At 40.7% G+C, this 118,910-nt stretch overlaps 2 protein-coding genes and 1 long non-coding RNA gene across 7 annotated transcripts; 1 reads left to right on the top strand and 2 right to left on the bottom strand.

The window, feature by feature from the left end:
* Positions 1–4,857: 4,857 nt before the first annotated feature.
* mapre1 (microtubule associated protein RP/EB family member 1) lies at positions 4,858–29,891 on the bottom strand. 4 transcript variants are annotated; one of them, XM_062979183.1, is made up of 8 exons: positions 29,741–29,891; positions 21,960–22,083; positions 19,927–20,072; positions 17,533–17,740; positions 15,433–15,522; positions 15,117–15,235; positions 12,362–12,514; positions 4,858–6,694 (listed from the first exon to the last, which is right to left on the bottom strand). In XM_062979183.1, the coding sequence occupies exons 2-8, from the start codon at positions 22,078–22,080 to the stop codon at positions 6,638–6,640; spliced, it is 894 nt and encodes a 297-aa protein (XP_062835253.1). In that variant the 5' UTR covers positions 22,081–22,083; positions 29,741–29,891; the 3' UTR covers positions 4,858–6,637. The 4 variants fall into 4 exon arrangements, with proteins under 4 accessions (XP_062835253.1, XP_062835254.1, XP_062835255.1 ...); XM_062979184.1 differs by having other exon boundaries at positions 29,679–29,782; XM_062979185.1 differs by lacking the exon at positions 15,433–15,522 and having other exon boundaries at positions 29,741–29,890.
* A 134-nt stretch (positions 29,892–30,025) lies between these two features.
* LOC134298561 (uncharacterized) lies at positions 30,026–49,014 on the top strand. Its single transcript, XR_010005673.1, has 3 exons — positions 30,026–30,238; positions 41,271–41,604; positions 48,236–49,014. It is a non-coding gene; the product is annotated as an uncharacterized LOC134298561 (long non-coding RNA).
* Positions 36,525–106,010, bottom strand: dnmt3b (DNA methyltransferase 3 beta). Of its 2 annotated transcripts, XM_062977592.1 has the most exons (23): positions 105,941–106,010; positions 86,274–86,415; positions 82,944–83,026; positions 75,063–75,204; positions 73,686–73,735; positions 71,879–72,031; positions 68,605–68,742; positions 65,159–65,317; positions 63,528–63,635; positions 61,749–61,890; positions 60,337–60,474; positions 58,309–58,353; positions 56,824–56,903; positions 53,232–53,344; positions 50,447–50,630; positions 50,114–50,198; positions 48,225–48,370; positions 43,874–43,964; positions 43,418–43,566; positions 43,108–43,193; positions 41,327–41,396; positions 39,092–39,210; positions 36,525–36,791 (listed from the first exon to the last, which is right to left on the bottom strand). In XM_062977592.1, exons 2-23 carry the CDS (start codon positions 86,407–86,409, stop codon positions 36,650–36,652), a joined length of 2,559 nt encoding a protein of 852 aa, XP_062833662.1. In that variant the 5' UTR covers positions 86,410–86,415; positions 105,941–106,010; the 3' UTR covers positions 36,525–36,649.
* Between the last annotated feature and the right edge of the window lie 12,900 nt (positions 106,011–118,910).

The following is a 118,910-nucleotide window of genomic DNA, read 5'->3' as shown; positions in this document are numbered from 1 at the left end:
TATGATTTTACAAATTAAGCACCAAAATATCATGTTAGACAACAAATTTGACAGATAAAGTAGTTCAATACGCAGTAATGCTATGTAGTAATTACTGTATTTATGAATTTAGCACCAAAATATCACGATATGTTGAAAACATTGACTACAAAAATGTGTTGGATAATCCAGAATGTTGGATAAGCGAGTGTTGGATAAGTGAGACTCTACTGTATAACTATTTAGCTACTTTTTCATTATTCTTTAAGTAATTAATTGTACCAATGCGGAAACTTCAGGGGCTGTTTTCTCCCTCATTGTTAGAGCTATTGGCACGAAACTTGCTACAATTGTAGAACACATTTACCACTGTCAGCTCATCAAGTTTCAGAATGTTTCGTTCATCCATGGATTTTTGGAAAATTTTCAAAGTTTTGCAAACTTTTTTAAAAAACGACTCCTTGAATTTTCTATACAATGACGCAAGATAACAGGGGATCATTCCCCCCAAGTTTCAGAAATATTCATATTCCTGATTTTTGGGATTTTTTTTTCATTGTGGCAAAAATGTTTTTTAAAAGCCACAGCTATCTCATTGAATGTCTCTCATATTAACCAACAGAACTTCAATGTAGGGATTTCCTCCCAGCCCAGCACTGATTTACTTACCGTATATACTCGAGTATAAGCTGACCCGAATATAAGCCGAGGCACCTAATTTTACCACAAAAGAACTGGGAAAACATTGACTCCAGTATAAGCCGAGGGTGGTAAATTTCAGAAATAAAAATAGATACCAATAAAATTACATTAATTGAGACATCAGTAGGTGAAATATAGATTAAAAGCTGTGGCGCAGCTGGCTAGTAACCAGCTGCAATAAATCACTACTGACCGAGAGGTCATGAGTTCGAAGCCCAGGTCGGGTTAAGCCCCCGACCATTAAATAGCCCGGCTTGCTGTTGACCTATGCAGCCCTGAAAGACAGTTGCATCTGTCAAGTAGGGAAATTTAGGGGCGCTTTATGCGGGAGGCTAATTTAACTAATTTACAACATCATAAAACTGCCAGCAAAACACGAGGAGACGAATGAGGAAGTACAGCCACTAGTGGACAGTGAAGCAACAGCTCCCCCTGTGGCCGGAATCGTGATGCTGGAAAAAAATGTTAAATGCCTCTGTGTCTGTCTATATATGCTGTTTGTTGGCATTGAATGTTTGCCATATATGTGTTCATTGTAATCCACCCTGAGTCTCCTTCAGGGTGAGAAGGGCGGAATATAAATACTGTAAATAAATAAATAAATAAATAAATTTAAGATAAGACTGTCCAACTCTGATAAAATCATTATTCTCATCGTCTTCAATGTAAATGTGCTTATGTATCCTTTTAATAATAATAGAGTAAAATAATACATGTAAAAATAATAATAATAAATACAGGAAAATAATACATGTAATAATAATAATAATAATAATAATAAGTTCAGAGTGAAATAATAAATGTATTATTAATCATAATAAAAATAGAGTAAAATAAATGTAATAGTAGCAACAATAATAGAGAAAAATAATAAATGTAATAACACCAATAATAATAGAGAAAAATGATAAATGTACCATATATTCTCAAGTATAAGCTGACCCAAATATAAGCCAACCAGGACCCTCACCCGAGTATAAGCCGAGGGGGGCTTTTTCAGTCTTAAAAAAAGGGCTGAAAAACTAGGCTTATACTCGAGTATATACAGTACTTCTATTGAAGTATCACTTAGTCCTACTCTTTGTAGATTTAGCAATTTATTGGAACTCTGGTTGTTGGTAGGAGGGACAAATCTCTCCCCTATCCTCTTTGGGGCTTTCTGATGCTGAGCAGAATTCTGGGAAATGTAGTTGAGGGCAGGGCCTTTTGCATTCTCTGCCATAGGGTTCCTCGCTTTCCCAAACTACATTTCCCAGAATCCTGTGCTCTGTCAGTCTCTCTTTCACAGCTCACTCAGTTTGTCCTACCATGCTGCTTTCCTAGAATCATAGAATCATAGAATAGTAGAGTTGGAAGAGAGAGTAAACTCTCTTCTTATGGAGAGAGTTTGAATTCAACCCCACACTGCCCAAGTCTGCAGTCCTCAACGAGTAGTTAGCTTAGAATAGGCTGAGAAAAATCCCTTTGCCCCTGTCTCCCGAATGCCTGTTGGAATGTATTTATTTCTTTTCTCCTCTGTTTCTGCTCTCATTCTGATTGCTTATGTAGAATGGATATTTTGCAGGCGCATAACTTTTATCTTTGACTTCTACTTTTGCATCTTGGTGTGAGCTGTGTGTACTGTGTGTGAGCTGTGTGTATTGAGATCTCTCTCTGTTTGCGTGTCAGGAGAGATATAATGCTTGGAGATTTTTCCCTCTTTGAACCCTAGAAGAGATGGAGTTTAGAGTAGCTAGGACCCAGCTCTTTTCTATTGAGAAATGTAGGTATTATTTTTGTAAAGAAACCTATTGTGATTTTAAAGACTAGATGTTTGCCTCTAATTTATTATTATTTATTTACAGCATTTATATTCCGCCCTTCTCACCCCGAAGGGGACTCAGGGCAGATCACATTACACATATAGGCAAACATTCAATGCCTTTTAACATAGAACAAAGACAAGACAAACACAGGCTCCGAGCGGGCCTTGAACTCATGACCTCCTGGTCAGAGTGATTCATTGCAGCTGGTTGCAGCTGGCTTGCTCTCCAGCCTGCGCCACAGCCCGGGCCTAAGCTCTAAATTCTTTACAGTCACATGGCACTTCACGCTCTGCTTGCTGTGAGCCGAATGCTCAACTATAAGTACAGTAGAGTCTCGCTTATCCAACATAAACAGGCCGGCAGAATGTTGGCTAAGCGAAAATGTTGAATAAGGAGGGATTATGGAAAACCCTATTAAACGTCAAATTGCGTTATTTTATTAAGCACCAAAACATCATGTTTTACAAGAAATCGACAGAAACAGCAGTTCATTACATGGTAATGTTATGTAGTAATTACTGTATTTACGAATTTAGCACCAATCACAATGTATTGAAAACATTGACTACAAAAACATAGGCTACTAAAAGGCAAACTGTGTTGGACAATACAGAATGTTGGATAAGCGAGACTCTGCTGTATCCTGTTTTTGCATGTTTCTGATGTTCTGCTTTTGAGGGGGTGGAGGTAACTTTCCCTAACAAACACAGAAAATCCTAAGAGAGAGGCCATTAATTTAAAGAGGAATGGCCTTTTTGGCTTCCCTTGCTTGTGCTGAAAAGGAAGCTGTCTTTGCTAGGCTTCCAAGCATTACAAAATACAAACAAAAAAGTACTGGGCGAGTTTTGATTCTTAAATTTTTGCGTGGGTGCACCCCTCCGTTTCTTATCTGTTCATACAGTAGAGGCTCGCTTATCCAACCTCCACTTATCCAACGTTCTGTATTATCCAACGCAGTATGCCTTTTAGTAGTCAATATTTTTTTTGTAAATGTTTTCAATACATTGTGATGTTTTGGTGCTAAATTCATACAGTAATTACTACATAACATTACTGTGTATTGAACTGTTTTTTTCTGTCAATTTGTTGTAAAACATGTTTTGTTACTTAATTTGTAAAATCATAACATAAATTGACTAATAGGCTTTTCCTTAATCTCTCCTTATTATCCAACATTTTCATTTATCTAACATTCTGCCAGCCCGTTTATGTTGGATAAGTGAGACTCTACTGTATATATCAGTGATGGCCAACCTATGACATACGTGTCAGCACTGACACGCCTAGCCATTTTTGCCGACACGCTGCCGCATGCAGATTGACTAGATGACTAATTTCTTTTGTGGCCAAATTTGGTGTGATTTGAACCAGTGGTTTTGTTATTTACTCCATGGGAATTATGCACATTACACACACACACACAAATATATATATACAATCATTCTATTATTATTCTATTATTATAGTAGTATATTATTATATTATTACTATTAAATTATTATTATATTATTCATTATTCATGACTACATTGAAACTACAATAGAGAGAAATCAGCGTGGAAATTGCAAGAGGTACCATAGATTGTTGTACATGGAAATAATGGTAGTAAATAGTTTTTGATTTATTAAATACAGTTATATATTACAATTATATATTTTTCTTATTTAAACTATAAATATTGTGAAATTATGGTGTTTTTCTCGAAGTGACACACCACCCAAGTCATGCTAGGTTTTTTGGTGAATTTTGACACACCAAACGCAAAAGCTTGCCCATCATTGGTATATACAAAACATACGACGTGAATCAAGGCATACGCGAAGGTGTTAGTGGACGAATTTAACTATATATGCATTTTAAATTTTATAATTCATGGTTTAATAGAGTTTAATTAGAGTTTTAATTAATGCAGTACTGTTTTATTGCTTATGGATTCTGTTACTGTTTTATTGAATGTATTTTGGGCAATATAATTGCCAACTGTTGTAAGCCGCCCTGAGTCCCTCCGGGTGAGAAGGGCGGGTAAAAGTGATGTAAATAAATAAATAACCTACGTCTTACTTACTAACAGTGTTCCATGCAGTCATGCCGGCCACATGATCTTGGGAGGTGTCTACGGACAATGCTGGCTCTTTGGCTTAGAAATGGAAATGTGCACCAACCCTCAGAGTCGGACACGATTAGACTTAATGCCAGGGGAAAACCTTTACTTTTATCTTATTAATTAGAAAATAAATTTTGCACACTTCTATTGCTATGCTTGCAAAGGCACAACAGAAATGGGCTCAAAGTGAAACTCTCCCTTGGAAGGAATCAAAACGAAGCGCAGACCCGATCCCGTAAGAAGACAACACTCCAGCCAACAACAGCATTCTTTGAAATAACAGAACTTTATTTAGAAACGGCTTAGAAGTAGAAAAAACCCTGTCAAGAGGAGTCTGGGTGGAATAATGGTTGAGGGCAACAAGTTATCTAGAAGGCCACGAGAAGAAATAGCACCTCCGATGTCTTTGTCTTTTTTTAAATTAAATAATGGCTTGCTTTTTTTTTATTTGGCATTTGTTGGATTTGGGTCTTCCTCTGAAATTAATTCATTCGCATTTAATTTTTTTTTTCTTCCTTAGGGAAATGAATTTCATGCACTACAACAACAGTTATTTAACCATAAAATGCTTTTGCTTCGTTTCCTACACACACTTAAAAAGGACACGTTTATTATAACCACCGGAAGCAAACAAAACAAAGCGCACACACCTAAGCGCAGAGGCTTAGCCTTGGCCAACGTCTCGAAAAAAAGGCCCTCTTCCCAAAAGAGCAGCAATCGGGTGGATATATGGGGGGAAAACGGGGGGCGAGGAACGGGAAACGGGAAGCTGGAATCATAACCAAAATCCACGCCAGCATCAAAATTTCAAGTTATAACGCGCACCAATCCGCTTTTCTCCACGGAGCCGTGGCAAAGGCTAAAAAGAAGGACGTACAAAGGGACAGAAGCCGGAGATCTGGAACGGTCTCAGCGCAGCACTGCAAACAATTCGATCCATTAAAACAAGTATGGGCAAACTTGGGCCCTCCGGGTGTTTTGGACTCCAACTCCCACCATTCCTAGCAGCCGGTAGGCTGCTAGGAATGGTGGGAGTTGGAGTCCAAAACACCCGGAGGGCCCAAGTTTGCCCATGCCTGCATTTAGAGTCTAGATCGTCAGGCTTGGAAGAAGAGGAAGGAGAAGGAGTGCAGAAAGGATCGGAAAGAGCCACTAAATTCAAAGGACTGCTAACACGGAAGCAGCAGGTGGTCGGGAAAATAATTTCATAGCGACAGCCTTATTGCTTTGGAAGAAAGCAGACACTCCTCGGCAAAAATTTAAAAGGCCTTTTGGGCATCTGAACCACAACCAAACTACCTTCGGAACGAGACAAGCAAGGTCTCCTTTCTCTTTATCTCTGCGGACAGAATCATTGTGGCTCCTTTTGAAATCGATTTACGAAAACAAAGGCCAAATTTCCCTCTCTGTCCCTCCCTCCCTGGCCCCATTTAGAGCACGTAACATCTCCTCTCATCAACATTGCTTCGAATTTGGCATCTGGAAGCCTTCTTTCCAGCCCCACTTTAAGGCATCTCTTTTTCACTGGAACCCACACACTTTTGCTCTCTCTTCTTTTGCTCAAAACCTTCCTTCAGGCCCAAAAAAACAGCTCCATCGACACACTACTTCTCCTCTCTCAGCCGCCCACAAAAAGCACAATACAGCAACCCGGAAAAAAAATAAAAATAAAAGGAAATCCTCTCCACAAACCGGCGCTTCGACGCCGGCACAAAACAAGCAACTCCGCCGAACTCCGCATATGCAACAACCTCTTGCTTCCAACTGACACCATCTAATAAGATGTTAATACTGCTCTGCCAACAAGAGTGAGAAAAGAGCTCTCAAATAAAACCCATTGGAAGGGGAAAGGGGAGTAGTTAAACTTACGCAAAGTGCACTTGAAGAGGTACTTATTTTTTTGTTTTTAATTATGAAAAGAAACCAGTGAGTCCTCTAAGAATACAATGGAGTATTTTTTTTACAGATAAGCACATGATTGGGGCAAAGAATTCTGATTTCTGAATTCTGACGCTTCTGCTGCTCTGCTGGTAAAGTCGGTGGACCATTAATATTCTTCTTGCTCTTCTGGTGGTGCTCCTTCATCCGGTATCACAAAGCCTTCCTGGAAGGGAAGAGAGCAGACACACAGCTCAGCGTTAATATCATTTCACCATGTCTCCTATGTCAATATAATAATATATAATACTACTACTATGCTGGAGCGGAGTGAACACCCGCTGTTAGCTCCAGCTTCTGCCAACCTAGCAGTTCGAAAACATGCCAAAGTGAGTAGGGCCGGGCTGTGTCGCAGCTGGCTAGTAACCAGCTGCAATAACTCACTACTGACCGAGAGGTCATGAGTTCGAAGCCCAGGTCGGGTTAAGCCCCCAACCATTAAATAGCCCGGCTTGCTGTTGACCTATGCAGCCCCGAAAGACAGTTGCATCTGTCAATTAGGGAAATTTAGGTACGCTTTATGCGGGAGGCTAATTTAACTAATTTACAACATCATTAAACTGCCAGCAAAACACGAGGAATGGAATGAGGAAGTACAGCCACTAGTGGACAGTGAAGCAACAGCTCCCCCTGTGGCCGGAATCGTGAAGCTGGAAAAAAATGTTAAATGCCTCTGTGTCTGTCTATATATGTTGTTTGTCTGTTGGCATTGAATGTTTGCCATATATGTGTTCATTGTAATCCGCCCTGAGTCCCCTTCGGGGTGAGAAGGGCAGAATATAAATACTGTAAATAAATAAATAAATAGATCAATAGGTACCGCTCCGGCGGGAAGGTAACGGCACTCCACGCAGTTATGCCGGCCACATGACCTTGGAGGTGTCTACGGACAACGCCGGCTCTTCGGCTTAGAAATGGAGATGAGCACCAACCCCCAGAGTCAGACATGACTGGACTTAATGTCAGGGGAAAACCTTTACCTTTTACTATTATGCTATACTAATAATATATTTTATACATATAATATTGATATTAATATTATAATGGAATGGAATATAATAATGATAATAGACTATTATAATTGCATATTATATATTACATGTAATATTACTAGTTATATTGCAGTATAATGGTATAGTACAATATAGCAATAAATAATACTTATATTGTGCTATGCTAATCTATATATATAAAAGGGTAATGAAATTTCGGCCTAGGACAAAAAAACAGAACTACACATCCCAGAAACACTAAACTTGGCAGCACAATCCCTCATCCACGCCTCTAGGTTGATATAACAAAAAGAAAAGAAAAATAAAGTCCTAATTAGAGGTAGAGGAATAATTGTTTTTATCCAATTGCTGCCAGTTAGAAGGCTAAGCTCTGCCCACTTGGTCTTCTAGCAACCCACTCAGCCCAGGGGACAGGCAGAGTTAGGCCTCACTTAGGCCTCTTCCACACTGCCTATAAAATACAGATTATCTGGATTATATGGCAGTGTAGACTCAAGGCCCTTGCACACAGCTATATAACCCATTTATAATGGACTTAATGTAAGGTAAAACCTTACCCTTTACCTTAACTACCACCAATTCCTCAATACTTTATTTCCCATACCACCAGACTTCGCCACAGCAACGCATGGCCTGGCACAGCTAGTAATATAATATATTGTATGTATATATAACTTGTAAGCCGCCCTGAGTCCCCTTCGGGGTGAGAAGGGCGGGATATAAATGTCACAAATAAATAAATAATACACACGCGTGCGGGGGTGGGTCAAAAAGTAATGCTTCCATCATTCTTGTATTTCTTTCGCAGCTACTGGACTATCTATGCATTGTATGATAGAAGTAACCTGACTCTACTGCATGGGCCCCCAAATTAAGGCCCGTGGGCCAGACACGGCCCCCCAAGGCCATTTATCTGGCCACTGCCCACAGTTTTAGACTTAGGCTCACCCTAAGTCTAAAATGACTTGAAGGCACACAACAACAACAACAACAACACTAATTACTTTGACTATCTCATTAACCAGAAGCAGGCCCACACTTCCCATTGAAATCCTGGTAGGTTTACGTTGGTTTAAATTGTTATTTGTAAATATTGTATTGTTCTTTCATTGAGGTTTTTTTTTGGCACTACAATTAAGACATGTGCAGTGTGCATAGGAATTTGTTCATATTTTTTTTCAAACTATAGTCTGGCCCCCCAACACTCTGAGGGATTCTGGACCGGCCTTCTGCTTAAAACATTTGAGGACCCCTGCTCTACTGTTACTGCCTTTTCTTTGTCAGATTGATTGATTAGAACCATGAATCTGAAGCTAAAAGAAAGAGTCACCATTGAATTTCTGGCAAAAGGTGGTTGTGCACCTAAAGAAATCCATAATCGCTTGAAGAAAGTCAGCCCCTTCTGACTTTCACCTGTTTGGACCTCTCAAAGACAACCTACATCAGTGGTTCACAACCTACATGGTCTCCAGATATTTTGGCTTTCAACTCCCAGAAATCCTAACAGCTGGTAAACTGGCTGGAATTTCTGGGAGTTGTAGGCCAAAACACCTGGGCACCCACAGGTTGAGAACCACTGATCTATGTGGTTTCAGATGCAGTGACTTGAATGTCATTAAAAACATGGGTCAGAAAGCAAGACCCTGAATTATTCCAAAATGGTCTTGATGCCCGAGTTAAACAATAGCGATTTTGTGTGTCTGTATGTGTGCGTGTGTGTGTGTGTATGTATATATATATATTCCATGTTTTTTTTTACACACAAAAAGAGAGGAGATGAAAAAGTCAGGTAAGAAAGAGGAAAAGGGGAGGATGGGAATAATTGAGTTATTGCTAGTTAATTACATCTTTACCAATATCTAATATATATCACAGGGGAGGAGAGAGAGGTTGAGGGGACAGGAAAAGAGGCAGTGTAAAAAAATTGTAATTATTACACCGTTTTTTTCATCTCTAAAACACACATATTAAAGTTTGAATTTTTTCATAAATCCTCTATAACAAAGAGAGGAGCAATATTGCCAACTATTTTCAAGCTTGGTAGTCATATCTTCTTATTTTATCTCTATAAGTTTGCACTCAAAGCCACACTTGGATCGCATCAACAGAAACAATGAGGAAAAGGTACTCAAACCCGTCCACAATTAAAACTTCATAGAGAGGGGAGGATCATAAACCAAACACAACACGGAAAGGCTAGGAGAGCATCTTATATAGCACAATTTAAAGCAGAGCTTTTCAAACTGTATGTCGTGACACATTAATGTGTTAACTGCAATCTATAGGTGTGGTACACAAAAGTAACAAAGAAGTGACAAATATCTTGACAATGCATGTTATTATCTTACAAATCATATATTTTAAAATATATAAATGAAAGGTTTTCATGTAATAATAACAATAATACTTTTATTTCTTACTCGCCTTGCCTCGTGACTCGAGTTAGGTTACAGCATAATTAAAATGTATAATATATATATAGGGTATAGTATAATTAGAATATATTAGTATAGTATAATATTATTATATATAGTATAATATACTATTATAATATATTGTATACACATGTAATATTAATAATATGATGTAATACAATGTAATAATTATAATTCACTATTATAATTGTATATTTATATTACATGCAATATTACTGATAACATTGCATTACAGTCGTATAATATAATATATTGTATGTATATATACTTGTAAACCGCCTGAGTCCCCTTTGGGGTGAGAAGGGCGGGATATAAATGTTGCTAATAATAAATAATAAAATACGTAAACATTATAAAAATCTATAAATACATGTATTAAAATGATTTCTATATAATAAAATTTAAAATTCATGCCACTTAGTTTGTGTCCCCATACATTTGGCTATCACAATACATGTACATATGCATCTGGATCTCTTATAAGGGATTGTTTTAATCTCCGGTTTGCTACCAAAACTGAATTACTGTGTCTCAAAATGATGAAGGTCTAAAAGTTTGTCACAGGCATGAAATGTTTGGAAAGCTCTGCTTTAAAGTAAAACACACTCAGGGAAGCTGTGTTGACAATGCAACAAGATACAACGAAATACAAAAATCACAAAGGAGAGGTACTTTGCCAATCAAGATGGAGAAAATACACACTGCGAGTTTCTTTATCAAGGAGAGATGTCGTAAAGAGGAAGAAAAGTGACAATCTGGGAGTCGCAGGCCTACACTTTGTCTCAAAAGTAATGGTCCTACTGTAGCTGTATGTGCTTATGTACAAAAGGCAAACTAAGCAGCTACCTCCAAAATCACTTACGGAATCAATATGACCAGAGACACAGAAATAAAAGGGAAAAACAGATATAGCCAACTCCGCCTACTATCCTGGCATGTCAAAACAGTATGGATTAATAAATTTGGTCTCCAAAATGGAAATCATAACAAAAAAATAAGCTATTGAAAGGAATAAAAGAATCCCAAGATGCATTTTGGAAGAATCTTTCCATGTTTTTGTTCACATATGCCAGGCTTATCTGACCTAGCTGTTCCATTTCACCTGTGTGCAATACTAGTTTGGAATAAAACATTTGTTGAAACACAACCAACATTCCGTTTTCTTGTGATGTAGAAACCTATCCCCATTCTTTCCAAAGTATTTCTACCTCTGATATCAAAAAATGTGAGAAAGAGGTAAAGCTGAGGCACTCTTATGCTGAGAAATATATGTTTTTCTTTGTTGTGGATTTTGGATTTGTTGTGTGTATTAAAGCACAGCAAGTTCACTCTATCTTCCACCTCTCAATATGCGTGCAATTTTAGTACATGGACACCCTTCAACAACCAAAAATATACACAAATAATTATATGGCTCTTGAGGTTTGTTACAAATTCAGCCCACTGGCTTTTGGTGCTGAAAAAGCAGCCTCGCAACAAATTCCCAAACACTGTGAAAAAAAGCATTGGAGTTTAATCCCTTGCGCACTCTTCTGGGATCACAATATGGCTTTGTTTCTGGGTCAACATGATTTGGCTGTTAGAAATGCTGAGTATAGCATGTAAATACAATAAACACAAACGCAAACAGAAACATCATATGCAAGGTGTTTACAATGTTTACTTATATTCTGCCGAAAATAATGACACAAAAGGTAGTACAAAAGACAGCACCTTTTGTGCCATTTTTCTCTCTGCAAAAATAATAATATCTTTATTCTTATACCCCGCCACATCTCCCCAAAGGAACTCGGGGCGGCTTACATGGGGCCTTGCCCAGACACAACAATATGAAAGCAAAAGCAAAAGACATCAACATCAATAAAAACAGTAATAAAAGGTCAACATAAAATATGTTAAAACAAGAGATAAATTCATGGATCTGGGCCAAAGTGCAAAATATGTCAAAGGAAGGCACACAACAAAAATAAATACAGTTAAAATACTGTATGTCACACTAAAGAACATTTTAAAATGGAGGGTGGGGGAACAGCCCCAAGTTAAAACTCATTCACCAGCATCTTAGGCAAAATGCCCAGGTTACTTGCAAGCTATTTTGTGGTCCGTGTGTTTGATGAAACATTGTGTCTATGCCAAAATGAAAGGGGAACTATGTTGTTTTATGTGCAATCCAACACTCAAGTTCACTTTGATATACCAGTCTACTGAATTACTAACAAACTGACATTCTTACCAAGAGAATGGCAGCAAGAAGAAGTCTAAATGAGTAAGAAACCCTTGGAACAAGTGATAAAGGACTACATGCATGTTGTAAAAGAGTGCAAAATTATGGGAGGTGTCTTCTATTTTTCCCTCAACCTTCATAAGGAAGGCGCTTGGACTTACATCGGTGGCATAAAGAATCTCCACAATCCTCTGCAGAACGGGGTCGCTCTCCCCTTCGTTCTCCTGGCAAATCAGCTCAATGTTCCTCAGTTTCCCAAAGTAGAAATCTCTTTCCTTCTCCAGGTCTTCCACTGTCATCTTTAATACGTTGATCTGCAAAACAAAGTCCTTGAATCATTCTGACAAAAAAGAGGTACCACAGCACAGTCTTCAATCATAGAACTTACTAGAGATGACTTTTTCAAGCAGACAATACTTTGTTCTGCACCAGAGCTAAACCTTCAATTCTGAAATACTGTATTAACACACAGTATTTCAAAATAAAAGCAAAAACAGCAGACACAAATCATCTGGAGAGTCCAATTTCTTTACCAAAGTCCAACAACAATGTGGCCAGAAGAAATAAATACAGGAAAAGCCATCATTTTCTGTGTCTCCTCTTTACTGCATTAACACCCATACATACCAAGCCACAGGCAACAGGGTCATCCAAATGATTGCAAGGACAAGGATAACACCATGTAACAAAATATATTTAAAAATCTGTTCCTGGTTTGAAAGTGTTATTTCCTGTTTAATAGTGTGGTACCTGCTTTGAAAATAGCTGTTTTACTCTGGAAACTTCATTTTTGTGGCTGCCACAAACTAGGTGGAATTGGTTGATACTCTATGAGATATTCATTGGAAAACTATAGCAAAATGTCCCACAAAAACAAAGCTTTTGAAGTTTAATAATTTTCCCCATGTTTTAATGATAGAAGCAATTAGGAAATTACATTTATAACCTAGGAACAAAAATTGTGTTACTTGGTGTAATGTATTCTTCTAGCAGTGAAAACAGTAAGGAAAACATGGCTCGTGGCTTGTATGCAGCCACTGATTCATTAGGAGCCGAAGTGGTGCAATGGGTTAAAGTTTTCTGCCGGCTGAACAGCTGGCCTGAAGGTTGGGTTGCTGATCTAAAGGTTGCCAGTTGGAATCCATGAGACAGGGTGAGCTCACGTCTGTCAGCTCTAACTTGTGGGGACATGAGAGAAGCATCCCAGCTAATACATCTGGGCGTCCCCTGGGCAACATCAATTCTCTCACACCAGAAGTGACTTGCAGCATATTCTCAAGTCGCTTCTGACATGATAAAAAAAACTGATTTCATTTAAATTTCTCAGCATGAGTTGAGGCATTTTGCTCCAAGTTATACCAAACTTGCAAGACCGTACGTATCAATCAAATTTCAAGGAAAAGTATATCAACTCCAGTTGCCATTGTGGCCAAATGCAACTTGACATACGTAGTTTTGGGATGGACAAGTGAGCATCCAAATGTATGGCATCCAGGGGGGAAATCTGCCTGACGAAGGTACCTATCAATGCTCTATGCATTTAGCCCAAGACTGATGCGCATGGTATGAGGGTGCTTCCCTGCATGCCAAGTTAAGGCCTGACTGTCAGAGTAATGCGCACAGCGTAGCAGCAGATGTATGATGTCAGTTGAGCGCAGAACGAAGGTACGTCAGAGACGAAGTTAAAAAGTATGTACAAATTTTACTGGACAAAACAAACAGACTTGCAGACAATAGACATAGGACTTCCACTCTAGTCAAACAGCACAGATCTTCTTCAGTAGGCAGAGCAGATCTCATCTGATGCAATCAGCAATGATACAATCACACTTGTAGTCTGGACACTCTTCTCTGGCTCCAGACACATATCCAAGGTCAATACAGCTTCTTACCAAATCAACTCTTTACACACTATAGCATTTCCTGGATGATGCAATACATGCTAGACACAAATTTCATTTAAACACTACTAATACACAAATCCCACATTAACACTGACAAGTGATAGTACTCTACTCGTTTCACCAGTTGTTACAAAAATGTGAGCGCACTTGATCCTAACTGCTTCCTTATGCTAGATCCCCTAATTCTGCACAATAGGAAGGGCAGACAATTTCTGTGGCAGCATGCAATTATTAAATGTTTTTATATCTCGCTTCCTCTCCTCCAAAAAAGGAGACTCTAAGCAGCAAATGATAAATATCATACACTAGTATATACATACACAAAAAGTCATAAACTAGGATAGTGCCTAGACCAGGCCTGGGCAAACTTCAGCTCCAACAATTCCTAACAGCCTACCGACTCTTTGGAATTTATTTATTTACTTTGTTTTATATCCTGCCCTCTGTCCCTCATTGAGGGGCTTTAAAGTTTAGCACATTGAATTTATTTATTATTTATTACAGTATTTCTACCCCGCCCTTCTCACCTAACAGGGGTGAATTGTGCCCAGAAGCAAACTGGTAGCCAGTGGAGCTGCCGCAAAAGGGGAGGGGGGGGTTGTTCCCTGTATGGCGCTCCAGTGAGCAGCCTGGCAGCAGATCCTTGTACCAGTTGAAGCTTCTGAACAGTCTTCAAGGGCAGCCCTACACAGAGCGCATCACAGTAATCTAGTCTGGATGTGACAAGTGGCCAGATCAGACTTCTCAAGGTACGGGCACAACTGGTGCACAAGTTTTTAATTGTGCTAAGGCTCCCCTGGCCACCACCTATACCTGGGGCTCCAGGGTCAGTGATGAGTCCAGGAGAACACCCAAGCTGCAAACCTGAATATTCAGGGAGAGTGTGACCCTGTCTAACACAGGCCTTGTGGGAGCTGAAGTCCAAAACACCTGGAGGGAGAGACAAAGTCTGTCTATACCTGAACTACAACAAAACTTCTCTGCTGAGCCGTTCTGCCCAACGGAAACCCACCTGCTGAATCAGTTCGGCAGATTCGTCCTCTCCAATTCCAGCAGGAGCCTTTTTCACCATCCCAGGTGCAGTTTTGTTCGCCACTGTTGTTCTCTGCGCAACCATGGGTCTTGTTGGAGCTGCAACACAGAAGGATATGAGCTGCACTGCACTGAACTCTAGAAAAGGGTGCTTCCACCAATCCCTTTGTGTATCAGCCACCAAAGTGAAAGGCACCTGATGTGTGGAGACTCCTGTGCGCTGCAAGAAGAAAGCACCTCTACAACCCCAAAAGGACAGTTCAGAGAATGGCTTCTCCCTACTAAGTGATTATTACCAATCAGAGCAGTTTTCTTTGGAGTTCTGGTGGCAGCAGTGGGCTCTGCTCTTGCTGCTTTCAGCTCTGAAGATTGCACGAAAATGGCATCTACAAAAGGAACACGGTTCTAGATGTTATGTAGCAGGCTGAGGGCAATTGTGGCCCTCGTGGCAAGTTGTTTGTGTATTACTGGCCCAAATTGAGTTCCATAAGTGTGTGTGGGGGGATCAATTTCTGATTAATACTTCTGGGATGGAAGCAATTGCAGGCATGTAAGGACATGGAGCAGTTAGAGGGCTGTTCTGAACTATTATATTGCTCCAGGAATCACCTTGAGACATACATAGTGCAACTTTTCACTGACTTTGTTTACACTTGAGGCTTAAGGTTATAAAACGATTGGGAGGGGCACTATTTCCTCACTTCCATTTCACACAGCAAGACCTGAGATCACTAAAATATAATTTGGTCCTAAATTACACATAAGAGTCCTTCTCCTTTCCAGCTCGGTGACTGAGGAAGATCTGAATTAAAGGGACGTCTTGACATGACTGCCTTTCAGTTCCTCTTTTGAGGCTGGAGTCCTTGTGCAACAGACAGGAAACTACCAGAGTCAACAGCAGCCCAAACATTAGCTTTACACATGGCACAAGTTATTACACACAGGCACATGAGACACGGCATTCACTGTGGTGATGAATCTCCTGAGCATTGTTGCCTCTTTGCCTGCCTTTCCCCTATGTAAAGCCCGTGATACTGACTGCAGGCAAAAGCAGCTGCAGCATCCACCCTTGAACAACTCCCTTCACTCACTGTGGAGCATTAAAATGTTTGTATTTCACCACTGCAAAATAGTCACACACCCATTTTTTGGGCTGCAATAATTTTTGTGTTTCTCATATAATAGTCGCAAATCTGTTGGGAGCTAATCTCCCCTTCCTTCCTTTTTTCCCAAAGGCAGGGCAGTTTAAAAACTATGAAATTGAGCTCTCTAAAGCTAGGATCTTTCCTCATCTCAGATTTTGCAAATTACCTTATCTTCAGAGAACAAAGGAAGAGAGAAAAGGGGAATCAGACCCAAATGTCTCCACAGTTTAAAAAAATAAACAGAAATGAAGCTGGGTTGCTGTAGGTTTTGCTATGGCCATACTCCAGAAGCATTCGCTCTTGATATTTTGCCCACATCTGTGGCAGATATCGTCAGAGGTTGTGAAGATGCCTGCCATAGATGTGGGCGAAACGGCAGGAAAGAATGCTTCTGGAACATACCCCTACAGCCCTGAAAACTCACAGCAACCCAGTGATTCCAGCCATGAAAGCCTTCGACAACACACAGAAATGAAGCTGTTTGAGGCTGGATCATCCCCTTCCTTTTTCCTTTTGGATGTAAGACAGATTATTATTTTTTAAATCAGAAACTAGATAATAAAAGACAGATCACATAATAGTCACACTCCCTTATTTGATAAAAAGGAGATAAAAGATGTGACTATTATGCAACAAATGTGTTATTACATTATGGGCATCAATAGGAGTATAGTGTCAAGACTGAGTGATGTATTTAGAGTATTAAAATTAAAATGATTTCAACTGTATATGCTTAGAATTTAGACCATCTTACAAAGTGTTATCTTTAAGTTAATGGACAATCTGGAAAGGTGTCCAGAGAAGGGCAACCAAAAGGTGAAAGGGCTGGAAAGCCATGGATTCATATGAGAAGTGGGCTAAGGGAGCTGAGGATGTTTATCTTGGAGTAAAAAAAGACTGAACAGTGACATAACAACCATGTTTAAATATTGAAAAGGAAGACCCTTTGAGGAAGAGGAAAGCTTGTTTTCTGCTGCTCCAGAGGCTAAGACATAGAATGGCAGGAAAAAGAAACTCCACCTAAACATTAGGAAGAACTTCCAGATGGTAAGAGCAGTTCAGTAATGGAGTATGTTGCCTAAGAGTATGATACTCTCCTTCTCTTAAGCAGAGGCTGAATGGCTATCTGTTGGTGGGGCTTTGACTGCATGGAACAAATGGTGTTGGACTGCATGTTTCTTAGGGTCTCTTTCAACTCTGTGATCTGAACTGCAAAGACAGGCTAGTTTTTCTTCCAGGTGTCGCCATTACCTGTGCCGGAAGGAGCAAGGTTCTTCTTAGGCTTATTCAGAATCGGGACCACCATCGGCGGGGTCGGCGCTGTCTCCTGGCCTTGCCGAGCTGCCACCGGATCGTAGTCCTTCCCATCATAGTTTGCATCAAAGAATTTTTTGAACCACTGAACAAATTCAAAGTTATCTTGGAATTTTCCTTTCACTAATTTGTCCACAGGGATTATCTGAGGAGACAAAGTTGAGTGTATTTCAGGCAGAGAGGCAAAAAGGACATCTCAGAACACGGGGTTTTGCAAAAATATGCAGCTCCTGAGCTCAAGTTTTTAAAAAAGAGATTCCTTTAGAAACTTGAGCCAAAAACGAGGATACAGGTAGATTTGAGACTCCCACCAGATTCCTACTGCAACAAGCTCCCCGCCTGGCTGCCCCAGGGTCATGGTCCTTCCTGTTGTCATTGGCCTCAAAGAATTTTCTGGACCACTGAACAAATTCAACGTTATCCTGGAATTTTCCTCTCACTAGTTTGTTCACTAGAGTGAAAAACAAAGGGCTGGGGAGGCAACCAGGACAGCTAGAATATCAAAGCAACATCCCTTTCCCTGAACAAAACAACATAGCCAAGTCGTTCGAGAAGCATCCCGAAAGCAAAGGAATTAGTGGTAATATTCAAGAGAGATTTGACTAATTATATGCACTACAACTACGGGATATAAACATGAAAAAAGGACAAGCAAGGACTTCTGTGAACAGGATACACTGCAATTCTTAAAAACAGCAGGGAGGGCTGATTCTGGGGAACTAGCGGATATTTAACTGTGCCCTCCACTGCTTTCCCAAATGGCCCGTTCTCCTTATTGCTGCCATTTGCCTTCTGAGGTCTCCCTTGTTACATTTGATGTGACCCAGGAAAGGACATCAGCAGGCCTACTCAAAACGTTTTGCATTTCTCCTTTCAGTAAATATGGCAGTTTCATCCAGGGCAACCTTGTACCTGTCATCTGGGAATTAAGAGATGATTACAAACACATTGCAGATCTCAGTAGGTTCACTGTTCCATTAGCTTCAGAAACAGGAGGAAAACATCATTAAAAATTATTCCTGCCTGTTTGGTTGCTGTGCATGTTGTCATTTGGCCGTTATAATTAGGGCAAAATAGCCTGCCCTTGGTCCAAAAACATCCACCATCACTACCAAACAAAAAACAATGTTCTGAAGAAAAACAGATTGTTAAATTACAAGGAAATAAATGAGGGAAAAAAATCACACTGAACATAGACTTGCTCAAGGTCCAAGCAGAAATCCTGATACAAGAGAAAGAACACAAGACGGAACATTTTGCCTTGCTAGTCAAGATTAAAATGCCACAAGCTTCACAGTTCTGGTGTGGCAGCCTTCCCACTTGATAAGGAAGAATCCTCCTTTGCTATTTTTATCAGGGCATCAAGGACCAATCGAAAAGTGTGGCAAACACAAGCCTAATATCTATTGCACTCAAGGAAAAGGAAAATCTCAAAAGAAATTATACACGGAAGAGTAGCTATGCAAGTCTCCCTTGTTGACTATTTTATTTTATGTCTCCAGAGTCCTTCCTCCCTCCCTGCATTTGCTTTCTAGCCTTCTCAGCACCACAAACATTTGCCCTCGTTAACATCTTTTTGTATGCCTTGGAGTAGTGGGATATAGCAGTTTTGGCCCCAGTAGAGAAGCTGAAAGTGTCTCTTTTCCCTTTACCAACAATTGCTTTTCCTAACTGGCATATTTCATGCCAACAATGAAAATTTTTGTAGCTAGTTCCTGGCTTAGAGGAGAAGCCCCCACCTTCAGAGAAGCAACTTTACATTTCTTCTATTCGAATCTCCCCGTGACACATTTATGTCAAGAGATTAATAGGGTAATGATATTATGGGCTGATCATATCTGATGAACTACATATATGAAGAAGTGGGATGTGGTTGTCTGCTTGCATCCAAAAAAAAGCTTCAGAAGAAGGGGTTCTAACAAAAAAGGGATCTTCGAGATGGGAAAATGTTTTCTAAGAGGCTGAGAAATATAATTCTGTGATTTCTATGAATTCTGAATACGCTTCTTGTTATTTAGCTCAACAGCTAGTCCTGTATTTATACATCTTAGCTGGATGAACTAGGCAGAAAGGCACAACTTTTAAAGAAGATGCCCTTCAGTCATATCTGCAGAAATCCATCTAGATGAAACCAAGCAAACCTGTAAGAAACCAATTAAAATAGCTCAATGCGGATTTCTGTTGAGGAAATTAGGAAAGCCAATAGCGCCTGGGGGCTGACAGGAACCCAGTTTCAGTGGAAAGGCCAAGCATTGCTCAAGAGAATAATGAATGCTTCAGACCAGTATTCTGAAACCAAAATCAAAACATATCAAAGGCAAGGATGCTTACTTTGTCAACACCCATCCGCTTAAAACCTGCTTGTAGGACCTTGTAATTTTGGATGTATTCGTGTTCCAACTTTGCCTGGAATTTCACTTTTTTGAGTGTTACGGAGCCAGGGAAGAGCATGTCCATAAATTGGCAGTAAACAGCACCTGGAAAGAAAAACAATGCCTTGGTGACGACAAAGCAGGCACAGGCAAACTTTGGCCCTCCAGGTATTTTGAACTTCAACTCTCACAATTCCTAAGAGCAAGTAGTCTGTTAAAAATTGTGGGAGTTGAAGTCCAAGACACCTGGAGGACCAAAGCTTGCGCATGCCTGTGATAAAGCCTCAGAAATAGTATATAATCAGAGGAAGATTGTAGAACCCTTACAAACTACTGTTTTCACAAGTGAATCCTGCATCCAAGAAACAAAGTGTTGCTTAAAAGAGTAAGAAACGTCATGCCTTTAATCACCCAATTAATCCCCTGGCCTGACGTCTTGGATACAAGGGCACCAATTACAAAACAGACTTCACAAACTGGGATTGTCAGTGCTGAGCTGTTGACATGTCAGTGCCAGTGACCTGCTTATTCCATCGTGGAGAATTACATCCCACAATTACCAGACTGCAGAAGAATAGCACTAAGAACCTTCTAGGGATCTTCAGATGCAAGATCCTTCAACCTGCAACCTTCCAAGTGTTTGGGACTCCAACTCCCAGAAGCCCCTACTGCCAGCTTGTCCAATGGTCAGGAACACCTGGAAGGCCGCAAATTGTCCAGGCTTGACAACGAACACTTGCAGTCAAATCCAGAAAAGTCAAGCCCTCAAATGTGGAGGACCAACTCCACAATGCTTGTGCCACCTAAACTTTTGGATACACTCTTCCTAGCTGATGTAAAATGCCTTACTAGATTGCTGCTTTTGAACCAGTTGACACTGAAGAAAAGCTCTCTTCAGTCTGTTTTACTCCATCGTAGCGATCAGTTCCTTCAATGAAACCCAATCAACTAATCCATCTTGTTTTCATAGTCAGGTTTGCCTTCTCCATAACCCATCCATTCCAACCAAGGCAATCCTTTCCTTCCCAGTTCTTACAAGCCCGCCCCCCCCCCTCTCCCTCTCTTTCTGCCATTTAAAGCTTCCCTTGCCTGATCCACAAAGGGACCTCAAAATAATAGCCACTTAGTTATGGATGAAAGTAATAAAGCTTCACATGGTTATATTAAAGGATATCTTCATCCTAAGAATACATTTGCCATACTGTACACCCTCAATTTCTGTAAAACGAATTCCTGTAATAGCAGTCAGCACCTTCTCCCTAAGATGTCTGACTCACTGTCTTGTCTCATTTGAGAACCTTTCATTTATTGCTCTTCTGCATTGAGACTCACTTCGGTCTCTCTTTGCTTTTCTTATTTGGCTTTCATCTTAGATCAAATCCAATATTAATCCTTTTAAAAGGCATGGCTCATTTAAGCATAACATTTGCAGCTATCACTATGGATGCATTCCCTCCAAGCCTTGGTTACATTGCAGAAGCTGTCCATTAGTACATTCCCTTCCGCTGGAAACAATATATGACTTTAAAAAAACAGGACCAAGTTTTCTCTTCTACTAAACTGCAAAGCTCCCTTTTAAAGGCAAGTGTTGGGACTCAGGTGTAGGAACAAGTAGGATTTTGCCTTTCCCTCCACCAACTTGTCCAGAAAATAGGGACTATCCAGTACTACAGAACTGCCAGCAGCCCTGACACACATTTGCTCTTTGACTTTCACCCAAAAATTATTTCTCACAGATTATGCCAAAAGAAATGATCTGCAAGATAAGGAACAAGCAGATGGTTCAAGCAAGCAACAAAATAGGTAACAGGCCTGTTCCACTTACTTCACTGTAAAAATAAATCATTCCTAACCCCAAACATGGAAAACAATTCAGTCATAAACCAGCAAACCATTACCCTGTTGAGAGTGAGTTCTTGTGGCTCTCTAAAGGAAAAATAAACTATGTTTTCATAGCCTCAAGGAAGTTTCCTCTCTCGGCCCCTGACTTACCTGAGCAAAGCTGTTCTATCTTTGTCAAGTTCAACTGTAGCGACTCGTTAATCCAGGCCAGCATGTCATGTCGACTCAAGTTGTCACTTGTCACTGAGGTGGAATAAACGTTAACTGCCATTTTCTGAAGAAAAACAAGAAAGCATTTTGTTTACATAGAGGCTAGTAAAAGGAGCTGCCACCACACCTTCCATGGTCCTATCAGACACTTGAAGGCAAACAATGCACTTTCTCAGTCACATCCCTTGTAAGAGGGGCATCCTCAGAATCACTGAACCGGAGACAGTCCAGCCATCTCTCTGAAATCCATCAGCTCTGCAAATGTGCTAAGCCTTCACTCACAAAGCACAGTCAAATCCCCATAACCACCGAATCTATATCTGTGTCTGGGGGGAAATGATCTCTCTAGAAATGTGCTAGGTCCTCTAGACAATTAGATGGTATCATTGTTTGAAGTGAAAAAGCATCAACACTTGTAGCATTTAGGGACAGAAGGAAGTCTATGGTGCATGCCTGCTATCTTCATTTCACCTGTGTTTCCTAGGTCTGTGCAACTCAAGGTATCTTTGCTTCCTACTTTTATGGAGAAGTGACTTCCCCTTTCTTCCCAAAAGCCTTTATGGAAAAACCTTTAGTGCTTTATGACCCTTTGTTTGAGAAAGGAGTACCATAGGATTCCCCTCTGCCTCAAGGAGTCTTACACACAAAAGTATAAAGAGTCAGCATTAGTGTCTCTTGGGCCAAACAAGGTAACTTTCTTTTGTCTATCTACTCTTTTTATCTGAGATGTATTACCTGCAACAATAACAGGTATTTCCCTTTTAAAGCCTTACTAGAGCATCCTGTGCATTTTTCCCTCCTGTTTCTTACTATAAGCTCATACATAGCACTGCCTATGCTGCACGCTACTCTGCTATAGATACCAAATATTATGACAAATCTTCCTCGAAAGTTACTACAGAGTGGCCCTAGAGAGCCTCTCAAATTCCTAGAAGATACCTATAGAAGAATTTCTAAGTCCTCTAGATCAAATATGACATTTTAGGAGGTAAATTAATGTAGCAGTCCACATCAAGGAAGATGCTGTATATCAGGCATGGACAAACTGGCCCTCCAGGTGTTTTGGACTTTGACTCTCACAATTCCTAACAGCCTACTGGCTATCAGGAACTGTGGGAGTTGAAGTCCAAAACACCTGGAGAGCCAAAGTTTGCCATGGTTGGTTTGAAGTCTAAAGGTTATACTTGGAAGGCTAAAGTTTGCCCACGCCTGCTGTATATGAAATCACCTATGGACTGACTTAACCTGTACTACCCTGTCTGTCCAGAACACCTACTTGACATCCAGTTTTACTAATCAATACTCCAAAAACTTTCTCCCCAGAAGTGCCTGTAGGCATCTCTAGGTTTTTTGATACTATCTACAATGTGCTTCTGACCTAAACCACAATGAACAAATCAGTGGACTGGATGATCCTAGTGGTTTCTTCCAACTCTATAAAATATAGGGTTATCTATTATTTGCAGTTTCAGGTATCCACTGGGGGTCTTAAAAGATATCCTTCCAAGATATATGGAGTCATAATATACATTAAAATTCTATCTTGAAGTCCTTTGCTTACCATGAAGATCCAGCCTTTTTGGTAGAGGTCATAAAACCACAAAATAATAATAATAATAATCTTTATTTATACCCCACCACCATCTCCCCAACGGGGACTCGGGGCGGCTTACATGGGGCCATGCCCAGAACAATACAATATAACAAAATATAATAGAACAACAAATCATAGCACATTAAACAACAATAAATTATCTCGCTAAAGAGGTGGTCCTTGCCTCTTTGTTGCCAATACTCAGACAAGGCTGGAATATTGAAGTCTTCAATGCTGCCTTTACAATGAGATGGCAATAAACTTTCATGTATCAGAATGCCTTCTCAATGCCTCCCACTTGCTTGCTCATGCATTATTTTAACTTTTCCTGTATTTCATCTTGATAGTACTTTGCTCATGTGCCAAAAACATAAAACAATACAAGTCCATAATATGTAGGAGCATGAATGGCTTGCTTTTTTATTATTCAAAGCCAAATTAGAAGATTTTTATAGGAACTAACTTAGACTGTATGGGCAAAATAACCCAACTTCTGTAGCCTGATTCAAGCAGCCCCAACAGTAGATTTTGCACTGTTTTAATAGTGTCAACAGAATCAAGGGCTAACTTCAGTTTAACTGAAGGTTATCTTCTTGCTATATGGCTGATGTACCCTTTATGAACAAAACACTCCCAATCTGAGGATCACACTGCATACAATGAATCAAAAGAGATCTCAGCTCTGCTTTGAATCAGAAAAAAATGCCCTCCGCATAACTTCTCTCCCCCTTTGCAGACACTGACCTTGTGAAAGAGATAAGGATTCATGAAAGAAATTTTAATCAAATAGGTGAATAATCAAATCTGCCCAAGTGAAACTGGCCAATGTGGAAAGGATAACGCATAATAATGCTACGAAGGTGTCTTCCCACAGCAGGGAAATTATTTTTCTTATTTATTGCTCTTTTATACTGCTTTTCTCATCTCTGAAGGGACTCAAGGCAGTGTACATGAAGTAAAGGCAAAATTCTGTGCCCTTCTGTCTCATTCGTCCTTTCCCTTGAGATAGAAAGAAGAGGTTTTTAAGCAGGGGCTGGATCGCCGTCTGGCAGAAGGGCTTGCATGGTGACTTCCTGCCTGGCAGAAAGAGGTTAGACTGGATGGCCCTGGGGATCTCTTCCCATTCTGTGATTTTAATCGTATGGGGTTTTTTTGTGTGTCTGCACAGGATCTTGGAAGCACAGCCCTGCAGATCCACCAGATCCACCATACAGCATTCCTTAAGGAGACAAGAAGCTGCTTTCCACTGAGTGAGACCCTTGGCCAGTCATTGCATTGAGTGGCAACAGTTTCCATGGCTTTGGACACAATGCATTGCCAGCCCCACATGTAGATTCCTGCTACATCTGTCCCTCCACTTTTGCTTATTTGATTAATCATGGATTTAATTAAAAATGTTCTTTTTAGGAATCTCTAGGTTTTCCAGTGCGACTCTGTGGACAATTTCATGCCGGAGGCTCTAGAGAGAACATTTTTCTAGGAAACTAAGTCATCCAGTGCATTTCTGTAGTCACCTTCCAGATGAAGTCAGCCTTAAGAGTTATTTATGGAAGAGCCAAAAAAATCCTAGATACGTTTTCTCAGATAAAAAAAAATAGCAATTTCTTTGTGTTTTTTTTACTAACAGCAAATGTGGAGGGCCACCTGTTTTATCTGCTGCTCTCCCATCCAAAGCTGAATATGTCTTGACTTTGCTACATTTCCCCAATCAGCCAGAATACAATGCCATGGGGGTGTTTGGTTTGGGCAAAGCTATAATGGACAAGCTGGATTTCTCTAGGGCAGACTTGTCATCTTGACAAGATTCTGTCTGCAGTGAGTTTGAATAGGGAAAAAAGTTATCAGAGGAGTCACATCCCTTTTGCTATTCCTTCAGCCTTGGCCTACTTTGTTCAGTAAAGGAGCAAAGATTCTGCTTAGCTTTGCAGACCTTCACATGCCTGAGTTTCATCTTGAGAAAAAAAGAAAGGCGGCTAATTCATCTGTAAAAGGAAGAAGGAATGGTAATACAGTCTCCTGAATCTCTTACGTGAATCCTTATCTCTTTCACAAGACCTGTGTCTACTCAGGGAGGAGATTCTATGCCGAGGGCAATTTCTGCTTGAAAGCAGTGCTGGGATCACCTCCTGTGATGCATTGTGTACTATGTGATCCTCAGATTGGAGTATTTTGTTCATAATGGGTACATCAGCCTTACAGCAAGGAGATAACCCCAGAATGGGGGTTGTTAAACTGAAATTGGCCCTAGATTCTGTTCACGCTGTTAAAACAGTGCAATATCTACTGTTGGGGCTGCCTAAACCGGGCTGCAGAAGTTGGCTTGTTTTTGTCCACACAATCTAAGTTAAAAAACCTTCTCATTTGACTTTGAATAAAACACAAATAAACCATTTTTTTCTCCTCATATTGGATTATTCTCTTTCAGTCCTCCACGGCAACTGCTCTGGTCAAGGGATCAAGAGTCAGGCTGAAGGATCTGAGAGATCCTCTGGACATTTATGCAACACAATCCTATACTTTGAAGAACCCGGAGATTTGTGGGCTGGACTTTGGGTGGATTTGACCAAAATGCTCTGCAGAGAAATTGCTAGTGCCTCCAGGAAAACCCAGAGATCTCTAGAGAGGTGTGTCCTCTCAGGTAAAAAAAAAATGCAGTTTTTCACTTTTGCTGTGAATGTGGAGGGCTGAGTATCACTGAAAGACTCCCAAGGATCATACTATTATTATTGCTGGTTTTTCACTATTGCAGGAGGCCTGTGTCCTTACTATTACCTCACTTTTGCAAAAGACCTATGTCCCTAATTCTAGTAAAGGGCTATTATTGGTTATCACTGATTATTATTATTATTACTACTGATTTCTCACTTTTGCAGGAGGCCTGTGTCCCTGGTTCTAGTTCTATTATGTGAGGGCCATAATGGATTCCATAATGGTTTGTAATTATTATCATTATTATCATCATCATTATCTCACTTTTGCTAATTCTAGCAAAGGTGGAGGGCTATCATATAAGGTCCATAAAGAGTTTCATAATAGATTGCTATTATTATTGTTGTTATTATCATCATCATCACCTCACCTTTGCATGAGACCTATACCCCTAATTCTAGCAAAGATGGAGAGCGATAATGTGAGACATAATGGGTTTAATACTGGGTTGTAATTATTAATATAATTATTATCATCATCACCATCATCATCTCACTTTTGCACTGTGTCCCTAGTTCTAGCAAATAAGGACTATTCCTGGCATCATGTTACTATCACCTATTGCTATTATTATTACTATTGGTTTCTCAGTTTTGCAAGAAGCCTGTGTCCCTAACTCTAGCAAATGTGGAGAATTATTATTGGTTTCATGTTACTATATATCGTAACTACTACTACTTATTATTATTATCATTATTATTATTATTGGTTTCTCAGTTTTGCAGGAGGCCTGTGTCCCTAGTTCTAGCAAAGGTGGGAGGCTACTATATCAGGGCCATAATGGGTTTAATAATGGCTTGTAATTATTATTATCATCATCATCATCACCACCATCATCATCATCAACATTATCTCACTTTTGCAAGAGGCCTGCATCCTTAATTCTAGCAAAAGTGGAAGCTATTATTGGCATGATGTTACTATCACTTTATTATTATTATTGGTTTCTCACTTCTGCAGGAGACCTATGCCACCAACTCTAGGCAATGTGGAGAATTATTATTGGTTTCGTGTTATTACTTATTATTATTGGTTTCTCAGTTTTGCAGGAGGCCTGTGTTCACAGTTTTTGCAAATGAGGATTACTATTATTGGCATCATTTTACTATCAATCATCACCATCATTATTCGTTTCATGCTACTATCACTGATTATTATTGTTGTCGTTGGCTTCTCACTTTTGCAGGAGGCCTGTATCCCTAATTCTAGCAAATGTGGAGGGCTATTATGTGAAGACAATAGGGAGTTGTTATTATCATCATCCTCCTCGTAATCTCACTTTTTCAGGAGGCCTGCGTCCTTGATTCTAGCTAAGGTGGAGGGCTATTATGTGAGGGCCATAATGAGTTTCATAATGGTTGCTGTTGTTGTTGTTATTATAATTATTACTACTACTACTACTACTAGATTGGTTTCTCACTTTTTCAGGAGACCTGTGCCCCTAATTCTAGCAAAGGTGGAGGTTTGTAATGATAATGATGATTATTATTATCACAATCATCATCTCATCACCTCAGTTTTGTAAGAGGCCTGCATCCTTAATTCTAGAAAAGGTGGAGGCTATTAGTGGCATCATGTTACTATCACTTTATTAAAATTAGTATTATTATTATTGTATTATTATTACTACTGGTTTCTTAGTTTTGCAGGAGGCCTGTGTCCCTAACTCTAGCAAGTGTGGAGAATTATTATTGGTTTCATGTTACTATAACTTATTATTATTATTATTGGTTTCTCAGTTTTGCAGGAGGCCTGTGTCCCTAGTTCTAGCAAAGGTAGAGGGTTATTACATGAGGGCCATAATGGGTTTAATAATGGCTTGCTATTATTAGTATTATATCATTATAACCATCAGCATCTCACTTTTGCAAGAGGCCTGCATCCTTAATTCTAGAAAAGGTGGAGGGCTATTAGTGGCATCATGTTGCTATCACTTTATTAAAATTATTATTATGATTATTACTGTATTATTATTACTACTGGTTTCTTAGTTTTGCAGGAGGCCTGTGTCCCTAACTCTAGCAAATGTGGAGAATTATTATTGGTTTCATGTTACTATAACTTATTATTATTATTGGTTTCTCAGTTTTGCAGGAGGCCTGTGTCCCTAGTTCTAGCAAAGGTAGATGGTTATTACATGAGGGCCATAATGGGTTTAATAATGACTTGTAATGATTACTATTACTAGCTGTGCCCGGCCACGCGTTGCTGTGGCTAGGACTTAATTTTTCTTTTCTTTTTGTTGTATGAATGTAGAGGCGTGGATGAGAGGTTGTGCTGTCAATTTTCAAGGTTGTGGGGTGTTTAAGTTTAGTTGTTTTGTCCGGTGCCGTGATTCCATTACCCTTTTATATATATAGAAGAAAGATATTATAACCATCAGCATCTCACTTTTTCAAGAGGCCTGCATCCTTAATTCTAGCAAAGGTGGAGGGCTATTATATGAGGGCCATATGGGGTTTAATAATGGTTTAAACTAATGCTAACCAATGAGGGGCCAACTATATGACAATCCCTACCGTGTTTCCCCGAAAATAAGACAGTGTCTTATATTATTTTTTACTCCCAAAGATGCGCTAGGTCTTATTTTCAGGGGATGTCTTATTTTTCCATCAAGAAGAATTCACATTTATTGTTGAACAAAAAAATGAACATTTATTCTATACTGTACAGTAGTTGTCATCACAAACCAACATAACAAAACCAGACAAACTGTGACTTCTGTCAAGAATTTCTTGTTACTACCATTATTTCCATGAACAACTGGTAAGTACATTTACCAATCCTACATGGTATGGTGTTTTGTTTGGTGGGCGCTGGGCATGCTTCCAAACAAAACCTTTGCTAGGTCTTACTTTCGGGGGAGGCCTTATATTTAGCAATTCAGCAAAACCTCTACTAGGTCTTATTTTTTGGGGAGGTCTTATTTTAGGGGAAACAGGGTATTAATAGTTGAATGCAAAACACACACCCTCCCTCTACAACCGCCTTGAGCACCACACCATTCTGGACTCAACTGAGAAGCGTTTGGGCCTAAAAGGAAAAAAAATCATAGTCAGAGCCGAGGCCTGGCGCTTAGAGAGGCCTTTTAAGGGGCCGCCGAGCCAGGGCCACTCAGGTCAGGGCGAGGCCTGGCTACACCCGCCCCAAGGCGTGCCTCCATGCCGGCCTGGAAAGCCCTGAGCCCGGCGACGACTCCCTCACGCTTCCCCGGCCGCCTTCTTGCCTCCCTCAGCTGTTCCCAGACACGCCCGCGGCATCATTAGCATATATGCAAATAAAAACCCCTCATTCACACACAGTCTCCGTCCTTCTAGTACTAAACATAGGGAAGGGCGTTGCCCGGCACGCCTCACCGGCCTGTCTCCTCAGCCGCCTGCCCGCCTCCTCTTCGCCGCCTTCTCCCTCAGACACTTACCGTTCAAACCGGCCCCGCCTGCGCCAGGCCCGGGATCTGACGTCAGGTGTGGCAGAAACGGAAGTGGCGTCACCGGAAAGAGCCGGCTCCAAAGCCGCGCCTCTTACGCCTCTGTCACGCAAGGGGCGGGGCTCGCCACTGCGACTAGGGAAGTGTGGGCGTGGCCAACGAAGGGGTGTGGCTCCGCCCCCCGCCTACTGCAATACATCGCGCAGGGGGCGGGGCTTATAGTACGCCGCGCCTCCTCGGTGACTATGGAAACGCCTCTGAGGGAGGGCGTGGCCAAAGAAGGGGTGTGGCCCCGCCCCCTCCGCCTCTTGGAACGCCTCGCCCTGTTGTGTGTGAGGCTGCTCCAGTTGCCATGGCAACACCTTTGGCAGCATCCGAGGCCTTGCGCGCCCAGCCAGGCCTGGCTCGAGTATTCTAAAGGCAAAACCCCTCTGAAAACTGCAAATCCCAGGGTTCTTTAGCTTTGATCCATTGCAATGGACGCCTTGGGTAGGTCTTTATCCTTCTCTGCCATACAGTGTTGTTGTTCCACAACAAATCCCAGAATTCCATACTTTTGCGCAGGCCTAGGCCTTGCCTCCAAGTGTTTTGGGCTGCAGCTCTCACAACTCCTAGCAGCACCCTTTAGCAAAGAAGGCTAAATAAAGACTTTTGAGTTTGCAGTTGCAAAATCAATCAGTGAGGGCATCTGCATAGAGGTATTTATTTATTTTATTTGCTACATTTGTATGCCGCCCTTCTCACCCTGAAGGGGACTCAGAGCGGCTTACGAATTAAATTTACATACAATATTATATTATTAGCATAGTACAATACTGGTAATAAATTACTAGGTTGTACTGTATCAATATATTGTAATATTATTAGTAATATTACATGTAAAATATATATAATTAATATTATTATATTGTATTATTAGTATATCATATTACAATATAATATTCTGAATATTATATCTATATACAATATAATTATTATATATTATTGTAAATTATATTGTATATGTATGTATATATATGCATATATATGTGTGTGTGTATATATACAGTAGAGTCTTATCCAAGCCTCGCTTATCCAAGCCTCTGGATTATCCAAGCCATTTTTGTAGTCAATGTTTTCAATATATCGTGATATTTTGGTGCTAAATTCATACAGTAATTACAACATAACATTACAGCGTATTGAACTACTTTTTCTGTCAAATTTGTTGTATAACATGTTTTGGTGCTTAATTTGTAAAACCATAACCTAATCTGATGTTTAATAGGCTTTTCCTTAATCCCTCCTTATTATCCAAGATATTCGCTTATCCAAGCTTGTGCCGGCCCGTTTAGCTTGGATAAGTGAGACTCTACTGTATATACATCTTTACGTTTTATATATAAAACTAGCATAGCCTGGCCTCTGTTGCCTGGATGCACCCTCTTGTTTGGGAGGTGTTAATTGGCCAGTGATTGTTTCTTGTCTGGAATTCCCCTGTCTTCTGAGGAAGGTTCAGGTTGAGAGAAAGGGCTGTTCTCTGTTGGAGGCAGGTGTGAATATTTCAATTGGCCACCTTGACTAGCATTGAATAGCCTTTCAGTTTCAAGGTCTGGCTGTTTACTTCCTTGGGGAATCCTTTGTTAGGTGTTGGCTGGCCCTGATTGATCATGTCTGGAATTCCAGTTTTCTGAGTGTTGTTCTTTGTTTACTCTCCTGATTTGTTTTTTAATATTGGTAGCCAGATTTTGTGCATTTCCATGGTTTCCTCCTTTCTGTTGAAATTGTCCTCGTGCTTCATGTGGATTTCAATGGCTTATCTGTGTTGTCTGACATGGTGGTTGCCCTGAATGCTCATACTCATCCATCAATCTCCCTCCCTCCTCTGTCCCTCTCCATCCCTTTTCTAAAGAGTTTTGTGTTTTACCCCTCAACATACTTTTTTTAGCCTTTTAGCTTTTATGTACATGATTCTTTGGGACTGTACCCCACTTATGCTGATCTGTGACCGCAATAAAGATTTGATTTGTGGTTGTTAGAGTGGTCTAGCATTTCTGTGTTTCCAAATAATATCCTGTGTCCAAGTTGGTTCATCAAATACTCTGCTGTGGCTGGCTTCCCTGGTTGAATTAATCTGTAGTGCCTTTCAAGTTCCTTGACTGTATTTGGGCAATGCTGCTGCATTTAGTGGTCCCTATGTAGACTTTGCCCCCAGGCAACAGAGGCCAGGCTACCTCTATGCAGATACCTTCACTGACTGACTTTGCATTTTCATGGCTACTCAATGCTATTCAAGCTTGTTAATTGCAACATCCACACTTGCTTTAAACAGAAAAGGGTTCTTTCTCCCACCCTGGACATTATTCCACAGAGATAAACTTGGCAGACAGAGCTCCCATGACCCCCTTTACATCCTGCTGCAGTTTGGCAGAGGACAGACTAAGAACGAAGGGACTTGCAGTACCTTCATTCACTTCCCGACACCACTACAGCTGCCAGGAATAACAGAATTGAACCAAACTTGGCACACATAGCCCATATGACACAGTTGACACGCTACTGCAGTTTGGGGTAGGACACACCAAGAATTATGGAATTTGCAGTACCTTCACCCGATTCACCTCCCACAGACCATTGCGACCCCCACGAATGACACAACTGGACCAAACTTGGAACAAAGATGCAAGTTTACACCCTGGAGTGGTGTGGGGAAGGAGGTCACCAACCAGAGGCACAGCATTGGCCAGATACGAATCAAGGAACATGAAAGGCACTGCAGACTAACTCAACCAGAGAAATCAGCCATAGCAGAGCACCTGATGAACCAACCTGGACACAGTATATTATTTGAGAACACAGAAATGTTTGACCACTCCAACAACTATCATGTCAGACTACACAGAGAAGCCATTGAAATTCACAAACATGTGGATAACTTCAACAAAAAGGAGGAAACCATGAAAATGAACCATGAAAATGGCTACCAGTATTAAAAAACTCAAAAATCAGAACAGTAAATAAGAAGCAACACTCTGAGACATGGGAACTAGGGGCAGTTAACAAAGAATGCCCCCAGGCAGAAAGTAGCTAGTAGATATAGCCATTCAATATATTCCCACAGATATATATATAAACATTCCTTGCTTAGTTTCTCCATACCTCACAACCTCTGAGGATGCCTGCCATAGATGTGGGCGAAACATCAGGAGAGAATACTTCTAGAACATGGCCATACAGCCCGGAAAACATACAACAACCCTGTGATCCCGGCCATGAAAGCCTTCGACAACACACCAATCAGAAATATTGTATATTCACAGCCTTTAGGAAATAATATCCCCTGATGGTGCAGCGTGTTAAAGCGCTGAGCTGCTGAACTTCTGGACCAAAAGGTCTCAGGTTTGAATTGGGGGAGCGGAGAGAGCCCCCACTGTTAGCCCCAGCTTCTGCCAACCCTAAAGATCAAAAACATGCAAATGAGAGTAGATGAATAGGTACTGCTCCGGCGGGAAGGTAACGGCGCTCCACGCAGTCATGCCGGCCACATGACCTTGGAGGAGTCTACGGACAACACCAGCTCTTCTGCTTAGAAATGGAGATAAGCACCAACCCCCAGAGTCAGACACGACTGGACTTAACGTCAGGGGAAGCCTTTACCCTTTACCTTAACTACCACCAATTCCTCAATACTTTATTTCCCATACCACCATACTTTACCACAGCAACGCGTGGCCGGACACAGCTAAGAGAGTGTGTGTGTGTGTGTGTGTATATATATATATATACACCCCACTTGCCTAGTTTCAAACAGACCTCACAACCTCTGAGGATGCCTGCCATAGATGTAGGTGAAATGTCAGGACAGACTGCTTCTGGAACATGGCCGTACAGCCCGGAAAACTCACAGCAACACAGTGGTTCCTGGTATGAAAGCATTCAACAACACAATCAAAATATGTGCTTGCCTCCCCGAGAATGGCACCCTTTTATGGACCGAAAAGCATTCCAAAGAAATAGCAAGACAATATAGAACACTGACTTTAATTAAACAATGATAAAATGTTCAAGGTAAACTTCGTAGAAACAAAAACTTTTCATTTCCAGTATAAAATAAAACCCCTCCAAAAACAATTACTCCTTTTAAAAGGCTCAGTTATCATTGTTTGCTTTGGTCTTCAGCTTCACATCCATGAAACTCATTTTAAAAAAAATGAAACAACAACAAGAACAAGAAGGAATGCCATTTAACAAAAAGTCGTATCAAAAACATTAAACAGAGTTTTGACATCAACAAGTCTAAAATATATAGCACCAAGAAGAGAAGGGGAAGAAGGCCTTTTGGAAACATCTTTGTGACATTATTACTCTTTTAGGTCTTTTATTTTGCTTATCCTCCTTCTTTGGAGGGTTTTTCAGTCATTGCTATTATTATTTTAAAAATAAGGAATTGCAACAGAAAAAAGCTATCTCTTTTTTCTGGCAAAACTGGCTGTGGCATATTTGCCGTTCTGGAAAAAGGAAGTACAAAAGCAAAAGGCACTTATGCTTGGTTTGTGCATGATTGTCATATTTCTTCCCAAACAATATGGCACATCTAGTCCAAGCTCAATGGTTTACTTGTGGTCCCCACTCAAATATTTATTGGCATGATGCTGGTCTTTTAATCCTTTCAAATGATGCCAAACTTGATACACTTTGTTTCTCTGCCCAATTATTTCAGCAAAATCAAAGATACGGGGTTGCCTAAGATGAAAATACTTTTTAAACTATGGGGCTATTTACCTGTTCTGCATTTTAAGTCTGAACTTTAAAGAAGCAATCTAAGGTGCAAACCAAGAGGGTTTTGGCACCGTAACTCCTTCAAAGTTCTCACCGAAACCCAAAGCACTCCCATTTACATATTCAAAACGCAAAGAGAGATTTCTATTGACCCATTTCAATATTCCTGCTATGAGTATCATCCTTGCAGTTCTTTGCATATTGAGATTTGATGTGCAAAAGCTTGTCTCAGACAGCCTTCGCGAAGGCAGTGGTTTGCAAAACACCTCCCTGAAGATTTGGACAAACAAATTAAATCAAATTAGTCTAGCAGTTGCGCCTTGGTGGATGTTGCTATAAGAAAGCATCCTTCTCTTTTGTGGAGATTTTTGATCCCAGGTAAATGGGGAAGAACTTCTGCTAGGAGCCAATTCCATGCTATTTGAGGCAAAATATACATTTTGGTGTTTGTTCAATCAGCACTAAGCAGAGCTTTGGAAACCTGACCCGTTTTCCAGGGAATCCTTGGGCAGGAGATCGATCCCAAAGTCTTAGCCGAAATCTGCTGCTCTACAAAGCGACAACCCCATTCGAAGATGAGGATTCAGCACCTTGGAGAGTGCCTCCAAAGCCTGCATTAAAATCCAAAGCCCTATTAAACAATCGTCCAAAGTAGCTGTCTCCAAAAAGGCATGCAAGGATCACAACCCCAAAACTTCCAGCCAATATGATACTGGATTTTTTAACAATCCTTTGCGGCACCAGAAGGATCACAGGGAGCAAAGGGTTATTGAATTGGTTTTCCTCACTGGTTACTCCCAAACGACAGCCTACATAAAAAGGAGTAATGGTATACCCACAGATCTTTTGTGTCACAATCAAGCAAGCGTTGCCTCAATGCAGGTTATTAGCAGAAGAAGAATAACGTTTGAATTACCTGGGCAGATACCTGCCCATCAAAACCGACAAAAAAACCCCCAAGGGTTGGATTTATCCCTCAGAAGAGGGGCTCCGTTTCAGGATCAGTCTGATTGTTTTGTATATTTAAAAAAAAACAGCAGTCAAGGTAATGTTCATCAGAAAAGAAACGAGCTTAACGTTCATGATGAAAATAGCAGCACCTGTCGGGACCAGACCTGACATCCCTCCATTGGAAGCCCATTCTGGGCAAAGGCACACAATAACAGACAGCGAGATGGTTATTTTTCCAAGTTAAAGACAGTTTTCCAGTTGAAGGAATTGTACAATTTAAAAGTTGGATAAAAAGATTTCCTTGGCATTCTTTGGCAAAAAAAAAAATTGGTAGAACTTCCTTTCGGCGAATGAATGCAATGGTGTTGTCGCCCTTCGAAGGCTGAGGTTGCAAAGGTTGCTCAATAATTATTCCAGCTAAGTCTCTCTGAAATTCTGTGAGGCTGTATCAATCTCGTAAGGAAATTCTTCATAAACAGCCCCTTCTCCTATATGCAAGAGAAATCGGAATGAACGTGAAATATCTCCTTTGTAAGACATTCCTAAAATCATTGTGTTAAAAGCATTTCTTAGAGATTACTGTACTTTTAAAAAGTACATCCCAATGTATGAAGCAGAGGTGATGATTTTTTTTGTTATCTATTCTTTCCCTTCTGTCGAGTATGATTTATTGCTTAGTTGTGTTTTGGTTCAATTCCTTTCCAGGAATTTCAGTACTTAAGTCCCATTTCCCCTTTTAAAAATGTTGTTAAAATTGTTTAAAATATAGAAAGAAAAGACGGAATCAACCATCTCCTTTTGGTTTTTCTAACGTGTATAGTGTATGAAACACAAGGTGTTTGGAACATCGCTACACCATTAGTTTCTTGGATCACTTTTCCTTGAAAGAACTTGTGTTTTCTTTTCCCCAGTTCAAATTTCTTGGCTTTGCCCAGCCAAATCCCCAAAAAAGTTGTCTTCAGAGACAGAGAAGTATTTCGTATAATGGATGAACGGAGGAGTTTTTGGATCCCTGATAAAAGGAAATGTTTGTGGAGGTCTCCTTTGCAAGCGGTCCTTTCCTTTGAGTTCTTACGGGTGGGAAATACATCACAGTGCAAACAGAAGGTAGCACATGTCTCCAGTTCATCCTGGTCCTTTCTTCCCTCCCATAATTGACTGGTTGAAGGAGGCCCCGGAGAGCCTGGCTCTCTAGTCGCAGGCGAAATAGTCTTTGAGTGGAGCAAAGAGATGGCGGATGACCGGCACACTCCAGGACCGGCCCAGCAGCTTCTGGCGAGCTCCGCGACCCATATTGGACACGTCTGTGTAATGGAGGGGGAAGCCAAAGATCCTGGGAAGAGCAACAAACCAAAGGATTAGGTTTCAGAACTTTGAAATTACATTTTCTAAACAGGGTTATTAGCTCTGGCCTAACCACTGTAAAAGAATTAAGGGCGTAGTGGTTAATGCTATGGGAGTCATTGATAGGTTGTAGTTATATTGAGTAACTTTGATGAGAGTTGCTGAGACTGATGGTGTTTTGGAAAATGTGTTGAAGAATTACTGCTGTGGGTAGTGAGAAACCCTATTTTGGCAATGGGGTATATGACAGCAAAAAAGGAAATATACCAGCAAATTATAGATGAGTTGCAGTACCATGTAAGTGCAGCCACTCTATATCCTAATTCAGAGACAATCTTTTATGTTAGCAAGTCATTTTAATATTTTAACCCTTCCAAAATACAGAAAAAGATTCATCCTTGCAAAATTCAGTGTACTACTTTCAGCCTTATTAGAGGAGAGATATAACAATGTCCCCTATGATACACGTTTATGTCCTCTTTGTGTTGGCTCAGTGGAGACGATAAGTCATGTACTGTTATACTGTTCCTTCTACAGTGACTTCAGACATACTCTTATCCACACAATTCTACAAAACGTTTCTGGAAGAACTGATGAGTTTTACATACTCTATTTGCTGACAGATCAGAATCCAATGGTTTACAATTTTGTGTTGCTTGTCAGCAAAAATGACACCATAAACTTAGGGGAATTAGTGTTTGTTTTTATGTATTATCGATATTTTTGTCTGATCTGGTGATTGTAATAAATTATTCATTCAGTGAGAAACAAGTTTGTATATTTTGTATATGCTTTGGTCTACTGCTGCAACGAAGGAGAAAGAAAAGACTTCTTGCTTATTTGGGAAAAAAACAAAAGTCTTTCCATATTTGACACTATGCTTTTTTTTGAGTCGGAATGTCATCCAGGGTCTAACTTCTGGCCATTCAGAGCTGGAAGAATCCAGATCCAACCTACAGCACCCGGGATTCATTCTCTCCCAGTCTTCCCCTCAAGAACTAACCCAGGCTGACACTACTGAACTTCCAAGACCTTCCTTCATGATTATTTAAGCTCACTTGCACTGAACACTTCCTCCTCCAGAAAAGCTCAACCACCTTGGATTTGTCCATTAATTACACTTGGAATAAGGTTTGGATCCTTTGCCAACGTCGGAACCACCAATATGGCCAACACCACCTGGTATCCATTGGCAATGTCCCAGCCAAGTGTCATGGTCAGCTGTGTGTGCTAACTGGAAAATGAAGTGCATGAAGCCAATTGACTGAGCCTGCAAAAGACCTGGGATTGATTTGATACTGTTTCTGTTCTGCTGCTGCAGAACCAGTTTGGACAAGTTTTCAGTTGCTCACTGAGTACTGAGAGGCCTTGCTATTTTGAGGCCTATTTGCTGCTGAGAAAAAAAAGAGAAGAACCAGGACTCTTTTCTGTATTTTTCTCTGAAGCAGATTTGTGGACTTCTGTAAGTGATCAGAAGGACCACTGTAAATACTACTGTTTTTGATCTCTTGGAATCAGTAAAGTTCCTATATTTTTCTTCTGCAAACCTGGGTGGCATGCTATACAGGTTGTTGTACAGGTGATTCTGGATTGCAAGCACACGTAAGTGCTTCCATTTTATCATCATCAATCCGCTATACCAAGTACTAACCAAGGCAGGTGCAGCTTGGCTTCCAAGATAAGCCTGGATATTAATTCCCACACCAGGCCAGATTAACCAACAATCTCACTCCCGGGCAGCTTCCTACTTTTCCATGTTCCTACACAAAATTCAGATTCAGTGGAAACTTCCAAGGCCATTAAAGACTGGATTTGGGGGAGGGGGAAATTGTGCATTAGTTTAACCTAACACACAAAGAACTATTCAATTCAAAATTTTTAAATTTTGTGTTTGCTTTCTTTTAAATTGATCAAAGCTCTTTACCCTTCCCTGCCAAAGCTATAGCTTCACCAAGCTATAAGTGCCATGATTCCATAGCATTCGTCCATAGTAATTAAAGTGGTGTCAAATTGACGTAATTCTACAGTGTAGATGCACTCACAGATGGCAGAGTCGCGTCCATGTACAGCCAGCCCTTTGATTGCATGCTCAAGCAAATGGCTTAGAGGATGGTAGGAGCTTCAAGTCACCAGCAAATGAACTCAAAACATATGCCCCAATGAATATTCCCATCTGTGCAAATATCCACAGCCCACAACCTTTTTCAAGAACCCCATCTGAGACTGCTACCACACACATATAATTATCTTTTCCCATATTCTCTATACTTTCCAAAGGCTGCTTCTCACCTTTCCAGCTCCGTGCACCACAAGTCGTCGTCTTTGCCGTTCATGCGCACCGGGAGCATCTGGGCTTTGCCTTGCCTGATCGAATTGGACTTGGTGGTTATGGTCTGGACCTTTTTCAACTAGAGAAGAGAAGAGTAAGAAAGAAAAAAAACCATGAGCCCCTTGTAGATTGCAGAAGGCACATAAACAGTGGGTGCATAGGATACGATTTCAACCCTTTTATTTTGCAGACGGGACCATTTCAAACAAGTATTTCCCTTTCAGCACTGGTAGAAACTTCTCTATATGTAGGTAAAATAATCCAGGGAATATCCAAAGCAAAACAGATCCCACAACGGTCATTGTTGAACATGGTTCCTTATAGTCGTGTCCCCCTTCTCTCTCCATCAGAGGAATGTCGAGGTGAGATAGATGTGCGATTTATAGTTTTCCCAATCACGTCCTCCCTGGATACGCTACACACTAGACTGAATGTCTCAGTCAAGCTGAAATAAACTCATATACAGCAGTGTGCTTATCAGTTGTCAGCAGAGAGTAACTGCATTATCTTCCCTTGTCCTGCTCACTGTTTAGGAAAACTCTGTGGATGTATTGTTTTGTGTAGTTTTTAAATTGGTATTTATAGTTTAAAGCAAACTGATGGTGTGTGTCTGTAATGCAGCAAGTAATCCAACATTCTAGTAATGCAAGAGTTAACTGCATAGAGTAGAGATTTATTGCTAGAGGGAAACAGTGAGAGATTGGCAGCAGGACATTCCTCATTGCTGTGGAATGTGGGAGGCACAGAAAACAGCTCCCCATGTTATGCTCTGGCAAGACTATGTAAATATTATAAATTACTGCAATAAAAGATAAAATCCTCTGGTTTCAGCTGACAGCCAGGAAGTGTGAATTTATCACTGGAGAAGGAGGTAAATTGAGACAGAAGGTGAACGAGTCTCAATTTAACCATTTCTTGACAAACTCTGATTCAGTTTTCATTCAAACTCAGGAAGTTTTTAATCTTGACATGTTGCTCTATGTATAAATATACAAACACAGATCAGGATACCCTGTTCCCTCGTCAGTCAATGGTACATACAGCGATATACTCACGACATAGGTAAAACAGATTCATGAGCAACAGATATCGGCAACAGACTTACAGCAAGACATTTTGCATGGGAAGAGAGAGAGCACTCAGATCCTGCGCTCTTTTATACCCACTGCATGCTCGTCATCCGCCAGGGACAAAAGTGAATGATGCAACTCTCGTCATGAATGTCACATGGTCATGACTCAGCCTTTTCCAGCCATGTCACCAACCACTTAATCATTCAGCATGTCTGTGACCACATGTCCATTAGAACTGTATTTTTACACCAGTTTACACAACAAGATTACAATAAAATTCAATGTATTCCTGTCTAGCAATGCAGTACAAGGAAACCACGTTGGGGGCTTTCTATGCACTGTTTTTGTTGGGAGTTATGGTTTGTGTGGTGTGAAATGTTCACTCATTGTTTAAAGCTAATGTGTGCAATGCTTTGTATAGCATTCCAGTAGAGCAATAGAGGTAGATTAATTGGCAGAGTGACATTGTATAGTTTCTGCTACGGACATAAGTCACTGAGAAGGAATGTGAGCGTAGACAGTTTTATAGATAATGTTCTTTGCTAGTCACCATCAACCGAGCTGGACATGTGGGTGAGCTTCTCCAGCTGTGCTTTGTAAATAGATGGAATTACTGCAATAAAAGATAAGAACCGCTGGGCACGGCAGGCAGACAGCTAAGTATGTATGTATGTTCATGTATCTAAGCAGATCACTAGATCGCCGACAGAGGGGAAATTGAGACAGAGTGCTGAATAAGTCTCAATTTAACCCTCGCACCGACAGTTTTCATGTTCCCACAGCCAGCCAGCCAGAAGATCTGACTAATGGTCCATTTTTTGGAAACAACGCATAGGAAGAACACTATATTTTTTGCTCATGAAGCAAATGAGGTAGCGATATTTCAGTCTAACTGGGAAGAATACATAGGTGGGAAGAAAGGAGTAGGAATGAGAGGCATGGGCAGAAGATCAAGCAGGACTGCATCTCCCCCCCCCCTCCAAAAAAACCCACATTATCCTATTAACTGCATAAACATCAAGCTACATTGTAAGAGGCTAACTCGTGGCTCTTCTCCTCTTTCCAGATCTCCAGAGGAAATACTCAGAATTGCAAACGGAGTCAAAGAGCACAACGAATTACCTTGGCTGTCCTACTATATTCCAAACAATCCTGAAGTTCAAGTTTATCCGTCTTGGAAGCAACCAGTGGCCTACAAACAAGGAAGGAAATCTCATTAGATTCTCGTCCGCTCTCTCTTTTTGCCAGCCACCTTCTACGTTTGCAATTTCACAGAATATCCTGGAATAAAAAAATGTCACTTTTCCAACCTCTGTGCACATAAACTTGATCCTAAATCCCAATCATGGATCTTGATGATGTGCAAGAATGCTTCTATGGGATTTATGCCCCCCAAGCAGGTCAGCCTCTCAAAATCATAGCACATAATATGTATTATTATTATTAGTACTAGCTGTGCCCGGCCACGCGTTGCTGTGGCGTTGTCTGGTGGTGTTGGTGAGAAATTGTTGAGGTCGTGGTGGTATTGAATGTCTGTTGTATGGTTGTCTTTATGTTTAGTATGCATTTGGTTGTTTGTGTACTGTGAAAGTGGTGAGGGTAGAGGGGGTCTATGTACCTGTGTAGTATTGTATAGTATTTATACGTTGTCCATGTGTTGTGAATGCTTGGATAGTAGAAAGAGTTGGGCTGGATGGCCCTTAGGGGTCTCTCCAAACTCTTGTGCCTGTCCCCTGGGCTGAGTAGGTTGCTAGGAGACCAAGTGGGCGGAACTTAGCCTTGTAACTGGCAGCAATTGGATAAAAACAATTATTCCTCTCCCACTAATTAGGACTTTATTTTTCTTTTCTTTTTGTTGTATCAACCTAGAGCCGTGGATGATGGGTTGTGTTGTCAAATTTCGAGGTTGGGGGGCCTGTAGTTTTGTTGTTTTGTCCGCTGCCCTGATGCCATCACTCTTTTATATATATAGATTAGTATTACAACTATCATCATCATCATCATCATCATCATAGCACATAATATGTATTATTATTATTATTATTATTATTATTATTATTATTATTAATAATAATAATAATAATAATACCCTACTTTATATCTCCCGAAGGGGACTCAAAGTGGCTTAACATAAAGGCATTAGCACGCAATTTAAAATATACAAATATACAAACATCAAAATGTAATTCAATATAATCAGTATTAAAAAATGCACAGTTGAAAACCATTCAAACATATTCAATGCATATTCAAAGTTAAAAACCACAGTATAAATATAACAACAAAAACAACAGCCACACACACTTATGAACATTTAGTGTCCAGAAGGGTAGTGGGTGCTAGGGCCAAAAAATATCAAAAATACTTTAAAAATAATTATAAAATTAATATAAAATAATAAAGATGAAGGTGTTTAAGATCTAGTCAGGAGCTGCTGTGGTTTTTAATTCTGAATATATTTGGATGGAATTTTTAACTGAATTTTTTAGTGTTGATGAGTTTAATTCTGTTTTAATAGTTGTATATTTCAAGTTGTATGTCAAGCCACTTTGGGGAGATAAAGCAGGGTATTATTATTATTATTATTATTATTATTATTATTATTATTATTAAATAATAAATACAGTAACATAATAAAAATAAAAATTCCAATTTTTGTATCTATGTGCTGGAAAATTACTATAGTAATATAGCTTCTCCAGCTTTCACCCAGCCAATAAACGAAAATCTGTTTTGAGTGTGAAGGAGTTCAAAAGCAAAAGGAGCTACTGAATATGCATTGCTCTTAAATCTTACTATATCCAATGTGATTGCTGATTAGATCAGTGCATGTCACCCAAAAGATCCCAGCTGGATTGATATGAGATTGATAGCAGATAGAAAAACTATGTATCCCAGATTACCTGTTCATGCCAGGCAGGTTGCCCCAAAAATACCGCGCTCTGTGTGCAGCCGAGACCTTTATCGCGTCAATCATAACCGGGTTACACTAGAATAAAAGAAGTACGTATGGTGAAAGAGAAGTCAAAGAAAATGGTTAGAAGTGTTACATCAGGCATGGGAAAACTTTGTCCCTCCAGCTGTTTTGGACTTTTACTCTTACAATTCTTAACAGCCAGTGAGAAATCACAGAGACGATGAAATGAAGCTCTTTTTTGCAACAGGGACTGTGGAGTAATCCATGCGATTGCTTTTTAATTTATGTTTTCTTACCTCCAGAAAACGGGAGATGTCCCTCCTGTCGTTGACCCTCATGGCGACGACGTTCTCAAACAGCCAGAAAAAAGGCCGCTCTTCTTCGGGTTTGGGGCGCGAATAGTTGAGCAAGTGGTAGAATTCGAAGAAAAGGCGTCCGGTCCCCTCTGCAAGAAAGGAGAGAAAAGTGAGGTTCAAACTGAGCAACTTAAGATGCATCTACACCAGACATGGGCAAACTTGGGCCCTCCAGGTGTTTTGGACTTCAACTCTCACAATTCCTAACAGCCTACCGGCAGTTAGGAATTGTGGGAGTTGAAGTCCAAAACACCTGGAGGGCCCAAGTTTGCCCATGCCTGATCTACACTGTAGAAAGAATTCCATGAATTCAATGTAGATGCACTTTTAACAATCTAACAAAACACTCAAACTCAATATTCGGAGGGTCCCCATTTGGTGAAGGGCATCGCTTACCATACAAGCCCTTCCTGGCTGGATTCACGATGGAGAGGTCGTTGCAAGGGCTTCCGCCAATCACCAAATCAAATGGACCCCATTCGTCAATCTACAGGGGCAGAAAGATCAGAAGGGATTTCAAGCTGTTACAACACCAAAGTGGCACCATTCACATCTCCATTTCTTTTTTACTCCATACTAGTTGTGCCCGGCCACGCGATGCTGTGGCAAAGTCTGGTGGTATGGGAAATAAAGTATTGAGGAATTGGAGGTAGTTAAGGTAAAGGGTAAAGGTTTTTTCCTGATATTAAGTCCAGTCGTGTGTGAGTGTGTGGGTTGGTGATCATGTGTATTTGTAAGTCGAAGAGGTGGCATTGTTTGTAGAGTCCTTGGAGGTCATGTGGGTGGTATGACTGTATGGAGCGCTGTTAGTTTTGTGTCAGAGGAGTACTGATATTTGGTTGTTTATTTGGATGATATTGGATGTAGTGATATTTGGATGTTTTGGAACTGTTGGGTTGGGAGAAGGTGGGGTAATAGTGGGGGTGGCTCCGTTTTTCGAATTCAAACGTGCGACGTTTCATTGGAGAACTTGAGTAAGTTAGCGGTTGAAGACGCTGCGTCATTAGGGGATATTATTTCCTAAAGGTTGGGAATATACAATATTTGTGATTATTGGGTGTTTTTGTCTGTTGGAGGTAAGTATGAATGGTGTCTAAGAGATGTTGTAGGTGTTGTGAATGGGGATAGAGTACGTTATCATCGGTATATTAGAGTTGTATAAGAGATGTTGTAGGTGTTGTGAATGGGTATAGAGTACGTTATCATCGGTAATTAGAGTTGTATAAGAGATGTTGGTGTTGTGAATGGGTATAGAGTACGTTATCATCGGTATATTAGAGTTGTATAAGAGATGTTGTAGGTGTTGTCAATGGGTATAGAGTACGTTATCATCGGTATATTAGAGTTGTATAAGAGATGTTGTAGGTGTTTTGAATTGATATAGAGTACGTTATCATCGGTATATTAGAGTTGTATAAGAGATGTTGTAGGTGTTGTGAATGGGTATAGAGTACGTTATCATCGGTATATTAGAGTTGTATAAGAGATGTTGGTGTTTTGAATGGGTATAGAGTACGTTATCATCGGTATATTAGAGTTGTATAAGAGATGTTGTAGGTGTTGTCAATGGGTATAGAGTACGTTATCATCGGTATATTAGAGTTGTATAAGAGATGTTGGTGTTTTGAATGGGTATAGAGTACGTTATCATCGGTATATTAGAGTTGTATAAGAGATGTTGTAGGTATTGTGAATGGGTACAGAGTACGTTATCATCGGGATATTAGTTGTATAAGAGATGTTGGTGTTTTGAATGGGTATAGAGTACGTTATCATCGGTATATTAGAGTTGTATAAGAGATGTTGTAGGTGTTGTGAATGGGTATAGAGTACGTTATCATCGGTATATTAGAGTTGTATAAGAGATGTTGGTGTTTTGAATGGGGATAGAGTACGTTATCATCGGTATATTAGAGTTGTATAAGAGATGTTGGTGTTTTGAATGGGTATAGAGTACGTTATCATCGGTATATTAGAGTTGTATAAGAGATGTTGTAGGTTTTCTGAATGGGTATAGAGTACGTTATCATCGGTATATTAGAGTTGTATAAGAGATGTTGGTGTTTTGAATGGGGATAGAGTACGTTATCATCGGTATATTAGAGTTGTATAAGAGATGTTGGTGTTGTGAATGGGTATAGAGTACGTTATCATCGGTATATTAGAGTTGTATAAGAGATGTTGGTGTTTTGAATGGGTATAGAGTACGTTATCATCGGTATATTAGAGTTGTATAAGAGATGTTGTAGGTTTTCTGAATGGGTATAGAGTACGTTATCATCGGTATATTAGAAACGTTAGGATTGTATGATGATGTTGTTGTTATTATTATTATTATTATTGAGAGGCTGGGTGGCCATCTGTTGGGAGTGCTTAGATTGTGTCCTGCATGGCAGATGGTGGGAGGTGTTAGCTGGCCGTGATTGTTTAGTGTCTGGCATTCCTGTGTTTTAAGAGTGTTGTTTTTTATTTGGTGTTGTGATTTTCAGCTTATTAAAATATTCGGAGTCAGATTGTGTTGATTGTCATGGTTGATAGCATATATTTAAAATATTGAGTGTTAAAATGGGTTGGATATTGTAGAAGGGAGAGTATATGGAGATAAATAATTCGGATGATGGGCGGGCGCTAGGTCCCAGGGGACAGCTTTTTCCCATTGCCTGCCTTCCGTGTTGCCGGTGGCCATTATACTTTCTGTTTCCCTCCCGGGCATGGCTACCGATGGTGCGTTGTGGGTTCTCTCCATGTGGAGCTCCGTGAAGTGAATTTGTGTTGTTTCAACCTTAAGGCGTGGATGATGGGTTGTGTTGTCAAATTTCGAGGTTGGGGGCCCTTTACTTTTGTTGTTTTGCTCGGTGCTCGAATTCCATCACTCTTTTATATATATAGATTTCAGATGCAAAGTGATTGACAAAACAGCCAAGTTCCCAATCTGAATACTCATCTTGCATTTCTCTTGCCCACAAACTACTTATTACTTCCTTATTGCCCACAAACTACATTTCTCTTGCCCTCCAAAACTACTTATTTCTCCCCAGGTTCCTTTCAACACTCACAGGCATGCCTTTTCGCAACCCAAAAATGCCAGAATGCCAAAGAAAGAAGCTGTGTTGTTCAACATTAAAAAAAAAAAACACAAATGGACTTATGTTTTGTTTGTTTATTTCTTGATATTTCTGTCCATCCTTAATCCCATCCAAGTGGGTCCAGAAACACAAATTGGGTCCCATCTACATTGCCATATAATGCAGATTGAAACCGCATTCTAAAGTCATCTCAGACCAGAGCTTTCCAAACTATGTGTCACAGAACATTTGTGTGTCAGCTGCAGGTGTGCCACGCAAATGTCATGAGAAATGACAATAATCTTATAATCATACAAATCATACATTTTTCTAATGAAAAAAAGCTTCCATAAGATATGCTGTTTTCCCATACATTTAATTATTACCATTCACATATGTGTTGGTATCTTTTGTAAGGCGTTGGTTTAAACTCGTTTGCTAGTAAAACTGAATTCCTGTGATGTGAAATGATGCATGTCTAAAAAGTAGTGTTGTGCTTTTGTATGGAATTGCTGTTCGTTTTGTGTAGTTCCATTTGTTTCATCTCATTTTTGTATTTGTTCCCGCTAAAGAAAATGGGGTGCCTATACGAACAGAATTTTCGTCTGGCTTACAAAAAACTGAAAATTTTCAGACCATTGGCTTCAATGGGAGGCCTTCCGAGGCTCACCCCTGCCCCCAGCTCGGTTTTTGGGCGAGAGGAGTGAAAATCGCCACACATTTCGACCCCTTTTAGCCCACCAACTTTTAAAACGTTTGGGTCTTCCCCAGAGTACTATTGTTATTAATAATATTATTATTATTAACACCCATTGGCACACATTAGATGTCATGGAGAGGCACTCCTCTCTCAAACTCAGCTTAGGGTCCCAGAATAACTATTGTTATTAATATTAAGACCCATTGGTACACATCAGATGTTATGGAGAGGCACTCCTCTCTCCGATTCAGCTTAGGGTCCCAGAATAACTATTGTTATTAATATTAATATTAAAACCCATTAGAAGACATCAGATGTCATGGGGAAGCATTCCTCTCTTAGACTTAGCTTAGGGTCCCAGAATAACTATTGTTATTAATATTCGTATTAAGACCCATTAGAAGACATCAGATGTCACGGGGAGGCACTCCTCTCTCAGACTCAGCTTAGGGCCCTAGAATAACTATTGTTATTAATATTAATATTAAGACCATTGGTACACATCAGCTGTAATGGGAAAGCAACCTTCTATCAGGATCTGCTTATTATTACGGGGTCGAAATGAAAGGAAAGCGAAAGCAAGCACGATGACTGTGTGGCTTTCATTTTTGTGTCGCCTCTCATTTCCTACGAAAATGTTATCATTCATTTTGTGTAGATGAATGGTAGAAAATAAACGATACATGAAGGAAATGAAGGAAAGATTTTCTCTCACATCTCTACTAAAAAGTGAATCAACAAAATGAAATGCTTAGAAGGCTTAACACTGAATTTCATTATATTAATCTGCACTGACCATAATAATGCTGCATATAATTGCATGACATGGCAGTGTAGATGGGGCCATGGTGCAGGAAGTTCCAGTTAGGACAAAGGCCAGGACCATTGCAACACAGAACATTCAGTTCCACCAGAAATCAACAATTCCACCAGAAATCTCAAGCCAGATGTTTAGGTCCATGCATAACATGTGTTTCCTTACGTTTCTCTTAGTGATGTTCCTGACATCGTGGACATAGGTGATGTTTCCTTCGTGCCGCACGGTCCCCACGGCTATGGATTCTTCGCAGATCTCAGAGGCAACGTATTTCTCCACCTTGATGCCCAGGTCCCTCAGGACCAGGTAGCCTAAAGGGTCAAACCACAGCGTCAGAAAAGACCCTGAAGACCATCCAGTCCAATCCATTTCTGCCAGGAAGGAAGGGACAATCTTCCAACAAATGGCCATACCAGCCTGTTTTGGAACCCTTCAGAAGACATTGATTTTCCAGTGAACCCCAACTCTAATTCTGATTTGTTCCATCAAATATATATCCTGGGTCACTTTATGCAAATATGTCTCCCATTTTCCTATAAAATGCCTGGTTCTTGAGTAAGCTTTCCTTTGACATGTTTCACTTCTATGGGAGTTCTGCATCCCTAACCCAAGCAAATGTAGAGAATATAGAAACACTCTCAAGATATGATGTATCACACATAACTTCCAAGTATTATTTGGTTGACTGGAGATGGAAGAAGGTGCTGGACATGAGAAGCCTTTAGGGCAATCCATCCTCTAGATCAGCATTTCTCAACCTGGGGGTCTGGACCCCTTGGGTGGCGGGTCAGTGAGTGGCACTTCAGAAAACACCTATTTCCGATGGTCTTAGGAACCCAAATCCCTTCAATATTTTATGTTGGCCATGGGGTTCTGTGTGGGAAGTTTGGCTCAATTCTATCATTGGTGGGGTTCAAGGGGCTCTTTGATTGTAAAAGGTAAACATTTCTCCTGACATTAAGTCTAGTCGTGTCCGTCTCTGGGGATTGATGCTCATCTCCATTTCTAAGCCAAAGAGCTGGCATTGTCCATAGACACCTCCAAGGTCATGTGGCTGGCATGACTGCATGGAATGCCGTTACCTTCCCGCTGGAGCAGTACCTATTGATCTACTCACATTTGCATGCTTTCAAAATGCTAGGTTGGCAGAAGCTGGGGCTAACAGTGGGAGCTCACCCTGCTCCCCGGATTCAAACCACCAACCTTTTGGTTAGCAAGTTCAACAGCTCAGCAGTTTAACCTGCTGTGCCACCGGAAGCTCCACATTGTAGGTGAACTATAAATCCCACCAACTACAACTCCCAAATGTCAAGGTCTATTTTCCCCAAACTCCACCAGTGTCCAAATATGGGAAGATTGAGTATTCGTGCTAAGTTTCGTCCAGATCCATCATTGTTTGGGTTCACAATGCTCTCCAGATGTAGGTGAATTACAACTCCCAAACTCAAGGTCAATGCCCACCAAACCTTTCCAGTATTTTCAGTTGGTCATATGAGTTCTGTGTTCCAAGTTTGGTTCAATTCAATTGGTGGAGTTCATAATGCTCTTTGATTGTAGGCTAACTATAAATCCCAAATGACAAAATCACCCCACCAAACCTCACCAGTATTCAAATTTGGGCATATCGAGTATTTGTGCCAAATTTGGTCCAGTGAATGCAAATACATCCTGCATATCAGATATTTACATTACGATTCATAACAGGAGCAAAATGACAGTCATGAAGTAGCAATGAAAATAATTTTATGGTTGGGAGTCACCACAACATGAGGAGCTGTATCAAGGATTATAGCATTAGGAAGGTTGAGAACTGCTCTAGAATCCTTGAATGACTTTACCTTCTTCACCTGCATCATATATTTGGTAGTGACCCTTTGGAAGGTGGAGCAATGTGGAGCAAAGTCAGACCTATCTATGGCCACCGTCAAGAGTTAACCCCAGGGTTTTGAACCTAGATCCCCAAAATATGATGCCTTTGGATCTGGAGACACAGGATTCCAAACCCAGCTCCCAATCTTTGGATCTGAAGGTAAATTTGCCGCAGCCAGACTTACCTGTAGCGATACCGTCAAAGAGAGAAAGGACTCTAATTGGCCGCCGCTGGGCTGCTGGGATGGCGGGGTAGATTTTGGGTGCTTTCTATATGATGGAAAAGCAGAAGAGAAATATATGGTGACTACACTCATTGACACCATCCTCAGAGTTGTAGATTTACACCAGGCATGGGCAAACTTTGGCTCTCCCTCCAGGTGTTTTGGACTTCAACTCCCAGAATTCCTAGCAGCCTACCGGCTGCTAGGAATTCTGGGAGTTGAAGTCCAAAACACCTGGAGGGAGAGCCAAAGTTTGCCCATGCTTCGAACTACGATCCCCGGTCTACAACTTACGTATTCCTGCCCTCTCTCGTTGGTGAAGAACTCCTTCAGACGCGTGTTCCAGTCGTGCCGCCGCTGGAGCAAGCCGTGCTGCTTCTGGGGCTGGCACATGTAGCAACTCCACGGTTCCTCTTCCCGGGCTGCATCTGCCGCACCTCGGCCCACCAAGGTGTTCAAACAGTCCACGCAGAAGCACCTGCGACAAGGTAGAAAACACCATTGGAAACGCAGACCCATCTTCTGTCATTCTTCCAAAACTATCTCAGTTTTGCCACAGATATCGGTGCCTGTACATCAGGGGTCCCCAAACTAAGGCCTAAGTCTACCTGGTCTTTGGAGGTCTCTTTGCTTACCTATGGTCTTATGAGATCATCTAGATGGTCTTTGAAGGTCTCTTTGCTTACCTATGGTCTTATGAGATTGTCAAGATGGTCTTTGAATGTCTCTTTGCTTAGCTACGGCCTTATGAGAACATCTAGATGGCTTTTCGAGGTCACTTTCCATACCTATGGTCCTATGAGACCGTCTAGATGGTCTTTGAAGGTCTCTTTGCTTATTTATGGTCTTATGAGATCGTCTAGATGGTCTTTGAAGGGCTCTTTGCTTAGCTACGGCCTTATGAGAACATCTAGATGGCTTTTGAAGGTCACTTTCCATACCTATGGTCCTATGAGACCGTCTAGATGGTCTTTGGAGGTCTCTTTGCTTACCTATGGTCTTATGAGTTCGTCTAGATCAGGGGTCCCCAAACTAAGGCTCGTGGGCAGGATGCGGCCCTCCAAGGTCATTGACCTGGCCCCTGTCCTAAACTTTAGACTTAGGGTTGAGCTAACTCTACCTGGTCTTTGGAGGTCTCTTTGATTACTTATGGCTTTATGAGATCGTCTAAATGGTCTTTGAAGGTCTCTTTGCTTAGCTACGGCCTTATGAGAACATCTAGATGGCTTTTTAGGTAACTTTCCTTACCTATAGTCCTATGAGACTGTCTAGATGGCCTTTAAGGGTCCCTTTCTTTACCTATGGTTTTATGAGATTGTCTAGATGGCCTTTGGGGGCCCCTTTCCTTAGCTATGGTCTTATGAAACCATCTAGATGGTCTTTGAGGTCCTTTTCCTTATCTATGGTCTTCTGATGGCCTTATGAGATCATCTAGATGCCTTTGAGGGTCCCTTTCCTTACCTATGGTCTTATGAGACCATCTAGATGGTCTATGGAGGTCTCTTTGCTTACCTATGGTCTTATGAGATCATCTAGATCAGGGGTCACCAAATTAATGTCATTGACCTGGCCTCTGTCCTAAACTTTAGACTTAGGGTTGACCTAAGTCTGAAATGACTTGAAGGCACACAACAACCACAATCCTAATTTTGGACAATTTCATCACCCCTCCACTTAAAGAGTTTAAGGACCCCTGTTCTACATACTGTTGGACCAATGAAGTTGGCACCACTATTAACTACCATGGCTCAATGCTATGGAAACATGAGCATTGTGGTTGGTGCACACTCTTTTGGGAGAGAAGGACTTTGCAAAAGAACTTTGGGGGAGGACTGCAAAACCACAACTCCTGGGATTCCAAAACATCGAGGCATGGCCATTAAAAGGGGCATCCAATTGCATTCATTAAACAGTGTAGCTCAGGCATGGGCAAACTTCAGCCTTCCAGGTTTTGTGGACTTGAGCTTTTACAATTCCTAACAGCCAGAAGGAAGTTGGGAGTTGGAAGTCCGAAACAACCAAAGGGCCGAAGTTTGACCATACCTGGTGTAAGATGCATGCTTTAACTAATGCACAGCAATTCCAAGTCCCTAATATTGGGAGAAAGATAGGATAACAAATAAAGTAAATTAAAATATTAAAAACAGTGTGCGTAATTATTGTAAAAAGAAACAAATAAGCTTACATTTGTTTTTATTAGATTTCTTAAAATATATTACATGCCAAACTACATTACAAAATCTCTGGGGAGGATGCAACGGAATCAGATCAAGCAATTTTGAAATTAGATAACAACTCAAAAAGAATTTAAACATATGAAACAATTGAAAAATTCACATTGTGGGCGACTAACGAGTCTCTAGACTGTAGAATGAGTGCAGTTTGACTGTAATTTAACTGGCATGGCTCAGGTTATGGAATCCTGGGAGTTGTAGTTTGGTGACACATCTGTAGGTCTTGGGAATTGTAGTTTGGTGAGGAACCAGCCCTCGGAGAAGGCTCACCGTCTTGGAAACTACAACTCCTGGGAATTCATTCATTGTAGAATGAATGCAGCTTGACTGTACTTTAACTGCCGTGGCTCCGTGCTATGGAATCGTGAGAGCTGTAGTTTGGTGAGGTATCAGCAGTCTTTGGCAGAGAAACCTAAAGATCTAGCAAAACCACAACTCTCAGGAATCCATAGCATGGAGCCATGGAAGGTACATTGTTGAGTCGGGTATATATCTAGAACTTTTCCAACTGCTCTAAGCATTGTTCTGGGTTTGCTAAAAATAACAAGACGTCATCTGCAAATAAGTTTATTTTATGATCAATATATTTTTAAAATTTTATGCCTTGAATTTCAATATTTCAACTTATTAATTCAAGTGGTGTCACACTGCATTCGTTTGTCATTGTCCATCCATCCATGGAAACAGAATACAAAATATAAACTCAGTAGCAAGATCCATGACTTGGTTCAACATCAGCAAGTGAGAGGACTCAGTTTGGAAAAATAAGGAAATAAATAAAACAAACATTTGAAAGGTTCAAGTGAGAAGGTGCCAAGTTTAGCACCTGAAACAGGGCTGCCCACCTGAAACAACTGGCATTGTCACAAAGGAGCAGCTCAGTTCCTTCGCAGCAGATGCTGCAGTAGGTCTGGTACCCATCTTCGTCGTACATGTAGAAATACTCCAGGAACCGGTCCTAAAGAATAAGGATAGGTTCTGAACTGAACAAAGTTCTTCCATCAAGGGTAGAATCCAGAGAAAGTGAACAGCCAAAAGGCTAAAGAGAGGGTTGGACAAACACAACAAGTGCCAAGCAGGGAGGAGACAATAATGTCAAATAAACAGCAAAAGGGAATGCCCCATGGGTCTAGATGACTTTACACGAATGCCCAGATCATGGGACATAAGCAATATGAACTTGAACTCTTAGCATGACAAAACAGCTATGATGCAATATTATTATTATTATTATTATTATTATTATTATTATTATTATTATTAAACTTTATTTGTACCCCGCTAGCATCTCCCGAAGGACTCGATGTGGCTTACAAAGGCCAAGGCCTCAACACACAATATAACAATACAAAACAAAAGGCAAATTAAAAACAATTAAAACAGTATAAACAACAAGCAATAAACAATACGCTAAAACACAATAAAACTGGGCCGGGCCAGAGTAATGGGTACAAGATTAAAAGTGCTGATGTGACAGGTGATCTATAAGGCTTCTAGGGCAAGTGCAGAGTGCGATATACGATCTTAGTTCTAATAAAGTGCTTATGGGACTTGGTATTGGAGATTTCCTATTAATCTGGGAAGGCACATTGGAACAGCCAGGTCTTCAAGTTCTTTCTGAAGACTGCCAATGTAGGGGCCTGTCTGAGATCCTTGGGGAGGGTGTTCCAGAGTCAGGGGGCCACCACAGAGAAGGCCCTGTCTCGTGTCCCCACCAACCGCGCTTGCGACGCAGGCGGGATCACGAGCAGGGCCTCTCCAGATGACCGAAGTGAACGCATGGGTTCGTAGACGGAGATGCGGTCACGGAGGTAGGATGGTCCCAAACCGTTCAGGGCTTTGTAGGTAAGCACCTGCACCTTAAATTGGGCTCGGAAAGTAAATGGCAGCCAGTGGAGCTCCTTGAACAGGAGGGTTGACCTCTCTCTGTAAGGGGCCCCAGTTAACATCCTGGCTGCCGCTCGTTGGACCAGCTGGAACTTCCGAGCTGTTTTCAAGGGCAGCCCCACGTAGAGCGCATTACAGTAGTCCAGTCTGGAGGTGACCAAGGCATGGACCACCCCGGCCAGATCAGCCTTCGCGAGGTACGGTCGCAGTTGGCGCACGAGTCTCAATTGTGCGAAGGCCCTCCCAGACACCGCCGACACCTGAGCCTCGAGCGTAAGCGATGAATCCAAGAGGACTCCCAGACTGCGGACCTGTGGCTTCAGGGGGAGTGTAACCCCGTCCAGCACAGGTTGCCACCCTATACCCCGGTCAGGATTACGATCGACCAGGAGGACCTCTGTCTTGTCGGGATTGATCTTCAGCTTGTTCCTCCTCATCCAGATAGACACAGCAGCCAGGCACTCGTCCAGCACCCGAGAGGCCTCCTTGGAATTAGGTGGAAAGGAGTAGTAGAGTTGTGCGTCATCTGCATAGAGGTGACACCCAACTCCAAAACTCCGGATGACCTCTCCCAGCGGTTTCATGTAGATGTTAAAGAGCATGGGAGACAGAATAGAGCCTTGCGGGATCCCACAGCTCAAAGGCCAGGGGTCCGAGCAGGCGTCTCCCAGCTTCACCATCTGGGATCGACCCTCCAGGAAGGATCGGAGCCACGACAAAACCGTGCCCCCGAGACCCATCCCAGAGAGTCGTCCCAGAAGGATACCATGATCGATGGTATCGAAAGCCGCTGAGATGTCCAAGAGAACCAACAGGGTCACACTCCCCCTGTCCAGCTCTCTACGGAGGTCATCCACCAAGGCGACCAAGGCTGTCTCGGTGCCGTGACCAGGCCTGAAACCAGACTGTGACTGATCTAGGTAGTTGATGTCATCTAGAAAGCCCTGGAGCTGGGAGGCAACCACCCGCTCCAGCACCTTACCCAGGAAAGGGAGGTTGGAGATTGGTCTGAAATTGTTCAACACCGTGGAGTCAAGGGAAACCTTTTTAAGGAGTGGACGAACCACAGCTTGTTTCAGGTAAGATGGAAAAAACCCCTGCTCCAATGATGCATTAATGATCAACACAAACCAATCAACCAGCCCCTCCCTGGCCGATTTAATTAGCCAAGATGGGCAAGGGTCCAGAATCAACGTGGTTGCCCTCACAGCCCCAAGGACCTCCATCACGTTCTCAGGAAGAACAAGCCTAAAAGAATCCCACAAAATTGGACAAGCAGATGCCACAGAGATAGCCACATGCAGTGTCCTGTTTTGTCTTTTAAGAACAGCCTTAAAACACTATGGTAAGTAAATTTATTTCGTGTCAAAAGCATTGCATAATAAATTTAAAAGTGATAAAAATAAAGGAAATCACAAGCAGCTAAATAGGTAAGTAAATGAAAATTGCTTTACTTCAGCAAAACATAAAAAATACAGCTCACTCAGTAGAAGAATGTAAAAGGAAGCAAGGAAATCATAGGGCAACACACTTCTTAGTCTCTGATAAACTCCCAAATCAAATAGCAGTCTTACTTCAGACAAAGAAACAGCAATAAATCCAGATGCAGACTCGAAGCAGGCACAAGAGGAGTGAAGGCATTAGAGTTAGTTTGTTACCAGCAAGAGCTGGCTGCACCTGCTTCTGCTTTATAGCCCTGGGTCCCCTCACAGCTGCTAGGGCAGTTCCTATTTACTCAGCTGCATTTCTGGCAGCTAATGAGTCCCCTTCGGGGTGAGAAGGGGGGAATATAAATGATGTAAATAAATAAATAAATATTCTAGCTGAATGACATCTCTGCTTTGTTTCCCTTCGCTTCTCCTGAAATGTGGGTACTTGCAAAGTCTCCTCCTCAGATTCCAACTCACTTTCAGATTCATGAACACTTTCCTGCTCCTCTTCCTCTTCTGAAGAAGAGGAATCCCTAACAAATAGGCATCAATGAAACCTGGTGGGAGGAGTTCTATAATTGGAAAGCAGCAATGTAGGGGTATAATCTATTTCAGAGAAATAAACCCAACAGGAGTGGAGGTAGAGTAGCATTATATGTCAAAAATATGTGAAGAGATGCAAAACTTCAATCCTGGAAGCCAAGTTGAGAGCACCTGGATAAGAATTAAGAAAACACGGACTGAAAAATATGTAGTTATGAGGGTCTACTACAGACCTCCACATCAGACAGAAAAACTGGATGAAGCCTTCCTTGACTGGATGACCAAAGAAAGATGAACTATAGAGATGGGGGATTTAAACTGAGTACTCCTGAAGAAACAGGGTGTTATAGAAGTAAATTTTTATTATTTTTATTATTACTCTGATATTTGTTGGGAAACAAACTTTGCCAAGAGTACAAAGTCCAACAAATTCTTCATTTGCCTTGCAGACAGTTTTATTGTCCAGAAGGTAGAAGAGGCAACAAAGGGATCCACCCTAAGGATTTGATCCCATTCCCAGATCTATCTCCAGTTCCTTTTCTGCAATGAATGGGAATTACAGTATCTGGCCACTCACCTGGCAAGTTGTGCAGAGACCCCCTTCAAACAGCGGGTGGAAAGTCGCTGGGTTGCTCTTGCCGCAACATAAGCAGCTATCTGTTCCATAAACAAATAACAAGTCAGTTGATTTCTAATTTTCATCTTTAAGGCAGCTTTACCCAAACCAGCATCTCCCCTGTGATAGCACCATGTAGCAGATTATTTGTTCCCGAGTTAGAAATGTCATTTGGGTTTGATAAAAATAACAGCATATCATCTGCAAATAGGTTTAGTTTATGGTTGATATATATTTTTAAATTTGTATGCCTTGAATTTCAATATTTCACTTATTAATTCTGCTAATGGTTCTATCTAGAAGGCCTTGGAAGCGAAGCAAGGTCAGCCCTGGTTAAGACTTGAATGGGAGACTGCCAATGAATCCTTGGTGCCTTGGGCTCTGTTTCAGAGGAAGAAACTGGCACAACCTCCTCTAGGTCTATGGAAATCCTATTAAATTAATGGGCTCACTTCAAGTGAAGAGTCAACACAAGAACACACATAAAGTTTAGTCTCTCAGATGACTTATTTAAAGTTCAGACTAAAATCCAGAATGCATTTAGAGCCATCACTGTCATGGAAGTTCCCAGCTGTCACTGTAGCTTCAAAGTGCCTACTAAACAGAATAGAAGTGTCCGTGTCATCCAACACAAAAGCCAGCATAGTAATCTTGTTTGCTGTGTACTGATCTTGTTGTGTATCAAATTATTATTATTATTATTATTATTATTATTATTATTATTATTATGATTATTATTATTATTATTAAAATTGCACAGACAGACGAGGCACAACTATGTGGCCCAAATGATTCATTGGAACTTATGCCTCAAATACCACCTGCCAGCAGCAAAGAACTGGTGGGATCACAAACCTGCAAAAGTATTGGAAATACTTTTGAAAATGAAAATGAGCACGCAAAGATACTGTGGGACTTCCGAATCCAGACGGACAAAGTTCTGGAACACAACACACCAGACATCACAGTTGTGGAAAAGAAAAAGGTTTGGATCATTGATGTTGTCATCCCAGGTGACAGTCGCATTGACGAAAAACAACAGGAAAAACTCAGCTGCTATCAGGACCTCAAGATTGAACTGCAAAGACTCTGGCAGAAACCAGTGCAGGTGGTCCCGGTGGTGATGGGCACACTGGGTGCCGTGCCAAAAGATCTCAGCCGGCATTTGGAAACAATAGACATTGACAACATTACGATCTGCCAACTGCAAAAGGCCACCCTACTGGGATCTGCACGCATCATCCGAAAATACATCACACAGTCCTAGACACTTGGGACGTGTTCGACTTGTGATTTTGTGATACGAAATCCAGCATGTCTATCTTGTTTGCTGTGTCATAATAAAATAATAATAATAATAATAATAATAATAATAATAATAATAATAATAATAATAATAGAACTAACAAGACAGATGTGTATTTTGATGCCAAAGGGTGACTTTACCTTCAAGGCTCTTCTTGTTATTCCTGACTTCAGAAAGCATCCGCTCTGGAAAGAAATTGGTAAGAAGGAAAATGAGCGGAGGACATAGAAATTGGGACTATTGTGCAAATAATGTACCATGTTGCAAATACAGTACAACCGCTGGATCAATTAAAAGTGATATACAGAATTCTACCTCTCCACTATTTACCGTATATACTCGAGTATAAGCCGACCCGAATATAAGCCGAGGCACCTAATTTTACCACAAAAAAACTGGGAAACCATTGACTCAAGTATAAGCCGAGTGGTAAATTTCAGAAATAAAAATACAGGACCAATAAAATTACATTAATTGAGGCATCAGTAGGTTAAATGTTTTTGAATATTTACATGCAGCTCAAATTTAAGATAAGACTGTCCAACTCTGATCAAATCATTCTCATCTTCTTCAGTGAAAATGTGCTTACGCATACTTTTGATAATAATAGAGTAAAATAATACACGTAATAATAATAATAATAATAATAATAATAATAATAATAATAAATACAGGAGAATAATACATGTAATAATAAATAGAGTAAAATAGTACAGTAGAGTCTCACTTATCCAAGCCTCGCTTATCCAAGCCTCTGGATAATCCAAGCCATTTTTGTAGTCAATGTTTTCAATATATTGTGATATTTTGGTGATAAATTCGTAAATACAGTAATTACAACATAACATTACTGCGTATTGAACTACTTTTTCTGTCCAATTTGTTGTATAACATGATGTTTTGGTGCTTAATTTGTAAAATCATAATCTAATTTGATGTTTAATAGGCTTTTCCTTAATCCCTCCTTGTTATCCAAGATATTTGCTTATCCATGTTTCTGCCGGCCCGTTTAGCTTGGATAAGTGAGACTCTACTGTAAATGTAATAATAATAATAAGATCAGAGTGAAATAATAAATGTATTAATAAACATACAAATAGAGTAAAATAAATGTAATAGTAGCAACAATAATAGAGAAAAATAATAAATGTAATAATACCAATAATAATAGAGAAAAATAATAAATGTATCATATATTCTTGAGTATAAGCTGACCGAAATATAAGCCAACCAGGACCCTCACCCGAGTATAAGCCGAGGGGGGCTTTTTCAGCCTTTAAAAAAGGGCTGAAAAATTAGGCTTATACTCGAGTATATACAGTAACTTATTTATTTAGAGACTCGTATACAAGTGACACTGTCATTGCACCTTGCACTGGAAAAAATAAAGTCTACCCTTATCTGTATGTTCACATATCCATACAAAGCTCTGGGACATATACCGTGTTTCCCCGAAAATAAGACATGTTTTATATTAATTTTTGCTCCCAAAGATGCTCTAGGTCTTATTTTCAGGGGATGTCTTATTTTTCCATGAAGAAGAATTCACATTTATTGTTGAACAAAAAAAGGAACATTTATTATATACTGTACAGTAGTTGTCATTACAAACCAGCATAACCAGACAAACTGTGAATCCTATCAAGAATTTCTTGTTACTACCATTATTTCCATGTACAACAATCTATGGTACATACATTTACCAAACCTGTATGATCTGGTGTTCTGTTCGGCGGGCATGCTTCCGAACAAAAACTTTGCTAGGTCTTACTTTCGGGGGAGGCCTTATATTTAGCAATTCAGCAAAACATCTACTAGGTCTTATTTTCTGGGGATGTCTAATTTTAGGGGAAACAGGGTACCATTCAGATTGTATTGTTGTATTATACTTTCAGTTTCATACCACTGTTCTATCAGACAAGAGCCAGGGAATCATAGAATGAGAAGGGACCCCCAAAGGCCATCTAGTCCACCCCATGCCATTTAGGAATATGCCAATACAGCATCCCCAAAAGATGTCACCATCCAGCCTGTGATGAAAGTCTTCCAAAAACGGAGAGTCCGAGACCATCCATTCCATTGTTGTCGACAAGAGAAAGAAAAGAGGACAGAGCAGAAGAAGCAATACAGGTGTGGGAGACACAATCACACACAGACACGTCTGTTACCTCGGCTTTGGTTCTCCTCCGACTGCTCCTTGCCGTTCCCATTGCAGACGGCCGTCTTGACCCGCTTTGGTGGTGGGGATGGTTCAAGGACGACCACCACCTCTTCCACGCTGCTCTTGTCTTCTTGGTCAACATCCTCTGCCACAGAAAAGGACATAAATGACCCACATTTACTACAGCAGATATGGGTCAACTTCAGCCTTTCCTCCAGGTGTTTTGGACTTCCAACTCCCATAATTTCTAACAGCCGGGAGGCTGATAGAAATTGTGGGAGTTGAAGTCCAAAATACCTGGAGGCCCCAAGTCTGCCCATATCTGCCCAGAGATGGACAAGAAGATGATGTGCCCAGAGAAAGGTGACCAAAATGGTCAAAGGAAACCATGAATGTATTGTCAAAGGCTTTCATGGCCGGAATGATGGGATTGCTGTGAGTTTCTCGGGCTTTCTGGCTATGGTCCAGCAGCATTCTCTCCTAATGTTTCACCTGCATCTGTGACTAATGGCATCTTCAGAGGTTCTCTCGGCAATGAAGCAAGTGGAGTGTATATATCTGTGGAATATCCAGAGTGGAAGAAAGAACCCTTGTCTGTTGCAATTAGCAAGCTTGATTAGCATTTAGGTAGCCATGAAGTTTGCAAAGTCAATCAGTGAGGTGTCTGCATAGAGGCAGCCTGGCCTTTATTGCCTGGAGGCATCCTCTGTTTGAGAGGTGTTCAACAAACCTTGATTGTTTGCTTCTGAGTAGTTTTCCCTATTTACTATCTTGATTTGGTGGGTTTTTAAAATACAGGAGAGTCTCACTTATCCAAGCTAAATGGGCCGGCAGAGCCTTGGATAAGCAAATATTTTGGATAATAAGGAGGGATTAAGGAAAAGCCTACTCAACATCAAATTAGGTTACGATTTTACAAATTAAGAACTAAACATCATGTTATACAACAAATTTGACAGGAAAAGTAGTTCAATACGCAGTAATGTTATGTAATTACTGTATTTACAAATTTAGCACCAAAATATCATGATATATTGAAAACATTGACTACAAAAATGCCTTGGATAATCCAGAACCTTGGATAAGTGAATCTCGGATAAGTGAGACTCTACTGTATTCAAAAACATGATACCTCAATTAATTTAATGTTATTGGTATCCATTTTTATTTTGAAATTTACCAATAGCTGCTGTATTTCCCACCCTTGGCTTATACTTGAGTCAATGTTTTCCCAGTTTTTTGTGGTAAAATTTGGTGCCTCGGGTTATTTTTGGGTTGGCTTATACTCAAGTATATACGGTACTTGTTTTCTGCTGCTCTGGAGACTAGGACACAGTGGAGCAATGGGTTCAAACTTAGGAAAAAGAGATTCCACCGAAAGGTTAGAGGAACGCCCTGATGTGAAGGCAAACTTCCTACCTTCCCCCTTGGGTGGCTTCAGTCCTTTGCCTCCAGTGGGTTTGAAGCCATTGAGTGCCCACTCCACCATGGGCTTCAGCTTCTCTTCAATGGAGTCCCCGGCATTGCTCGGAAAAGTCTTGCCGCATCGGCTGCTTGCCACCTGCCGGGAAGAGCAAATCCTTACCAAAAGCATCACCCCAAAACACATCCCAAAGTGGAGAGTCCAGTGATGGCCAACCTATGACACGCGTGTCAGCACTGACACGCCTAGCCATTTTTGCTGCCACATGCAGATTGATTGGATGACTAATGTCTTTTGTGGCGAATTTGGTGTGATTTGGTCCAGCGGTTTTGTTGTTTACTCCATGGGAATTATGCACATTACACACACACACATATATATCTATATATATAAAAGGGTAATGAAATTTCGGCCTAGGACAAAACAACAAAACTACACATCCCAGAAACACTAAACTTGGCAGCAAAATCCCTCATCCATGCCTCTACGTTCATACAACAAAAAGCTCCAGCTACTCCAGAAAACGGCCAGGCTTTGAGACTGCAAGGCTATCCACTGCTATTCCATCAGGCCAACAAAGGATTCCCATAAACCACAGCAATGCATGGCCAGGCAAAGCTAGTCTATATATATAAAAGGGTAATGAAATTTCAGCCTAGGACAAAACAACAAAACTACACATCCCAGAAACACTAAACTTGGCAGCACAACCCCTCATCCATGCCTCTACGTTCATAAAACAAAAAGAAAACAAAAATAAAGTCCTAATTAGAGGGAGAGGAATAATTGTTTTTATCCAATTGCTGCCAGTTAGAAGGCTAAGCTCCGCCCACTTGGTCTCCTAGCAACCCACTCAGCCCAGGGGACAGGCAGAGGTAGGCCTCACTTAGGCCTTTTCCACACTGCCTATAAAATACAGATTAGCAGATTTGAACTGGATTATATGGCAGTGTAAACTCAAGGCCCTTCCACACAGCTATATAACCCATTTATAATCTTATATTATCTGCTTTGAAATATCACATGAATTTAATGAAATGAATTTAAAACACTGACTACAAAAACATTGACTACTAAAAGGCAGACTGCGTTGGATAATCCAGAACTTTGGATAAGTGAATGTTGGATAAGTGAGATTTTACTCTACAGGGGAAAACCTTTACCCTTTACCTTCACTACCACCAATTCCTCAATACTTTATTTCCCATACCACCAAATTAGGTTATGATTTTACAAATTAAGCACCAAAACATCATGTTATACAACTAATTTGAGAGAGAAAGTAGTTCAATACACAGTAATGTTATGTTGTAATTACTGTATTTACAAATTTAGCACCAAAATATCACGATATATTGAAAACTTTGACTACAAAAATGGCTTGGATAATCCAGAAGCTTGGATAAGTGACACTCTACTGTATATATAAAAACTTCCCATTGTCCTCTTGAGGAGTTTTGTTTGGTTTTTATTCATTTTCTTTTCCAGTTGACTCTCAAGAAGTTTTTGTCTTCATGCGTCAGATAGGTTTATTGTGAATGTATTTCCACTTTTTTGAATAAAATCTCTGAAGCCTGTCCAGTCTTTCTTTTTTCCCATCACTTAATTTCTGTGTCAGAATGTCCATTTGTATTAAATCCAGCAATTTTATAATCCATTCATCTGTAGTGGGTACATTTTTTTTGTTTCCAAACTTTGGCTAGAACTAGTCTTGCAGCCGTACTCATTAAGAAAAACATTTTATCTTCATTTTCCTTCACTCTTTCACTTCTTACCTCCAAAACATGAAGAATGGCTTGTCGGTAGGAAGCCATCTTCTGAAGCGTGGAAGAGTTGAAATGGTCTCGGAAATTCACCAAGCCCACCAGTTTGTCAGCAGAGACCTGGAGCAGAAAGAGGAAAAAAGACATTAAATAATAAATAACTATTTTTTATACCCTACCACCATCTCCCCAAAGGGACCCGGCCCAGAAAAACAGACATCATAAAAACACATCAAAGTAAAACAAGTCAATAAAACATATCGATAAACAGTTTGATAAAACATGAACAAAAACACGAGAAGCGCATAAAAGTGAGATTGCTAGATTAATGCAAGATGGATTTGGCCACAAAGCAGAAAAAAAATTAAACTGCATTTGAAGTATCCAAAAATAATAATCACAAGATTTTATAAAAAGCAAACAATTAAGCATTGATGGGCTATCCCAAATCAAAGCACTGCAAGCATTGGTTCTTCACACAAATGAATGTTACCAAATAACAAGAAACGTGGAAATAAACAAGCTATATTGTCAAGATTATTCCTCATTAAAAAAGAAAACATAATCGAAATGTAACCACATGAAAACAAGGAGAATTGCTTATAACAAATACTGTCTCTGTACAAAGTAAGCCTCTTGTATAGAGAATGCACAATGCTGGATTATATCAAGTGTTCAAACAGCAACTTTTAAAAGAGACGGTTTTCAAGATCAAGTCAGGGGCTGCTGTGGTTTTTAGTTTTGAATATGTTTTCATAGAATCTACCTGAATTATGTAATAGAAATGACATTTAATTCTGTTTTAATGTTTGTATCTGTAGGTTTTGAACTGTACTGGAATGCATTTTAATGTAAGCCACTTTGAGTCCACATCTATGAAATCTCACAAAATTTCGCATCTGATATACATGGATGACCTGAAGCTGTATGGGAAAACTGAAACTGAAATCCAGTCTCTGACTAACACTGTCCGAATTTTTAGCACTGATATCAGTATGGCGTTTGGTTTGTACAAATGTTCGACAGTGGCACTGAAGAAAGGAAAAATCATTGAAAGTGAGGGCATAAATATGCCTAATGGCCAAACGCCCTTTCCTTTACCGGCGCTCATCCCCAGACTGAGGAGGGCTGAGATAGAAACATGCGGCTGGCGAGAGCTTTCCTGAGCTCTCGCCAGTTACGTGTCTTCTCATTCTCTCTTCCTGGGAACATGCCATCGGCTTTCCCCACCTCCTCCTACCAGCTGTTAGGAATTGTGGGAGTTGAAGTACAAAACACCTGTTACTGGGTGTTGTTACTGGGTGCTGGTAACACCATATCAATTATGTTGTCTCTTAAAATTTAGTTTCTAAAGTTTTGGAAGATACTATTTCAAACACATGAAGAGGGAAGAAAGAAACCTGAAGAGGGAATACTTCTCCTAAAACAAGGATCATAAACACCCGGGAAACCCTTGTTGTTGTTTTCTCATCACGTACTTCTAAGACTGTGTAACTCAGTTTATATTTGCATGGGACAATACTGGTTCTTTCTGCACCTTATGCCACCAATTAGGAGGAACGGGTAACACTAAAAAAGTAAAAACTATAAAGTACTCCATATTATTTCTTACTCAAAATAAGAAAAAAAACTCTTCCACTGACCTCCGAAAACATCCCATCGCCGAACCATTTGACCCACCGCATGCCAGGAGCCGCCGGGCGGTTGGAGGTGGACTTCCAGGTGACGACAATGGCCGGCCACCAAGCAAAGCCCCGGATCTTCCCCCAGACCAGCTCTCCCATTTGGAAGGGCTTCCCGTCCTGTGAACCAAATGGAGATGAAAGAGAACATGACCATCACCATCATCACCATCATCATCAACATCACCAACATCACCATCACCACCATCCTCACCGCCACCACCATCACCACCATCACCACCATCATCACCATTGTCACCAACATAACCATCATCACCATCCTCCTCACCGCCATCACCATCACCACCATCACCACCATCATCACCATCATCACCAACATCACCATCATCACCATCATCACCAACATCACCAACATCACCATCACCACCAACATCACCAGCATCACCAACATCACCATCACCACCAACATCACCATCACCACCAACATCACCATCACCACCAACATCACCATCACCACCAACATCACCATCACCATCATCACCATCATCACCATCATCACCAACATCACCATCATCACCATCATCACCAACATCACCAACATCACCAACATCACCATCCTCCAATTGCAAATATTTAATGCTATTATTCATGGGCCACTGCAATGATCAGCAGCAGCAACACAAAGGTTGAAAGGTAAATGTATATCATGCTTTGGACACTGCACTGTAAAATAAGATTTAAATTAAATAAAGAGATACAATGGAAAAGACCACAGTCATGTCCAGCCATTAATAAGTCTTTAAGAACCAAGCCATGAGAAGAGACAAGTAGCATCATTATCATCGACAACTTTTAACTTTGGATATGTTTTAAGTGGATTTTAACTGTGAATTTGTAATACTGTTTACATTTAATTGTGTTTAGCATATTCATATATTTTAAATTCTATGCTCATGCTTTTATGTTAAGCTGCTCTGATTCTCCTTTGGGAGAGATAAAGCAGGGTATCAATAAATATAATCATCATCCTCGTCTTCTTTTCAAGATAGGATTGCCCTAAGTTTGAAACAGCCAGAAGGCACACAACAACAAATCTAATCATTGTGTTGTTGAAGGCTTTCATGGTTGAAATCACTAGGTTGCTGTGAATTTTCATTGCTGAAATCACGGGGTTACTGTGAGTTTTCATGGCTGGAATTCCTGGGTAAGTGCGAGTTTTCATGGCTGAAATCACTCGGTTATTGTGAGGTTTCATGACTGGAACCACTAGTTTAATGTGAGTTTTCATGACCAGAATCACTGGGTTACTGTGAGTTTTCATGGCCGAAATCACTGGGTTACTGTGAGTTTTCATGGCCGAAATCACTGGGTTAGTGTGAGTTTTCATGGCCGAAATCACTGGTTTACTGTGAGTTTTCATGACCAGAACCAATGGGTTGCTGTGAGCTTCATGACCAGAATCACTGGGTTACTGTGAGTTTCATGGCCAGAATCACTGAGTTAATCCAAGTTTTTATGACCAGAATCACTGGGTTATTGTAAGTTTTCATGATCGGAACCACTGGGTTGCTGTGAGTTTTCATGACCAGAACCACTTGGTTACTGTGAGTTTTCATGGCTGAAATCACTGGGTTACTGTGAGTTTTCATGACCGGAACCACTGGGTCATTGTGAGTTTCCTGACCAGAATCACTTGGTTACTGTGAGTTTTCATGGCTGAAATCACTGGGTTACTGTGAGTTTTCATGACTGGAACCACTGGGTTAATGCAAGTTTTCATGACCAGAATCACTGGGTTACTGTGAGTTTTAATGGCCAGAATCACTGAGTTGCTGTGAGTTTTCATGGCCGGAATCACTGGGTTGCTGTGAGTTTTCATGGCTGGAATCACTGCCCTAGATAGATCCCCTTTTGGCCTCATGCAACTTTGAGGGTTTCCCCCTTAGTTTACTTAGTTAAACCAACAAACGCTACCGAGGAATGCGGCCGGGCGGCCTCTCTTGACCTCCGGTGCCAGAGGTCAAGATTCAAAGAGCGGTCAAGCTCTTGCCCGGCTCTGATCCCTTGGCTCTGTTTGCAGACTCTGCCCCAACTTTATGTGAAACCACTCAACTAAAGCAATGCATTCTTGAAAAACCTGATGTATATTTTCCTACCTTTTCATGCCTCTCCTTTGCTGCTCCTAATTCATCTTCCAGATTTGTTTCAAATGGTATATGAATGGGTTTTAAATGGTGTTAATGGTCCTAATTATCCAATTGTTCCAATGTTTGATCCTATTTTGGCGTTTGGATGTTTTCTAGGGTTTTTAATTGCATATTGTATTGTTTTTGGGTCTCTTTTCATCAGAGAGATGAAGCAGGATATAAATATTATCTTTCATCCTGTGCATTTTCTGTGCATAAAATTGGAAAAGAAAATTATTCATTAATTCCATCATAGCAGAAGCGGGTTGGACTGGATGGCCTTCACGGTCCCTTCCAGCTCTGTGTTTTCAATATGTTTTAATAGTTTTTAACTGGGAATTTATGAACACTGTTCACATTTAATCCTTTTTTAATGTTTGCATGTCTAATATTTTTAAACTGTATGCTAATGCATTTATGCTAAGATGCTTTTTTGAGTCCCTTTCGGGAGAAATAAAGCAGGGTATAAATAAATATAATAATACAGTAGGGTCTCACTCATCCAACATAAACGGGCCGGCAGAATGTTGGATAAGCAAATATGTTGGATAATAAGGAGGGATTAAGGAAAAGCCTATTAAACATCAAATTAGGTTATGATTTTACAAATGAAGCACCAAAACATCATGTTAGACAACAAATTTGGCAGAAAAAGCAGTTCAATACGCAGTAATGCTATGTAGTAATTACTGTATTTATGAATTTAGCACCAAAATATCACGATATATTGAAAACATTGACTACAAAAATGCGTTGGATAATCCAGAATGTTGGATAAGCGAGTGTTGGATAAGTGAGACTCTACTGTAATAATAATAATAATAATAATAATAATAAGGCCATCAGTGGCGCAACGATTAACCCACTGAGCTGCTGAACTTTCTGACCAAAAGATCGGCGGTTCAAAGACAGGGAGTGGGGGGGGGGGTGAGCTCCCATTGTTAGCCCCAGCTTCTGGTGCTCACCTCCATTTCTAAGAGCCAGCATCGTCTGGAGACACCTCTGAGGTCATATAACAACATGACTGCATGGAACGCCGTTACCGTCCCGCTGGAGCGGTACCTATTGATCTACTCACATTTGCATGTTTTCGAACTGCTAGGTTGGCAGAAGGTAGGGCTAACGGCGAGAGCTCACCCCACTCAAACTGTCAACCTTTCAATTAGCAAGTTCAGCAGCCAGTTCAGCATCCATGGATTCCACCATTTGTGGCTTGAAAATATTCCAAAACGTTCTTAATTATAGGGGATACCGTTTTACCTGGTATTCTTTACAACCTCTCAGAAGCCCAGGATCATGATTTCCGTTGGGGATCCCGTTGCTGCCGACACGGCTGGACTCGCTGAGCTCGTCCTCTGAGAAATTGATGGGCCCGTTTCTGGAGATCCTCCTGGAATACTAATCGGGAGGAAAAGCAAAGGAAATGGACTTCAGCCGAGACTTAACTAGGAAAAATGGACAAGAAGGCACGAGGGAACAAAGAGGGATGCACCTCCAGCACAAAACAAGGCATCTTTGCACATTATAATACGGCTTTATCTATAATTACTCATCCAGTTTCTCCTGATCCTCCTCATTAAGATTAGAATAAGGAGGAATGCAGAAGCCGGGTTGCAGATTGCGCAAACCACTTGGCAGAATGTGCAAGCCACTTTGTGGAATGTACACACCACTTTGAGGACTGCACAAACCACTTTGCAGAATGTGCAAAACCACTTTGCAGAATGCGCAAAACCACTTGGCAGAATATGCAAACCACTTTGAGGAATGCACACACCACTTTGAGGAATGCACAAACCACTTTGCAAAATGCGCAAAACCACTTGGCAGAATATGCAAACCACTTTGAGGAATGCACACACCACTTTGAGGAATGCACAAACCACTTTGCAGAATGTACAAAACCACTTGGCAGAATGCGCAAACCACTTTGAGGAATGCACAAACCACTGAATGCACACACCACTTTGCAGAATGTGTAAACCACTTTGCAGAATGCGCAGAGTACTTTGCAGAATGCACAAACCACTTTGCAGAATGCGCAAAACTATTTTGCAGAATGTGCAAAACTACTTTGCAGATGGCACAAACCACTTTGCAGAATGCACAAACCACTTTGCAGAATGCACAAACCACTTTGCAGAATGCACAAACCACTTTTGCAGAATGTGCAAAACCACTTTGCAGAATGTACAAACCACTTTGCAGAATGCATACACCACTTTGAGGAATGCACAAACCAGATTTCTTGAATGCAGTGTCCTTGCCACAAACCACAATGTTTTTGCACATTGCAATCCAACCCTATCCATAATTACTCATCCGAGTATGCATTTCATTTGTGGAATGCAGAAGCCAGACTGTGGAACACACCAAGAAGATTTGCAGAGTGCCATGAACACAAAACACAACATCTGTGCACATTACAATCCAACTCTACCCAACATTACACAACCAGTTAATAATAATAATAATAATAATAATAATAATAATAATAATAATAATAATAACAACTTTATTTTTATATCCTGACTCCATCTGCCCAAAGGGACTCGGGGTAGCTTACATAGGGATGAGCGCAACATCAACATAGGTAAAAACACAATCCATGAATTAAAATAATATGACAAAATAAACATAAAATGACATAAAACACATCAAATGCTTTAAAACCCTAGACATAAAATACATGTGCAGAGAAAAAAACTTATGAAGAACTCTGGCTAGAGCTCATAAATAATATAAAGGCGATCAGGAAAGGGCGAAGGGACAATCTTATTAAAACACTGACAGCCTATAAAAATGAGGAAAAGAGATAAAGTGCAATAAGACATTGTAAACAATCTGGGTATCTGTCGGGATTGTTCACTCAAAAGCGTATCGGAACATCATTGATCTTCCTCATGAAAGTTTGAGAACAAGCCACGTTGCAGGATGCATAAACTGAATTTGTGGAATGCACAAGTCAAATTTCTAGAATGGACAAACTCAATTGTGAAATGCACACAAACACTGGGAAAAGCTGTAAATCACGAAATACAAGTGTCTGCAGTGGTGCCAAGGTGCCCATTTGTTAATGTGGGATTTGTGTATTAGTAGTGTTCAAATGAAATTTGTGTCTGGCATGTATTGCATACAGGTTGCATCATCCAGAGTATGCTCTAGTCTGTAAAGAGTTAATGACTGAGAAGCTGTGTTGACCTTGATGTGTGGCTGGAACCTTGGGAGTATCCAGACTCAAGTGTGTTTGTACATTACTGATTGCGTCAGTTGAGATCTTGCTCTGTTCTGAGTTGGTGTCTGTCTAGAGTGAAAGCCAAGTCTGTGTTCGTCTGCAATTCTGTTTTGTCTTGTAAAGTAAAGCTTTGTATATATTTTTAACATCGTTTCTGACATCTCTTCGTTTCTGCGCTCCATTGACAACATACAACTGCTGCTACGCTGCGAATTACTCTGATACCATTTGCAACCCTGCAGCTGAAAAAGGGATGTGATGGAATCAGAAGTGATAGTGGTACATGTGTAACCAAATCTGTGTTGTAAATGTTTTTGGTGGTGGTACAATTGAAACTGTACTGTGCTTAAATTGTGTATGTATCTGTTTAGGAGCTTAAAAATGAAAGGGGTGTCAGGATTTGGAAATTACCTGGCATTTTCTAAGTGATAGCAGAGTTAATACCTCAGGCCTAACCACCTTTAAAAGAATTAGGCCACTGTAATTAGAGTGTGGTAGTTAATACAATGGGAGTAGCATATAGGTTGTAGTTATGCTGAGTAAGTTTGATGAGGGTAGTTTGGAGAGCGTGCTGGAGAATTGTTATTGTGAGTAGGAGCTGTAACGTTTATATATTTTGTATATACCTTGTCTACTGTTGCAACAATAAAGAAAGAAAAGTCTTCCTGCTTATTTGAGAAAGAACAACTGTCATGTTTAAATTTATTGTTTTTCTACTGTGGAATTTTTGTTATAATGTTTATGTTACTGTCATTTTATACTTTTGATATTATGTTAACTGCCATGAGTCCCTTTGGGGAGAGAGAATGGTCTAGAAATAAAGTTTTATTATTGTTGTTGTTGTTTGAGTAGAAGATCACTACAAGTGTGTTTTGGGAAACCTGGTTCCTTCGGCCCCTTCTACACTGCCATGTAAAATCCAAATTATCTGCTTTGAACTGGATTATATGGCAGTGTAGACTCAGCCCAGTTCAAAGCAGATAATGTGGATTATCTACCTTGATAATCTGGCAATATAGAAGAGACCTTAACTGGAATTAATAGTTGCTTCCGCAAAGTATTAATTCCCGACAGTCACATCCTGTTTCAGACAAAAACACACAATTTTTAAAGTCTGGGAAAAGATAGTGCCAACCCCCCACAACTATCAACTTTTCTATTTGTGTTTGCTCCCTGGGATTATTTTTCTGGGCAATGTTTTGGCCAAAAACATATTTAAAGGGATGTGATGTGCCTCCCCTGCCCAGAAAAATGCCCACAGGCAGCCCATAAGTTATAATTTCCCAATGGGAGCCTCACCCTGATCTTGTGCCTTTCCTTGAAGCTCTCCACGCTCTCCACGTCGTCCTTGCTCTTCTTGTCCTGCGAGGCGGGTCCTGCCTGGAAGACGATGCGGGGAGGGGGCTTCTGGCGTAAGCAGTTCTCCCAGCCGGCATTCCCACGGGTTCGAATCTGGAGAGGAAAACCAAGACTAACAACATGAACTTCAGCAAGGAAAAATGTATGGCATGACATGAAATCAAATGCAGATATAGGATGTGTTGGAGATAGTCCACATGAAAGGGGTCTTTGGAGACCACAAGCTGAACATGAGTGAAGTGTGTGATGCAGCAGCTGAAAAAGCTAACATAATTCTCGGCTACATCAATAGTAGTGTCTCTAGATCGAGGGAAGTCAGTCCCACTATATTCTGCTTTGATCAGACCTCTTTACTTGGAATAAGAATCCTGTGTCCTAAAAGTTTCAGAGGTTATTGTGATGAATATAAAAATTTATGGTTTTAATGGAATGATATGAAAGGTGTATGGTCGGGGTCTATAGAGGCTAGAGATGCCATCCTAAGATTGAGGCCTGGAAAACTCAAAGGTAAAAAATCATGAAGTGCTGAAGTGTAATTAAAAGTTGCTGAACTGCTGATGACCGGAGACAAAGGATCAACTCTTGGTGGAAAACAACATGTTTACATTATCAAAGAAAATGACTCTTTTAAGGAAGGAAACACAAGGCTCCTTAAGAAGGAAAACCAACATCGTTTAAGAAGAAAAGTCAAAATCTGTCCGGGAACTGATGGGAGTAAGAATGTTTTAGCTGGGAAAAGCAACTTTCAATCCTTTACAACTTTTTGGAACAACATCGGCAGAAATATGCTATATAAGAGACACTTTACTATTCCAAAAATTGTGGCAGACAGAGGAAGATGGTGCATTCGCAGAATGGGAACGCAATCTGGCCTACATTTGGTTCTCTTCTCCAGGAGAAGAAAGAGATGTCAATGTATACATATGACAAGTGAATGTTTGTATATGTGAGAATGTTGAATGAAAATGTAACTCCCGTTGTTTGTGTACCCAATGTAGTTATAGAGTCTGTGTGTCTCACTTCTTTCTCTTTAAAGTGCCTAATACTCTTGTCTCAATGTAAACAAAATAAAAGAACCTTTTAAATGCTTTTTAATGAGGCTAAACGAGCTGAGGATGTTCAGCTTGTAGAGGAAAGGCTAAGAGAGGACATGAGAGCCATGTTTAAATATTAGGAAGGATGCTATATTGAAAATGGAGAAATGTTGTTTTCTGCTGCTCTGGAGAGTAGGACATGCAGCAATGGGTTCATATTGCAGGAAAAGAAATTCCATTTGAACATTAGGAAGAAATTACTAACAGTAAGAGCTGTTTGAGAGTGGAATCTGTTGCTGCCTGAGAGTGGTGGAATCGCCTTCCTTCTCTGGAGGTTTTTAATCAGAGACTGGATGGCCATCTGTCAGGAGTGCTTTGATTGTGTCTTCCTGCCTGGTAGAAGGGGATAGCATCGCTAATGGGGGTTCTCTTCCATCTCTACTCTGTTTGTAGCCCAAATTGTACCATTGATTGTGTTGTACTGGACCTCACCAGAAAACAGCTGCAGTGTTTTTCAATTGTGATCCGTTTTCTGCACCAACAAAGCTTCTGTTGTAGTAATTGTCCCAGTATTCAGCACCAAAGGAGCCCTTGGAAAGACTGGACGGACATTCCATATCCAGCTTTCTATGCGGCACAACAGGAAGAGTTTCCTCCCATATAAAGGATATTTTTTGGGGAAATCAGCAAGATTGATGCACGGAAAATACTACCTCTTGCCCTTCCTCTCTCGTGGGGGACAACTGCCCTGCATCGTCAGCATCTGCACAAAGGAAAACATTTAAGTTCAATTAGAAGAAATCAAGGATGTCCTGCTATATCTTCTCACACCTCAATTTGGGGTGCATCTAGAATGCAGAATTAATGCAGAAGAGAATGACTTTAATTGCTGTGGCTTATTGCTATGGAATCCTGGGAGTTGTAGTTTTCCAAGTTCTTGAGTCGTACCGTGTTTCCCCGAAAATAAGACAGTGTCTTATATTAATTTTTGCTCCCAAAGATGCTCTAGGTCTTATTTTCAGGGGATGTCTTATTTTTCCATGTAGAAGAATTCACATTTATTGTTGAACAAAAAAATGAACATTTATTATATACTGTACAGTAGTTGTCATCATAAACCAGCATAACCAGACAAACTGTGAATCCTATCAAGAATTTCTTGTTACTACCAAAATATTTCCATGTACAACACTTTATGGTACGTACATTTACCGATCCTGCATGCTCTGGTATTCTGTTCGGTGGGCATGCTTCCAAACACAAACTTTTCTAGGTCTTACTTTCAGGGGAGGCCTTATATTTAGCAATTCAGCAAAACCTCTACTAGGTCTTATTTTCTGGGGATCTTATTTTAGGGGAAACAGGGTATCAGATAGAGGGCTGGTTCCTCAACAAACTACGACTCTCAAAATTACGCAATGCTTCATCAAACTACAATTCCCACAGGATCCCACAGATGCTTCCCCAAAATACAACACCCAAGACTCCACAGACGCTTCCCCAAACTACAACTCCCAGGATTCCACAGATGCTTCACCAAACTATAATACCCAAGACTCCACAGACGCTTGCCCAAACTACAACTCCCAGGATTCCACAGATGCTTCACCAAACTATAATACCCAAGACTCCACAGACGCTTGCCCAAACTACAACTCCCAGGATTCCACAGATGCTTCACCAAACTACAACTCCCAGGATCCACATCATTGAGCCAGGGCAGATAAAGTAAGGTCCAATTGCATTAATACATTACAGATGCGCCCCAATATTACCTTATTTTGCAGTGCTCGAACTTTTTGCATGTTTTTACCTACATGTCCTGTTAAAGCCATCGACGCACAATACATTTTAACGTGTTTAATGACTTAACGAAAGAAAAAGTATTTAAAAGATTGCATTCATCTTGTAATGCATTTGCGCTGTTTTAACCTGCATCGCCTCATATTTATTGTTAGCCGCCTTGAGTCCCAATAACAGAGGAATAAAGTGGATTAAAAATAAGGAAATTGAAAACATTTTTTTAAAAAGCAATCTTGATTTGGCAGATTGATACCGGGGATAGCATTTTACTCCGCTATTATGTCTACCTGGCTTCTTCCTCTTCCCTTTGACATCCAGATTGGCATTGGCTTTCTCCTCGGCGGATTCGTCGTCGCTTATGTTGATCAAGATCACCTCGTCTTCGCTGTCCGTATCACTGAGAACCCGCTTCTTCCTTTTCATGTTAACCTGCAAAGAGAGACGTCCAGGATGTTTGGTCAACTATCTGACATCATGGGTGGTTCAGTAGTCTGGAATCCTATTATTTGTAGTTTGCCAAGGCAGAGATGCTAAAGCCCTTGTAAAACTACAACTCCCATGCCTCCATAACACTGAGCCATGGCAGTTAAAGTGATGTCAAGCTGAATTACTGTATATACTCGAATATAAGCCGACTCGAATATAAGCAGATGCATCTAATTTTACCACAAAAATGTCAGAGCAGTTTGCTAGGCACACACGCAGCAGAAGTCGCTGACAAGGAAGCTCTGGATAAATAACGATGCTGCAGTCTTCAGTTATCTATCAAAAGTTTACTTACGAACGGAAATCTCACAAGACGATACACAGCTCTCATGCAGGCACACTCGGGAAGGGACAGAGAGAAAAGATAGGAAGCAGAGGGCTATTTATCTCTGTCTCTGCTGTCTGATGCAATCCAAGTTAACCCCTTTACACACTGGCATAGTAAGCAGCACACAGTGTATGATGCAATCTCCAACACACATTGCACAACCATGACTCAATTACATTTAAACAACTCTATATACAATCATTCCCATGTCGACAAAAAAATTGGGAAATCATTGACTCAAGTATAAGCCGAGGGTGGGAAATTTCAGAAATAAAAATAAATACCAAAAAATTACATTAATCGAGGCATCAGTAGGTTAAAAGTTTTTGAATATTTACATCAAGCTCTAATCTAAGATAAGACTGTCTAACTCTGATTAAATCATTATTCTCATCTTCTTCAATGTAAATGTGCTTATGTATCCTTTTAATAATACAGTAGAGTCTCATTTATCCAACATAAACAGGCCGGCAGAACGTTGGATAAGCGAATATGTTGGATAATAAGTAGAGATTAAGGAAAAGCCTATTAAACATCAAATTAGGTTATGATTTTACAAATGAAGCACCAAAACATCATGTTATACAACAAATTTGACAGAAAAAGTAGTTCATTACACAGTAATGCTATGTAGTAATTACTGTATTTATGAATTTAGCACCAAAATATCACAATGCATTGAAAATATTGACTACAAAAATACCTCACAACCTCTGAGGATGCCTGCCCCATAGATGTGGGTGAAACGTCAGAAGAGAATGCTTCTGGGACATGGCCAGACAGCTCGGTTCTTTCTCCCACCCTGGACATAATTCCACAGATATATAAACCCCACTTGTCTAGTTTCCAACAGACTTCACAACTTCTGAGGATGCCTGCCATAGATGTGGGTGAAACGTCAGGAGGGAATGCTTCTGGAACATAGCCATACAGCCCTGAAAACCCACAGCAACTCATGATTGTCTGCTTTGATAATCTAGATTATATGGCAGTGTAGAAGGGTCCCCACGTTTTCCCCTCAATGCTCCAACTCCAAGTGAGTCCAGTTCTTAACCTGTCCTTGGAAAACATAGCACTGTTCAGCAGTGGGAACTGGAGAATCTCTTTCCCTGGAAGATTTTAAGCAGAGGCTGGATGGCCATCTGTCGGGAGTGCTTTTGTGATCTTCCTGCCTGTGTTGATCTGGATGGCCCTTGTAATCTCTTCCAATTCTTAGATTCTATGACTTGGTGCCGGAATGTCGTAAAGAATCATAGCACTGAAAGAGACCACAACGAGAACAAATCCCCGCCATGTAGAAAAATACAATCTAAGCCCTCTTGACAGATGGACATCCAACCTCTGCTTAATTACCTCCAGAGAAGGAAGGAGACTCCACTGGAATCCCAGGAAGCATAATAATAATATAATAATGATAATGATGATGATAATAACAACAACAACAACAACAACAACAACATTGCATGGGAAAATTGCATTTGCATTGACAAAATTGAAGGAAATGCTGATAAGGAGAAGACCTGGTTATGGCTCACGAATGGGACCCTGAAGAAGGAGACAGAAGGCCTGATCCTTGCAGCCCAGGAGCAAGACATCAGAACAAAGGCCATTAAGGCCAAGATCGAAAAATCAGCTGATGACCCAAAATGCAGACTGTGCAAGGAAACCGACGAAACCATTGATCATATCCTCAGCTGCTGTAAGAAAATCGCACAGACAGACTACAAACAGAGGCACAACCATGTGGCCCAAATGATTCATTGGAACTTATGCCTCAAGTACCACCTCTCAGCAGTAAAGAACTGGTGGGATCACAAACCTGCAAAGGTCATGGAAAATGAAAACACAAAGATACTGTGGGACTTCCGAATCCAGACTGACAAAGTTCTGGAACAACACACCAGACATCACAGTTGTGGAAAAGAACAAGGTTTGGATCATTGATGTTGCCATCCCAGGTGACAGTCGCATTGAGGAAAAACAACAGGAAAAACTCAGCCGCTATCAGGACCTCAAGATTGAACTTCAAAGACTCTGGCAGAAACCAGTGCAGGTGGTCCCGGTGGTGATCGGCACATTAGGTGCCGTGCCAAAAGATCTTAGCCGGCATTTGGAAACAATAGACATTGACAAAATCACCATCTGCCAACTGCAAAAGGCCACCCTGCTGGGATCTGCGCGCATCATCCGAAAATACATCACACAGTCCTAGACACTTGGGAAGTGTTTGACTTGTGATTTTGTGATATGAAATCCAGCATATCTATCTTGTTTGCTGTGTCATGCAATAAAATAATAATAATAATAATAATAATAATAATAATAATAATAATAATAATCTATATATATAAAAGAGTGATGGCATCACGGCGACCCACAAAACAACAAACTACAGGCCCCCCCAACCTCGAAATTTGACAACACAACCCATCATCCACGCCTCTAGGTTGATACAACAAAAAGAAAAGAAAAATAAAGTCCTAATTAGAGAGAGGAATAATTGCTTTTATCCAATTGCTGCCAGTTAGAAGGCTAAGCTCCTCCAACTTGGTCTCCTAGCAACCCAATAAAAAATAATAAAAAACACTAAAAAATTGATACAATAAAATACTATAATAACAGAAAATAACTAAAAATAATACAAGAAAATAATAAAATATAATAAATAAAAATATAACTTACAATAAAATTAATTAAAAATGCAAATAACGTCAAATAAAAATTACGCAACAATTTTTAACCAATACCACCACCACTTTGCCACAGCAACGTGTGGCCGGGCACAGCTAGTAATAATAATAATAATAATACAATGTCATTGTGCTAATAATAATAACTTTATTTTTATATCCCGCCCTATCTCCCCGAAGGGACTCAAGGTGGCATATTCCGCTGTTGAACAGATCTAGTTCTGAAGAAATTCTTCCTAATCTCATTTCCTGGCATGTGAATCCGATCCTCCCTCCTGCATTCCAGTCCCCTTCCTTTGAGCACAAAACAAAGGGATGAACAAAAGAAGGGAAAGAAAGAGAAAGAGGCCCCTTTGTGTCTGGCTCCTGCCATGGGGATGATGATGTGCAGGACCCAAACACATCACCTGCCAGGGTTCCTGTCTGGACACGCTGCACCTCCCTGGAAACACAAGGACCTGGAAAGCCTCCCTGGCTTTCAGAAGAAGCTGAGAGTTCATTGTATTGTCAAAGGCTTTCATGATGAAAACCACTGGGTTGATGTGAGAGTTTTGGGCTGGATGGTTATGTTTCAGCAGCATTCTGACCTAACATTTCGCCTGCATCTGTGGCTGGAGATTTCAACCAGAGATTTCAACTACAACAGTGTCAGGACCCAGGCTGCAGAGCTCCAATAACCATGCGCAGAGACCAGAATCTATCTAATATCTTTATTATAGAAATATATAAAGTCAATAAAAACAAGTGAAGAATATAGTTCAGAAGCAGACCTTTCAGGAAAGGCCAAATATAGTCCAGAAATGTATTGTCCAATATAAGATATTAGAGTTCAAAGTTTTAATCCACTTGACCGAAACACACACTTTGCCAAGCAATAGTGTGGGGAAATGACAGGGTCCTTAAAATCCAAAGTAGCTTGACAACAAGGCTGGAAAATAGACTTGATTCTTGGCTAAATCAAAACTTGAAACAAGGCAAACATGAAACATGAATTGAGTCCAGAGAAGTCCGTGAAACAAGGCTAGGCTGGAAACTTGATCCGTGAAACAAGACAAGGCTGAAAATTCGATCCAGGAAACAGGGAACTGGGGTACGTAGTCCACACACGATCTCTCTCCTCAAGCTGAACAAATTGACTCCGCAAGGTTCCCCTTGCGGCAAAACCCCTATATAGGATCTTGTTTTCCCGCCAATAGAACACTTTCCCTGGAGAACAAGAAGTGAAACCCAAACTGTGTCCAGATGCATGACTCCTTAGAATTTCCCAAGGGAAGCAGACTTAATCAGCTAATTGTCTGGCAGCGATTCTGAGGCTCCGGCGATTAGCCTCCCTGGCTCCTCTATCTCTATTATAATTGTCCTTTCAGGAAAACGGGGGAGAATTCTGCCCAAGGCTTGTTTGGTTAACTTCCTGAGGACAAACATCCTCCAGGTGGAGAGGCTCCGATTCAAGCTGAACCGGTGGAAATCCCAAATTTTCCTCCTCATCTGCCACAATAGCACTAGGAACGGGACTACAAGGCCCATGAGACATCACAAACAGAAGACTTGACGAACCAAAATGGACACAGAATATTGTTTGAGAAAACAGAAATGCTGGACCACTGTAACAACCATTATGTCAGACTACACAAAGAAGTCATTGAAATCAACAAGCATGTGGACAATTTCAACAAAAAGGAGGAAGGCATGGAAATGAACCAAATCTGGTTCAGGTCACAAGTACATCTGGTGGGGACGAGACAGAGGGCCTTTTCGGTGGTGGCCTCCCACCTTTGGAACGCCCTCCCCAAAGAGATAAGACTAGCCTCTTCAATAAAATCTTTTCGTAGGGACCTGAAAACTTGGTTGGTGGTTTCAACAGGTTTTTGGAAATGATTAATCTGAAGCCCTAGATACCACTTTGGCCATTAAATGGTAGCTTTGGGTCCAAATTGGCTTTTGGAAGTGATTATTCTGCAACTCTATAGATGCCACCCTGGTCACTACATGACTCCTGTTCTGCACTTTACCTGCTCCTTTTGATTCTGTTATGGGGTTTGTTTTTATTAGTTTTACCTGATAGTAGGTTGAAGTGGTGTAATCCTGGCCTAGGTTCCTTGCTATTAGTCACACTTCACCGCTGGCTTTATGTTTATCTTTATTTTATTTATTTATTTACAGCATTTATATTCCGTCCTTCTCACCCCGAAGGGGACTCAGGGCGGATCACATTACACATATAGGCAAACATTCAATGCCTTTTAACATAGAACAAAGACAAGACAAACATAGGCTCTGAGCGGGCCTCGAACTCATGACCTCCCGGTCAGAGTGATTCATTGCAGCTGGTTGCAGCTGGCTTGCTCTCCAGCCTGCGCCACAGCCCGGGCCCTTTACTACGTGAGTCGTCCTCTGGCCCATACTGCCATCTTGTCTGATCTAGATATTATACCCATTGGTTGTAGAATCACCCAATGGAGCAATTTGCAGTTACTGTTATTAATGTTTCTACATTTTTTTAAATGTTGGAATTTTAATTAATGTTTGAGTTATTAGCTGTTATATTGGTTTGTTATATCTTGTATGATGTAGGTGTATTGAATGTTTTACTATGCGTAAACCGCTCTGAGTCCCCATGGGAGATAAGAGCGGTATATAAATAAAGTTTGTTGTTGGATTTAAAAAATGCCAGAATCAAGACAGTAAATAAAGAACACCACTCAGAATTCCAGGGAATTCCAGACAAGAAACAATCAAGTGCCAGTTAACACCTCCCAAACAGCGGATGCCTCCAGACAACAAAGGCCAGACTACCTCAATGCAAACATGCTCACTGATTGACAATGCAGCTTCATAGCTACTCAGTGATATTCAAGCTTGCTAATTGAAACATTCACACTTGCTTTAAACAGACAAGGGTTCTTCCTCCTACCCTGGACATTATTCCACATTTATATACGCACTCCACTTGCTTCACTGCCAGCAGACCTCTGAAAATGCTTGCCACAGATGCAGGTAACATTAGGAAAGAATGCTGCTGGAAGATGGCCACACAGCCTGAAAAACTCACAGCAACCCTGTGTATTTACTGCTAAGGTATCTGACCCAAAAACGCCATGTCCATTTGTTGAGCACAAGGCTGAGCATGGACCCTTCATTTACAACAAAAGACCATAAAGAGAAAGAGATTTTCCCAGAGATGTAAACGAACATGCAGAAGAAATAGAAAAGGGGTCAAAATCACCAAAGAGGAACTCAACCCAGCAGCAAGCACGTGTAGAGAGAAAGCTAGAAAAGTCAAAAAGCGAAGGAATGAGCTAAGGCTTAAAGAGGTTAAAAGCAATAGAAAGGGCTTCTACAACCCTACTCTTGATCCACTTCCCCAGCCCTATGATGCTCTGTCACATTAACCTTTGCATAGCCCTTCAAAGATGCAACAGGTCTACTCTGAAGCTCTGGCCATTGGTATTTTAAACCCGTCTGATGGAGCAGGCTGAAACTAGATTTTAATGTTTGTGGTTGTGTTTAGATGGATTGTATGTTTTTAATTACATGAGGTTTGATTTTGTTGTATGGTCTCGATTTGGCCAACTGAATGTTTTGCCTTGTTGGAAACCACCCTGAGTCCTGTAAAGGACATAAATATAAATAAACTAGCTGTGCCCGGCCACGTGTTGCTGTGGCATTGTCTGGTGGTGTTGGTGAGAAATTGTTGAGTTAGTGGTGGTATTGAATGTCTGTTGTATGGTTGTCTTTATGTTTAGTATGCACACTGAGGTGGATTATATGGCAGTGTGGAGTCAAGATAATCCAGTTCAAAGCAGATAATATAAGATTCTAAATGGGTCATATAGCTGTGTGGAAGGGCCTTGAGTCTACACTGCCATATAATCCAGTTCAAATCCGATAATCTGTGGAAGAGGCCTAAGTGAGGCCTAACTGTGCCTGTCCCCTGGGCTGAGGAGGTTGCTAGGAGACCAAGTGGGCGGAGTTTAGCCTTCAAACTGGCAGCAATTGGATAAAAACTATTATACCTCTCCCTGTAATTCGGACTTTATTTTTCTTTTCTTTTTGTTGTATCAATCTAGAGCTGGGAATGATGGGTTGTGTTGTCAAATTTCGAGGTTGGGGGGCCTGTAGTTTTGTTGTTTTGTCCGCTGCCCTGATGCCATCACTCTTTTATATATATAGATTATAAATAAAGCTTTATTTTTTCTTTATTAATTATTATTATTATGGTGACCCCAGTGGTGCAGTGGGTTAAACCACTGAGCTGCTGAACTTGCGAACCGAAAAGTCACAGGGTTCGAATCCGGGGAGCGGAGTGAGTCCCCACTGTTAGCTCCAGCTTCTGCCAACCTAGCAGTTCGAAAACATGTAAATGTGAGTAGATCAATAGATATCGCTCTGGCAGGAAGGTAATGGCACTCCATGCAGTCATGCTGGCCACATGACTGTGGAGGTGTTTATGGACAACGCCGGCTCTTCACAACAATCATATGATATTCTGCATCAAATGAACCCTTGGAAAGGATGGAAATGCACCATTCTGGAGAAGGGACACCCTAAAAGCAACCTCACATGTGGCACAGCTAGTACCGTTTTGATTCCATACAGAATGTGTCCGCACCTGCATTTCGGGAAGGAAGAAACGAGAAGGCACAACTGCACAAAGATCTCACCTCCTGCCATTTCTTTGGGGATCCTGGAATCTCGTCCGTCTTTTCCTCTGTCTTAGAAGACAGTTGCTCTGCATCGCTGGAATCTGCACAAAAAGATGAGAAACAATCAAAAAAAGGTCTTCTGGTTACTTCTCTTCCCTTCATGATTTGGGTGCATCTATACTGGAGAATTAATACAGTCTGACACCACTTTAACTTCCACGGCTCAGTGCCATGCAACCCTGGGATCTGCAGTTTTCCAAGATATTGGAAACTACAATTGAGCCATGGAGTTAAAGTCAAATTGCATTTATTCTACTGTATGTTTTTAGCCAAACATCCTTTTAAAGTCAGCCCTTTGCATCCATGGATTCTACCCTCCAAAGCTTGCATAGTTTTACCACCTTGTAATATTTTTATGTCTAATGTCTTAATTGATTTTTTTATTTTTGTAGTCACATTTTGACAGTTGCATCTGTCAAGTAGGAAATTTAGGTACCGCTTTATGCGGGGAAGCTAATTTAACAAATTTACAACACCATAACATTGCCAACAGCATGTGGAAGGAATGAGGAAGTAATACCATCAAGGACTCGGTGTCACAAGTGGACGGTGAAGCAGCAGCTCCCCCATTGGCCGGAATCGATCATACTCTCATGAAGCCAGAAGCTGGAAAATGTTAAATTGCCTCTGTGTCTGTCTATATGTTGTATGTCTAATGGCATTGAATGTTTGCCATGTATATGTGTATGTTGTAATCCGGCATGAGTCCCCCTCGGGGTGAGAAGGGCAGAATATAAATACTGTAAATAAATAAATTGTGGAAACAAGGATTGGAGATAAGGCTTCAGTGGAGACCCCTTTTATTTATTTACTAGCTTGAGTACCCAGCGGTGCCTGGGTTATTTGAAAAAGGCATTACTTTGGGGTGTTACGTAACATCATTTAGTTAATTAGTAACACTATTTATTAGAAAAGGCCAGTCTTTGGTTTCATTTTTTTATGAATGCTCCCATTTGAAAATACATAAGAGTCTCACTTATCCAACATAAACAGGCCGGCAGAACGTTGGCTAAGCGAAAATGTTGGATAATAAGGAGGAATTAAGGAAAAGCCTATTACACATCAAATTAGGTTATGACTTTACAAATAAAACATCATGTTTAACTACAAATTTGACAGAAAAAGTAGTTCAATACGCAGTAATGCTATGTAGTAATTACTATATTTACGAATTTAGCACCAAAATACAGTAGAGTCTCACTTATCCAACGTTCTGGATTATCCAATGCATTTTTGCAGTCAATGTTTTCAAAACATCGTGATATTTTGGTGCTAAATTCGTAAATACAGTAATTACTACACAGTGTTACTGCGTATTGAACTACTTTTTCTGCCAAATTTGTTGTATAACACAATGTTTTGGTGCTTAATTTGTAAAATCATAACCTAATTTGATGTTTAATAGGCTTTTCCTTCATCTCTCCTTATTATCCAACATATTCACTTATCCAACATTCTGCCAGCCTGTTTACATTGGATAAGCGAGACTCTACTGTATATTGAAAACATTGAGTAAAAAAACATTGGCTACTGACAAATTGACCTCAGATAAAGATAGAATTGCATAAAATGAACTTACAGTAACAACATTGTCGGAAATTAAATCAATAAAAAGTTCAATCCTTCCTGCCTAGAGAGACAGCTGTGGATCGGGGTGGGAGGCAAACTGTGTTGGATAATCCAAAACATTGGATAAGCGAGAGTTGGATAAGTGAGACTGTACTGTAACTACAATTCCCAGAATCATGGGTCAATCCTTCCCAAACCCAGTCTGTATGCACAGCTGGCCATGTTGGGTCTGTGTGCCAAGTTTGGTCCAGCTGGGTTCAGTGCTCTCTGGATAAGGATGAACTACAACTCCCAGAGGAAGTGGGTGGGATCATGCAAATTCCACACCAATGGAGAGAGAAAGGAACCCTGGGATGTGGCACTCACAATAACCTGCAATGTCACTGGAGGGAAGGCCATCGGTATGTCCTACGTGGTAAAAGTTATAGCTCTTTGTGGAAGTGGGAGTCTGTGCAAGTGGACACCTCCGACGCATACACATATGCGCATTTTTCACTTTTATTATAGCGCAGTGTGTTAAAGCGCTGAGCTGCTGAACTTCCAGACCGAAAGGTCACAGATTCGAATCTGGGAAGCAGAGTGAGCGCCCGCTGTTAGCCCCAACTTCTGCCAACCTAGCAGTTCAAAAACATGCAAATGTGAGTAGATCAATAGGTACTGCTCGGGGGGGAGGTAATAGCACTCCATGCAGTCATGCCAGCCACATGTCCTTGGAGGTGTCTATGGACAATGCCGACTCTTCAGCTTAGAAATGGAAATGAGCATCAACCCAGAGTCAGATACGTCAGGGGAAACCTTTACCTTTACAGTAGAGTCTCACTTATCCAACACTCGCTTATCCAACATTCTGGATTATCCAATGCATTTTTGTAGTCAATGTTTTCAATACATAGTGATATTTTGGTGTTAAATTTGTAAATACAGTAATTACTACATAGCATTACTGCGTATTGAACTACTTTTTCTGTCAAATTTGTTGTATAACATGATGTTTTGGTGCTTAATTTGTAAAATCATAACCTAATTTGATGTTTAATAGGCTTTTCCTTAATCCCTCCTTATTATCCAAGATATTCGCTTATCCAACGTTCTGCCAGCCAGTTTACGCTGGATAAGCGACTCTCCTGTATTTAAATATTATGTGTATAAATATAAATTAATTTATATTTACTATATTTATATTTTTCTCTCTCTCACCCCGCAAGGCTTTCCCCCATGATAATACAGTAGAGTCTCACTTATCCAACATAAATGGGCTGGCAGAATGTTGGATAAGCGAATATGTTGGATAATAAGGAGGCATTAAGGAAAAGCCTATTAAACATCAAATTAGGTTATGATTTTACAAATTAAGCACCAAAACATCATGTTATACAACAAATTTGACTGAAAAAGTAGTTCAATACGCAGTAATGCTATGTAGTAATTACTGCATTTACGAATTTAGCACCAAAATATCACGATGTATTGAAAACACTGACTACAAAAATGTGTTGGATAATCCAGAACATTGGATAAGCGAGTGTTGGCTAAGTGAGATTCTACTGTAACATAACACTTTCAAGAGTGGATTTCCCTTCCAAAGGATAGATTTATATTTTGTTGTCTCAGCCCCGATCTTAACTAGGAGTCACTTGTCAGATGTGTATAATTTGGGGAATGCCTATATTTTTAAAAAAGTGATGAAATGACTCTTCAGCTCCTCTGAAGAAGAGGTACCTGGTTTCTTCCTCTTCCCTTTGACATCCAAAGCAGCATTGGCTTTGTCCTCTGACGGATCCCCGCAGTTTCCGTTGACCAAGACCACCGTCTCCTCGCTGTCCATTGCCCAGCACACTCGCTTTTCTTTTTTCATGTTGATCTGCAAGAGAGAGGTCAAATTGCATTCATTCTATAGTGTAGATCAAGCATGGGCAAACTTGGACCTTGCAGGTGTTTTGGACTTCAACTCCCATCATTCCTAACAGCCTCAGGCCCTTTCCTTTTCCCCATCCGCCGCTTAAGGGAGTTGAAGTCCAAAACACCTGCAAGGTCCAAGTTTGCCCATGGCTGGTGCCAAAAAGGCTCTAGAAAAATGCATCCAAAAAGTTTCCCTTCAGAACCGTCTGGGAATGCCCCTTTCATCCCCGCAAAGCATCGCTTGATGTCTGGTTCATGAAAAGGTGAGCACACCTGTCCTCCGACAAAACATTGTGCACTTTCCCAGGCCTTTCTTCCTTTTCCAATGCCAAGTTTGTCATATCCCGCCCGTCAAAAACCTGTGGCTTTGAGGCCAGAATGGAGACAGGTGCATGCAAAGCCCAGATGCTAAGTTCAAAGAATAAAGAGAATAAACAGGTGTGTTTGCCCTCTTGAGAAGAAAGAGCTTCAAACGGAGAAAGCATCCAGCTCTCTTGCTCTGAAGCCTTCCGACGGCAAGGTTAGTAACTTTTCTCCATCTCCTAAACTACTCCATTCTTTAAATACATACAGATAAATGGAGAAAGCATCCAGCTCTATTGCTCTGAAGCCTTCCGGCGGCAGGGTTAGTAACTTTTCTCCATCTCCTAAACTACTCCATTCTTTCAATACATACAGATAAATGGAGAAAGCATCCAGCTCTATTGCTCTGAAGCCTTCCGGCGGCAGGGTTAGTAACTTTTCTCCATCTCCTAAACTACTCCATTCTTTCAATACATACAGATAAATGGAGAAAGCATCCAGCTCTATTGCTCTGAAGCCTTCCGGCGGCAAGGTTAGTAACTTTTCTCCATCTCCTAAACTACTCCATTCTTTCAATACATACAGATAAATGGAGAAAGCATCCAGCTCTATTGCTCTGAAGCCTTCCGGCGGCAAGGTTAGTAACTTTTCTCCATCTCCTAAACTACTCCATTCTTTCAATACATACAGATAAATGGAGAAAGCATCCAGCTCTATTGCTCTGAAGCCTTCCGGCGGCAAGGTTAGTAACTTTTCTCCATCTCCTAAACTACTCCGTTCTTTCAATACATACAGATAAATGGAGAAAGCATCCAGCTCTATTGCTCTGAAGCCTTCCGGCGGCAAGGTTAGTAACTTTTCTCCATCTCCTAAACTACTCCGTTCTTTAAATACATACAGATAAATGGAGAAAGCATCCAGCTCTATTGCTCTGAAGCCTTCCGGCGGCAGGGTTAGTAACTTTTCTCCATCTCCTAAACTACTCCATTCTTTCAATACATACAGATAAATGGAGAAAGCATCCAGCTCTATTGCTCTGAAGCCTTCCGGCGGCAGGGTTAGTAACTTTTCTCCGTCTCCTAAACTTCTCCATTCTTTAAATACATACAGATAAACGGAGAAAGCATCCAGCTCTATTGCTCTGAAGCCTTCCGGCGGCAGGGTTAGTAACTTTTCTCCGTCTCCTAAACTTCTCCATTCTTTAAATACATACAGATAAACGGAGAAAGCATCCAGCTCTATTGCTCTGAAGCCTTCCGGCGGCAGGGTTAGTAACTTTTCTCCGTCTCCTAAACTTCTCCATTCTTTAAATACATACAGATAAATGGAGAAAGCATCCAGCTCTATTGCTCTGAAGCCTTCCAGCGGCAAGGTCAGTAACTTTTCTCCATCTCCTAAACTACTCCATTCTTTCAATACATACAGATAAACGGAGAAAGCATCCAGCTCTATTGCTCTGAAGCCTTCCGGCGGCAAGGTTAGTAACTTTTCTCCATCTCCTAAACTACTCCATTCTTTCAATACATACAGATAAATGGAGAAAGCATCCAGCTCTATTGCTCTGAAGCCTTCCGGCGGCAAGGTTAGTAACTTTTCTCCATCTCCTAAACTACTCCATTCTTTCAATACATACAGATAAATGGAGAAAGCATCCAGCTCTATTGCTCTGAAGCCTTCCGGCGGCAGGGTTAGTAACTTTTCTCCATCTCCTAAACTACTCCATTCTTTCAATACATACAGATAAATGGAGAAAGCATCCAGCTCTATTGCTCTGAAGCCTTCCGGCGGCAAGGTTAGTAACTTTTCTCCATCTCCTAAACTACTCCATTCTTTCAATACATACAGATAAATGGAGAAAGCATCCAGCTCTATTGCTCTGAAGCCTTCCGGCGGCAGGGTTAGTAACTTTTCTCCATCTCCTAAACTACTCCATTCTTTCAATACATACAGATAAATGGAGAAAGCATCCAGCTCTATTGCTCTGAAGCCTTCCGGCGGCAAGGTTAGTAACTTTTCTCCATCTCCTAAACTACTCCATTCTTTCAATACAAATGACAACAGCAAGGCATTTCCAACCTGCTTTGTTTCTTCCCATGCAACATTTGGTCTCCCCAAAAAGATTTTTGGCAACTTGCAACGGATCCTAGGGAAATTTTGCATGGAACTCCAGGACCCTTTTTCACCAATGTTTCTCCCATTTCAGAGAGTTAATCCCATGCTTGAATGAGAGTGGTTATGGCAATGACAGTCATTCCTAAATTAGGTTTGTAGAAATAATAGTATGTAACTCAATTTTTGAGAGCCTCCGATAGCACAGCGGGCTAAATCACTGAGCGGCTGAACTTGCTGTCCAGAAGGTCGGTGGTTCGAATCTGGGGAGGGGTGTGGAATTATTATTATTATTATCATTATTATTATTGACAAAACAACATTGTATGACACAGCAAACAAGATAGATATGCTGGATTTAGTATCACAAAATCACAAATCGAACACTTCCCAAGTGTCTAGGACAATTTGGACAGAAAAACAAGAAAACTCATGACCATTCATCATTCACTGCACCCTAGCAGTGATGTTGACCGACTATATCTGCCTAGAAGATCAGGGGGCAGAGGACTCTTACAAGTAAAACAAGCAGTCAAAGAAGAAGAACATGCCCTGGCAGAATATGTCAAGCAAAGTGAAGAACCTGCTTTGATTGAAGTCAAAAATCAGAAACTCCTCAAAGCACAGCAGACAAAGAATCAGTACAAGAAAACCACACTACAAACTAGAGCTGACAGCTGGCACAACAAAACATTGCATGGAAAGTTCCTTGACAAAATTGAAGGAAAAGCTGACAAGGAGAAGACCTGGCTCTGGCTCACGAATGGGACCCTTAAGAAGGAGACAGAAGGCCTGATCCTTGCAGCCCAGGAGCAAGACATCAGAACAAAGGCAATTCAGGCCAAGATCGAAAAATCAGCTGATGACCCAAAATGCAGACTGTGCAAGGAAACCAACGAAACCATTGATCATATCCTCAGCTGCTGTAAGAAAATCGCACAGACAGACTACAAACAGAGGCACAACTATAATAATTATTATTATTAGTTATCCACCTCTCCTCACAGCTCAGGGTGCAAACAAAAATTAATTAAAACTGTTGTTTTCCAAATATTTTCTTTAAAATACCAGTAATATTATTTTTAAGGTTTTAAAACATATAAATATCAATGCCTCTTGCAGACCCAATGCACACAAAAACTAAACATTTGTTCATTTGATTTGCAAAATGGCAGTTGCAACTCCTATGACCCCATAGTATGGAGCAAGAAGTTAAGTGTTGTCAAAATGCATTAATTCTACTGTGCAGATGCATGGAGCTCCTGGTGGCACAGCAGATTAAACCACTGAGCTTATGAACTTGCTGACTAAAAGGTCAATGGTTCAAATCCGGGGAGTGGGGTGAGCTCCTGCTGTTAGCCCCAGCTCCTGCCAACCTAGCAGTTCGAAAACATGCAAATGTGAGTAGATCAATAGGTACTGCTTTTGCAGGAAGGTAACGGCGCTCCATGCAGTCATGCCGGCCACATGACCTTGGAGGTGTCTATGGAGAACGCCGGCTCTTCGGCTTAGAAATGGAAATGAGCACCAACCCCCAGAGTCGGACACAAATAGACTTAATGTCAGGGAAAAACCTAACTTAATACTACAGTAGAGTCTCACTTATCCAACATAAACGGGCCAGCAGAATGTTGGATAAGCAAATATGCTGGATAATAAGGAGGGATTAAAGAAAAGCCTATTACACATCAAATTAGGTTATGACTTTACAAATTAAGCACCAAAAATCATGTTGAACTACAAATTTGACAGTAAAAGTAGTTCAATACACAGTAATGCTACGTAGTAATTATTGTATTTACGAATTTAGCACCAAAATACAGTAGAGTCTCACTTATCCAACACTCACTTATCCAAGGTTCTGGATTATCCAACGCATTTTTGTAGTCAATGTTTTCAAAAAATCGTGATATTTTGGTGCTAAATTCGTAAATACAATAATTACTACATAACATTACTGCGTATTGAACTAATATTTCTGTCAAATTGGTTGTCTAACATGATGTTTTGGTGCTTAATTTGTAAAATCATAACCTAATTTGATGTTTAATAGCCTTTTCCTTAATTCCTCCTTATTATCCAACGTATTCACTTATCCAACGTCCTGCCGGCCTGTTTATGTTGGATAAGTGAGACTCTACTGTATCATGATGTATTGAAAACATTGACCACATGTTTTCGACAGGCTTTTTAGTTCTGTTGTTGATGTTTTAAAAGTTGCTTTTAGGATGTTTTTAAGATGTTTTTTAAAGATGTTTTTAAGATGTTTTTTTAAATTGTTGATTTTAGCCGGTTCTTGTAAGCCGCTCCAAGCCCTAGGGGAGTGGCGGCATATAAGTTTGAAAAATAAATAAATAAATAAATAAAAATGTGTTGGATAATCCAGAATGTTGGATAAGCGAGGCTTGGATAAATGAGACTCTACTGTATTTTTGTGCCTAGGTTATAAATGTCAAATCCTAACTGGTTCTATCATGCAAACATGGGAAAAGTTTATTAAACTGCCAAAACTTTGGGAAAAGTTTACTAAACTGCCAAAACTTTGGGAAAACTTTACTAAACTGCCAAAACTTTGGGAAAACTTTACTAAACTGCCAAAATTTTTGCAGGACATCCTGCTATAGCACATTTTGCTTTTGCTTTTCAATGAATATTTCATCAGAGTCTCAACCAAGTCAGCCACAAAAACAAAGTTTCTGGAGGATAACAGCTACTTTCAAAGGAAGGACCGCAGAATTAAACAGGAAACAACACTTTCAAACCAGGAACAGAAAATGTTTCAAATGTGGATACACAGTGGCATCCATGTGTCTGGATTCATTTTCATTGGGCTTGGCACAGATGGAAAAGGCATCATCAAGATATATATGTATGTGGAGAAGATATGGTTCAAAACAAGGTCTGTCCAGATGCTGTGAGTTTTTCCGGGCTGTTTGGTCATGTTCCGGAAGCATTCTCTCCTGACGTTTCGCCCACATCTATGGCAGGCAACCTCGGGCCCTTTCCTTTTCCCCCTCAGCTGCTTAAGCTTAAGCGGCTGAGGGGGAAAAGGAAAGGGCCCGAGGTTTCCTGCCATAGATGTGGGCGAAACGTCAGGAGAGAATGCTTCCGGAACATGGCAACACAACCCAAAGGCACACAACATGAATCAGCTTTGGCCATTTGGGAAACTAAATCCTTTCTAATAGTTACAAAGGCTTGTAACTATTGCCAACCCCCTTTTCCTTGGGGGCCCCAAGTTTTTCTCTGGCTGCGGAAGACCCCAGGTGCCAGGAAACCTCTGCTTTATGGTTTCGCCTATAGCGAGAAGGAAAAAAAGACCCTCGGCTTCCTTCCGCTGCTGCAGGAAAGGCTCCGAAGCCCCTCACCGCAGCCGATATCTGCAGGAGACACAAGCCTTTTCGGTGCAAAGAGATTGGAAAGAATGAGGCTTTCAAAGTATTAAGTAGAATCCAAGATACTTGCCATACAGGTCACCGTTTTTAACGTTCCAAATTCCATCTTTATGGGAAAGTTGTCTATTTGAATGTGCAGCCAATTTGTATATTGACTTACTAGCTGTGCCCGGCCACGCGTTGCTGTGGCTAGGATTTAATTTTTCTTTTATTTTTGTTGTATGAACGTAGAGGCGTAGATGAGAGGTTGTGTTGTCAATTTTCAAGGTTGTGGGGCGTTTAGTTGTTTTGTCCGGTGCCGTGATTCCATTACCCTTTTATATATATAGATAGATAGATAGATAGCAGGCTCATAAATGCCATAGAGCTTTATTTTAACCAGAGGTTGTTCTTCCAGTTCCTGCCTTTGAAATATGCCCTGCAGCAGGTTCTTCTTTATGGACTGCCACTCCCAAAATCCCCCATCCAATTTATAATAGGAATGTGTTGTTGAAGACTTTCATAGCCGGAATCACTGGGTTGATGTGAGTTTTTTTTCAGGCCGTATGGTTATGTTTCACTAGCATTCTTTCCCGATGTTTCACCTGCATCTGTTGCAAGCATTTTCAGACATTTGTTCCAACAGACCTCTGAACAAACCTCTGAGGAATGCCAGCCACAGATGCAGGTGAAACGTTAGGAATGAATGCTATTGGAACATGGACATACTGCCCAAAAAACTCTTTGCATACATCTGTTGCAAACATCTTCAAAGGTTTGTTCGAACAGACCTCTGAACAAACCTCTGAGGGTGCCAGCCACAGATGCAGGTGAAACGTTAGGAATGAATGCTATTGGAACATGGACATACAGCCTGAAAAACTCACAGCAACACAATGCCTGCATCTGTTGCAAGCATCTTCAGAGGTTTGTTCTAACAGACCTCTGAACAAACCTCTGAGGGTGCCAGCCACAGATGCAGGTGAAACGTTAGGAATGAATGCTATTGGAACATACAGCCCAAAAAACTCACAGCAATCCAATATTTTGCCTGCATCTGTCTCAAGCATCCTCAGAGGTTTGTTCCAATATACCTCTGAACAAACCTCTGAGGATGCCGGCCACAGATGCAAGTGAAACGTTAGGAATGAATGCTACTGGATCATGGACATACAGCCCGAAAAACTCACAGAAACCCAAAATTTTGCCTGCATCTGTTGCAAGCATCTTCAGAGGTTTGTTCCAACAGATATCTGAACAAACCTCTGAGGATGCCAACCACAGGTACAGGTGAAACCTCAGGAAAGAATGCAACTGGATCATGGCCATACAGCCCAAAAAACTCACAGAAACCCAAAATTTTGCCTGCATCTGTTGCAAGCATCCTCAGAGGTTTGTCCCAACAGACCTCTGAACAAACCTCTGAGGGTGCCAGCCACAGATGCAGGTGAAATGTTAGGAATGGATGCTATTCGAACATGGATATACAGCCCAAAAAACTCACAGCAACCCAACATTTTGCCTGCATCTGTTGCAAGCATCCTCAGAGGTTTGTTCGAACAGACCTCTGAACAAACCTCTGAGGATGCCAGCCACAGACATAAGTGAAACGTTAGGAATGAATGCTACTGGAACATGGACATACAGCCCAAAAAACTCACAGCAACCCAACTTTTTGGCTACATCCGTCGCAAGCATCTTCAGAGGTTTGTTCTAACAGACCTCTGAACAAACCTCTGAGGAATGCCAGCCACAGATGCAGGTGAAACGTTAGGAATGAATGCTATTGGAACATGGGCATACTGCCCAAAAAACTCTTTGCATACATCTGTTGCAAACATCTTTAAAGGTTTGTTCCAACAGACCTCTGAACAAACCTCTTAGGCTGCCAGCCACAGAGGCAGGTAAAACATTAGGAAATAATGCAACTGGATCATGGCCATACAGCCCAAAAAACTCACAGCAACCCAACATTTTGTCTGCATCTGTCAAGCATCCTCATAGGTTTGTTCCAACAGACATCTGAACAAACCTCTGAGGGTGCCAGCCACAGATGCAGGTGAAATGTTAGGAATGAATGCTATTGGAACATGGACAAACAGCCCAAAAAACTCACAGAAACCCAACATTTTGCCTGCATCTGTTGCAAGCATCTTCAGAGGTTTGTTCCAACAGACATCTGAACAAACCTCTGAGGATGCCAGCTAGATTATGTTCTTTGAACCGGATTACATTGGACCCCTTCTACACTGCCATATAAAATCCAGATTATGTTCTTTGAACCGTATTATATTAGGCCCCTTCTACACTGCCATATAAAATCAAGATTATGTTCTTTGAACCGGATTATATTATACCCCCTTCTACACTGCCATATGAAATCCAGATTATGTTCTTTGAACCGGATTATCTTAGACCCCCTTCTACACTGCCATATAAAATCAAGATTATGTTCTTTGAACTGGATTATATTATACCCCCTTCTACACTGCCATATGAAATCCAGATTATGTTCTTTGAACCGGATTATATCAGACCCCTTATGCACTGCCATATAAAATCCAGATTATGTTCTTTGAACCGGATTATATTATACCCCCTTCTACACTGCCATATGAAATCCAGATTATGTTCTTTGAACCGGATTATCTTAGACCCCCTTCTACACTGCCATATAAAATCAAGATTATGTTCTTTGAACTGGATTATATTAGGCCTCTTCTACACTGCCATATAAAATCCAGATTATGTTCTTTGAACCGGATTATATCAGACCCCTTATGCACTGCCATATAAAATCCAGATTATGTTCTTTGAACCAGATTATATCAGACCCCTTCTACACTGCCATATAAAATCCAGATTATGTTCTTTGAACCGGATTATATTAGGCCCCCTTCTACACTGCCATATAAAATCCAGATTATGTTCTTTGAACCGGATTATCTTAGACCCCCTTCTACACTGCCATATGAAATCCAGATTATGTTCTTTGAACCGGATTATATCAGACCCCTTATGCACTGCCATATAAAATCCAGATTATGTTCTTTGAACCGGATTATATTATACCCCCTTCTACACTGCCATATGAAATCCAGATTATGTTCTTTGAACCGGATTATCTTTGACCCCCTTCTACACTGCCATATAAAATCAAGATTATGTTCTTTGAACCGGATTATATTATACCCCCTTCTACACTGCCATATGAAATCCAGATTATGTTCTTTGAACCGGATTATCTTAGACCCCCTTCTACACTGCCATATAAAATCAAGATTATGTTCTTTGAACTGGATTATATTAGGCCTCTTCTACACTGCCATATAAAATCCAGATTATGTTCTTTGAACCGGATTATATCAGACCCCTTATGCACTGCCATATAAAATCCAGATTATGTTCTTTGAACCAGATTATATCAGACCCCTTCTACACTGCCATATAAAATCCAGATTATGTTCTTTGAACCGGATTATATTAGGCCCCCTTCTACACTGCCATATAAAATCCAGATTATGTCCCTTGAACCGGATTAATTTAGACCCCTTTTACAGTGCCATATAAAATCCAGATTATGTCCCTTGAACCGGATTAATTTAGACCCCTTCTACACTGCCATATAAAATTCAGATTATGTGCTTTGAACCGGATTAATTTAGACCTCTTCCACACTGCCATATGAAACCCAGATTATGTTCTTTGAACCAGATTATATTAGATCCCTTTCTGCACTGCCATATAAAATCCAGATTATGTTCTTTGAACCGGATTATCTTAGACCCCTTCTACACTCCCATATAAAATCCAGATTATGTTCTTTGAACCGGATGATATGGCAGTGTAGAAAGGGCCCAATATAATCCAGTTCAAAGCAGATAATGTGGATTATCTACTTTGATGATGAGGATTATATGGCAGATTATATAGAAGGGACCTAATTATATAGAAGGGGCCACACTATATAATTCTAGAATTATATAGAAGATTATATAGAAGGGACCACACTGCCATATGATCCTGTTCAAAGCGGATAATCTGGATCTCATATGGCAATGTAGATGGGGCCTTAGAGGCGGTCTTGCCAGTCCCTTCCTCTCAAATAAAGCACTGCCAGTCCCCCATCCAAATACTAACCAGGGCTAGCCCTGCTTAGCTTCCACGGCTCCGTTTTATGGAATCCTCAAGGTTGTACTTTCTACTGGAGACTTAATACTGCATTCATGGTATTTGCAGTCCCTCATCCAAACGCTAACCAGGCCTGACCCTGTTTAATTTCCAAAATCAGATAGGATCAGATGCCTTTAAGCTACTATGGCTTGCACATTTGCAAGGCAACATAGTCCAAAAGTGGGAAGAGCAGGTCACCAACCCCTTTGCAGCCTGAGGCTAGTGCTAGCCAAAGAGATTGGTGCGGGACTGGCCCACAAGCCACATACTCTCTCCATGCGCACCAAGACAAAGCTGCTTTCGCAAGAGCGCCAATTGCATCATCTGGCCCATGTGCTGCAGGAAGCATGGCCGCAGGGTCGTTTGCTTTGCCAATGCGGCTGGCAAGGCATGGGAACCGGCCACACCTCCTCCTCCTGCAGAAGCATCTTCTCATGCCTCACAACCTCTGAGGATGCCTGCCATAGATGTGGGCGAAACGTCAGGAGAGAATACTTCTGGAACATGGCCAGACAGCCCGAAAGACATACAACAACCTTGCGATCCCGGCCATGAAAGCCTTCGACAACACATCTTCTCATGCTCTCCAAGGCAATTGTTATTAAAGTTTTGTTGAAGCCTTTCGTGGCCTGAATCACTGGGTTGCTGGGAGTTTTTCGGACTGTATGGCCATGTTCCAGAAGCATTCTCTCCTGACGTTTCACCCACATCTATGGCAGGCATCCTCAGAGGTTGTGAGGTCTGTTGGAAACTAGTCAAATGGGGTTTATATATCTGTGGAATAATGTCCAGGTCTGCTTGAGGCAAGTGTGAATGTTGTAATTGGCCACCTTGATTAGCACAGAATGGCCTTGCAGCTTCAAAGCCTGGCTGCTTCCTGTCTGGGGGGAATCCTTTGTTGGGAGGTGTTAGCTGGCCCTGATTGTTTCCTGGCTGGAATTCCCTTGTCTTCTGAGTGTTGTTCTATATTTACTCTCCTGATTTTAGAGTTTTTTAATACAATAGAGTCTCACTTATCCAAGCTAAATGGGCCGGCAGAAGCTTGGTTAAGCGAATATCTTGGATAATAAGGAGGGATTAAGGAAAAGCCTATTAAACATCAAATTAGGTTATGATTTTACAAATTAAGCACCAAAACATCATGTTATACAACAAATTTGACAGAAAAGGTAGTTCAATATGCAGTAATGTTATGTTGTAATTACTGTATCTACGAATTTAGCACCAAAATATCACAATATATTGAAAACATTGACTACAAAAATGGCTTGGATTATCCAGAGGCTTGGATAAGCGAGACTTGGATAAGTGAGACTCTAATGTACTAGGAGCCAGATTTTGTTTATTTTCATGGTTTCCTCCTTTCTGGTTAAATTGTCCATATGGTTGTTGTGTATTTTCCGGGCTGTATGGCCATGTTCCAGATGTATTCTCTCCTGACGTTTTGCCCACATCTCACCACATCTGTGGGCAAAAAGTCAGGAGAAAATACTTCTGGAACATGGCCATACAGCCCGGAAAATATACAACCACCTTGTGATTCCGGCCATGAAAGCCTTTGACAACACATTGTCCATATGCTTGTGGATTTCAATAGCTTTTCTGTGCCATTTGACACGGTGATTGTTAGATTGGTCCAGAATTTCTGTGTTCTCAAATAATATCCTGGACACAACCTGGACATATTATTTTATTACACCAAAATGCTGGACCATTCTTTCTCGCACCCTGGACATCATTCCACAGATATACAGTAGAGTCTCACTTATCCAACACTCGCTTATCCAACATTCTGGATTATCCAACGCATTTTTGTAGTCAATGTTTTCAATACATCGTGATATTTTGGTGCTAAATTTGTAAATACAGTAATTACTACATAGCATTACTGTGTATTGAACTACTTTTTCTGTCAAATTTGTTGTATAACATGATGTTTTGGTGCTTAATTTGTAAAATCATAACCTAACTGGAGTGTTTAATAGGCTTTTCCTTAATCCCTCCTTATTATCCAACATATTTGCTTATCCAACGTTCTGCCGGCCTGTTTACGTTGGATAAGCGAGACTCTACTGTATAAACAAACCCCACTTGCCTAGTTTCCAACAGACCTCATACCCTCTGAGGATGCCTGCCATAAATGTGTGTGAAACGTCAGGAGAGAATGCTTCTGGAACATGGCCAGACAGCCTGGAAAACTCATAGCAACACAGTTATTATTACTGTTGCTTTTGAACAAATGTGGTGCCCACGTGCCTTGTAGGGTGCATCTACACTGTAGAATCAATCCAATTCAACACCACTTTAAGTGCTGTGGAATCCTGGGAGTTGTAGTTTGACCTGCTTTGGCAGAGAAGGCAAAAAAAAATCCTTGGAAAAAACATAGCATAGAGCCATGGAATTCAAAGTGGCGTCAAACTGCATCAGTTCTTCAGTGTAGATGCAACTCTGAGAACTTCCTGGCCTAAGGTCACTAGAGGTAGGCAAGAAAATTGCAATCACAGATAAACTGTACACATTCTGTTGTTTCATTGGAATTGCTTTTCTAAATGCTTTACATCCATGTTTTGACTACGGTTGTTTAATTTAATTGCATTGTAACTGTTGCAAGATACCTTGTTTTAAACCAAACCAAACGCTGAGAAAGCGAGAGACATAAGGTGTGGAATGAACACAGTTTGACCACACTTGAACTGCCACAGCTCAGTGCTATTATTATTGGGTTGCTGTGAGTTTTCCAGGCTGTCTGGCCATGTTCCAGCAGCATTCTCTCCTGACGTTTCACCCACATCTATGGCAGGCATCCTCAGAGGTTGTGAGGTCAGTTGGAAACTAGGTCAGTGGGGTTTATATCTCTGTGAAATAATGTCCAGAGTAGAAGAAAGAAATCTTGTCTTTTGGAAGCAAGTGTGAATGGTGCAATTGGGCAGCTTGATTAGCATTAAATGGCCTTGTGGCTTCAAAGCCTGGCTGCTTCCCACCTGGAGAAATCCTTTGTTAAGAGGTGTTAACTGGCCCTGATTCTTTCATGTCTGGAATTCCCCTGTTTTTTGAGACATGAAACAATCAGAGCCAGATAACACCAACCAACAAAGGAATCCCCCCAGGCAGGGAGCAACCAGGCTTTGAAGCTGAAAGGCCAATCAATGCTAATCCAGATCGCCAATGGCAACATTCACACCAGAGTTCTTTCTCCCATCCTGGATATTATTGCACAGGTATATAAACCCCAGTTTCCTAGTTTCCAAGAGACCTCACAACCTCTGAGGATGGCTGCCATAGATGTAGGTGAAACGTCAGGAGAGAATGCTTCTGGAACATGGCCAGACAGCCTGGAAAGCTCACATATAGGTCTTTCTCCCAATAGTCCTTTCTCCCAACCTGGACATCATTCCACAGATATATAAACCCCACTTGCCTAGTTTCCAACAGAACTCACAACCTCTAAGGGTGCCTGCCATAGATGTGGGCAAAAGGTCAGGAGAGAATGCTTCTGGAACATGGCCAAACAGCCTGGAAAACTCACAGCAACCCAGTGATTCCGGCCATGAAAGCCTTCGACTCCCAATATTATTATTATTACAGTAGAGTCTAACTTAACCAAGATAAAAAGGCCGGTAGGACCTTGGATAAGCGAAAATGTTGGATAAAAAGGAGGGATTAATTAAAAAAAAGCCTATTGAACATAAAATTACAATATGATTTTACAAATTAAGCACCAAAACCTCATGTTTTACAACAAATTGACAAAAAAATCAGTTCGATACAAAGTAATGTTATGTAGTAATTACTGTATTTACGAATTTAGCAACAAAACATTGCAACATTTACTACAAAAGCAATGACCACTAAAAGGCAGACTGCCTTGGATAATACAGAACATTGGATAAGTGAAGCTTGGATAAGTGAGAATCTACTGTATTATTATTATTATTATTATTATTATTATTTTATTATGACATAGCAAACAATATAGACATGCTGGATTTCATATCACAAAATCACAAGTCAAATACTTCCCAAGTGTCTAGGACTGTGTGATGTATTTTCAGATGATGCGTGCAGATCCCAGTAGGGTGGCCTTTTGCAGTTGGCAGATCGTGATTTTGTCAATGTCTATTGTTCCCAAATGCTGGCTGAGATGATGATGATGATGATGATTATTATTATTATTATTGGAGTTATTGTGTATTTTCCAGGCTGTGTGGCCATGTTCCAGAAGTATTCTCTCCTGACGTTTCACCCACATCTATGGCAGGCATCCTCAGAGGCTGTGAGGAATATATCTCCATGTTCCAGAAGTATTCTCTCCTGACGTTTCACCCACATCTATGGCAGGCACCCTCAGAGGTTGTGAGGTACATACTTCTGGATCATGGCCATATGGCCCAGGAAATCCTTCAACTCCATCATCATCATCATCATCATCATGTTTATCTATTCATCGCTTTTTTTCTCTGCAAGAAGCAGCTTTGGAGTCCTGGGAGTTGTAGTTTATTGAGATACCGGCGCTCTTTGTCAGAGCAGGCTGAAGACCTTGCAAAACTACAACTCCCAGGATTGCACAGCAAGGAGCTATTGCAGTTAAAGCAGTGTCAAATTGCAGTGTAGACACACTCTATGGCAGCCTAAAAGGAATTAGCATTTCTGCAAATAGATTTCAATAATCAATGCACTGCAATGTTACAATACCTCCAATGCAGGCATGGGCAAACTTGGGCCCTCCGGGTGTTTTGGACTCCAACTCCCACAATTCCTAACAGCCTACCGGCTGTTAGGAATTGTGGGAGTTAGAGTCCAAAACACCCGGAGGGCCCAGGTTTGCCCATGCCTGCTTTCATGCAAGTATTAGAAAAAGTAAACACCATAAAATCCATTGTCAGGCACCCACCCTGGCTCTCCTTTTATAAGAAAAGTCTTGCATAAACTTTTTAAAGAGGCAAGCAGATTTATGGCCCCCGCTTAACAAAAGGCTGGGCGACCATAAATCTTCTTGCCTTTGTTGCTTTGTTGGTTTTGATGTCAAGGATTAACACAAAATTAGCTCTTCTCTCCCCTTCTTTTGTCCTTTACCGGGCAGCAAAATTGGGCCATTGGAGAGAAAACTATTGTGTGCCTACAATGCAGAATGAATGCAGTTTTGACACCGCTTTTAACAGCCATGGCTCCATGCAAGCATGGCTGAAGACCTTGCAAAACTACAACTCCCAGGACTCTTAGCATGGAGTCATGGTGATTAAAAGGATGCCAAGCATAGTTTTATAATGCAGATGCACCCAGGAAAGGGCTGTAAAAAAGCATCACAAACCCAGCATAAGAAACAATGCAGATTGCAATGGCTCATTGCTATGGGAGTTGTAGTTTGAGCAGGTCTTGAGTCCCAGCAAACTACAACTCCCAGGACTGCACAGCATGGCAAAAGGCACAACAAATCTACCATAAGAAATAATGCAGATTGATCCCACTTTTATTGCAGTTGCTAGAAGCTATGGGAATTGTAGTTTGAGCAGGTCTTGAGTCCCAGCAAACTACAACTCCCAGGACTGCACAGCATGGCAAAAGGCACAACAAATCTACCATAAGAAATAATGCAGATTGATCCCACTTTTATTGCAGTTGCTAGAAGCTATGGGAATTGTAGTTTGAGAAGGTCTTGAGTCCCACCAAACTACAACTCCCAGGACTGCACAGCAGGGCAAAAGGCACAACAAATCTACCATAAGAAATAATGCAGATTGATCCCACTTTTATTGCAGTTGCTAGAAGCTATGGGAATTGTGGTTTGAGGAGGTCTAGAGTCCCACCAAACTACAACTCCCAGGACTGCACAGCATGGCAAAAGGCACAACAAATCTACCATAAGAAATAATGCAGATTGATCCCACTTTTATTGCAGTTGCTAGAAGCTATGGGAATTGTAGTTTGAGCAGGTCTTGAGTCCCACAAAACTACAACTCCCAGGACTGCACAGCATGGCAAAAAGTATAACACGTCTACCATAAGAAATAATGCAGATTGATCCCACTTTTATTGCAGTTGCTAGAAGCTATGGGAATTGTAGTTTGAGCAGGTCTTGAGTCCCACCAAACTACAACCCCCAGGACTGCACAGCATGGCAAAAGGCACAACAAATCTACCATAAGAAATAATGCAGATTGATCCCACTTTTATTGCAGTTGCTAGAAGCTATGGGAATTGTAGTTTGAGCAGGTCTTGAGTCCCACCAAACTACAACTCCCAGGACTGCACAGCATGGCAAAAAGTATAACACGTCTACCATAAGAAATAATGCAGATTGATCCCACTTTTATTGCAGTTGCTAGAAGCTATGGGAATTGTAGTTTGAGCAGGTCTTGAGTCCCACCAAACTACAACTCCCAGGACTGCACAGCATGGCAAAAGGCACAACAAATCTACCATAAGAAATAATGCAGATTGATCCCACTTTTATTGCAGTTGCTAGAAGCTATGGGAATTGTGGTTTGAGGAGGTCTAGAGTCCCACCAAACTACAACTCCCAGGACTGCACAGCATGGCAAAAGGCACAACAAATCTACCATAAGAAATAATGCAGATTGATCCCACTTTTATTGCAGTTGCTAGAAGCTATGGGAATTGTAGTTTGAGCAGGTCTTGAGTCCCACAAAACTACAACTCCCAGGACTGCACAGCATGGCAAAAAGTATAACACGTCTACCATAAGAAATAATGCAGATTGATCCCACTTTTATTGCAGTTGCTAGAAGCTATGGGAATTGTAGTTTGAGCAGGTCTTGAGTCCCACCAAACTACAACCCCCAGGACTGCACAGCATGGCAAAAGGCACAACAAATCTACCATAAGAAATAATGCAGATTGATCCCACTTTTATTGCAGTTGCTAGAAGCTATGGGAATTGTAGTTTGAGCAGGTCTTGAGTCCCACCAAACTACAACTCCCAGGACTGCACAGCATGGCAAAAAGTATAACACGTCTACCATAAGAAATAATGCAGATTGATCCCACTTTTATTGCAGTTGCTAGAAGCTATGGGAATTGTAGTTTGAGCAGGTCTTGAGTCCCACCAAACTACAACTCCCAGGACTGCACAGCATGGCAAAAAGTATAACACGTCTACCATAAGAAATAATGCAGATTGATCCCACTTTTATTGCAGTTGCTAGAAGCTATGGGAATTGTAGTTTGAGCAGGTCTTGAGTCCCACCAAACTACAACTCCCAGGACTGCACAGCATGGCAAAAGGCACAACAAATCTACCATAAGAAATAATGCAGATTGATCCCACTTTAATTGCCATGGCTCAATGCTATGGGAGTTGTAGTTTGAGCAGGTCTTGAGTCCCACCAAACTACAACTCCCAGGACTGCACAGCATGGCAAAAAGTATAACACGTCTACCATAAGAAATAATGCAGATTGATCCCACTTTTATTGCAGTTGCTAGAGGCTATGGGAGTTGTAGTTTGAGCAGGTCTTGAGTCCCACCAAACTACAACTCCCAGGACTGCACAGCATGGCAAAAGGCACAACAAATCTACCATAAGAAATAATGCAGATTGATCCCACTTTAATTGCCATGGCTCAATGCTATGGGAGTTGTAGTTTGAGCAGGTCTTGAGTCCCACCAAACTACAACTCCCAGGACTGCACAGCAGGGCAAAAGGCACAACAAATCTACCATAAGAAATAATGCACAACAACAACTTTATTTATATACTGCCCTATCTCCTCAGGGGACTCAGGGCAGTTTCCCAACATGATAAAAAATACAATACACATAATAAAAACAGAACCCTACAACAATTTAAAAATAATAGAAGTAATAAACATAAATACACCACATACAATCCAACAATGAAAAATAAAACTAGTAACAATGTGGATTATCTGTTTTGATAATCTGGATTATATGGCAGTGTAGAAGGAGCCTGAGCAGCCTTGGAAAGAAAGAGTCCATTGGAAAGGGATCTAGGAGTCTTAAACCCCTGCTACACTGCCATATAAAATCCAGATTTGAACTGGATTATCTGGCAGTGTAGACTCACATAATGTAGTTCAAATTATGCAGATTATTTGCCTTGATAATCTGTATTATATGGCAGTGTAGATCCAGCCTTAGGCTGCCCGATATCCCAGGATCTGATCCCAGATTATTTTATCACAGATTATCTGGCAGTGGGGACTCACATAATCCGATTTAAAGCAGATAATGTGGTATCCGATCCTGGGATATAGGGTGGTGTGGAAGGAACTCAGGTTTTTCTACCCGGTCATATAATCTATTTTATCAAGGCAGACATTCCATATTATCTGCTTTGAACTGAAATATGTGTCTCCACTGCCAGATAATCCGGTTCAAAGAAGATAATCTGGATTTTGTATGGGGGGCCTTGGTTTCTGAAGCTTTGAACCGGATTATCTGGCAGTGGAGACTCATATAATCCAGTTCAAAAGCAGATAATCTGGGATCAGATACAGAAAAAGATATCATCCTCTGGATCTACACTGCCCTATGGATCTGATCCCAGATTATCTGACAATGTAGACACAGGAGACTCGTATAATCCAGTTCAAAGCAGATAATCTGGGATCAGATACAGAAAATATATATCCTAGTATTGATCTATACTGCTCTGTATCCCAGATTATCTGGCAATATATCAACACAGCCCTATAACCTGGAATATCAAGGTATATAATCCACAATACCTGCTTTGAACTGGATTATACGAGTCCACACTAGCATATAACCCGGTTCAGTGTGGATTTTGTGCAGATATGTGGAAAGGGCCTCATATAATCCAGTCCAAACAGGATGAGATACTGGATTATAATGTATTCACACAGCCCTATAACCTGGAATATCAAGTCATATAATCCTCAATACCTGCTTTGAACTGGATTATCTGAGTCCACACTGGCATATAATCCGGTTCAGAGTGGATTTTGTGCAGCTGTGTGGAAAGGGCCTCATACAACCCAGTCCAAATGGGATCAGATACTGGATTATAATGTATTCACACAGCCCTATAACCTGTAATATCAAGTCATATAATCCACAATACCTGCTTTGAACTGGATTATCTGAGTCCACACTGGCATATAATCCGGTTCAGAGTGGATTTTGTGCAGCTGTGTGGAAAGGGCCTCATACAACCCAGTCCAAATGGGATCATATAATTCAATCCAAAGCAGACAAAATAGGATGAGATACTGGATTATATGGATTATATATATGGAAGTAGATCCAACCAGGACCATCATCATCATCATCATCATTGGATCCAATGGGGCCTTTCAGGAGATCCAATGGGGAGGAAGAAGAGGAGGAAGGGGAGGAAAAGCAACCAATCAACCAAGCAAACCGGCTCCCTTCCTTTCCGGAGACAAAGCCCAAACTTTTATAGTTTTTGCTAACTTTTTGCATGAATATTTTGCATGCATTTTCTTGCTTGCCTGGGGTACAGAAGAGCTGGAGTGCTACCTGGGGAGGAAAGTGGGATCAAGGGGGAAAAAGAGAGCAGCTCACCTTCTTCCTCCCGAGTCTCCTTCTTCTTCTTCTTCTTCTCTCTCTCTCCTCCTTCGTTTTCCCGGGTCTGCAAAGGCGCCCTCCCCCGGGAAGCCACGCCCACCCACGCCTCCAGGCCACGCCCCTCCCTCCTGGCCTTGGCCACGCCCCTATGTGGGCGGGGCCTCCTGCAGGTAAGAAGGAAGGAAGGAAAAGAGAGACAGGTAGGCAGGCAGCTCCTCTCTCCTCTTGCAGTTAACAAAATCTGGCTAACAATATTTTTAAAAACTCTAAAAATCAGGACAGTAGGGGAATGCCAGACAGGAAACAATCAGGGCCAGCTAACACCTCCCAACAAAGGATTCCCCCACGCAGGATGCAGCCACCAGTATTTTAAAAACTCTGAAATCAGCACAGTAAATAAAGAACAACACGCAAAAACAAGGGAATTCTAGACAGCAAACAATCATGGCCAGCTAACACCTCCCAACAAAGGATTCTCCCAGGCAGGAAGCAGCCACCAGTATTTTAAAAACTCTGAAATCAGCACAGTAAATAAAGAACAATACGCAAAAACAAGGGAATTCTAGACAGCAAACAATCATGGCCAGCGAACACCTCCCAACAAAGGATTCCCCCAGGCAGGAAGCAGCCACCAGTATTTTAAAAACTCTGAAATCAGCACAGTAAATAAAGAACAATACGCAAAAACAAGGGAATTCTAGACAGCAAACAATCAGAGCCAGCTAACACCTCCCAACAAAGGATTCCGCCAGGCAGGAAGCGGTCACGAGTATTTTAAAAACTCTGAAATCAGCACAGTCAATAAAGAACAATACTCAGAAAACAGAGGAATTCTAGACAGCAAACAATCAGGGCCAGCTAACACCTCCCAACAAATAATTCCCCCAGGCAGAAAGTGGTCACCAGTATTTTAAAAACTCTGAAATCAGCACAGTCAATAAAGAACACTCACCCACGCAGAAAGCGGTCACCAGTATTTAACAAACTCTGAAATCAGCACAGTAAATAAAGAACAACACTCAAAAACAGGGGAATTCCAGACATGAAACAATCAGAGCCAGCTAACACCTCCCAACAAAGTATTTCCTCAGGCAGGAAGCGGTCACGAGTATTTTAAAAACTCTGAAATCAGCACAGTCAATAAAGAACAATACTCAGAAAACAGAGGAATTCCAGACAGGAAATAATCAGAGCCAGCTAACACCTCCCAACAAATAATTCCCCCAGGCAGGAAACAGCCACCAGTATTTTAAAAACTGTGAAATCAGCACAGGAAATAAAGAACAACACTCAGAAAATGGAGGACTTCTAGAAAGGAAACAATCAGGGCCAGCTAACGCCTCCCAACAAAGGATTCCCCCAGGCAGGAAGCAGCCACAGGTATTTTAAAAACTGTGAAATCAGCACAGTAAATAAAGAACAACACTCAAGAACACAGGAATTCTAGACAGCAAACAATCAGGGCCAGCTAACACTTCCCAACAAAGGATTCCCCCCAGGCAGGAAGCAGCCACCAGTATTTTAAAAACTCTGAAATCAACACAGTAAATAAAGAACAACACTCAGAAAACGGAGGACTTCTAGAAAGGAAACAATCAGGGCCAGCTAACGCCTCCCAACAAAGGATTCCCCCAGGCAGGAAGCAGCCACAGGTATTTTAAAAACTCTGAAATTAGCGCAGTAAATAAAGAACAACACTCAGAAAACAGAGGAATTCAAGACAGGAAACAATCAGGGCCAGCGAACACCTCCCAACAAAGGATTCCCCCAGGCAGGAAGTAGCAAGAACTTGGAGCTGCAAGGCCATTCAGTGCTAATCGAGGTGGCCTCACACTTGCCTCAAAGCAGACAAGAGTTCTTTCTCCCAACCTGGACATCATATTCTCTGCTTTGAACTGGATTATATGGCAGTATGGACCCATATAATCCAGTTCAAAGGAGGTAATGTGGATTATCTGCCTTGATAATGAGGGTTATATGGCCGTATGGAAGGGCCCTGAGTCTTCCTTGCCTTGAAGGCACACACAGACATTGCCTGAATGTCCCAAAAGCACCAGATCCCATCTCCTCTTGGAAGCTAAGCAGGGTCAGCCCTGGTTGGGGCTTGGATGGGAGACCACCAAGGAGCCACAGGCTCTATTTCAGGGGTCCCCAAACTAAGGCCCGGGGGCCAGATGCGGCCCTCCGAGGTCATTTACCTGGCCCCCGCCCTCAGTTTTATAATAGAATATATTGTATATACATATAATATTGATAATATTATAATGTAATAAAATATAACACTAATACCATATAATAATATTAATTATGTATTCTATATTATATATAATATTACATATAATATTACAGTATAGTGGTATAGTTCAGTATAGTAATATATAATGCTAATATTGTGCTATGCTAATAATATAATATATTGTATGTACATAATATTTTTTAAGCCACTCTGAGTCCCCTTTGGGGTGAGAAGGGTGTGATACAAATGTAGTAAATAAATGAAGTAAATAATAAATAAATAAATACATACATACATTTTAGACTTAGGCTCGCCCAAAGTCTGAAATGACTTGAAGGCACACAACAACAACAACAACAACAACAACAACAACCCTAATTAACTTGACTATCTCTTTGGCCAGAAGCAGGAGCACACTTCCCATTGAAATCCTGATAAATGTATGTTGGTTAAAATTGTTTTTATTTTTAAATAATGTATTGTTCTTTCATAGTTCTTCTTGTTGTTGTTGTTGTTTTTGCACTACAAATAAGACATGTGCAGTGAGCATCGGAATTTGTTTGTATTTTATTTTCAAATGATAATCCGGCCCCTCAACAATCTGAAGGATTGTGGACCGGCCCTCGGCTTAAAAAGTTTGAGGACCCCTGCTCTATTTCAAGCCACCAAACCAGCCCTATTTCTTGCCTAAGAAAACCCTATGACATCCATGAGGTCTCCCTAAGTCAACAGATAACTTACTTTGGAGTCCACAGTCCAAAGTCGATACCGTGGGATTTTATTCCCTTGTGTGGAAGTGGCCACAGATAATCCACATTATCTGCTTTGAACTGGATTATATGATGTCCCTTCCACACTGACCCTTTATCCTAGGATCTGATCCCATATTATCTGCTTATCCCAGGTTATCTGGTAGTGGGAACTCATAAATTCCAGTTCAAATCAGATAATCCCTGTCCATTTTTCGTAAGGACCTTAAAACGTGGCTTTTTCAATGTGCCTTTGAACGAAAAGTTCCAGTTAGATACTCACTTGTCACAACTATTGCACCTTATCAATGTTCCTCACCCTTGTTGTTTTTAATTTTTAAATGAGACCTATCTGTATTCCTTCATCGCCCTATATTTTATCCTTGAGCCTCACGTCGAGTCTGTGTAATTTTACTTCTATATATTTGCACTATGCTGAGGCTCAAATGACTTGATATGTTTTATGCTGTTATGTTGTTATGCTGTTTATTATGTTTTATCTATATATATAAAAGAGTGATGGCATCACGGCGACCCACAAAACAACAAAACTACAGGCCCCCCAACCTCGAAATTTGACAACACAACCCATCATCCACGTCTCTAGGTTGATACAACAAAAAGAAAACAAAAATAAAGTCCTAATTAGAGAGAGAGGAATAATTGCTTTTATCCAATTGCTGCCAGTTAGAAGGCTAAGCTCCTCCAACTTGGTCTACTAGCAACCCCCCCCAAAAAAACTCACTAAAAAATTAATACAATACAATAAAATACTATAATAACAGAAAATAACTAAAAATAATACAAGAAAATAAAAGAATTATATAAATTAAAATATAACTTACAATAAAATTAATAAAAAATGCAAATAACGTCAAATAAAAATTACACAACAATTTTTAACCAATACCACCACCACTTTGCCACAGCAACGTGTGGCCGGGCACAGCTAGTTGTTTTATATTGGTTTAAATTAAGATTATCTTTTAATGTATGTAGATGTCGGGCTTGTCCCCATATGAGCTGCCGTGAGTCCCCTTGGGGAGCTGGCAGCAGGATATAAAAATGTTGTTGTTGTTGTTGTTGTTATTTATTATTACTTTATGACACAGCAAACAAGATAAATATGCTGGATTTTGTATCACAAAATCACAAGTCAAACACTTCCCAAGTGTCTAGGACTGTGTGATGTATTTTCGGATGATGCGCACAGATCCCAGTAGGGTGGCCTTTTGCAATTGGCAGATCGTAATTTTGTCAATGTCTATTGTTTCCAAATGCCAGCTGAGATCTTTTGGCACAGCACCCAGTGTGCCGATCACCACCGGGACCACCGGCACTGGTTTCTGCCAGCGTCTTTGAAGTTCAATCTTGAGGTCCTGATAGCGGCTGAGTTTTTCCTGTTGTTTTTCGTCAATGCGACTGTCACCTGGGATGGAGACATCAATGATCCAAACCCTTTTCTTTTCCACAACTGTGATGTCTGGTGTGTTGTGTTCCAGAGCTTTGTCAGTCTGCATTCGGAAGTCCCACAGTATCTTTGCGTGCTCATTCTCCAATACTTTTGCAGGTTTGTGATCCCACCAGTTTTTTGCTGCTGGGAGATGGTACTTGAGGCATAAGTTCCAATGAATCATTTGGGCCACATGGTTGTGCCTCTGTTTGTAGTCTGTCTGTGCGATTTTCTTACAACAGCTGAGGATATGATCAATGGTTTCATCAGCTTCCTTGCACAGTCTGCATTTTGGGTCATCAGCTGATTTTTCGATCTTGGCCTGAATTGCCTTTGTCCTGATGGCTTGCTCCTGGGCTGCAAGGATCAGGCCTTCTGTCTCCTTCTTCAGGGTCCCATTCGTGAGCCAGCGCCAGGTCTTCTCCTTATCAGCTTTTCCTTGAATTTTGTCAAGGAACTTTCCATCAAGGCCATAGACACCTGTTATAAGATATACTGCTGGCCTTATAAATTGGACGCAGGTGGAACTGGACAATTTGGACAGAAAAACAAGAAAACTCATGACCATTCATCATTCCCTGCACCCTCGCAGTGATGTTGACCGGCTATATCTGCCTAGAAGATCAGGGGGCAGAGGACTCTTGCAAGTAAAACAAGCAGTCAAAGAAGAAGAACATGCCCTGGCAGGATATGTAAAGCAAAGTGAAGAACCTGCTTTGATTGAAGTCAAACATCAGAAACTCAAAACACAGCAGACAAAAAACCAGTACAAGAAAAGCGCACTACAAACTAGAGCTGACAGCTGGCACAACAAAACATTGCATGGAAAGTTCCTTGACAAAATTGAAGGAAAAGCTGATAAGAAGAAGACCTGGCTCTGGCTCACAAATGGGACCCTGAAGAAGGAGACACAAGGCCTGATCCTTGCAGCCCAGGAACAAATAATCAGAACAAATTATTATTATTATTATTATTATTATTATTATTATTATTATTATTATTATTATTATTATTATTATTAATATGCAATGTAGAAGGGGCCTGAAGGTTTCAGTTCCAATGATGCTAGATATCTGAGTGCCAAACCAACATTTTAAGGAAGGCTGAGAAATTATTCCTGAATTTTGTGTTGTCGAAGGCTTTCATGGCCGGGATCACAGGGTTGTTGTGTGTTTTCTGGGCTGTATGGCCATGATCCAGAAGCTTTCTCTCCTGATGTTTCGCCCATATCTATGGCAGGCATCCTCACAACCTCTGAGGTTGCCTGCTAGGCTGCTATAGATGTGGGCGAAACGTCAGGACAGAATACTTCTGAAACATGGCCAGACAGCCCGGAAAACATACAACAACCCAGTCGTGAATTTTGCCTCTGTGATAAGGGGTAAAGCAGCCCTAAAAGGATGAATCTGGAAGTTTGGGTCCATCTTGACCTGGATGTTGCATCTTGAATTTCAGTGGGGTCGTCTTGGTAATCTTTGCATATCTAAATCCCCCTTTTGTTTTGGGTGATGGTGGAGGAAATCGCCCTCTGAAAGGGGTTTTTGGAAATCCATTGGAAACCCAACGAGGCCATTACTGGTAAGGAGGTGGGAATGGAGCCAGCGAGCAAAGCAACCTGGGGTCTTTTGCAAGGAGTAGCCTTAAGGAAGGGGAAAATAATCATCATCATCATTGTCCTTTTAAGCATGAAAAAAAAAACAAAAGCAATCCCTATTTGGACCCCAAAAGGATGGGGAGACATTGGGGGTTTGCATTGGGTTTCTGGCCTTGAGTCCAGCATGGTGAAGCAAAATAAACAGACCAGCAATGAAAGAGGGGCATGGGAATATCTCCCCTTGCTCTGGCCTTGAGAGGAGCTTTCTTTCTCTCTTGCATCTGTGGGGGAGGCAGGGCTGAGAGGCCAGGAGGGGGGATTCAGCTCTGAAACAGGAGGTCTGTTTGTTTATTTTCTCACCCAAAAACTCCCTTTTGCTCAGGCACACAAGGAGGGTTTGTCCAGCATGCAACCCAGAGGCACAGGGCTGCCATTCCAAAAGCTAAGGCTTGAAATTATCCCCTAAAGTTGCAAAAAGCAGACTGTGAAATCAAACCCTCTTACTGTATTTATTATTGTTGTTGTAGTAGTAGTAATAATAATAATAATAATAATAATAATAATAATAATAATAATAATTGTGCGGTTTTCTGGCATTGTATATTTTTGCTGCTTCTGTGACTGTTCATTTGGGTTTTGATGATTCCGTAGCCCACTTGTCGATGGATGTCCAGAATCAGCAGCATCCACCGCGGTCCTTTTTATCCTGGGCGACGACCGAGCCAGTATAGACTTCGTTTGGGTTTGATTCTCCATAATGCTAATGGGTTAGGTGCTCTTAGTTCTGCTCCTCAGCTGAGGCCTCTCTGGCTTGGTTGGACCTGCCGGTAGTTACACTACCGCCAGCACAGCCCTCAGTCATCATTGGAGCAGCTAAGCCCCCCCACCACGTCAAGGTGGCACCTGCGGGGCAGAATATGTCAAGCAAAGTGAAGAACCTGCTTTGATTGAAGTCAAAAATCAGAAACTCCTCAAAACACAGCAGACAAAAAACCAGTACAAGAAAACCGCACTACAAACTAGAGCTGACAGCTGGCACAACAAAACACTGCATGGAAAGTTCCTTGACAAAATTGAAGGAAAAGCTGATAAGGAGAAGACCTGGCTCTGGCTCACAAATGGGACCCTGAAGAAGGAGACACAAGGCCTGATCCTTGCAGCCCAGGAGCAAGACATCAGGACAAAGGCCATTAAGGCCAAGATTGAAAAATCAGCTGATGACCCAAAATGCAGACTGTGCAAGGAAACCGACGAAACCATTGATCATATCCTCAGCTGCTGTAAGAAAATCGCACAGACAGACTACAAACAGAGGCACAACTATGTGGCCCAAATGATTCATTGGAACTTATGCCTCAAGTACCACCTCCCAGCAGCAAAGAACTGGTGGGATCACAAACCTGCAAAAGTATTGGAAAATGAGCACGCAAAGATACTGTGGGACTTCCGAATCCAGACTGACAAAGTTCTGGAACACAACACACCAGACATCACAGTTGTGGAAAAGAACAAGGTTTGGATCATTGATGTTGCCATCCCAGGTGACAGTCGCATAGATGAAAAACAACAGGAAAAACTCAGCCGCTATCAGGACCTCAAGATTGAACTTCAAAGACTCTGGCAGAAACCAGTGCAGGTGGTCCCGGTGGTGATGGGCACACTGGGTGCTGTGCCAAAAGATCTCAGCCGGCATTTGGAAACAATAGACATTGACAAAATCACCATCTGCCAACTGCAAAAGGCCACCCTACTGGGATCTGCACACATCATCAGAAAATACATCACACAGTCCTAGACACTTGGGAAGTGTTCAACTTGTGGTTTTGCGAAACGAAATCCAGCATATCTATCTTGTTTGCTGTGCCATACAACGTCGTTGTGTTGATGATAATAATAATAATAATAATAATAATAATAATAATAATAATAATAACAACAACAACAACAACAACAACAAAAACTTAATTTTTCGGAGCTGTATGGCCATTTTCCAGAAGTATTCTGATGTTTCGCCCACATCTATGGCAGGCATCCTCAGAGGTTGTGAGGTATGGCCATGTTCCAGAAGTATTCTCTCCTGACGTTTCGTCCACATCTATGGCAGCTATTCTCAGAGGTGGATGAGGGTGCCTGACATAGATGTGGGCGAAACGTCAGGAGAGAATACTTCTGGAACATGGCCAGACAGCCTGGAAAACATACAACAACCCTGGACTCGGAGTGGCTTACATGGAGACAAGCCCAATCAAGCCCAGTGATTTTGGCCATTAAAACCTTACGACAATACAAACGCTGAAAGCAATACAATCCACAATTTACGGTAAAACCTTAAGTACGGTATATAAACTCTAAAATAGTGTTTATATCCCAGTTTTCTGCCAATTAGAAACCCAAGGCAACTCAAAGAACAGTTTGGAATAATAATAATTATTATTATTATTGATATTAGTTACCCACCTCTCCTCACAGCTCAGGGTGCAAAAACAATTCATTAAAATTGTTGTTTTCCAAATATTTTAGTTCAAATACGAGCAGTATTAATTCGTTAAAGGTTTTAAAACATATAAATATAAATGCCTCTTGTAGACCCAACGCACAAAAACCAAACACTTGTGCATTTGATCTGCAAAATGGCAATTGCAACTCCCATGACCCCATAGTATGGAGCCATGGAAGTAAAAGTGTTGTCAAACTGTATTAATTCTACAGTGCAGATGCATGGAGCCCCCGGTGGTGCAGCAGATTAAAGCGCTGAGCTGCTGAACTTGCTGACCGAAAGGTTGGCGATTCCAATCCATAAAGTGTGGTGAGCTCCTGCTGTTAGCCCCAGCTTCTGCCAACCTAGCAGTTCAAAAACTTGCAAACGTGAGTAAATCAATAGGTACTGCTCCAGCGGGAAGGTAATGGCCCTCCATGCCGCTATGCCGGCCACATGACCTTGGAGGAGTCTATGGACAACGCTGGCTCTTTGGCTTAGAAATGGAGATGAGCACCAACCCCGAGTGTATTATATGGCCATGTCGATCCAGCCATAAAGTTTCAAGGAAACCCACGGCATGTTTAGAAAATAATAAATTCTGCCCATTTGCAAGCCCATGGACATAATTCTCCTTTTGTGTTGCTCTGTGTTTTCCAGGCTGTGTGGCCATGTTCCGAAGGCATTCTCTCCTGACATTTCGCCCAGGCAGGGAGTAGCCAGGCTATGAAACTGCAAGGCTATTCAATGCTAATCAAGCCGGCCAATTTCAACATTCATACTTGCCTTCAACAGTTATTTCTCCCACCTTGGACATCATTCTACAGGCATATATATAAACCCCATTTGCCTAGCTTCCAACAGACTTCACAACCTCTGAGGATGCCTGCCATAGATGTGGGAGAAATGTCAGGAGAGAATGCTTTTGTAACATGGCTATAGACTGGAAAACTCACAGCAACCCAGTGATTCCGGCCATGAAAGCCTTCCACAACGCCCACCCACAACACAATTCTCCTTTTTTCCCCAAAGTTCCCATTCCTTCTTTCTAGGAAGGCAAAGTCTTTTGTTATTATTATTTCCACCAGCTTTAGAAAACAAGCTTTTCCAAGGAGGGTCTTTAAGAGTATTTATTGTATTGCTTTTAACTGCTTTTTAACATTTAGATGGCAGGCTTTACATTGTTCCCAGTGTTACTAATAGTTTAATGGTACTCTCAGGGAGGATCTTTTGTATTTTTCAACTAGGATGCATTGGTTGAATTTACAAAGTGCCTTGAGGCTTTGTTTGGGGGGGAGGGACAGTATTAAATTAAGATGGGACTGGGATGAATGAAATCACATATAATAATTGCAATAATAATATTTCTTCATTTATTTATTATTTACTACATTTATATCCCGCCCGTCTCACCCCAAAGGCTTACAAATAATATTTACATACAGTGTATTATATCACTAGCACAGCACAACACTAGCACTATAAACCAGCATATTGCACCACACCACTATACTGTAATGTTACCAGTAATATTACATGTAATAAATAATATATAATTAATATTATTATATTGTACTATTATTAGTATTATATTGCATTACATTATAATATTATCCATATTACATGTGTATACAATATATTAATTATTATTTATTATTGTAAGTTAATTTTAGAAACTAATATATTATTATATTATATTACAGTAGAATCTCACGCATCCAACATAAATGGGCCGGCAGAATGTTGGATAAGTGAATATGTTGGATAATAAGGCGGCTTTAAGGAAAAACCTATTAAACATCAAATTAGGTTATGATTTTACAAATTAAGCACCAAAACATCATGTTATACAACAAATTTGGCAGAAAAAGTAGTTCAATACGCAGTAATGCTATGTAGTAATTACTGTATTTATGAATTTAGCACCAAAATATCACGATGTATTGAAAACATTGACTACAAAAATGCGTTGGATAATCCAGAACGTTGGATAAGTGAGACTCTATTGTACAATAAAATAATAAAACAGTTAAAATGGTTAAATAACATAGTAAAATACAATATATAAAAGATTTAACACAGTGCAACACAGAATATAAATAACATAGTAAAATACAATATATAAAAGATTTGACACAGTGCAACACCGAATATATATGCCAATCATCCATCAGACCTTGTGCAAGAGCCTTAATCCAATAGGCTTTTCCTTAATCTCTCCTTATTATCCAAGATATTTGCTTATCCAAGGTTCTGCTGGCCCGTTTAGCTTGGATAATAATAATAATAATAATAATAATAATAATAATAATAATAATAATAATAATTAAAAAAACGTTATTTATACCCTGCCACCATCTCCCCAATGGGGACTCGGGGCGGCTTACATGGGGCCAAGCCCAAAACCATACAATATGACAAAATATAAAACAACGTATCATATTTTAACTTAATGTTCATGTGGTCTGCCCTTGTTTTTATTGTCTCCTTGTTTTATTTTGTAATGGATATTATTTACTGTATTGTTTACTGTATTGTGGTGTGCTGTTCTTTTATATGCTGTTTACATTGTATTGTTTTGGGCGTGGCCCCACGTAAGCCGCCCCGAGTCCCCATTGGGGAGATGGTGGCGGGGTATAAATAAAGTTTTATTATTATTATTATTATTATAACACAGTTTAACAATACAATAAATAATAACATACATTACAACCCAAAATTCAGAGAAAGTAATAAAAACCAGGGCAGGCCACATGAACACTAAGTTAAAACTCGGTGAGAAAAGTGGATAAGTGAGACTCTATTGTATATACAGTAGAGTCTCACTTATCCAACACTCGCTTATCCAACGTTCTGGATTATCCAACACATTTTTGTAGTCAATGTTTTCAATATGTCGTGATATTTTGGTGCTAAATTCATAAATACAGTAATTACTACATAGCATTACTACGTATTGAACTACTTTTTCTGCCAAATTTGTTGTCTAACATGATGTTTTGGTGCTTCATTTGTAAAATCATAACCTAATTTAATGTTTAATAGGCTTTTCCTTAATGCCTCCTTATTATCCAACATATTCGCTTATCCAACATTCTACCGTCCCGTTTATGTTGGATAAGTGAGACTCTACTGTATAAATGTAATGTTCATTTTACTATGAACTTTGTCAGGGGTCCCCAAACTTTTAAAGCAGAGGGCCGGTCCACAATCTTTCAGACTGTTGAGGGGCCGAATTATCATTTGAAAAAAATAATACAAATTCCTATGCACACCTCACATGTCTTATTTGTAGTGCAAAAACAACAACAAGAACAAGAACAATGAAAGAACAATACAATATTTAAAAATGAAAACAATTTTAACCAACATAAACCTATTAGGATTTCAGTGGGAAGTGTGGGCCTGCTACTGACCAATGAGATAGTCAAGTTAATTAGGATTGTTGTTGTTGTTGTTGTTGTGTGCCTTCAAGTCATGTCAGACTTTGGCCGAGCCTAAGTCTAAAGTTTATTATTTATTTACTGCATTTATTTACTACATTTATATCCCACCCTTCTCACCCCGAAGGGGACTCAGAGCAGCTGTATGTACATACAATCTATTATATTATTAGCATAACACAATATTAGCATTGTATATTACTATATTGAAATATACCACTATACTATTATATAATATGTAATATATAACATATAATTAATATTATTATATGGTATTACAATTAGTATTATATTGTATAACATAAGATTATTATCAATATTACAGTAGAGTCTCGCTTATCCAACGTTCTGGATTATCCAACACATTTTTGTAGTCAATGTTTTCAATATATCGTGATATTTTGGTGCTAAATTCATAAATACAGTAATTACTACATAGCATTACTACGTATTGAACTACTTTTTCTGCCAAATTTGTTGTCTAACATGATGTTTTGGTGCTTCATTTGTAAAATCATAACCTAATTTGATGTTTAATAGGCTTTTCCTTAAGGCCTCCTTATTATCCAACATATTCACTTATCCAACGTTCTGCTGGCCCGTTTATGTTGGATAAGTGAGACTACTGTAGTATTAAGTTAGGTTTTCCCCTGACATTAAGTCTATTCGTGTCCAACTCTGGGGGCTCACTTCCATTTCTAAACCGAAGGCATTGTCCGTAGACACCTTCAAGGCCATGTGGCCGGCATGACTGCATGGAGTGTTGTTACCTTCCCACCAGAGCACTACTTTTTCTGCCAAATTTGTTGTCTAACATGATGTTTTGGTGCTTCATTTGTAAAGTCATAACCTAATTTGATGTGTAATAGGCTTTTCTTTAATCCCTCCTTATTATCCAACATATTCGCTTATCCAACATTCTACCGTCCCGTTTATGTTGGATAAGTGAGACTCTACTGTATAAATGTAATGTTCATTTTATTATGAACTTTGTGCTATTGGGCACCACTTGGAAC

The sequence above is a fragment of the Anolis carolinensis genome, chromosome 4 (genome assembly GCF_035594765.1).
Source record: "Anolis carolinensis isolate JA03-04 chromosome 4, rAnoCar3.1.pri, whole genome shotgun sequence".
In the NCBI taxonomy this organism is placed as follows: Eukaryota; Metazoa; Chordata; class Lepidosauria; order Squamata; family Dactyloidae; genus Anolis; species Anolis carolinensis.
This window is presented reverse-complemented; position numbering and strand designations above follow the sequence as displayed.

Excerpts from the sequence above, each read along its gene's own strand:
- mapre1 (XM_062979183.1), bottom strand. The coding sequence starts at position 22,080 with ATGGCAGTTAACGTTTATTCCACCTCAGTGACAAGTGACAACTTGAGT. Across the intron at positions 17,741-19,926 it reads AGCGGATGGGTGTTGACAAA|ATAATCCCTGTGGACAAATT; the intron begins GTAAGCATCCTT and ends TTGTCTCCTCAG. Across the intron at positions 12,515-15,116 it reads CTGCCGAACTGATTCAGCAG|ATCAACGTATTAAAGATGAC; the intron begins GTGGGTTTCCGT and ends TTTGTTTTGCAG.
- dnmt3b (XM_062977592.1), bottom strand. The coding sequence starts at position 86,409 with ATGAAAAAAGAAAAGCGAGTGTGCTGGGCAATGGACAGCGAGGAGACG. Across the intron at positions 61,891-63,527 it reads CCATTCTTCATGTTTTGGAG|GTGGCAAGCAGCCGATGCGG; the intron begins GTAAGAAGTGAA and ends TCTTCCCGGCAG. Across the intron at positions 36,792-39,091 it reads TGGTGCACGGAGCTGGAAAG|GATCTTTGGCTTCCCCCTCC; the intron begins GTGAGAAGCAGC and ends TGCTCTTCCCAG.